At 41.3% G+C, this 144179-nt stretch overlaps 2 protein-coding genes across 5 annotated transcripts; one reads left to right on the top strand and one right to left on the bottom strand.

Annotated features, from left to right (window-relative positions):
* Nucleotides 1–38216: 38216 nt before the first annotated feature.
* LOC126474065 (syntenin-1-like) lies at nt 38217–82477 on the bottom strand. The gene is made up of 7 exons (XM_050101478.1): nt 82308–82477; nt 63549–63609; nt 63246–63446; nt 62995–63108; nt 61037–61272; nt 49392–49655; nt 38217–39641 (listed from the first exon to the last, which is right to left on the bottom strand). Exons 2-7 carry the CDS (start codon nt 63597–63599, stop codon nt 39587–39589), a joined length of 921 nt encoding a protein of 306 aa, XP_049957435.1. The 5' UTR covers nt 63600–63609; nt 82308–82477; the 3' UTR covers nt 38217–39586.
* Nucleotides 82478–82515: 38 nt separating this feature from the next.
* On the top strand, nt 82516–140145 carry LOC126474075 (josephin-1). 4 transcript variants are annotated; one of them, XM_050101503.1, is made up of 6 exons: nt 82516–82835; nt 96876–96940; nt 106370–106477; nt 129518–129735; nt 137587–137767; nt 139494–140145. In XM_050101503.1, the coding sequence occupies exons 3-6, from the start codon at nt 106370–106372 to the stop codon at nt 139728–139730; spliced, it is 744 nt and encodes a 247-aa protein (XP_049957460.1). In that variant the 5' UTR covers nt 82516–82835; nt 96876–96940; the 3' UTR covers nt 139731–140145. The 4 variants fall into 4 exon arrangements, with proteins under 4 accessions (XP_049957460.1, XP_049957444.1, XP_049957451.1 ...); XM_050101487.1 differs by lacking the exon at nt 96876–96940 and having other exon boundaries at nt 82517–82835; XM_050101494.1 differs by lacking the exon at nt 96876–96940 and having other exon boundaries at nt 82825–82960.
* The last annotated feature ends 4034 nt before the right edge of the window (nt 140146–144179 follow it).

The raw sequence follows: 144179 nt of genomic DNA, 5'->3' as shown, positions 1-144179 counted from the left end.
ACCCCAGAGGTATCTTTCCCTCGATTTTTCCTTGTAGGATACATTGAAGCAACACTTGATTCTGTTGATCAGCTCTGGGCTTTTGTTAACTCGGCATAGAACCTTGACGTTTGTCATTTTTTGAGTCCACAACATTCTCAACATTCTTCTGTATAGTCAGAGTTCAAAGGCTTGTAGTCTGGCAGTGGTTGCCTTTGTAAGGATCCATGTTTCCACACTGTATAAGAGAACTGAGAACACCCAGCACCTGAGGAGCCGCATTTTTGTGTTCATGGTAAGATCATGACTCTTGAAGGCTGAGCTCATAGAGTTGAAAACACTTCTCGCCTTTCTGGTGTGACACTTTATCTCCTGCGAGTTGTCCCATGCTTCGTTAATGATGGTGCCCAGATACGGGTACTGTGAAACTCACTCTGTGCTGGTGCCATTGATATACAGATTCACACCTCGAATGTTCTTCCTGCTGATGATCATAAATTTTGTTTTGTTTGTGTTGATGTCCAAGTTGTATTTCGTGCTTGTCTCAGAAATTTTGTCCCCATTCGCTGAGATTCCTTCTTCCACATCAAGTAAGGCTTCTTTGAATATGTGTTCTGAATACAGGTTAAAGAGTATCGGTGATATTATACAACCCTGCCTGACGCCAAGTCTTATTCGCACTTGTTGTGATTGGTCTTGATCTATTCTCATGTCTGCAGATTGGTTCCAGTATAAATTGGCTATTATTCTTTTATCTTTCCCATCAGTTCCTCTTTCCTTTAGTACTTCTATCATTTGTTCATGCTTCACACGATCAAATGCCTTCTGATAACCAATGAGGCAAGCAAATATATCACAATTGATGTCCCTACATCTTTGGAACAATACTTGTACACTAAATACTGCTTCTCTTGTGCCAACTGCGTGTAGAAACTCGAACTGGTTGGGTGCTATTTGGTCTTCACAAATCTTGTATATCCGCTTGAGGATCACTTTAAGAAACAGTTTAAGCAGCTGGCTCATTAAACTGATGGTATGGTAGTCCCCACATACTTTGGCATTCGGTTTCTTGGGTAGAGTAATGAACTCTCATGTAAGCCATTTTGGAGGGATTTTGCCTGATGAGTAAATGTGGTTGAATATTTCTGTGATCATTTTTACTTTTTCTTTATTGAGTAGTTTGAGGAATTCTGCTTGTATCCCATCTGGCCCAGCTGCTTTCCCTTCCTTCATTTGATGTACGGCCGCTTCCACTTCACTTACTAGGATATCTGGTCCCTCTGTGTCTAATATCTCTAGTTCTTGTCTTCTCTGGTTATCTTTGAATAACTGTTCTCGATATTTCTCCCACTCTATCTTTTTTTCCTTTCTTATTGATTATGAGGTTGCCACTGTCATCTACTAGCTTCCCACTGTCTGATTTAAGATTTTCCTGTTGCATCTCTGACCGTCTGATGCACGTTAAAATAATCATACCTACTCTGATAAAGCTCAATTCCTGTACATAATTCAGTTTTTCCTTCTCTTTGGCTTCTCCGATTTTCTTTCTGATTGTATTCTGTATCGCTTTGTATTCCACCAAATTACCTTTTTTCTTCCTCCGTTCTTCCATGAGGTCCAGAATCTCACTTGTCATCCAAGTTTCCTTCTTCCTAAGGTCCAGTCTCAAATACTCTTCTTTAACTTCTTGTACTTCTTCTGTGTGTGTGTTTTTCATTAGTGTCATCCCCACTGTCTCTCCATTTGTTGTTTAGGGCTGTCTTGACTGTCTGCTCTAAGGTAGCATCTTTCAACTTTCTCAGGTCATATTTTCGTGATATTTTGGAGACAACCTGTTTCATTCTGATTTTGAAATTTACCATGAGTGGCATATGGTCTGATTGTATGTCTGCTCCCGGATACATTCTGACATCTGTGCAACTATTTCTGTATCTCTTGTTCACTAGCATGAAATCGGTCTGATTCCTCACAATTTGTCCTGGTTTGTCCAATGGTGATTTCCATCTGTATAACTTACGTGGTGGAAGTTTAAACCATGTATTCATCACCACTAGTTGATTTGTTTCTGCAGATACTTCCAAGTCATCTCCTCGGGTGTTCCTATCCCCTAGACCAAAGGGTCCAACAGAGCTTGATGTTTTTCCTGATCCAAGTTTTGCGTTAAAGTCACCCATGACTATACTCAGGTCTTCTCTTTTTAGCTTGTTCAGAATATGGTCGATGTTATCTCGTTTGTCTGCTGTAGGTGCGTAGACTTGAATAATGTTAAGTTAACTGGTCTAGCTTTGATTTGAACTAACATAACACATTCTGAGACTGGGATAACGCTGTCAACATATTTTGCGATTCTTTTGTTCAGTATGATTCCAACTCCAAGTTGATGCAATTCATTGTCTGTACCTGAGTGGTAAACTTGGTGATCATCTATGTTGATGTTTCCAGTTCCTGGCCATTGCATTTCACTTATTCCCAGTATATCTGTTTGCATTCTTGTCATCTCCTTTATTGCATTGTGAATCTTTCCTCCCTGGCTCATCATCCTGCTGTTCAATGTTCCAATTTTGATTTTATCTTTATATTTCAATCTTCCTATTTCTGCACTTGTAATGGCCCCTCCCAGAGATCCAATTGAGTAGCTTACGCTGGATGCTAATTTAGCTGCAAGCGTAGCCATAGTGATTAGTAGGACGTATCCATTCTGGATCTTTAATGAGGTGAGTGTCCAGTCTGCTTCCTCATTCTTATGCCATTGACCACATTCTGTAATCCATCCACCTTCAGAGCCAGTTTCCTGATGCCAGGGCAAAAGAATCCCCTTCTCTTTTTGGCTCATCCATCCGAAGCTGTTGGCCAGCAAGAGTTTTTTGTTCTCTGTTAATTAAACCCCAACAGAGAGAGTTGGTGTCTCCTCTGCCTCCTTGACTGTTGAGGAGTATTTCCTTTTTCCACTTCTGGAGCCGTTGGACATCTGACGCAGTCACAGCCGCCTCACTCCTGTCGCTGCTCTCCCGCATTGTGGACTATACTTGGCTTCCCCTCACCTCTTAACAGCCAGCAAGCAAGCTTTCCCGGTTGATTGGTTCATTGGGTACTGAGCCCTCCCACCACGTCAAGGTGGTAGTTCCAGGGAGATGTAGGTGTGTTTAAGATAAACATACAGAGACAGTTTTGGAGCAAAGCATCACCCTGGTTGTTGATGAATCGTAGGATATTTAGACTTAACAGAGGGGAATAAACCATTACTCAAGTTGATGATTTTGAAGAGAAATTTTGTACCATTGTAAATGATCACAATGATGTTAATGAAGTATGTACTAATGGCTCCAGACATGGAGACACAACTGTCTGTTCAACATCTACATGACTGCTCTGCAATTCACAACTAAGCAACGGTGATAATTCCAATTTAAATTGTTCATGATTGTTATCCCTCTGGATTTAATTTAATTGACAGCTTTTATGTTTGTGTGCTCTTATTTTGTAACCAAAATTTAGCTGACTGATTTTAGAACTCATGTGGATGACCTCACACTTTTCATTATTTAGAGTTAACTGCCACATTTTGCACCATACAGATATCTTGTATAAATCATTTTGCAATTGGTTTTGATCTTCTGATGACTGTGCTAGATTGTAAATGATGCCATCACCTGCAAACACTCTATGAGGACTCCTCACATTGTCTCCTAAATCATTTGTATAGAGTAGGAACAGCAGAGAGCTATAATGCTTCCTTGGGGAACAGTAGATATCACTTCCATTTTACTTGATGACTTTGTGTCAGTTGCTACAAAGTATGACCTTTCTGACAGGGAATCAGAAATCCAGTCACACAGTTCAGATGGTAATCCATAGACACAGTTTGATTAGTATCCTCTTGTGGGGAACAGAATCAAAACCCTTATGGAAATCTAGAAATACTGAATTAGTTTGAGAACACCTGTCAATAGCACCCAGTACTAAATGAGAATAAAGAGCTAGTTGTGTTGCAAAAGAACAATATTTTCTGATCCCGTGCTGTGCTGAGTGCGTGTCAGTAGTTTTCTTCCAGATAGTTCATAATGTTGAAACATAGTCCATGTTCAAAAATTCAGCTGTAAATTGATGTCAGTGATGTGGATTACTTCTATTTTCTTTCTTGAGTGTTGGTGTGACTAGTGCAACTTTCCAGTCTGTAGATATGGATCTTTCGTTAAGTGAGTGGTTGTATATAACTGTTAGGTATGGAACTATTATGAGGTATGGAACTTAAATAGTGGCAACTATTTATTCACAACCAACACAAAATAGTTACATGCTTGCACCTGTTACTGTCCTTCAGAGTAGTCACCAGCGTTGTGTAGAATCCGTTGCAAGCAATGTGGAAGATATAGTATACCATTAACAGAGCCTGTTCTGTTGATGGTGTGAATGGAGCGGTTTGTTGCCTGTCGAATCTCTGGGACAGTTCTGAAGTGAATGCCACGGAGTGGTTCCATCATCTTCAGAAACAAATCAAAGTCACAAGGACTTAAGTGTTGTCATTGTTCTGTGGCAGGTATCTCTTCCAGGTCTTCATGAAGAAAAAACCTGAAAAGTGCAGTATACTTATACAAAAGCTCACAGACTCTAAAACCAGATATTTTCTTAGCATGGAGCCATATGCAGGGAAGAAAAATGATAAGTCTACAACAATCAAATTCAGCTGCAGCTGTAGTGAAATGCCTGGTTGTTGTTGTTGTTGTTATCTTCAGTCCTTAGACTGGTTTGATGCAGCTCTCAATGCTACTCTATCCTGTGCAAGCTTCTTCATCTCCCAGTACTTACTGCAACCTACATCCTTCTGAATCTGCTTAGTGTATTCATCTCTTGGTCTCCCTCTATGATTTTTACCATCCACGCTGCCCTCCAATGCTAAATTTGTGATCCCTTGATGCCTCAGAACATGTCCTACAAACTGGTCCCTTCTTCTTGTCAAGTTGTGCCACAAACTCCTCTTCTCCCCAATTCTATTCAATACCTCCTCATTAGTTATGTGATCTACCCATCTAATCTTCAGCATTCTTCTGTAGCACCACATTTCGAAAGCTTCTATTCTCTTCTTGTCCAAACTATTTATCGTCCATGTTTCTTTTCCATACATGGCTACACTCCATACAAATACTTTCAGGAACAACTTCTTGATACTTAAATCTATACTCAATGTTAATAAATTTCTCTTCTTCACAAACGTTTCCTTGCCATTGCCAGTCTACATTTTATATCCTCTCTACTTCGACCATCATCAGTTATTTTGCCCCCCCCCCCCCCCCCAATAGCAAAACTCCTTTACTACTTTAAGTGTCTCATTTCCTAATCTATTCCCTCAGCATCACCCGACTTAATTCGACTACATTCCATTATCCTCGCTTTGCTTTTGTTGATGTTCATCTTATATCCTCCTTTCAAGACACTGTCCATTCCGTTCAACTGCTCTTCCAAGTCCTTTGCTGTCTCTGACAGAATTACAATGTCATCGGCAAACCTCAACGTTTTTATTTCTTCTCCATGGACTTTAATACCTACTCCGAATTTTTCTTTTGTTTCCTTTACTGCTTGCTCAATATAGAGATTGAATAACATCGGGGACAGGCTACAACCCTGTCTCACTCCCTTCCCAACCACTGCTTCCCTTTCATGCCCCTCGACTCTTATAACTGCCATCTGGTTTCTGTACAAATTGTAAATAGCCTTTTGCTCCCTGTATTTTACCCCTTCCACCTTTATAATTTGAAAGAGAGTATTCCAGTCAACATTGTCAAAAGCTTTCTCTAAGTCCACAAATGCTAGAAATGTAGGTTTGCCTTTCCTTAATCTATTTTCTAAGATAAGTCGTAGGGTCAGTATTGCCTCACGTGTTCCAACATTTCTGTGGAATCCAAACTGATCTTCGCCGAGGTCGGCTTCTACCAGTTCTTCCATTCGTCTGTAAAGAATTCGCGTTAGTATTTTGCAGCTGTGACTTATTAAACTGATAGTTCGGTAATTTTCACATCTGTCAACACCTGCTTTCTTTGGGATTGGAATAATTGTATTCTTCTTGAAGTCTGAGGGTGTTTTGCCTGTCTCATACATTGTGCTCACCAGATGGTAGAGTTTTGTCATGACTGGCTGTCCCAAGGCAGTCAGTAGTTCCAATGGAATGTTGTCTACTCCCGGGGCCTTGTTTCGACTCAGGTCTTTCAGTGCTCTGTCAAACTCTTCACACAGTATCGTATCTCCCATTTCATCTTTGTCTACATCCTCTTCCATTTCCATAATATTGTCCTCAAGTACATCACCCTTGTATAGACCCTCTATATACTCCTTCCACCTTTCCGCTTTCTCTTCTTTCCGTAGAACTGGGTTTCCATCTGAGCTCTTGATATTCATACAAGTGGCTCTCTTTTCTCCAAAGGTCTCTTTAATTTTCCTGTAGGCAGTATCTATCTTACCCCTAGTGAGATAAGCCTCTACATCCTTACATTTGTCCTCTAGCCATCCCTGCTTAGCCATTTTGCACTTCCTGTCGATCTCATTTTTGAGACATTTGTATTCCCTTTTGCCTGCTTCATTTACTGCATTTTTATATTTTCTCCTTTCATCAATTAAATTCAATATTTCTTCTGTTACCCAAGGATTTCTACTAGCCCTCGTCTTTTTACCTACTTGATCCTCTGCTGCCTTCACTACTTCATCCCTCAGAGCTACCGATTCTTCTTCTATTGTATTTCTTTTCCCCATTCCTGTCAATTGTTCCCTTATGCTCTCCCTGAAACTCTGTACAACCTCTGGTTTAGTCAGTTTATCCAGGTCCCATCTCCTTAAATTCCCACCTTTTTGCAGTTTCTTCAGTTTTAATCTACAGTTCATAACCAATAGAGTGTGGTCAGAGTCCACATCTGCCCCTGGAAATGTCTTACAATTTAGAACCTGGTTCCTAAATCTCTGTCTTACCATTATGTAATCTATCTGATACCTTCTAGTATCTCCAGGATTCTTCCATGTATACAACCTTCTTTTATGATTCTTGAATCAAGTGTTAGCTATGATTAAGTTATGCTCTGTGCAAAATTCTACCAGACAGCTTCCTCTTTCATTTCTCTCCCCCTATCCATATTCACCCACTATGTTTCCTTCTCTCCCTTTTCCTACTCTCGAATTCCAGTCACCCATGACTATTAAATTTTCGTCTCCCTTCACTACCTGAATAATTTCTTTTATCTCATCATACATTTCATCATCATCTGCAGAGCTAGTTGGCATATAAACTTGTACTACTGTAGTAGGCATGGGCTTCGTGTCTATCTTGACCACAATAATGCGTTCACTATGCTGTTGGTAGTAGCTTACCCGCACTCCTATTTTTTTATTCATTATTAAACCTACTCCTGCATTACCCCTATTTGATTTTGTATTTATAACTCTGTATTTACCTGACCAAATGTCTTGTTCCTCCTGCCACCGAACTTCACTAATTCCCACTATATCTAACTTCAACCTATCCATTTCCCTTTTCAAATTTTCTAACCTACCTGCCCGATTAAGGGATCTGACATTCCACGCTCCGATCCGTAGAGCGCCAGTTTTCTTTCTCCTGATAACGACGTCCTCCTGAGTAGTCCCCGCCCGAAGATCCGAATGGGGGACTATTTTACCCCCGGAAAATTTTACCCAAGAGGACGCCATCATCATTTAACCATACAGTAAAGCTGCATGCCCCCGGGAAAAATTACGGCTGTAGTTTCCCCTTGCTTTCAGCCGTTCGCAGTACCAGCACAGCAAGGCCGTTTTGGTTAGTGTTGCAGATCAGTCAATCATCCAGGCTGTTGCCCCTGCAACTACTGAAAAGGCTGCTGCCCCTCTTTAGGAACCACACGTTTGTCTGGCCTCTCAACAGATACCCCTCTGTTGTGGTTGCACCTACAGTACGGCCATCTGTATCGCTGAGGCACGCAAGCCTCCCCACCAATGGCAAGGTCCATGGTTCTGGTTGTTACCATATGCAATTCAGGTTGCACTGTCACCAAAGATAAATATTAAACTTCAGTTGATTTGGCAAAAGATTTGTGGAGGAATCACAAGCTAACTTTTGTGGGAACATTACAAGCTAATAGGAAGCATATACCTCAAGAACTGAAAGACATCTCCAGAAGAGAATTATATTTCAGTAAATTTGCTTTCAGTGATTCTAGTACTGGAAATATCCCAGTCACAATTGTTTCTTATAACTCCCATGACCCCCCCCCCCCCCCAATCTAATAAAAAACAACAACAACTACTTCTGTTGCTGTCAACTCAACATTATGATGCTGCAATTGGTTCACCTACTCACACTAAGAAAAAACAGTCATAAATTTGTATTATAATGCGGCAAAAAGTGGCATTGACAAAGTGATCAAATGGTGAGGAAATTTTCACCTAAGATGGCTACAAGAAGTTGTCCACTATCTCTGTACTCATGTGAATGTAGCAGTGTTAAATGGTTGTACATTGTTTCTGCTCAGCTTCCCAGAGTGGAATAAGATAAAATGTAATAGCGACGGGTTTACTTCAAGAATTGGGACTATAGCCCACGAAACCGTACACTGAAAAAAGAATCAAGAATATTGCAGCGCTCCAGAAATATGTGGTTTCAGGCATGGGAGGTATTCTCACAAGCAATATCAAACAGAAGTTCACTGCAAAGGAAGCTGAAGGAGGAAGGGGAAGATGTCATTTGTGCTGTCATGAGAGGCAGTCAAAAGCAGTGAAGCACAATAAAGTGAACAAAACAACAGTGATCCATAACAACTGTAAGAGATACACATGCAGTAAACACAGCAAGAAAGCTGTTATATGTTCCAAGTGTGAAGACGTTTCCAAAGAAAGTGATCCCAGGAATTATGTAATATATATGTCTGTATTTAATGTGTTCTTCAATAACTCTGTAATAACTTTTACTATCAATGTAAAGAGACTTTGCTCAAGAAAAAAGACTTTCTTTCTTTCTTTCGCTTTCACCTTGTTCCACAGCTTTCACAGGGTCAGCATTGTTACAACGGATTTGGCATGGTTAATGGAAATGGGTGGCCGGATGCCCTTCCTGCCACCACCCCACACCCCCCCAATGTCTGTGAGTCATGTAATTGAGGTGGAACTTCGGGACCAGCGCGATATTCACCTAGCAGGATGTGGAAAACCACATCCAGGCTGGCCGACATACCAGCCCTCGTCGTTAATCCACCGGGCGGATTCGATCCGGGTCCGGCGCGCCTACCCAAGTCCAGGAAGCAGCGCATTAGTGCTCTCGGCTACCCTGGCGGGTCCTCAAGAGAAATAAGACTAAATAAACTTAAGTGATGAAACAAGTGAAAAATACTAAATGCATTTTTGTAGAGTGCTAGAAGAAATTTGCAGTTTCTGGACCTTTATTACACATCATCAGCTCTTCATACAATATTTTGTTAATATAGATCAATAAAAATTAAAGAAATTTGAATAACAGAATTTTTTTTGTGGTGGACACAAAGTAACCCTCCCCCTCCTCTCCCTTCTTGCTACTGCACGTTATGAAAAATACTTTGATACTTTAATGGTTAAAGCCTTAAACCAATATTGTGTATTTAGATGACATAATTGTTTCTTCAACAGATATACCAGAGCATCTGGGAAAGCTGGAGGATGTGATTAGGGTATTACAGTCAGCACATTTTACATTGAGCATGGACAAGTGCCATTTTGCTCAAACTTGAGTTAACTATCTGAGACATATAATTAGTGAATATGGTGTGCAGACTGATCCTTGTTTTACACAAGCAATTTAAAATTTTCTGGCATCATGAACAACCAAACAGATACGTAAGGAATTGTGCAAAAATAGGTGAACCTTTGAAAAAATTTCTCAAAAAGAATATAAAGTTTCAGTGGGCACAGGGGTGTCAGCTAGCATTTGAGAAACTGAAGGAGATATTGATTTTGAAAAAGAGTTCATCCTCTCATTTGTTGCTTCTAGTGAAGCAGTTGGCTATATTTTGGGTCAGATGGTTAATAACAGGAACATCCAGTAAGATATGCTTTGAGGAAATTGAGAAAAGCAGAGAGTAACTACTTGACAACTGAGAAGGAAATGTTAGCAGTCATATATGGTATTATGTATTTTTAGTGTTACTTATATGAAAGAAGATTTATGGTTGTGACTGATCATATATCATTGAAACGGTTGCTTAGTCTAAAAGACCCACTTAGTCATCTGACATATTGGGTTCTCATGCTTAGTGAATTTTATTATGAGGTCATCCATAAGCCAGGTAGAAAATACATGAATACAGACATATTAAGTGGTAAAGTGGCCATATCGAGTAATTTGGGCAAGAGTGTGTTGGAAAAGCAGCAAGCACAGGCTGAGTGTTTTAAGTCATAACTGCACTTTATCATACATGAAGATTTTTTGTGCAGTCATGAAATGTGGACCATGTGTCATGGTCCCGGCAGTTTTTCAAAAGGATGTGTTACAACAGGCTCTTGACCATGTGTTGTCAGTTCTTGGTGAGTGACAAGCAACAGTTAGGCATGTTGCAGAATGGTTTTGGTGTAAGAATGTGGAGCACAACATGGAGCAGTATGTCATAGATTGTGTACCATGCATGCAAAAAGTGGATATTTCACATCAGATAATCCCTTTGCGGACGTTATCAGGGGTGTCAAAGCCATTTCAAATACTTGGGCTTGACATTTATGGACCATACAATAAAACACCTGCACGGAATAGGTATGTGCTTATGATCACTGACCATCTTTTGTTGTTTCTAGTAATGGTAGCAATTCCAGACCAATAGGCCAGTACTGTGACAAAGGCATTAGTTAACAGTTGGATATTGAAGTTTGTAGTGTCTGATACCTTAGTCGTGGATCAGAATATGAGCATTGTTTCAGAAATTATGAAACAAGTATCCCATGTGTTACATATTTGGAGGTTACGAACATGCCTGTTCCACCCTTAAACCAACTATAGGATGGAGCTTATCCATAAAACCATATTGAAGACGCTAAGCTTCTCTGTGAATGCTAGACACAATTATTGGGATATCAATCTTCTATGTATGATTTATGCATACAACTCATATGGGAATGGATGTAACGCCATTTGAGGTGGTGAACAGGATGAAGATGACATCCTCCTTTAATGAAAATCCTAAATTGGGACCAGATTGTGAATCAGTAAAGAAGTTTGCAAGAAGAATGTGGGAAATAAGGAGAGATATATAAAAGGCAAACACAAAGGCTCTGGAATGCCAGGAACAGCCAAATAGGCAGATGGGTAAACTACCAAACTATCATTTAAGGCTGTGAGTATTGGTCAATGATACCTATACACTGAAGGGAAAGACAAAGGAGATCTTGACCAAATATCATGGATGTTATCAGGGCATGGAGATAACCTCACATGTTAAAGTAAGGATACAGTTTCCTACCAAAATATCTATTGCTCATTCAGTAGGGGTAAAATAGTTTAACAGAATGATGGATGGGACACCACAGTTATCTGCAACCGACCTGGTATGTAAAGGTACAGCAGGCAGAAAGAAGGAATATTTAGCAGTTGGTGCTAGGCAGGTGACATGCATTTTACTTGGGGGTAACATAATTAGTTATTTGATTCTTTGCAATGTTTTGGTGTTGTTAAATATATTCTTGATATTTTAGTTTATGGATATATTTTACATTGTTTGCGTCTGGATAGATTTAGTGTTTTCATGTCATTGCCACCTGTATTTTTCTTTAATTGTAGTAGGATAGTTTTCTGGTTTCTTTGGTGTTGTTTCTTGTTTTCTACTTGTTGATAGTTATTTGTTTCAAAAGGAGGAGGGTACGATGTACCTTTCCTCAGGTGGTGATTTCGTGAGGACATCCTGGGTGCTAGGGAAATAGATACATATAAGGATGGAGGAGGGGCTGTTGATTTCAAATAGTGGGGAAGCTTGTGTAGCTATGTTGTTAGCAGATTTGGAGAAGTGCACTCAAGGGAGTATTGTTGTCTGCCCAAATGGACTGATACAGACTGATATGTAGGCATGTGAGGCACATATGTTTTTGGTGAAACTGAATAAGACAAGTTGCTTAAAGGGAATCTTGCCCACATCATCCTACTTCCAAATGATGTGGATGCACTGGCTGTACTTGATCTTCTTGCCAGAAACTGTGTTGACTAGTCGCTATGAAAAAAGCAAATCTGTGGGGTTGAGGGAATTAAAGATGCAGGGAAGCGCTAGGGCTTGTGAGGTGGTTGGGAAGGATTTCCAACTCCCAGCTACACTCACTGGTATGACTGTCAAGGCACTGACGCAGAATCATTGTATTGGCCTGAAGGGTCACTAAGGGTATTATTAACCCAAAATTTAACTTACCTTAATGCCATGCTCTGAACTTGTGTATTGGCTATACAAATCTATCGTGTCACAGCAGGGGAAAATTTCAGTGGAGAAAATGTTACAACATGTTCAAAATTTTAAAGAAAATCATCAGTACAACAGTACGTGAATAAGCATTACACCTACCAGTTGTGACATGTTTCTACTAGGTATTTACATATTTTATTTCTGTAATAAATGCAGATGTGCACAGTCTATGGATCCACCGACGCATCAGTTGCCACTCGAGTGGTTAGCCAGCATGGTCTGAGGGAACAGTTTGTAATATTACCCTTCCACACATCACTATTAAAATTCTCTTAGTCTCCTCACTATTTTCAAAAGCTTTGAGAGGCATAAGATACACAAAAGAAAAACTTTTCACTTATCTTCATTATCTCATTGTTGTTGGCTCCAAGTCTTGTGTCTACAGGTAGGGTGACCAGATGCAATTGTTTAAAAAAGAGGACAAACAGCTTCAAAAAGGAGAACAAAGGAAGAAAAAAGAGGACACATCAAACAGGTCAACTGCAGATGAGGATACCACCCGTCAGCTTCGGACAAGTCACGTGACTGCCGGGAATTACCGGTAAAACTAGTAGTTAATTGTTACTGGTGGTCAGGTGGTGATTCCCAGAGCAATATTTTTTTTATTTTAAATTAAAAACATTGATTGTGGTGGCAGTGTGGCATCAGTTGTTTTTATATTTACGCGTAGTTTTAAGATTTAACAAAGACAACTGCCTAAACAACACTCCAGATTGGCTACTTTCACGTGACTTGTCTAAAGCTGACAGGTGGTATCCTCATCTGCAGTATTCCCTATCAAATATACGTCCAATTTTAATAAATGAGTTTATTATTTATAGACAAAATACATACATTCCTTAACAATTATTGATACTTTAAGAAAAGAGCAATAGAACGAGACAAATTGTAAATTTAACTGTTCAAATTTGCGAAAAAGCCGGACACTGTAAAAATCCGCCCGGACCCCGGACGAAGAGCTAAAAAGGAGGACATGTCCGGATTAATCCGGACATCTGGTCACCCTATCTAGGGGTACATTCTTGTGGCAGAAATTTCGACTTAGTGGGTTCCTAATAATTGAATAACAGATGAAGATTTGCCTGTTGCTATGAATATCTTTTTATTTAATCCCATTCTTCTAAATCACACCAACTTTACAATTTTCACTTCTGTCACACAACAAATTACATTGTTGTTGACAAACTTAGAAAAACGTCTACTTCCATCTGAGGCATGCCCACCACTCCTACATTTAGTGGTCCTCACAATGTTCCAAAAAGTTTACAAAACAAGAGAGCTTACAAACTTTCTGGTCAAAAGAAGAATCACCACCAAGATATAACATTATTTTACAAATGAATCTAGAAATAAATTTAATAATTATCATCAGATTGTGCAATTAATGAAAGGAATTTTTAAGTATACCAGAAATTTTGTAATTTCAAATATTTTTAAAAGAAGAGTAATTTTAACTGTACATACAAAGTACTACCAAATTAATTTCTTTTTATACATTGTAGCCTGAAATATAATACAATGTATACAAAATCGTATGAAGTTCATTCAGTTAAACAGCTAATATAATGTTCACCTATACAAGAATCGATAGTATACATGGTATCAGTTATTTCTATAAAAACATAGTAATATTAGAAAACGGTGTCTCATTACAAGTTGTTGGAAGTAAAACCACTGTATTTAAGTAGTGTAATCACTACATTAAGGGTTATTGTAATAAGATCCTGGAAATGGCACTTTAAAAGTAAGCTCATTTAGTAGAGAATACAAGAGAATCCCATGTGGGACTGATAATGGCTGAAGCTGGACATTGCCATCAGCATGGTACAAAGTTCTCTTGGTTAAGAGTAATTTTAAGGGAAGATTAATTGTGGATGATATGAGATGACACTTTCAAAAGAGGGTAGGCAGGTTATGCCCCAAAAACGTTCAGTGCAGACTATGTACCAAAAAACTTCATGAGTTCTAAATCTAATTCCAGCCATGGCAAGGCATTAGAAGGCAGCTAAGGTGATGTGCTAATCAAGTAAGCCACTGGGCAGTATTGTTGACGTTATGTCAAAACATTCCAGCCAGACAAGTGCTACAACACAGTGTGACCATGAGTGAAGTAATACTTTGTAGATCAGAGCACTTGCATCCTACTGAGAAATTTACATATTGCAGATATAACGAGGCCCAGCGACCCATACTGGGGGCAGAGTGAGCAGGGAAAACTCATCGGGTTCCAGCATGGGTCACCATACTGTGGTATGGCAGCTGTGGGGCTTGGAGAAATTTCACCAATGTGGGGAGCTGGTGTTGGACCAGCTTTCACCGTCCGAGGGATATTGGCCAATGGTCTGCAGGCTGTCTATGATCTGAGGGGGGAAAGCATGTGCAGCCTCCTAGCCACCAAGATGTCATCAGCCACCTTCCTAGTTTAGACCTGTAGCCCTGGGGTCCTAGCTGGTACATCTCAGGAGGGCCTGGGTGGGCCATGCTAATTGTCACCTGCTGGTGACCCATACAGCACCATGGCAACTGCCACCCATGGCCCAGGACAATGGACGTCATCAGTGAAATTGGGGCATTCTGCAATCAGCCGCCAGAGTGCTGTATGAGGCTGCTTGAATAAACACCTGCCAATACTACCACTATTTGGCTGCATGCCCTGGCGTGACTCTGCCTCTCCCTCAGTATTTCTCTCACCCATCCTGATACATAGTGACCTGGAATAGGCCAGATCATTGCAATACTTGTAAGAAGTGTATAATATGTGGTATTCCTCACACACTATGCTAAGTATCTTTTTCTTCCCAGCTTCCCATCCTGATACATAGTGACCTGGAATAGGCCAGATCATTGCAATACTTGTAAGAAGTGTATAATATGTGGTATTCCTCACACACTATGCTAAGTATCTTTTTCTTCCCAGCTTGCTGATGGATTTCTACGAAGACTTCATCCAGCCTCGAAACCTCATTTCTTAATGCTCACTCAATGTATATTATCTTTATTGGAATGCAACATCTGCAATGCTGGCAGCAGCCAACTGGAATGGCCTTGCATAGCTCTGTTGCAGAAACAGGTAGCAGCAAGTGCTGTCAGCAGTTCTGGAGGCAGCAAACAAGATTCAGCATGGCCCGAGTCAAACCTAGGATATCCATAGAAGATGGAGTGCTAGGTTCTGGCATGCACTGAACGACCCCCCCCCCCCCCCCCCCCCCCCCATGGAGTGGACAAGTTCATTGCCCAAGAGCATCATGGTGGCAGGTGCTAGCAGGCTCATGACTGCATCTAGAAGCCAGTGCCAACTGAAGAGACAGCTGGCTGGTGCTGAGACAGCATCACTGGTGAGCCTGGAGCTGAAGCCAGGACTGAATCTGAAGCACAGCACAGCATCAATGGTAGTCCCATCAGAAGCCCAGTCTGACAGGCCTAATGTTCTAATGTGGGATAGGACAGGCCTAAAGCCGGGTCATGAGAGACATGCCCAGAGTGCAAGTGACCTTCAGCTGGGCTGCAGGTCTAGGTATACTCCTCTGATTGGCATTGTTGTGACAAGAAGCCCAGCTTGTGACATATACCTGAAAAGTACTGCCCCATGTGTTGGTGTGAAGCATTGTGGCCCATTGTAAGGCAACTTGTGGATTACAGGAAGCTGAGGAGCAACATTACGGTACCTGCCATTGGAATTTTATAATTGGCGACCTACCTGCCTGCGTATCATGTCCAGCTTGAGCCAATGCCAAAAGAATTACCAAGAACTATTCAATCCTGTTACTTATTTGGTTTGATATTTTTAAGCATGTTTTTTTCTATTGATTAGTTGGCAATATGGAACTGTGTTGAACATTTTCTGCAAGTCAAGGAACTGTCACCAACTGGGACTCCTTTCCTCTACACCCTTCTGGGCCTCATAAACCAAAACCATGATGAACCACCATCACATTTACAGAACTGTCTGATCTACCAAAATGTCACCATATGTGAGCCCATCTCATGTCCCATAGCTTTGCAACATGTTAGTGCTTTAGGTCTGTAATTTTGTGCATCTCTCCCATGACTATCTTCAAAAACCTGGGATGACGTAGGTGTTCTTCCGATCGCGTGGAAAACTCCTTGGCTTCAAAGATCTACATTAAACTGCTATTAGAAAATAGCCATTTCTTATGTATGCTCAATGTGAATTCTAACCCGTCATGTAAAATGGTCTTCCCTGTATAGAGCAACTTCCGTTAGTTCCCAATTTTGATATTTTCCCACTATATCTGTCATCACTGTGTACATGAAATTGTCCATATTATCACCAGTAGCTTCCTTGTCATGCCCATTAAGTACAAAAATATTCTTAGATTTCTTTGTACTACAGAAATCTACGATGCTACAACAGTATCATGGTCACTTGTTTCTTCCTTTACATTTGATTTATCAAAAATTCACTCCCTGTTTATTGTCAGGGGTATCTCTCACTGCCACCCATGCTGAAAAATCTGTGCCTCCCAATTTATTTCTGCCAGATTGAAATCTCCTTCTATTGCTATACCTACAAGGAGGGAATTAATGCACATGTCATTTTGTTCGAGATAACACATCATGTTAGATCCCTGAATGTATCCTAACATTAATCAGCAAATGGATGTAAAAGATATTGTCTGGTAGTTTTGTGCATCACCTACAGCATTCTTCTTATAAAGTAGTTGATATGCACTTTCTTCCAACCACTCGGCACAGTTTTTTATTTCAAGGTATCTGCAAGGTATGACAGTTAGGAGAGTGGGTTAACTCAGTGGCCAATTCTGTATAGGAATTGAAAGGGATTACATTGGACTTCCCGGTCAGCCATAACAATTTCTACTGTGTCTCACTGTCATTGACAATAATCTCTATATCATTCATCTTCATGGTAGTATGAGAATTAAATTGGGGCAGCATTTATGCATCTTCCTTCGCAAACGAACATTTAAAAATCAAGTTCACTGTTTTTGCATTTGCCTTCATGCCCTCATACCCTCACTTGTGGTTACTGTGTAATCCATGAGAGTATTGGCACTACTTTTGATGCCACTGACAACTGTTACACATTAACACAATTTCTTTGGATTTTGTCAGACTTCTTTTGATAATATTCTGATGTGCTAGCTACTGAAGGCTTCACATATAGCCCTTTTGACAGCCAAATGCATTTCATTTAGCATCTATCTACAGCCCTATTCTTTGCACTAGTCTCTTTTTCTTTAGAAATTTCTTTACAGAGACTGTGTACCATGGATCCACTATCACTTACTGTTCTAATAGGTACGTACCATAATCCCAATGTGGATATATTCAAAGAGGTCAGATGTATTTGTTGTCATTAGATGTTACATATTTCTGTCATGACTGAGCTTCCAAACATCAGTTCTAGGTGGTATTCAGAGAAGGCATTTAGTAATGCCACTTCGACAGCTGCCACCCGTTCCATACCAAGAAGTCCCTTCCATGCAGCCTAGCGACCCGTGGTCATCACATATGCAGTGATGAGCAGTCCCTCTGGAAATATACCGAGGGTCTCACTGAAGCCTTCATTGACCATAATTATCCTCCCGACCTTGTACAAAAACAAATCAACCATGCCTTATCTTTCCAGTCTCCCACCACCTCCCAAAGGCCCACCGTCCAGCCACAGAGAAGCGTTCCCTTCATAACTGAGTACCACCCGGGACTGGAACAACTGAATTACATTCTCTGTCAGGGTTTAGATTACCTATCATCATGCCCTGAAATGAGAAATGTCCTGCTCACTATCCTTCCCACCCCTCCCACAGTGGTATTCCGCTGTCCACTGTACCTACACAACACACTCATCCATCCTTACACAACACTGCTCCCAATCACTTACCTCATGGCTCATGCCCCTGTAATGGACCTAAATGCAAGACCTGTCCCATACATCCTCCCACCACCACCACCTGCTCCAGTATGGTCACTAACATCATCTATCCCATCAAAGGCAGGGCTACCTGTGAAACCAGTCATGTGGTCTACAAGCTAAGCTGCAACCACTGTGCTGCATTCTATGTAGGCATGACAATCAACAAGCTGTCTGTCCGCATTAATGGCCACTGACAAACTGTGGCCAAGAAACAAGTGGACCACCTGTTGCTGAACACGCTGCCAAACATGATATCCTTATTTCCATGACTGCTTCACAGCCTGTGCCATATGGATCCTTACCACCAACACCAGCTTTTCTGAATTGTGTAGGTGGAAATTTTCCCTGAAATACATCCTTCATTCCCATAACCGTCCTGGCCTCAACACTCGTTAGTCGCTGTCTTCACCCCTCATCCAGCCCCTTTCCTATTCCCATTCCAGCACTACACAGCTGTCATTCCACCACCACTCCCAGTCTTTTTATTTCTCTCCTATTCCACTACTCCCCCCCCCCTCCCTCCCCACCTCTCCCCTGCCCTCTGTCTAAGCTGCAGCACTTCAATGACTGCCACCCCCACCATACTATCCCTCCCCCTTCCCGTCACAGCCTCCTCCTTACCTGCATCCAGTCACCACTCCTATCATGCACTAGTGCTGCTGCTCACAGTATGGTTCCAGTTGCCTGAGACTGCAGTCGTGTGTGTGTGTGTGTGTGTGGTGGTGGTGGTGGCAAAGGCCAATTGTGAAAGTCTTTTTGTTGTGCTTATCTGTGACTCAGTATCTCCACTATATGGTGATTAGCAACTTTCCTTCTCATAATATTTTTACATTTAGTAATGTAGTCATTTAGTAATGTTTGAACATGCTACTGGCAATAAAATTCTGGAAACAGTGAATACCATATGATACCAATGAGTAATCCACTGGAACCAGAGTAGTGCAGAGTGGCCCTCTGCCCAGCACTCTGAGACCGCAGACTTCTCTGTCCCAGTCCACTATATCCAACATGACCACCTGCCACCTCGTGACTCTCGGTTGCCAGGGCAACACTAAGTGGAAGTACCGCACTAGTGAGTATCCCCATGAGACTTGCAATATGCCAGGTGTTACTTTGCAGCATGCACACTGTTACCTGCCCTTACTGGAAGAGTTTTTCATTGCAGATGTCTTGCTTGAATTTGTTAAGATGTCTGGAAATGCATCATTGCAATGGTAGATGGTGATGACAAATGGATGTTCATCTGACCACATGCCATGTGTCCCTTGTGTGTTTTGTGGGCTGTGTGATTGATGCAGCATACTGTAAGCAGCAGAACAGTCCAGTATTCATGTCAGGAACAAGCTGAGATGGTGTTTGTGTATGGCCAAACACATGGATATGGTCAAGAGGCAGCTTGGTTATATCAAAATAAGTACCATCACAGACATCAACCGCATCACACAACATTTCAAACGCTTTTTGGGCATTTGGATGATCACGGTTCCTTTCAGACAGACGAACTTATATGGAGGCAGTGGTTTTCTCTAAAATGGTATATTTTTTTTAAATACTAAATTTTAAAAATGATATGTTGAGGCTTAAATAAAGCTGCACAATGATAATTTGGAAATAAACTGAACTTTATTTCATTTCAAAAGTTCAAAACTGATTTAAATAGCAGTGTATGTAAATCACACATACGCAACAAAATGTGCAAGGAACAAAAATTTTCCACCACTCCAAAAAGAGTTTCAGCATTATTTTTTATTTGGAGAGATACTGTCAATGAAAAGAAGAGCATCAACATGGTCTGGGTGTAAAAGTGACACAATTAAAATTTTGTTTCAGAAGCTGAGCTAGATGCTGGTATGCACAATATTTTTCTGCAATCTTCTGAAGAGTCAGAAAATTTTGCCTGCTCGTTTTCCAATAAGAAGCCAAATTTTCTCCCAATTGCAACTTTGATTTTAATATCTCTCCAACTTACTTATCAGAGTGTATCTACCCACAAAGTAAACTTCTTTGCTTTCTCTGGCAGAGGAGTTTTATGGAATTTGATGAAAGAACTATCTCTTTGTGGCTCACATGTGCCTCTTTCAACATAATGTTTTTTCCCTGAATGGCGAAATACAAAAGTTCTTTAATACCTAGATTTGCAAATCTGTGACAGTGTGGATCCAACTCTGAATATGAAAGTATATTGAAAACAAAAGTATTCACATATATTCATTTCTCTTTGGACCTGGTCACTTAGGAGCTATTAACATAACAATAAACAGATTGTACATTTTACTTCTGTCATGACTTTGTGCCTCTTATCTTCAAATCTCATTTTTAAATGATGAAATGGTGGCAAAAGGGAAGTTGCTACATCTGGACAATTAACTTTTTTCCAAGTATAATTTGACGCATTCACATAAAAACTCTATTTTAGAGGCTTCTCTGTCCTCAGGTGCCTGACTCAAATACTGTTGAGTGTCAGAAGGTGCAGTGGATGTGATTTCTCTAGCTCTCATTTGTTGGAAGCCTCCTTCAAGAGCTGCAAAAACTTTGTGTTTTAAAAATATAAAATAAACTGTAGTGCTTAACAATTACAGTAATACAATAGCATACATACCGTGAGAAAAGAAATTAGTTTGTTCATCATCATGATGTTAATTCCTTCAGTTTGAGCTATTTCTCCCTTCTCTGAGAGCTTTCCACACAAAGCTCAGTTATGACTTTCTACTGATTCTAACAACACCAACTGTGTATCCAACGAGTATTGCTGGACTGTTCCAGTGACCTGTCAAGAGCATTAAGAAGACCACTTTTCTTTGTGAGACTGATGAGTTCTTTCACAGTCAAAAGACCATGAATTTGTTGACAGATAACACATATATACTCTGCATTAAAAGTATTTTGTAGCACTGTACAAGGTCTGTTCATAAAATTCCAGAACATTCGTAATTTTGCACCAGTAGTGTGTTGGAGCGAAATGTGGTTGGTACCCTGCGCATGCTTGTGTTTTTGTAACTGCCAGAAGATTCGCTGTTGTATGTCTGTTAGTTATTGTTCAGTGCTGCACTGAATAGAATGTTGTCACACAGTTTGCAAATTTTGAAATGGCAGAGTTAGAGGAGCAAAGCATCTGCATTAAATTTTGTGTGAAATCCAATAAAACATGTACACGGACACACCATATGATGCAGGAAATCTACAGCGATGAGTGCTTAAGAATGATTCATATGGTTTAAAAATGGCTGGATAGAGGTTAAAGATGACCCTCATTCAGGACGCTCATGTCAGGAACGTTAATGAATTGTGCATGCCAATCGAAGAATGCCAGTCCGAGTGACTGCAGAAGACTGTGACATTTCAGTTGGATCATGTCATGAAATCCTTAAACAGCATCTTGGAATGCATCATGTTGCCACCAAGTTTGTCCCACGGCTCATGAGTCAAGACCAGGAAGACCTTTGCCTCGCAGTCAGTGAAGAGCTTTTGGATCGAGCAAATGAGAATGAGATGTTCCTTAAGAGAATCATAACTGGTGACAAGGCGTAGATCTACGGTTATGATCTTGAAACCAAGGTTCAGTCTCCACAATGGGTCAGGAAAACTTATCAAAGAGCAAAAACAAGCTCGCCAGGTCAGATCAAACGTCACAGCTATGCTGATAGTTTTATTTGACTTTGAAGGATTAATTCATCATGAAATCATGCCACAGAAACAAATTCTTAATCAATGGATATGTTGTGATGCCTGCATGAAAATGTGAGAAGGAAATGGCCTGGAATGTGCTGAAACAATTCACGGCTCTTGAATCACAATATCACTCCTGCACCTTTATCCCTGTTGGTGCATGACAATTGCCAGAAAACGAGATCACTGTGGCTGCTTCGTCCTCTGTACTCTCCAGCCCTGCCCCCTGCAGACTATTTTTATTACCACAGTTGAAAACCCCATTGAAAGGATGAAGATTTGCAATGATAGAAGAAATAAAAGAAAATTCGCAGGCGGCACTTTGTATGATCCAGCTAGAGGTATACCAAGATTGCTTCCAGAAGTCAAAAAGGCACTGGGAGCAGTGTATCAATTATAGAGGTGAGTATTTCGAAGGGGACCATTCACAATAAGTAAAAGATAAGCGTAGAAAAAAAAGTGTGGACAAAGTTTTGGAATTCTTTGAACAGACCTCTTATTTATTATATAAAGTTTTGGAATTCTTTGAACAGACCTCTTATTTATTATATAAAGTTTTGGAATTCTTTGAACAGACCTCTTATTTATTATATGACAGGAACAATTCAATACTAAATAATAGTGCAGTGCAGTGACAATGTTGGCACCTCAATCAGTAGTAAAGCGCACATCTTTCAAAGCAGTCATTGATGCCAAAAGAAATAAATCTTCTCAACAAACATTACCCCTTGTTTTTGGTTCATCTAGAAACTGGGTTGTAAACAAAACATGAGACCTGAGAGTCCAGTCAACAAACACACACAGTAAATGTCCGATAATAGTTTCTCCCTGTGCTACATGTCTGCAGATGCTGAGTATTCAATTTTCATTATATGAGCAATTACCTCAGGCATAATTGTATGTCTTAAGCTTTTAGCACTTTCTATCATGTGCCGCAACATGATTGTGGTATGAGGTTTAATAGCCTTCGCAGATACTTTTCTGTAAGTCGCTCCAGTGTCAACTAATGTCTGAACAAGATCCAAAAAAGATTTCACTTCCTATAATTCTGTATGAACTTAGGTCTTGTGCACACTTAGCCATGCATTTATTGATAATTATCTCCTGGATAGGAAGGCATTTCTCATCCACACAAGACCCTTGTTCATTAAACATGCACAGATGGCGAGAAATGTGTGAAGTGCCAGTTGACCCTTTAGCATGAGCGTAAATTTTACTGCACAGCGAACAGCAAAGAAAATTAATGTCTTTCCCATCGCCATCCACTATAGGCTTAAGTACCATCCAAACTGAACTTTTAAGATTTATATGAGGCTGTACTGACCACGGATTAGTTTTTCTTTTATTTCCCTTTTTCTTGAGATGCTCTCCTTCCTCTGCGGACTAAGTTTTGTTTCTGCACTCATTTTATGTGTTCAGAAAAAATAGAACAGAGAAGTTGCACTGTTCGCGGACCTTGTCTGCATTCACAGTATACAACAGTTGTCAGACGCTGTCACCAAAGGCAGACCAATAGCATCAGCCGACAGCTTGGTCACTGTGCGTCCGATCTCATTTGTCGGTTTTAGATAGGGTCAAGGCAGTTAGCTTAGGTTAGAACCTGTTCTATGCATAGTGTAGGTTAGATTTTAACCTCAAAGGACAGAATGGATACCATGATGCCTCTGTACTTGGAGACAAGTGCTGCCTGCAGAGAGGCATTTGGTATTAAAAAGATACCTAATGCATGTAAATAACCTATATCTATCTCAAAAAGAACTTGGTGAGTACCATACACTTTGTCACCAGTTACTGGAATTACACAAGTTTTATGAATATGAGATGAAGGGGGAAACGCCATGCTACAAAAGTTGAAAATGCTTTAACTGTGAGACAACATTTTCCTTTTCCCACCAAAGATTAGCGTGAGGAGGATCCGCTACCTTTGAGTCTAAAACACCGTTCTTCATGCATTACTGAGCGAGGTGGCGCAGTGGTCAGCACATTGAACTCACATTCGGGAGGACGACGGTTCAAACCCATGTCCAGCTATCCTGATTTAGGTTTTCCGTGATTTCTCTAAATCACGTCGGGCACATGCCAGGATGGTTCCTTTGAAAGGGTACGGCCAACTTCCTTGTCCATCCTCCCCTAATCTGACAGGACCAATGATCTCACTGTTTGGTACCCTCCCCCAAACCAACCAACCAACCAACAAATCTTCATGTGTTCCATATTTGCATGTGCATATTAAGAGAATATGTAGTTTCAATGATACACCGCATTAAGGCTCTCTCTCAAACAGAGGCGGCTCATGGGTATACATTCTGAGTATTCACAAATTTTTAAAATCAGATAAATATCAGAGTGTGAAATTAATAGCATATGCTGTATAACAATTATCCTTATCAACATATCTATACAACTTCAGCTGCTGTCAGTAATAATAATAATAATAATAATAATAATAATGGTAATAATAATAATAAACCCGGTGGAGGCCCGGGAAAAGAATAGGCCTCCGGTATGTTCTGCCAGTCGCAAAAGACGACGAAAAGAACAAACCACTAATAGGGCTAACCCCCCCCATTTAGTGTGATTAGTTGGTTCAGGACAGAACTAACGAAGCCTTGGACAAGCGCTGTCATGGTCGGGGACGATGCTTGAACCCTATGCCCGTCCACAATGGTAACGGCACTGCTAGCCACACGGAAAATGATTTAAATCCAAATAGAGGTGTTTTGCAGGATATATTTCCTGCAACCACTCTAGAAGGAAAACAAAGACAGAGGATGAGATGGTCAGATGAAGTTAACCGACACCTCATGTTCTGTTATTACCAAGCAACAAACTTAGGAACCAACACAACTGGATACAGATCACAAGTATACACAACATTTATTATCAGATACCCAGAATTAAACTTTTTAACAAAACAACGACTAACTGATCAGATCCGTGTAATAATCAAAAATAATAGGATACCCCAGTCAGAATTAGAAAACATCAAACAACAAGTACAACAAATACTGGAACAAAATAATATGCAATCAGAAGAAGAAGAAAATACAGTAATGGACTCAAACATCCCAGAGCAAACAAACAAAGAACACCACACATCATTTAAACAATCAGAGGAAAACGAAATATTAAGACAGCCACCAGAACAAGCACAAATAGAACACGAAGTGACACACATGTTAGATATAGAAGAAAAATTTCAGCTGACATATATAGAATACAAAGACACAAATACAGACATTAGACCATTATTGCATAGACCCCCAAAAAACCCACAAATTGAAACAACAATAACAACTATCTACGCAATCATACACAACAAAATAAATGAAAATACAACTATGGAAGAGTTACAACTACTGGTTTATATAGGAGCACTCACTACACTAAATATACACACTAGGCAGAGATCAGCACCAACCAACACACAGAAGAAACCCACAAAACCAGCATGGCAACACAGGCTACAGATCAGAATAGAAAAACTGAGAAAAGACATCAGACAGCTAACACAATTTATAAGAAATGAAATATCAGACAAAAAAAGAAAAAGGTTAAGTAAAATCTCACAACAAGAAGCGATAGAGCAATTAGATGAAAAGAAGCAGAAATTACAAGCATTGTCCAAACGACTTAAAGATACAAAAAAGTGAAAATAGAAGGAAACAAAACCAAACATTCAATACAAACCAAAAGAAATTTTATCAGACAGTAGATAACACACATATTAAAATAGACAATCCACCAAACATAACAGACATGGAACACTTCTGGAGCAACACATGGTCAAACCCGGTACAACGTAACAGGCATGCACGGTGGATACAAACAGAAACAGACACATACAAGATGATACCACAAATGCCTGAAGTGATAATTTTGCAACATGAAGTCACCTGAGCAATTAATAATACGCACAATTGGAAAGCCCCTGGAAAAGATAAAACAGCAAATTTCTGGCTAAAGAAGTGCACCTTAACACATTCACATCTAACTAAATTATTTAACAGTTACATTGCAGACCCATACACAGTCCCTGATACACTTACACAAGGAATAACTTATCTGAAACCTAAAGACCAAGCAGACACTGGAAACCCAGCATAATATCGCCCCATAACATGCCTACCAACAATATACAAAATATTGACGTCAGTCATTACACAGAAATTAATGACACATACAACACAGAACAAAATTATAAACGAAGAACAGAAAGGCTGCTGCAAAGGAGCACGAGGATGTAAAGAGCAACTGATAATAGATGCAGAGGTGACATATCAAGCTAAAACTAAACAAAGGTCGCTACACTACGCATACATTGATTACCAAAAAGCTTTTGATAGTGTACCCCACTCATGGTTACTACAGATATTGGAAATATACAAAGTAGATCCTAAATTGATACAGTTCCTAAACATAGTAATGGAAAATTGGAAAACCACACTAAATATCCAAACAAATTCTAATAATATCACATCACAGCCAATACACATTAAGCGTGGAATATACCAAGGAGACTCATTAAGTCCTTTCTGGTTCTGCCTTGCTCTGAACCCACTATCCAACATGCTAAATAATACAAATTATGGATATAATATTACTGGAACATACCAACACAAAATCACACATTTGCTATACATGGATGATGTAACTACTGGCAGCAACAAATTAACAACTCAACCAATTACTAAAGATAACAGAAGTATTCAGCAATGATATAAATATGGCTTTTGGTACAGACAAATGCAAGAAAAATAGCATGGTCAAGGGAAAACACACTAAACAAGAAGATAACTTATTGGATAACCACAGCGACTGCAAAGAAGTGATGGAAAAAACAGATGCCTATAAATATTTAGGATACAGGCAAAAATAGGAATAGATAATACAAATATTAAAGAAGAACTAAAAGAAAAATATAGACAAAGACTAACAAAAATACTGAAAACAGAATTGACAGCAATAAACAAGACAAAAGCTATAAATACTTATGCTATACCAATATTGACCTATTCATTTGGAGTAGTGAAATGGAGTAACACAGACCTAGAAGCACTCAATACACTTACACGATCACAATGCCACAAATATAGAATACATCACATACATTCAGCAACAGAAAGATTCACATTAAGCAGAAAGGAAGGAGGAAGGGAATTTATCGACATAAAAAACCTACATTATGGACAGGTAGACAATTTAAGAAAATTCTTTATAGAATGAGCAGAAACTAGCAAAATACACAAAGCAATCACTCATATAAATACATCGGCTACACCATTGCAATTTCATAACCACTTCTACAACCCTTTAGATCACATAACATCAACAGATACAAAGAAAGTAAATTGGAAAAAGAAAACACTACATGGCAAGCACCCGTATCATCTAACACAGCCACACATCAATCAAGACGCATCCAACACATGGCTAAGAAAAGGCAATATATACAATGAGGCGGAAGGATTCATGATTGCAATACAGGATCAAAAAATAAACACCAGATATTACAGCAAGCATATTATTAAAGATTCCAATACCACAACAGATAACTGCAGACTTTGCAAACAACAAATAGAAACAGTAGATGTACAATACTAGCAAATACAGAATACACCAGAAGACATGACAATGTAGCAAAAATAATACATCAACAACTTGCCATACAACATAAACTAATAAAACAACATGTTCCCACATACAAGTATGCACCACAAAATGTACTGGAGAATGATGAATACAAATTATACTGGAACAGAACCATTATAACAGATAAAACACCACCACATAACAAACCTGACATCATACTCACCAATAAAAAGAAGAAATTAACACAACTAATCGAAATATCCATACCCAATACAACAAATATACAGAAGAAAACAGGAGAAACAACTGAAAAATACATCCAACTGGCTGAGGAAGTCAAAGACATGTGGCATCAGGATAAAGTTGACATTATACCAATTGTACTATCAACTACTGGAGTCATACCACACAATATCCACCAGTACATCAATGCAATACAGCTACATCCAAATGTATATATACAACTACAGAAATCTGTAATTATTGATAGAATAGAATAGAACAGAATATTTTTATTAGCCTTTCAGTATTTTTCATACAATTGGCTTTGTCAAAGTTTACAGACGGTTTTAGTTTCAGTACGATATTCAAATAGTTGCAGAAAGGGGAGAAAAGGAACTAAAGACCTTTTCTTCAGCAATATGTAAAACAATGTTTTATACAGTAATTAAATACACACATAAGAAAAGAATCACAGTAAATAACTAGCTTATATAATATCAAAACATTTTCTTCATAACTTAGGTAAAACATATATTTTGATGATTAGTTTCTAAGAATTCTTCAGTTGTATAGAATTCGTTGTTTTTTAGCCAGGTTTGCAATGTATTCTTATATTTATGTAGTGGTACTGTACGAGCTGAGCATGGTAACTTATTGAAAAATTTTATGCTTAAGTACTTATAGTTATTAAGGACTACAGCAAGTCTTGTGCATGCACGTCACATCTCATGTTCAATTTTTTCAGATTTTCTCTGGCATATATTAAACAGTTGTATATGTACATGCTTGGCACTGTCATTATGCCAAGAGATTGAAAATAATTTCTGCAGGACATCCTTGGGTGCTAACCCTTCCATGCACCTGATTGCTTTCTTCTGCCATCTGAAAATACATTCAGCCCCTGGGGAGTTACCCCCAACACGTCAATGAATATCAGAGAAACGAGTGAGACAGCTTTTCGTGAATGTTCATATATAGTACAATGAGGGCCTACAGTTCAGATAAACCGGACCCACCATAAGATCAACAAATGTTAGAAGCATGAATCAATGCTACAGTCTCACAATGTGATTTATGGTTCTCAACACATCAATTGGATTACCATATGATAAAATCCAAAACTTAATGTACTACATCTCATTCAGAACCCCTCAAAACAGGTTTTTCTATCAGTATAACTATAACATACACTGATGACCAATCTGATTTTACTATATGGTGAGTGAATTGGCATGTCTGTGAAGTGTGCTACCGCCTAGTGGGATTTGTGCCAAGTGAATGTGGATAAAAGTTTGCTACAGTGTGCTACCACCTGGTGGCATTGATGTTAACTTGTAGTTGAGTGGTAAGGGTTAGTAGTGCTCACCATAAACTGTGCACATTCTTTATCAAATCTGTATGTATTTGGCCCATAAGGCAGTTATGTCATGCCAGTTGCCCATGTGCAGAAGCTCCTTAAAATGGGCATGGAGGTATGTTTGCGACCCTGATGCCATGTTTCAGCAAGTCTAGTGGAGCAATGTAGCACAGAACAGTAGACTTAGTGCTGTATACTTCAGATTACTGCATCTACATTACGTTTAGCAGCATTCAAAGAAAAATAACCAATAAACCTGTAAGGTGTCAAAAGTTAGGGTGTTCAAAGCTCTTGCGCTCTTACACAACAGCTGCCACTGCTCCCAAACGCATTGTTCTCAGCATAGTTTATTATGCAACAGTGGTAGGATGTGTGACTTCTGTGTAGACAGGTTTTGCCAATCACATTATGAGCACATGATGGTTAAGTTATGTGATGAAAGCAGGTGTAGTTTCTATTATGTGATACACGGATAAAATTTGTGTGAGACTAAGGAAGAATTATATAATTAATGAAAGATAGATTTGTGGTTTCACAGCAGCTCACCTTATTCCAAACATGGTGGAAATTAATGCAAAGTTGGTACAGTATTCAGATAATTAGATACTAGTACTGGAAGCTTCAATGCTCTTTTAAGAGCTGCTTAAACGCTTGCTCAGTGGATCTGAGAAAGGAAGTAACAAGGTTTCTGGTGGCAGTATTATTTCAGATTGAGTGTAGCTTTTAATAAAGAAAATCATCTATAACTTACCACCGTGTCTTTTTAGTGCATTTGCACAAAGCATAGCATCAAAATTTGTTATAGAGTAAATTTAACATTTTGTAGTATTTTAGGTTCAAGAGTGAAGACATTAGCTTTTAAATTTGTCTTTAGGACATTTTAAATAGCATCCAACATATCAAACAAAAACTTTGAAATTGTACTTTACAGAATGTGGTATAGGCTTGAATGTTGAAGAGATGTAATTGCCAGATATCAAATACTGACGTGTCATGGCTTTGCTTGTGCCAGAACTGCATCTTTAATGTAACGGATTTTTTAACAGAGCTCGAATCACGCCTCTACAAGTACTGGAAATTAGCTTTTGTTATCCAAAAGTGTTTCACGTACGAATCTTCAGCTTTACATACTCAAGACGATTAGTGATGATCTTGAAAAGCAATATTACAAACACTATGTTTTGCTGAATTTATTTTAAGTTGAACAGGGATACATTAATTAATCTTTAATGACTTCATGTAACATACCTGTGAAAGATAAACAAAGGTTAGAATAAGATACTCCCAACACCTAAAGCACTGAAAAGTGGACGCACGTAACACCACATTTGCAAACCACTTTATGTAACAGACTCACACCCCATGGCATAAAAACGTCAGTAAGCAGTAATAATAATTTGTATACAGCTAATGTACCTCTACCACAACTCAAAAAAGATCCACTACAGTTAAGCATAAGATATGCCATCCTTCTACTTTGAACAAATTATTTTTTTAGATTATAATGCACATCTAAAATTTGTGATACGATTTTGCCTACTTGTGGTTTCCAATAAACCTGTGATATCAATAGACAGACTCCGAACTATATTCCAATTATGATATTTTTATCCTCAAGATGCCACAAACTCATTCTTTCTTGGATTAACCATCAGTTTCTCACAGCTCATATGTGAGAACATCAGTCAATAAGACCAAAGAAAACAAACTGTTTTTTTTAATTCCACCGATTGTCTTCCAATGTCTATACATTCGGGGGATGAGATCGACTGCAGTGTGACTGCACTCATAGTGGTGTAATGATTTGAAAAGATCGACTGCCTTCAGCCGACGTTGGTCATCAGTGGAATTCACCAAAATCAGTACCGCTATGACCGCAGCCTATCTCGCAACTGCACTCAGTGCTGTCACTGACCCATAGGCCACAGCACACGAGAGCTTGCTCATGGCACTGGCCGGCCCATCGAGGCTCATGGTCGGACACGCGGCGTGTGCAGTGATGTCATGGGCTCTCTCAGTGCAGTTGTGGCCCACAGGTTGCACCTCTACGCGTAACTCTGCTGAGCCTTGTGCTTGCTGACAGCACTGGTCGGCCCATAGGGTGGCATCACAGGCACGCTTCATCCGAGACTGTCGTAGTGCAGTGTAACCTGCAAGTGGGGCCTCTGTGCACAGCTGTGAGTGGAACCACCACAAGTGGAATGACTACTTAAAATTAATGTTTGGAAAAGATGAGGATAGGCGGAGATTCATTGAAAGAATGTTACAGAAACAGTTCACTCACAAAATAAGTGTCTTACAAAACATTTCTGACACCAATTTATTAATATTGCTCATCAGTGCACAGAGTGAGGAGCAATGATGGCACTTGAAAAAGGCGATAAAATATTTTAGAAAAGCGATTATATGGTGACAAATTATTTCAATAAACAGTTACGGCATAAATGAATTGTTTTCATTTTTGAGAATCCCCTCGCAAAAAGGCCAGTTTAAGACCATAATAAATTTCTCTATTATGGTCCTGGATGAGGCATTGCCATCTTCTCTTCATATAAATTTATTAATATACACACGTACATTGGTAATTTGGTACTGGTTTTCGTAACTCACAAATAAAATCTAGATCACATTTTTAAAACTAATGTCATTCTACACTGCAGTACTGGAAAAATGCTCAAAAAATATTTTTGGATTACTGTTTCTTGAGAACCACAGCAAAATCTGAAGTAAACCCACTGGATTTTCTTTACTTCAGATTTTTCTGAATGTTTTCCACCTCTCTTTCTTCTACTTTCATGATTTGTGCACCTTCCAGCATGCCCAGGGCCAACTTAGCTGCCTTTAAACATTTTTTTCAAAGTGCTTTTTTCAGTTTAGCTAGCTTGAGAGAGAAGTTTTTATCGTGCCTCCTTCAATAGCTGCTCTTTTTTCTTTTCTTTCAGAGCAGCTCTTTCACAGTCAATTGATTTTTTTTTTTTCATGTTATTCAGTTTTTTCGTCTCCTCTTCAAGATGCTTTTGTTCCTCTTTTTGCTTTTCTTCTAATTCATGGGTTTTTTTTTTCCTTCCATGTTCTTAATTATAAGCAGTATAATTTGAATGTGCTTGCGCCATACCTAATGAGCTGTGAGTCAATGGACAATGGGGTTATGTCCCAAAAACACCTCACAGTCAAAGCATTGTTTAAAAGCCTTTCGGTCATTGAAGCTTTGTCTTCTCCCAATATCTGTGTCGAAATGGAGTGTCTTCTCTCTTTGTCCACATTTCCAAGGGGCAATGCAAGAGAAGCCTTAATGAGCTTTGAAATAGTTGGGTATTTTAACTCTGTGGCTGATAAGTCTCTTCTTGAGCTGTGCTGCTGCCAGTAATTGTCAAAAACTTTGTTATGTAAAGCTGGGTCATCTTTTTCAAGCAGTAGAACCTCCCACTCATCTAATAAGCAATATTGTTGGACATCAAACAGCATCATTTTTGCAACTGTTGAGATGTCACTGAATCTTCTGCTCTTTATTCTTTCATTGGGGCCTAAAAATCTAAAACTTTTCAGCAGTGTATGGTACTTGATAATCAATTCTTTTTCATCACATTTCCAAGCTGTGATGTAATGTTTTTGGACATTCTTTAGAAACCACAACTTGTGACATTCTGCCAGTTTACTAAGTTCTTCAGTTACTTGCCCACTAAAAAGGGGAAGCAGATTATCCATTGTAAAGAGTTCATAATGACGAACTTCATAAATACCGGTACTCTCAATTTTTCTCAAAGCAGAAACTTCCAAAACACGAGCCAATAAGATTTAAAGTATGTTTCCTATTTCTGTATGCAACTTGAGAATCAAAGGGGTTTGGTTTTGAAAGTGTTAAGTGGACTTACTCAATAGTTCTGTAGCTGAAATTATGGAAGGAAAATTTGCTTCCATATAAGGGACCTTCTTTTTTTATTATTATGAAAGAATTCGTAGTGGCATTGTAGAATTTGGACTGAATAGTACCAGAATTATTTTTTTGAGGTACATGCTTAAGACAGTGATACTGAATAGCATTCCACTGTTCCAAAATCCTTTTGGCTGAAAGTTCTAAAGTAAGCCACCTTGTGGTTGCATGCCTCATAAACTTGTGATATGGAATCTTTAACTTAGACTGAATTTCGTTACATTCTTCCCAGCAAAAAAGCCAACCATCAAAATAATGGTAAATATTCACCAGAAATTTGGAGCCTTCTTCACCTAAACACTCCAAAGCCTTTACAAAGGCATTATGCATCGTATGACAGCTGCAAGCTCCAATGTTTATATGTTGTCTGCCTTGGGTCTCCTGGACATCACTGTCTAAAAGCATAAAGCTTTAACACATTTTTATTAACATTCTCATCCCAGAACAAGTTACCTTCAGAAAGTGCTTCATGTAATGTCAAAAGTACTGTTTCGCCATCTGCTTTGCCAATGAAGAAAGTTCTTAGGTGGTGTGTTGTTATGCAACACTTGCTCTGTGACCAAAATATATTGGATGTTTGTAATTCCTTTTTAACACTGTATTGTATTGTATGTTAACGGGGACCTAGAAACGACGGAGATGCTCCATCCCCGCCGAAGCGGTCCACACCCCACGACGACTACCACAGTCCACTTCACCCCTCCGCCGCCCCACACCGAACCCAGGGTTATTGTGCGGTTCGGCCCCCCAGGGAACGTCTCATACCAGACGAGTGCAACCCCTACGTTTGCGTGGTAGAGTAATGGTGGTGTACGTGTACGTGGAGAACTTGTTTATGCAGCAATCGCCGACATAGTGTAACTGAGGCAGAATAAGGGGAACCAGCCCGCTTTCGCCGAGGCAGATGGAAAACCGCCTAAAAACCATCCACAGACTGGCCGGTTCGCCGAACCTCAACACAAATCCGCCAGGCGGATTCATGCCGGGGACCAGGCGCTCCTTCCTGCCCGGGAAGCCATGCGTTAGACTGCACAGCCAACTGGGTGGGCTTTTTAACATTAGTAGTCTCATCGAAACTCTGTGTGTTATGCTTCTTCTAATATATGTTCACAGAAATACTGTGCCAGTCAATTAGTTATTTCATTTTCTTGTAAAAAAGGGAAAAGTGTTCAGGAACACTATCAGGGATCATCATCTTAAAAAAGTTATATCATTTGATGAGTCCATAGAGAAATTGGAAATCAATGACATCATCATGCAAATCAATTCAGCTGCAATGGCAGTGCCCTTTGTACTTAACAACTGTATTGTTGGCATGCATAACTAACTTTAAGGTTGCATCTGATCTGAAAGTTCTAACTTTAACTGATGTGGTCCACATTTAATTTCGAAGTTGCACTTATGGTTTGTTGAAAGTGAGCGGTTAAAAAGCTGCCTGAAAACTTTTGTTTCAAAATTAATAGAACAATAACATATTGCAAAATAGTTCGCTTTCACTAACTTTTTCCTCCCATGCAGAGACTCTACGTTTCAAACTGTCTGTCTTTTCAACCCAGTAATTACAGAATCTGCATTTTCTCATTTGAAAATTGAATAGAGTATCACAGCTGCAGTTCTGTTACTACACCAAAATTAGAATCCCAAACAAAAGTAGATGCAATTGTAACAAAGGAACATTTGATTCTAATAACAGTTGCACAATATATAAAAACCGTAGAAGTGTGAGTAGGGCCCGTGCTTTCAGGATTTGGTACAAACTTAATTATGTTTATACATAAAGTCACCTGTAGGTTTTGATGAGTGATTTTGCTATTATCAAAATACGTGTCATCAATTACCATAGCTTTTGATTGCACTGACTCAGAAGCTTAACTGTACTTTTACACCACCAAGGGAATGAAGACCTTAGTATTTGACATAAATTTCAACTTGATATCTCTAACCATTCTTCAGAAAAAAGATATCTTAACAGACAGACTAAAAAGTTATTCTGTAAAGGTTCCATTTTTGCAAGTTAAGATACAGAACCATAAAAAACACAAAAAATCAAAATTGATCAAACTATCTCATATTTCAGAACTTTTCAAGTTCGATTTTTCTAGTTTCATCACTGGAACATTCCAAAAGCACTTTTTTTGTCATCAGTCTACTGACTGGTTTGATGTGGCCTACCACGAATTCCTCTCCTGTGCCAATCACATCATCTCAGAATAGCAGTTGCAACCTATGTTCTAAATTACTTACTGGATGTATTCCAATCTCTGTCTTCCTCTACAGTTTTTGTCCTCCACAGCTCCCTCTAGTACCATGGAAGTCATTCCCCAATGTCTTTAACAGATGTCTTATCATCCTGTCCTTTCACCTTGTCAATGTTTTCAGTTTATTCCTTTCCTCTCCGATTCTGTGCAGAACCTCCTCTTTCCTTACCTTATCGGTCCACCCAATTTTCAACATTCATCTGGAGCACCACATCTCAAATGCTTTGATTCTCTTCTGTTCCAATTTTCCCACAGACCATGTTTTACTACCATACAATGCGCGTGCTCCAAATGTACATTCTCAGGAATTTCTTCCTCAAATTTAGGCCTAAGCTACCAGTAGCCAGGAATGCCTTTTTTTGCCAGTGCTAGTCTGCTTTTTATGTCCTCCTTGCTCCATCTGTCATTGGTTATTTTGCTGCCTAGGTAGCAGAATTTCTGAAATTCATATACTTCATGACCATCAATCCTGAAGTTAAGTTTCTCACTGTTCTCATTTCTGATACTTCTCATTACTTTCACCTTTCTTCAATTTACTCTCAGTCCATATTCCACACTCATTAGACTGTTCATTCCATTGAGCAGATCATGCAGTTCTCCTTCACTTTCACTCAGGATAGCAATGTCATTATGAATTGTATCCCCGATATACTTTCACCTTTAATTTTAATTCCACTCCTGAATATTTCTTTTATTTCCACCATTGCTTCTTTGATGTACAGATTGAACAGTAGGCACAAAGACTACATCCCTGTCTTATACCCCTTTTAAGCTGAGCGCTTTGTTCCTGGTCAACCACTTATTATTACTTCTTGGTGCTTGTACATATTGTATATTACCCATCACTACTAATAGCTTGCCCTATTTTTCTCAGAATTTCAAACTCTTTAAGGCATACAAAAATATGTGCAAAATCATGTTTCTTAACTCATTAAAACCAGCTCTCCTACAGAGCTAAACTTCTACAGCAGTTCCATCTGCAGCATTCTTTTAAGAACTGAAAATCAAGAGCAACATGTGTGTGTCTTGGTTTTGTTATCTAGAACCCCAACTATCCCCTCTTTTAACCTTCAGTGCAAACAGAGAGGTGTTATAGGTTTAATGTGTGTATCTGTCTGTGGCATCGTAGCTCTCAAACAAAAGGTCCGATTACACTGCTTAAAAAAAAAAGAAAAAATCAGGATGGTTCTTAGCTATTTTTCTTACAGTCTGTTCAGCTGTTTAAATTTCATCAGCTACATTAATTAAGCAAAGTTTTCTGCAGCCACGCTCTTTTTATATACACTACATAATACGCAAAGAGCTACATCAAGTTACTTAGTACTAAATTAAAGTCCACAAGGACAAATGTTTATATTTTATAGTTTATGAACAATGATGATTTCTGTCTCTTTTGAAGTCACAAGTTTCACTACCTACAAAGCAGAAAAAGGGTGATGGTGACTCAACTGTAAAAGAAACATATGCTCTCACAGATTTTTTAGTAGTTCTTTATGAAGTCTACAATTCAATATTAAATCAAATGATTTTGCCCTAATAGTTTACGCAGCCTATTGCAATAGAGTGCAATGGCAGCACACTTTTTTCTGACTTTATTTGGAATTATCACCACTGCTTATTGTTTATGTTGCCTAAATTAGCTAATTGTATACTAAAACATAGTCAATAAATATATGTGTGAATTAAAAAAAAGAAAAGCATGAATTGCATAAGTGACAATGATAATATACAATGATCACCTCTTCCACTTTACGTGTTATGGACGAACCCATTCTTGAATTAACCACTGTTATTGACAACAGTAGTTGTATTCAATTGCCAGTTCATCAGCTGTGTAGAAAAATTATCCAGCTGTACAAATTATGTGGAAAGATGAGCAGAAGACTTGTCTTGGTTTCAAGTGTTCCTTCATGGCAGAAATGGATCACAGGAAAATCGGTCTCATCTGATTACACTATTAGATTGTCGATCATATAGTGTCCACAAATAAAATATAAACTTTAAAAAGCATGAAACAAAGCTTAAATTAAAGAAAATAAAACAAAGAAATCTTCTAAAAGGTAAAAATTAGTATGTACTGCCCCTTTAAGCTCAAGACGAGAGTAGTATCTTGATGCAGGTGTCGTTGCATCAGGGCCCACCAAGCATATAAAATAAAAATGGAATACATCTAAAAATGATGAACTATGAATTTTAAATGCAGGTAAGCTACCTAGGCAACATAGGTAAATATCAAAACAACATCTAATCACTGAGTCTAAGCCTTAATTAATTTACTCCAAAAAATTCGCAATATAGACAACAGTGAATGACACCTGCCCTCATGCGACTGCCCAATCAGGTCACCGCACTTGATCACGCCCCGCACGCTGTGTACAACACACTGCATGACTCGCAGTTTTAATGAGGCATGATTTGGTATGCCATCGTCAAACCACTGCAGGGGATAGGCCTCATAAGATAGATCAACTAAGTTCGTATGTAATTATGTAGAAATATACAATAAATTGGTAATTAAAGATGGATTGGTTTTTATACTTTAGATAAATAGTTATAACTTAACTAGCTATTTTGAGGTGTGGCTGCAGGACTGGAAGATATGACGCCAAGCAGAAGAGGTTTATAATAATTAAAGTATACTGTTATACAAAGGATAGCTGTTGCTAACTTCTTTTTATTTACTTGACGGTCCCACGATGTTATGATGGTTGGATCAGAATATTACTACTTATGTTAAACTGAAAGGGTCAATACGACACTTCTACAATAAGTAAATCTGAACACTTTTTTGATGGACTGGAATAACCAGGAATGTGAATAAAGTTCCTGTGTATATTTTGTGACAAAGTTGACAATGGTGTGTAAAATAAAACACCTAGAATGCTTTTCTTATATTTATTTTGAGAAGTTATCACAAAGTGGGTAGTACACAATACAAAAGACACATGTGCTTCCAAATACAGCTACAATATGGCATCAAAATGCATAACAATCACATAAAAGTATAGTATTACAAAATAATGTAGTAAGTACATTCATTCATGTAATTTTTTGTGAATTAAATTTTAAAAAAGTAACAGAAGGATTTATTTAATGATACCACTGGAACAAGGCAAAGTTTTCAGATGTCATATCTAAGCAAACTAACGAGTACCCTGTAAAGATGAATCTTTGATTAAATTGTCAGAATGGCACAGAGTCAGCACTTAAAATTGGCTATTTATGACACAATAATGTTCCATGTCATGATGACCATGGAATGTCTAACAGGAAAATATATATAAAAATTAAAAAAAAAAAAAAAGAATAAGGCCATTATAAATGCAATGACTGCAGAGAAATACTGAGTTCTGCACTGAAATTAACTAAAGCCAGATCAGTGACATTCAGTCTTTAATATACTATAACAATGCCCACTTACTGGAACAATATATTATGTAAACATCTACACTGCAACCCGATTGTATTGTTACCTTCTTTACCAATTTCACTTATCTGCTCAGGCCTTTCATAAACTTTGTGGTTAACATCACCAATACTTCCCACACACTAAAATTTACTGTAGCAATTAGCCTGTACAGATCATCTTTTTAAAAAATTATATTTCAGTAGACATCATTGGAAAAAACTCAACAAGACTCTTCAAATTTTGATTAAGTTATTAGATAATATTCTCGAAAAATGAAAGCAGAACAGAACTGGCAAGAGCTATACATTTATAAATAAAGCTTATCTGAAACAAAGTAAATTTAAAATTATTTTGTATACGAAAATGCATAAAAGAGAGCTTTTTAATTTGGGCACATTCCATCACAGACTGAATGCTACAATAAGAATACAAGTGTGAATCTCTTCAATCGCTTCAAATATATTTGGATGTCTATTTAAGAACAAGTTTATATATTATGTTGAATATTTCAACGACTCCTTTATAAACTTTTAACACTTAGTCAAATTCCTTTCAACATGTTATAAACTGCATCATACAAGCAAACATTATAAACAACACAAAAGACAACACACACTGCCAAAGCAAAAATAGCTATCCATGTAAGGATATATAACAATTCAAATGAGGACAAATGTATTTTAATCAGATAACTAACTTGGCATACATATATTTTCATGCAATAACACAAATTTCCATTAATGCAGAGATATCACTGATATATTACACAAAATACATTAAAGGAATTTCACAATATTACAGAGGTAATGGCAAAAGACACAATATGAAACAGTCACCTGTATTTAGACATCTGGAATTGAATGGTCCATTGAGCCCTTCAGCAAACTTGTTGACATCCTGGAAAACAAAAACAGGAAACTCAAAAATGTTCAATTGAAAATGAGAGACCTCACTGCCTTCAATATACTTTCACTACACCATGTAGACAGAAAACACTGATACAACAAAATGACTTTTCATCACAAAAATGATTAAAAGGATATGATGCTAGCTGTCTCTATACAAGACAACCATATGTAGAACAATGTGCGAATACGATGAACAGCATAAGCCAAAGGCTGTAGGGAAAATATACACAGAACATTATCCACAAAGAACAATAAATTTGATATACAAATTTGTGAGTGATTATTCATTTAATAATAAGATTTTTCAGATTCTCCCAAAGTATTTCATGACAAAATAGTTCAAAGGTGAATGGCTGGATGTCAGTGTCCAATGGGCATAATATTTCAGGAATCACGTTGCCACCATCAGGTGTGTTGATGTACTGACCAATGGCCAGTGCAACACTTTTATCTCCTCCCCCGTCCTTCAGCATACATCATCTCCTCTCCCACTCCTCCCGCCAATACAATGGTCTGTTCCAGATTTGTACCCAGGTATACATTCTGCCAACACCTCTGCCGTTCCTCCACCTGCCCCCGAAGTCAGTTCCTTGTGGGGTATCTCCATCTTCTTCTTAATCATAGTAACTGCAGCTTCACAGATATTAATATGGATGTAACCACTGTCATGACTTATCAGTGTTTCCCTCACTCGAATATCAATAAATTCTTTAATAACACAGTCCTAAAACTTTGATGCCTGTATCAGAACCTTAATATGGTTGTAATCCATGACCGCCGATCTGTGACAACTGCTGCAGTTGGTATATTGCTGGTGTTCTTGACAGCGATCTTCGAGGACACGCACCATCTGAAATATATGTCTTGCTGCATTGGCATGGTATCTGAAGTACCCAGTTTTCCATAGTCAGATGTCATCTTTTGACACAACAAAGCAGTATCCATGTGCTTGTTGATAGATGGAAAACATCTTCACTTTATGTTTCTAGAGTTCATCATATCTTTCCAGGTAGTGTATCACAAAAAGGAATAAATGCAATGGCTACTTCCTCCAGAGATTCCTGTTATGTTTCCATAACTTGTAAAACAGGTATGGGACACACGGCTCTCCGAATCTGCCAAACCTTGCAGCCATTCTTCCGGATACCATACTCAGTTCTTGGTTGAGACTTTCATTGTCAGTGAGGGCGCAAGCCCTATGTACCAATGTTTTGAGCACACCATTCCTCTGCAATGGGTGGTGGCAGTTGTCCTCATGTAAGTATATGTTGATGTGCGTGTCTTCTTACAGAAGGGGGACCACTACATCTATTTTTTACTTCCATTCTAAAACTGATGTTCTGATGTATGGAACAGAGATGAATGAGAAAGTAATTCAGGTTGTATCATCCATTTTGCCATCTGACAAAGACACCCTGTACTTACTGCAAGAAACTTGTACATTTCCAGTGTGCTGATTCCAGGGCTTCTTCCTCAAAATGTTCGACATACATGCTGGCGATAAATGGTGAAAGTCGACTCCCTGTTTCTACTACTCCTGTCTGGTCACAACAGCCACCATCAAAAAGAAAGTATGTTGACATCAATACAAGCCCAAAAAGATTGGTCACCTCTACATCAAATTTCTGGCCAATAAGTTCTAATTATCATCGTAAAGGTAGTCTACAGAAAAAGAGAGAGACACCATCTGAGCTCGCATGGATACTGATATCCTTCGGCTTAAAAGCATCCCACAAACCCACAGAGTTACGAGTGTGACGTGAATGCTTCCCACGTATGGACTAAGCAAATACTTCAGGCAAGTGAGTATCTCAAGGCACCAGAGTTCTAACAATGACGCTTAGGCAGCCCATCTTTGTGAACTTTGTGCAGTCCATAAAGTCTCAGTGGAACTGGTGTTTTCTGTTGCAGTTTCTTAACAACCTCGATGGCAAGCCGGCTTCTTTAAGATCCCACTAAGCATTTTCTCAATGTAATCCTGGTGAGACAGGATGACAGTTTTTTGCCATTGATTGACTGACTGATTAATTGAGGGAGGTTATTGGGCTAAACAATGAGGTCATCAGTCCCATGATTCCAAAGATACATGCGGAAGAGAATGTGTCTGCTAAAAGTGGATGTGTCCAGTCAGAGGAGTCAAACTATAAAACGAGGATGTTAAAACACCCACAGTAGAAGGTATATAAGGGTAGTTCAAATCTAAAAACAGGGAAAACCGAGGGATAAAATAGTGGTCTTTACAAGGGGGAGTGGTCATGGGACTTTTTTTGCCTTTGTTGATTGATAAGACCATGATATATTAGTTCCTGTATGACTGCCATCTCCCAGCCAGAGGAGTTCAGTTTCACAGGTCTTGTTCGCATAAGAGCAAGACAGGTTTTGTGATGTACTACTTCAGCGGACACCGCTGTCTTACTTCTGGGACTGTGTCATTAAAGAATCAATCTAGATTGAGCAAGGGAAGCATTTATCAATCGTGGTAGTGGCTATATCATTACGAAGACCTTGGAAACTGTAATTACATGTTCCAGTCACATTAACTTGCCCACCGCCTATTTTTAGGTTGACATATAATAATTACTCACAGATGACATGTGGCAGCACTAGCAATGGAGGGTATATAATGTGTGTCGTGGGACATGGAAAACAGTGCAGTTCTCGTCATAATGCAGAAAAGGAGAGATTCATCCGATGTCCAAAAGGATATGATGATAAGCTTTCCGGTCAAGGGTGGAAGCATTACCACGGGCCATTCATGACAGGGGAGAGCAATGGCTGTGGAGATGTGTACAGGGGACCGGATTTGCAAATTTCAAACAACTGACCACCCAGATGAACCAAGGGGCAACCAACTGTGTCTCCTACACGACTGTTCAGCAAAAGTTGCTGTGTATGGGCCTCTGTAGCAGGCGCCTTGTTCATGCGTGCTTGCTGACTGCTATTCATAAAGGATGAAGTCTGGATGTCCACTGAATGGCAACAAGTGGCCTTTTCAGATGAATCACATTTTATACTGCATCGAACAGGTGGCTGTTAGCATGCATGGTGCGAAACATTAAGGCAAACCTCCTGCAACCAAGAGGGAGCGTTATGGTCTGGGGAATGTTTTTTGTGGCATCCCTTGGTGATCCCACAATTCTGAAAGGCACAATGAATCAACAGAAGTATTGTACATTCTTGGGTAAAATGTAGTGGCCTAATGCCTCCTTTGAAACTCTGCTGTAAGTAGTTCTTATCAATTTATAATCTGCTTACGGCTTGTTTTCTGTAATTAACTTGTGTAAAGTGCTGCACAAGCAAAATCAATGAAAAATAAGTTGCAAAAGAAAATATGAAGAGAAGATTCTCACACTAGTCAAAGAAAATGACTTAAGCGAGTTTGTCTGCATGGTCATCTTCCACAGCAAGCACAGAAATATTTGTTTTGTAAATAAAAACCATTTCTCCCAGATGCATTATGCCTTTGTTTACTTTAAGGCGTCTTCAGTGGGATCTGAATGATACAGTTTTGACATGTGTTATTTATAAATTACAAAATGTTCACATCTTGTTTTTTTATGTAAATAAGTAATTACTTACAGTTCTTCTCATTTTTCGTTGGTATCTGTGTTTCCTCTTGTCTGGTCACAAGCTGGACATTGCACTACAACTTCTTTTGTGAAACAAATGTATGTTTTCAAGTTACGAGCTTTTTTCTTCAAAATGTTCATATTCTTTGCCCTTGTTGTTATGGCGCAATATTAGTCTTTGTAACTAGTTGTAGATATTTGATCATAACTACTGTGAGTTCACTATAGGTCTCATCCCATTTGGTTTGTTTACATACATGTTGCCAACCTACCGAAGTATAAGCTAAAAACTACTATTCATTTCTGTTATGTTTTCAGCTGTATGTGTGTGTGGAGGGGGGGGGGGGGGGGGAGGGAGAGGAGGGGGATGTTAGTAGTCATTCAAAGTGTGTTTTAGAATGCTGAATATGAATGTAATAGTTGTCAGAGGGGGGTTGAAAGCTAATACCACACAACCTCTTACCACTCATTTGTCCATGAATCCCACCACAAGACATTTAAACCAAAACTCAAATCAGCTGAACACCAAAACTTTCAAACACTCTCTGACAGGTATAACATTCATATTCAACATTCTACAGCTCTCACTAAATACTCCCCCCCCCCCCCCAAAAGCACACAAAACATATATACACACTCTCTCTCTCTCTCTCTCTCTCTCTCTCTCTCTCTCTCTCTCTCACACACACACACACACACACACACACACACACACACACACATGAATGGACAGTAGTTTTAAGCATATATTTTCTTTATTTCCATTAGGTTGGCAACATGTCCATATAAAAACCAAACAGGATGGTAAAAATAGTGAACTCAACAGTAACTACGTCTTTAAATCACAGTTTTCAATCAAATACCTCTGACTAGTGACAGAAGACCAATAGTGTGCCACAACAACCAGGGCTAACAATACGAAAGTTGCGAAGAAAGAAGTTTGAAACCTTAAAGCCTATGTATCTTTCATAAATGAAGTGGTAGTGCGACCTAAAGCTTGTGACCAGAAGAGAGGAAACATAGACGACAACTAAAAATGGGAAGAACTGCAGATAATCACTTATTTATATGAAAAATGAGGCATGAACTGTTTCATAATCTACAAATAATCATATCAAAACGAAACTGTAACATTCTAGATCCCACTGAAGATGCCTTTAAAAAAAAATAACCAACAACAATAATTTACAGTGTTTCTTTAAATTTTCTTGTTGACAAAGACCCAACAGTAACTAACTAAAGAAGGACACCCTCTTATGTGTTATTTTCCAAGTTCAAGGAGAGCCTGGAAATTGAAGTCGGAAAAAATTAAACGTCACCTGTCAAAAATGTGCTGGGCAAACACATCAGTTTTCCTACACACGAGACGAAGTGAATCTTCATATTGTAAAATTGCCTTTCTAAACTATTTTTGTTCTTCGATGAGAATTTCATGGGTGAAAAATGCACATTTCATTCAGTCAATAAAATTTTATTGACTATGTTGTATTCAATCACAGAAAGCTGGGAGGGGGGGGGGGGGGGAGGGAGGGAGGGAGGGAGGGAGGGAGGGAGGGAGGGAGGGAGGGAGGGAGAGAGAGAGAGAGAGAGAGAGAGAGAGAGAGGAGACCACCACCGTTACAGGACGTTGACTGGGAGGGGCACAGAACAAAATAACTTTTACCAATGGTGGCCTTTTAGGTCAACAGGCCTTAAACCATGTTATTTTTACCTATGGATAGGAAGTAAAACTACTTTGTTTGTCCCACTAGAGCCTGTTGCTCTTCAAGAGCAAAGACTTCAAGCTGTTGAGACTGTGAATTCAATAACTAGGGATAAGCAAAGTTGTGTGAGGTGAGAAACAAGTTCCACGTGGAGCTCATCTTAAGTGCATAGTTCTTTGAACCTACTGCAATTTAGTAACAATGGAAATATGTTCCTATCTACATCACTATAAAAGAATAATAATAATAATAATAATAATAATAATAATAATAACAATAATAACAACAACAACAATAATGTAATGAATATAATAGAGGGAAACATTCCCAACAATTACGTTTGTTATTGTCACTGTTGCATTTCGAAATCTTTTCTGTCGTCTTATTCTCTCTTTCTGTTTTTGCCAGTAGTTTCACTTTGTATTCACCTTCTTCTTTTTACCGTAATCTACTATACAATTTTATCCCGCCTATATACACTCAATAATACGTAACCCACTTTCACAAAAAAAAAAAAAAAAAAAAAAAAAACAACAAACCGCTTTCAACACTACCGCTGCTATAAAATCCACTGTTTCTAGTTCACAAACAGTTCCTTTCACCTATTAAACAACCATTTTGGCTAGTTCTAATAACTTTCGCTTTATTTCCATTTCCGTTTTTCCCACATCACTGATAATTTTTAGCCGCTTCCCACAGGTTTTAACGTCATTATTTCTTCGGCAGACAATTGTTAGCCTCATTTTCATAATCTGCCACCACAAAACCACTCCTTTTAATACATTTACACGCAGTTTTTTTCGAAATTTTCCTGAATTTCTTCACCCTTTAACGTGTTTTGGCAGCAACACAACCACCTAACCATTGTGCACATCGTTGTCTACCAACCCAAGTTCACCACAGGATCAACATAGCCCAGCTTTAACCAACACTTTTTCGCCTTTTTTCACACCAGATCTCCAGTTGCTTTCTAGTTCAACTTTATCTCTCCCCATATATTTTTATTTTCATTTTCATTTCAGCCTCATGTTACACTTTCCACCTTCTAATACCATGTCACCCTCACAACACCCCCACAAAGACCCCATTAAGTTTTATTTACATGCCTTCGCCCTAGCCAGATTACGCTCCCATATTTTATTTTCTCAGGCTTGTCTGACATTTGGCATTACCCCCAAAGGCCTCACACGTAAAGTTCCCATCTCTGGCTGCAACCCTTCTTTCCATCAGTCCCTATACCAGTCCCCGAGTTTGAGTCTCGGTCGGGCACACAGTTTTAATCTGCCAGGAAGTTTCATATCAGCGCACACTCCGCTGCAGAGTGAAAATCTCATTCCAGTCCCTATACCAGTTCCAAACTGAACAATCCATTGCCCTCACCCACCTAATCCTTCACCTACACATCAACTCAGCCAATGAACACACCCGTCAACTCCTATCCTTAATAAAAGTCCTCAATCTTTCCTCTCCCACATCCACACCGGCTGTTCAGAGCATCCTCCTAGAGGCCAACCGCAAATTAGAACAGCATGCCACCCTCCAACTCAAAAAACTATCCAATCTCCTGGTTTCCCACCTCCGGAAAGGCAACTCACTCACCCTTCACAACCTTTCCAGCAAACCTCAACCTCCTCTCATTGCACACAAACCCAGTCACCCCCATCTACTCAATCTCCCACGTCCAGCTCCACTCCCTCCAAAACCTCAAAATTACAATCAACACAATCTGGAACCACAACACCCTAATTCAGTAGTTGACCTTTCCTCCAAACCTCTCTCCCAATCCGAAACCTCTGTTCTATCCAAAGGCCTCACCTTCAGCCCCACTCCCAGATTCAACCAAACAGCCCTCGTCAAAGACTTACTGTCCTACATTCGTACTCTCTGCTGGAAATATCACTTTGCCACGAAGAAAAATGATCCTAATGCTACTCCTAATGATCCAACTCCCCAAGACACTATCCAAATTGAACCCTGCCTGGAACAGTTCCATCCTCCGTCACAGCGGGACCCACCTCCTCTTCCTCAAAATCACCCTCTCCAAACCTTCCAGGAATTTCTGACTTCCAACCTTGTCTCTTAATCCTCCTTAAAAAACCTTAATCCTACTCCCAACATCACCACTGCTGAAGCCCAGGCTATCCGTGATCTGAAGGCTGACCGATCCATCGTCATTCTTCCGGCAGACAAGGCTTCCACGACCGTGGTACTTGATCGTCGGGAGTATGTGGCTGAGGGACTGCGTCAGCTTTCAGACAACACCACATACAAAGTTTGTCAAGGTAATCCCATTCCTGATGTCCAGGAGGAGCTTCAAGGAATCCTCAGAACCTTAGGCCCCCTACAAAACCTTTCACCTGACTCCATCAACCTCCTGACCCCACCAACACCCCGCATCCCTACCTTCTACCTTCTTCCTAAAATTCACAAACCCAATCATCCCAGCCGCCCCATTGTAGCTGGTTACCAAGCCCCCACAGAACGTATCTCTGCCTACGTAGATCAACACCTTCAACCCATTACATGCAGTCTCCCATCCTTCATCAAAGACACCAACCACTTTCACGAACGCGTGGAATCCTTACCCAATCTGTTACCCCCGGAAACCATCCTTGTAACCATTGATGCCACTTCCTTATACACAAATATTCCGCACGTCCAGGGCCTCGCTGCGATGGAGCACTTCCTTTCACGCCGATCACCTGCCACCCTACCTAAAACCTCTTTCCTCATTACCTTAGCCAGCTTCATCCTGACCCACAACTTCTTCACTTTTGAAGGCCAGACATACAAACAATTAAAGGGAACAGCCATGGGTACCAGGATGGCCCCCTCGTACGCCAACCTATTCATGGGTCGCTCAGCGGGAGCCTTCTTGGTTACCCAGGCCTGCCAACCCAAAGGTTGGTACAGATTTATTGATGACATCTTCATGATCTGGACTCACAGTGAAGAAGAACTCCACAATTTCCTCTCCAACCTCAACTCCTTTGGTTCCATCAGATTCACCTGGTCCTACTCCAAATCCCATGCCACTTTCCTCGACATTGACCTCCATCTGTCCAATGGCCAGCTTCACACGTCCGTCCACATCAAACCCACCAACAAGCAACAGTATCTCCATTATGACAGCTGCCACTCATTCCACATCAAACGGTCCCTTCCCTACAGCCTAGGTCTTCGTGGCAAACGAATCTGCTCCAGTCCAGAATCCCCGAACAATTACACCAACAACCTGATAACAGCTTTCGCATCCCGCAACTACCCTCCCGACCTGGTACAGAAGCAAATAACCAGAGCCACTTCCTCAACCCCTCAAACCCAGAACCTCCCACAGAAGAACCACAAAAGTGCCCCACTTGTGACAGGATACTTTCCGAGACTGGATCAGACTCTGAATGTGGCTCTCCAGCAGGGATACGACTTCCTCAAATTCTGCCCTGAAATGAGATCCATCCTTCATGAAATCCTCCCCACTCCACCAAGAGTGCCTTTCCGCCATCCACCTAACCTTCGTAAACTCTTAGTTCATCCCTATGAAATCCCCAAACCACCTTCCCTACCCTCTGGCTCCTACCCTTGTAACCGCCCCCGGTGTAAAACCTGTCCCATGCACCCTCCCACCACCACCTACTCCAGTCCTGTAACCCGGAAGGTGTACACGATCAAAGGCAGAGCCACGTGTGAAAGCACCCATGTGATTTACCAAATGACCTGCCTACACTGTGACGCATTATATGTAGGAATGACCAGCAACAAACTGTCCATTCGCATGAGTGGACACAGGCAGACAGTGTTTGTTGGTAATGAGGATCACCCTGTGGCTAAATATGCCTTGGTGCACGGCCAGCACATCTTGGCACAGTGTTACACCGTCCGGGTTATCTGGATACTTCCCACTAACACCAACCTATCCGAACTCCGGAGATGGGAACTTGCCCTTCAATATATCCTCTCTTCCCGTTATCCACCAGGCCTCAATCTCCGCTAATTTCAAGTTGCTGCCACTCATACCTCACCTGTCATTCAACATCTTTGCCACTGCACTTCCGCCTCGACTGACATCTCTGCCCAAACTCTTTGCCTTTGAATATGTCCGCTTGTGTGTGTGTGTGTGTGTGTGTGTGTGTGTGTGTGTGTGTGTGTGTGTGTGTGTGTGTTCGCGCATACTCGTCCTTTTTTTCCCCCTAAGGTAAGTCTTTCCGCTCCCGGGATTGGAATGACTCCTTACCCTCTCCCTTAAAACCCACATCCTTTCGTCTTTCCCTCTCCTTCCCTCTTTCCTGACGAAGAGACAGTTGGTTGCGAAAGCTTGAATTTTGTGTGTATGTTTGTGTGTCTATCGACCTGCCAGCGCTTTCGTTTGGTAAGCCACCTCATCTTTGTTTTTAGATATAACAATAATGTAAATATGACATCAAAACAACAAATAGTAAATGCAGAAAAGTTACTCTTTAACATACTCACTTCTTCACCATGTGCTCATATACAAAGGCTGGCATTATTGTAACAGTAACAACTTGGCCACCTTCTTCAATTAAGTTAGTTATTTCTTTATCTTTTAGCCCAACAACGTTCTGTCCATTGACTTCCAGTAGATAATGTTCTATAAGCAGTCCATTGCGTGCAGCAGATGAATCTTTCACAATGGCGATGATCTTTCCATTTTTAAACTGAAATCCAATTCGACCAACGCTGTCCTTGTGCAAAGTAACTGTTCGCTCAAATGGCCTGTAAACAATATTATTACAATACATTATTTTTTTATGCAGGCAGTACACTGGAAGGACAGAAGACTAATAAAGTAACTGTACATAACAATGCATATGTTCCAAAATTCCTTTACCAAAAAAAGATGAAGTAAATATTCCAGAATTTGAATCCAGAACAACTGCCAACAAGAGTAACAGGTGCCGATATCCTCGGTATAGCAAAGCAGATTAAATGACTTAGAGGAAAGACCACCAGCCCAGATTGTATACAAGATAGGTTCCTTTCAGAGTATATGATACATCAGCTCCATACTTTGCAGTCATATACAACCGCTTGCTCATTGAAACATCTGTACCTAAATACTGGAAAGTCGCACAGGTACCACCAGTGATCAAGAAAGGAAATAGGCATAATCCTCTAAATTACAGACTCATGTCACAAATCACTGACAACTATCAGCAATAGGATTTTGAAACATATTGTGTGGAAGCGAGCAAGAGCTAAGAGGCATGTGAAGTATTCATTTTCCTCATTGCTAGGCCAACATTAAGACAACATATGCCTTGAGCAGCTAACAAAGAGACTGTGCCATACACTTATATACAATTAAATGTTTAAATACTGTTTCAAAACTTTTTCAGATAATGTTTGCATTTTTTTAAATTTTAAAAGTGCATAATATTAAGTACAGATACTTCTCCTCCTGCAATTAGGTTCAGTTTATCATAAAATGTATGGTAGAAGTATTCATGAAGCTACTTCTTTTACTTTGTACTTAAATTTTGTAGAATAAATTTGATTAACTGATCTTTATTATTAAGCTACAAAGCCAAGATACTAGCACAATATTGATTACATGTAGTAATTAAGCTTGGAGTAGGGCACTCGATTTATTAAAATCTCACCGACCATCACATCCGTCCACAGAGTTGGAAAATGCTGATGGAATTTGCATTTTACAGTGTCAATGAAACAAATGACCATCAAAGGGCACCATGGATGTCGGGAATCTAACTCTGCTGTAACTAGGGGGTGTGATACCAGCAACATCTCATAGTCTGATTGGAATCCAGTCAGCAAGTACACACAATACCAGAAGTCACAGCACATGAAGTTGGCTGGGTTGGTCATCAAAATATAGTGCAGAAAATGGAAACTACAACTATACTGAACACATGGAAGCTCACTTTTAAGTGGCACCAAGTTTGAAGATAATATGGTAATTTTACGAAGGTACAGAAATTAAAAACAGATGGTTCAGAGGCAACAACTACCCTCGGTTCAAAATTTGAGAGTTATCTGGTTAAGGATTTTATACAACATAATGAAGTTAGCCCTCAACAACTAACAATGAAATAAATAATAGTGTAGACATAAAGGGGGCCGGCTGAGTTTTGGAGTAAATGTTTCCATCACTGTTCACATCAAGCATATATAAAGAACAAAGTGTCTGCACCTGGGAGATTATTCTACTATATTTTGACTACAGTTCAGTTTTGATCACACCATTTATGTTTCAATGATATAGGTAACCGGTTTCAGTTATTTTTACATAACCATCATAGTTAACTTCGTAGCAGCTGAGAAGAGCTCTGCCTATCATCCTAAGGGAGCCATGGGTCTGATGATGGTTATGTAAAAATAACCGAAACCGGTTACCTATATCATTGAAACATAAATGGTGTGATCAAGACTGAACTTTAGTCAAAATATAATAATCTATTGATCACTGTTTTCCAAAAATGTTTACTAAGATTATTCTATTGTTTTCAGTCACACGGAAATATGCCAAGTTCCCCTACAGATTTTGCTGTGATTTTGTATGCCACTTAAGCCCCAAATTCTGTTAAAGATGACTTGCATTCTTGTGTTTTGGTCAAATGCTATAGTGCTTCTAGCTTCTGAAATTGTGTAAAAGTAAACTTAATTCAATTAATAATTTATTTGGAAAGCCCAAGTTTCATTCTTTGTGTATTGATTTGTGTGCTACCTGCCGTAATATAGAAAACCACGTGACATCTGAGATTATTCTCTACTTTTAAGGTGAGCAATTAACTTTACGTAATTACTGACACAGCACAGAAATCATCTCTAAAATGTGTCAAGTGCTCTGGGTGACAAGAAATTATTCAAAACGGATACTTGTGCATGTGAAATTTAGACACAAATATACTGATCTAACACAAATATATTTATCAGTTAAACGGCAGCACATTTTTATTTATAGTCAAAGTTCCAGACTTCTTTGCATTATTCTGAGTTAGAACATTTTATCTCAGTTTCAGTGAGCTTAGTAGTGGACCTTCAGGAACAGCACCTTCTCCATCACTATCTGGCTGTTCACAAGAAAAGTTTTTCAGCCCTTGTAAAAGGCTGTGGTATCCAAAAACTGCACAAGATTACCAACCAATAACTACATTTCAACTTAAAAACTAAATAACCGAACTGAATAATTCCTACCCGCCACTGCACAATATACTGTGTTCGAACATTATGAATTACCTTAATGAAAACGATTTATTGGCAAATAGCCAATGTGGATTCAGGAAAAATCATTCTTGTGAAACACAACTAGCTATTTAATCTCATGAAGAAATGAGTGCTACGAACAGGGTATGTCAAACTGATTCCACATTTTTAAATTTCCAGAAGACTTCTAACACCATTCCTGACAAGCGACTTATAATCAAATTGTGTGCCTATGTATCGTCTCAGTCTGAGACTGGATTTGCGAGTTCCCATCAGAAAGGTCACAGCAGTAACTGATGGAAAGTCACCGAGTAAAACAGAAGTAATATCTGACATTCACCAAGGAAGTGTTATAGGCCTCTGCATTCCTGATCTACATAAACAATTTAGGAGATAATCTGAGCAGCCTTCTTCGACTGTTTGCAGGTGATGCAGTCATTTATCATCTTATAAAGTTACCAGATAATTAAAACCAATTGCAAAATGATTTAGACAAGTTATCCGAATGGTGTGAAAAAGAGGCAACTGACTCTACATAACAAAAATTGTGAAGTTATCCACATGAATACTAAAAGAAATCCGCTACATTTCTGTTACAAGATAGATCACAAAATTCTGAAGGACGTGAATTCAACTAAATACTTAGGGATTGCAATTACGAGTAACTTAACTTGAAATGGTAACATAGATAATATTATGGACAAAAAGAACCAAAGACTGTGATTTATTGTCAGAACACTTGGAAAATGCAATAAGTCTACTAAAGGGACTGCCTACACTATGCTTATCCAGGGTGTATAGGTGGACAAGGAAACAAAAATTTCCGCATCTCCCGGTTAAAAATACACTTTCTCCCAGGCAAAAATACACTTTTTCCGTGTTAAGTGACAGTATACTTTCCCTTGTAACTGCAAAATCTGTCAATCACTTGAATGGTTATGGTTTTATACATCGGCTTATAATTTCCCGGCACTTTAGAAAACGCAACACAGGTGAAAAAAAAAAAAGTTTTGGAATGTTCTTTGATATGCAGCAACACGTACGCTGCATATTTTCAAATTACAAAAGTATAAATTCGCATTCCACCGAACTTCGCATGTTACTTTCCGAAGCATTGAAATCAAGACTGCGATTCACTTTTGAAAGCCAGTCATAGCTCATGTCACAATATCTCGCCAGCCGGTAACAGCAGATATTCAGAGCATAGAACAAGTGATGTAGTCAGTCGATAGCAACTGTTGAGTAGCACAAACATACAAATAGGAAAAGTCCATGGTTTAAATTAACATACATAGTGTTGCTACAAGAAAGCAAAGTTTTCATATATAATGTTGAGCTTTTTTGCGTGTTTTACACTTTAAGATACATCACACAAATGTGCCAGTAAAATATTTAAAACTGACATAAATCTCTGATCTTCTGGGTTCGAAATTCTTCTGAATGGCTTGTCATCAAAGAGTTGGCTTTTAAATGAGAGTCAAACGCACTGCGATTTCAGAAATTCATCGTACATTCTCGCATATAGTTCATCTCACGTAAAAGGAAATTTACTTCAAAAATAACGCTTTTCAAACCACAATTTGCAATATTTTCCCACGATCTGTTAGAAATAGATTTGTTCCATCAGTTGCCAGAGAGCGCAAGATAATAGGCACCACCGCGCTTGTGCAGCTACGATGACGTAGGAAGCCCATATGTTCCTATGTTTAAAATATTAAAATATCTAAAGTTATGTCATAAAAGAAATAAGACATCAGAGGATACTCCAAGAGCATAGGAATTTCGTGACCCATACTGAAATAAATAATTCGCCTTAAAGTGCATATTCGTGTATCCAGATCCCCAACGAAGTAGGCCTTGACAGATATTAAGCTTTTCAATGTGGTTCTCAGGATGTAAATTTTCTTGGAGTACCAGTACTGTATTATCTCATGTTTGATTCTTTATTATGGCATAATGCCATATGCGCTAGAAGATGAAAACGTGCACTTGAAATGCACTGAACAGTTGAGACTAGCCAATAGTGTGGAATTAAACACTTCATTTCAAATAAACTGGCTGCCTCAGCAGAAAAGATAAATAAAAGTTGAATTTCTTTAGCAAAGGGACAAAAATAACTTCATTGTTCTGCAAGGTGATTAATGCTTGATTGTCAGAAAGGTGTAAATAAAATAAAATCTGAAACTAATAACATATTTTAGCCATCTGTAATTATGTGAATGTATTTTAATTCATCTCAATAGCTCTCAGTCACAGAAATCACTTTTTTTTTTTTTTCAATTGACATGAGCAGTAAACGAAGAGGGAACAGAAAAATCACTAAATGTAAACACGGATCATGTGGAGACTATCCCCTCCCCCCCACTATAACTCAGACCGCTCTGTGCAACAGTCCCTGATCTATTTCAACCAGGACAATACTAGATGAAGGGCGTCCGAGCCCTCCGCCCGCGTCCCTAGAGCGTTTAGGATAGGAGGTCAAAAATTATAAAAGAAGAAAAAAAGACTTTTCAAAAATATGTTCATTTTGTAGCACATATCTTTCTGAAGAGTCTGATGCACAAAACATATAACTGAGGTTGTGTAAGAAGTGTTATTTGGTCTTAAGAGTGCCAAAGTGCAGTGCCACGCCTCTTCACACAGCATTCTTCTACCACGTCACTGTATTTCGCACTGTGGAACTCAAATGTGTATATTTTCTAATGGATACCATCAAACTATATTCAGGATAGCGGAAATTAAAACGCCCTGTGGCGTCTCTCCTGCTCCCAGTTGGCCGGTTTGACATCCTGCCCCTCTTATTTTTTTAGAAAATCCCTTGCAATTAATACCGGATGGGGTTATTTGTAACCAGAAGAGCAAGAACGCTTCAGAAAATTTGGACTCTTTATTGCCTATTAGCTAATAACTTCCTGTTTTGTGTGACATGAAATTAAACATAAAACCAGACAATGGAAAATCCAGCATGGAATGTAACAATACGAGAGAAGAAAAGTTGCTACTCAACACATCAACATATAGTGGAGATGCTGAGTCGCAATAGGCACTATAAAAAGATTCACACAATCATAGCTTTCGGCCATTAAGGCCCCCCCCCCCCCCCCCCCACACACACACACACACACACACACACACACAACTTGCACACACGTCTGCAGTCTCTGAGAGCTGCAACTACACTGCAAGCAGCAGCACCAGTGCATGATGGGAGCGGCGACCGGGTGGGGGTAAGGTGGAGGCTGGGGTGGGGAGGAGGGAGGGATAGTATGGTGGGAGTGGCGGACAGTGAAGTGTTGCAGTTTACATGGAGGGCAGGAGAGAAGGTGTGGAGCGGGGAGGGGGTAAGTAGCAGAAAGGAGAGAAATAAAAATAAAAAGAAATTAAAAGACTGGGTGTGGCGGTGAAATGACGGCTGTGTAGTGATGGAATGGGAACAGGGAGGGGGCTGGATGGGTGAGAACAGTGACTAACGAAGGTTGAGGCCAGAAGGGTTACAGGAATGTAGGATATATTGCAGGGAAAGTTCCCACCTGCGCATTTCAGAAAAGCTGGTGTTGGTGGGAAGGATCCATATGGCACAGGCTGTGAAGCAATCATTGAGATGAGGGGTATCATGTCTGGCAGCGTGTTCAGCAACAGGGTGGTCCACTTGTTTTTTGGCCACAGTCTGTCGGTGGCCATTCATGCGGACAGAGAGCTTGTTGGTTGTCATGCCTACATAGAATGCAGCACAGTGGTTGTAGCTCAGCTTGTAAATCACATGGCTGGTTTCAGAGGTAGCTCTACCTTTGATGGGATAGAAGATGTTAGTGACCGGACTGGAGTGGGTGGTGGTAGGAGGATGTATGGGACAGGTCTTGCGTCTATGTCTATTACGGGGGTATGAGCCATGAGGTAAGGGATTGGGAGCAGGGGTTGTGTAAGGATGGACGAGTATATTTTGTAGGTTCGGTGGACGGTGGAATACCACAGTAGGAGGGGTGGGAAGGATAGTGGGTAGGATATTTCTCATTTTATGGCACGACGAGAGGTAATCGAAACTCTGGCGGAGAATGTAATTCAGTTGCTCCAGTCCCTGATGGTACTTAGTTACAAGGGGAATGCTCCTCTGTGGTCAGACTGTGGAACTTTGGCAGGTGGTGGGAAACTGGAAAGATAAAGCACGGGAGATTTGTTTTTGAACAAGGATGGGAGGATAATTACGGTCAGTGAAGGCTTCAGTGAGACCCTCGGTATATTTAGAGAAGGACTGCTCATCACTGCAGATGCGACGACCATGGGTGACTAGGCTGTACGGACGGGACTTCTTAGTATGGAATGGGTGGCAGCTGTCGAAGTGGAGGTATTGCTGGTAGTTAGTAGGTTTGATATGGACGGAGGTATTTATGTAGCCTTCTCTGAGGTGGAGGTCAACATCTAGGAAGGTGGCTTGTTGGGTTGAGTAGGACCAGGTGAAGCAAATGGAGGAGAAGTTGTTGAGGTTCTGGAGGAATGTGAATAACGTGTCCTCACCTTCAATCCAGATAGCAAAGATGTCATCAATGAATCTGAACCAGGTGAGGAGTTTAGGATCCTGGGTTTTTAGGAAGGATTGCTCTAGATGGCCCATGAATAGGTTAGCATTGGATGGTGCCATGCGGGTGCCCACAGCTGTACCAAGGATTTGTTTGTAGGTAATGCCTTCAAAGGAGAAGTAATTGTGGGTGAGGATATAGTTGGTCATGGGGACTAGGAAGGAGGTTGTTGGTCTGGAATCCATAGGGCGTCTGGAAAGGTAGAGTTCGATAACAGTAAGGCCATGGGCATTAGGAATGTTAGTTATAGGGAGGTGCCATCAATAGTGAGGAGCAGGGCACCGTGTGCTAAAGGGAAAGGAACTGTGGAGAGTCAGTCGAGGAAATGGTTGGTATCTTTTATATAGGAGGATAGGTTCTGGGTAATAGGTCAAAGGTGTTGGTCTACGAGAGCAGAGATTCTCTCAGTGGGGGCACAGTAACCAGCCACAATGGGGCGTCCTGGGTGGTTGGATTTATGGACTTCAGGAAGCAAGTAGAAGGTGAGAGTGAGGGGAGTGGTAGGGGTAAGTAGAGAGATGGACTCTGGGGAGAGGTTCTGGGATGGGCCTAAGGATTTGAGTAGTGACTGGAGATCCTGCTGGATTGCTGGAATGGGATCACTGTGGCATGGTTTGCAGGTGGAAGTTTCCGACAGCTGACTGTGTCCTTCTGCCACGTAATCCTTGCGGTTCAAAACAACGGTGGTGGAGCCTTTGTCTGTAGGTAGGATCATAAGATCGGGATCAGTTTTTAGATGGTGGACTGCGGTTTTTTCTGGGGATGTAAGGTTAGTATGCATGTTGAGGGATTTGGGGAATCATGGTGAGGTAAGGTTCAAGAATAAGAAATTCTGGAAAGTTAATAGGGGGTGGTTTGGAGGCAGTGGGGGTGGATCATGGTTGGATGGAGGAGTGAACTGATTTAGGCAAGGTTCAATATTGGTCTTTGGTTGAGTCTGATTGGTAGGATTGGTGGCGAAAAAGTGTTTCCACCGTAGGGACCGGGAGAAGGAGAGAAGGTCTTTAACTAGTCCTGCATGGTTGAATTTGGGAGTTGCTGACAGCTGACATCCATTCCATCCAAGATGACCCTTCCATACAGCCTATACACCCATGGTCATCACACCTGCAGTGACGAGCAGTCCTCTAAATATGCATGGTGCTGCTGCTCGCAGTGTAGTTGCAGCTCTCTGAGACTGCAGACGTGTGTGCAAGTTGCGCTTGCGTGAGCGTGTGTGTGTGTGTGTGTGTGTGTGTGTGTGTGTGTGTGTACTGCTGACAAAAGCCTTAATGGCCAAAAGCTATGATTGTGTGAATCTTTTTATTGTGCCTACTGTGACTCAGCGTCTCCGCTATATGGTGAGTAGCAACTTTCCTTCTCTCGTATTGATACATAAAACCAGTATAGACAAGAGACAAGCAACACATTTATTCAGTCCTTAGCTCCTGGTATTTTTTCTATCTGATCTTGCTATCGCTTTACATGGCATGCTTTCCATGCTGCGAAAGAATCTACTACCTCATCAAAATTCGTCTAATGTTTTGCTACATGAAAAATCGAAATGTCGTTGTCTAATACTGTAAAAGCTGTTAATACAAATAGTACCCAAGACTGGTGTGGTTTCTCAATTTGATTACGTCTATTTTGTCACTGTCTACTAGATAAAAGAAAATAGGCCTTTCTAATATTGCAGCAATTGTAACCCACACCAAATAAGTGAGACTGTTTTGGTAATAATGGTCATTTTTATAATACGATAGAATATAATTCGCGAAGTACCAATATGAAATGCCTATTTTGCCTATTACAAGCAAAAAGGTTTATGTTAGGAAATAGTTTCACATTTCATTCATATGCTCCAGTTTCTCAAGCATGAGATTGAAAAGTAGTAGTATGAAATTTTTGTATAAATGTGGAATCGTCATATTCTTCCATAATTTGTGTGATATCCCCGTTTCTTCTCCTTCCTTGTTCTAACAAACCATCTTCTCATGACTGTCGCAGTCTGGTCCCTTCAATCCCACAAACCAACCAACCTGACAGAATCACCGATTTAGTTATCCAGCAATTACTCTCCAGTTAGAAGTTGTTATGTGTTCATACTATGCGTTTTCCGTGCTACTCTCAGAATAGAACTTAAGTGGCTGCTAGCCAGGGACTGTACAACTTACCCTTTCTAGATAGCGATCTGGTCAAAAATTTTCTGTCGAAATTTCATTTTCTTCCATACACCGGGAAGATAATACGTGATCTTTCTTACCCGTTATTCCTGTTAGTTGTTTATTTCCACTCTGGTAGTCTGAATCTATGGACTTAGCTATTAATTATAACAACACTGATCACTCGTATACCCAATCAATCACATAAACAAACAGCAGTTGGCATTCACCCATTCTGCTTTATTCCGCTCCGGTTGTATAGCCCCGCCTCCTTTTGTCTGCAGGAAAGTTTGTTTCTAGATGCATTTCCCTGGCAGAGACATCACGTACACTATGCTCGCATTCAAATATCAATTTATAATTCATTCAGAAATCAACTTGGAATGTGTTCAAAAACCAATAGGGATGCATTTCAAAACCATCTAAATAATCGAAAGACCAACATGCACTAGAGGCTAGGCACTATATTTTTCCTCAAGTATATGAATTGCCCCCCCCCCCCCCCCCCCCCCCTAGAAATTGCCGCCCAGTTCAGATACCTGGTTTGCTGCTTACACAGCCAACAGAGGCATTTCTGTAGCCAGAAGCGGGAGAAGGTACTACTCATATGCGACTCAACTGCACATGCGTATGAGCCCGCTCGTAACGGCTGAAATGAATCACTCGTAACTGCTCAAATGAATCTAATGTAAACAGTTGTGTGAGATCACGCTCATCAGAGGTAATTTGTTGTTAAGGAGCATTGCATAGTCTTCCTAAAGCCTTCCACACATTTTGCTGTTGGCGGATGCTTGTATGAGCTCTGTGTGTATTTACGTGGCGCACTTACTTTGCAAATTAAGTATTATTCTCTCGTTCATCTTTTGTTGCTGCAGTATTATTCTGCAGTAGCGGGATACAGAAATAGACATTGTTAGAGTATTGGTTCTTACCAGTCAAATTTATAAAAAATTAACTGAAAACTAAAACAATGAAAAATTCCCAGAATTCTAAAAAATAACCACGTTTCTCCCGGTTTTCTCCCAGATGAAAAAATTCCCAGGTCTTTCCTGTATCTCCCAGTTGTCCCGGGTCATATACACCCTATTATCCAATCTCTAATGGAATACTCTTGCATGGCGCGGCATCCGCGTCAGATAGGATTGACAGGGCAAGTCAAAAAAGTTCTGAGAAGGGTAGCTCATTTTTTGTATTGCAAAATAGGGGAGAGAGTGCCACAGATATTATACTTGAATTGCGGTGGAAATCATTAAAACATTGGCATTTTTCATTGTGGTATGGTCTTCTCATGAAATTTCAATTTTCAACTTTCTCCTCCAGATGCGAAAATATTTTGTTGGCAGCCACCTACATACACAGAAATAAAAATCATAACAAAATAAGATAAATCAGAGCACACAGGCAAAAATTTAAGTGTTTGTTTTTCCCGCACACCATTCGAGGGGGGAATGGTAGAGAAATAGCTTTCAGGTTGTGCAATGAACCCTCTGCTAGACACTTAATTGTGAATTGCAAAGAAATCGTACAAATGTGGATGTAAGTGCAACAGTTCTGTACACTTATCACAAGGAAAGGAAACCGTAAGAAGTAGTGTGCAAATAGGATTGACGGAGGCATGACAGTAAAAGGAGGAAAGATAAAGATAATTAAGCATACAGATGATCAAGCAATATTGGCTAAAAGCCAGAAATACAATTTATGATGGAGAGGATCATAAAAATGGGAAAAAAGGAGTGTGGAATGAGGACAAGTGTAGAACAGCCGGCAGCAAACAGAATTCTGAGGGAATTAAGGGATAAACTTCATCCCATGTTTTGCTTGGAGTGTAGTATTCTATAGCAGCAAACTAAAAAATAAAAAGGAAAAAATGTGAATGGTTTTGATATGTGGTCTTACACAAAAAATTCTAAAACTTGAATGGAGTGACAATGACAAATTAAGGACTTCTAATAATAAGAGAGAAACAAAAACCAGTGAAAATTATTAGACTGAGGAAATCTAGACTGGGAAGAAATTGTCAGCAAGAGGATAAGTTTGTACAGGAGAGAGGAGCAGGAAGAAGATGAGTTGTAATGCTGCACAACATGAAAATGGAAAAGGATTAATGGAGATGCTCAGAACACACTAAAGTGGAGACAGTCCTGCTGATACATGTCAAAAGACAGTATACATTAAAGAAGAATACTTTTTGTAAAATAACGCATTACATACTTACCTATCTCTTACAACAACAGATATGCCATTAACTGGGCTTTTGCGGAACAGATCATGGACTTGATCCATTGAAAATCCTGCAACAATTGTACCATTTATCTGCAAAATCTGATCACCAAATCTAAGTCCAGCAAGTGCTGCAGGAGAGCCTTTCGTTACTAGGCACACAAAAACTCCTTTATCAATTGCCTTGACACGGACTCCCACTTTTCCTGCTGAATCCTTGCACAATGTAAGCTGTAGGATAGAAAAAGAAAATCTAGAATCTGCTGCACAAAATAAAATTAAAGCTAGACACAATGAGATTAAGTATTGCACTTTACATTTTGGAATCTTATTTAATCAAACAATGGAAAATCCAGGATGGAATGTAACAATATAATGAAAAGAATAGTTACTATTCACCATATTGTGGAGATGCTGAGTTGCAGAAAGGCAGAACAAAAAGACTGTTGGAACATTAGCTTTCGGCCAAGTACGCCTTTGTCAAAAATAGACATTCACGCACTACACACACACACACACACACACACACACACACACACACACAAGCTGCCAGAGACTGTGGTCACGTGTGTGCGAAGTGAGTGTGTGTGTGTGTGTGTGTGTGTGTGTGTGTGTGTGTGTGTGTGTGTGACAAAGGCCTTGTTGGCCAAAAGCTAACATTCTGACAGTATTTTTGTTGTGCCTTTCTGCGACTCAGCATCTCCACTATCTGGTGAGTAGGAATCTTACTTAAAGGTCTCATATTAAAAGGATGCAATTAATAGTGACTGGTGACACTCATTGTATGTTTTAATACAGTTTACAATGCACAGAACTACATTCATCTTAAACTTGAAAGTCTGAAAAACAAAGCTTTATGTCTGGTTTGAGAAAATGAAGTTTTACATTCTTGAAATATAATCAATGCCACTTATAGCTGCACGTATGACAGAAAAAATTATTAAAATACAATTACAAATTACAAGAACATAGACTGCCTGGCACTAATCACCTTCAGAAAGCATCATTTCTAATATGTACTATCAACAGAAACCAAGTATGAAATACCCATCCCAGTTTTTGGAATCTATTACGTTCATTCTTCAGGGGAAAAAGAAGTTTTGGTTGGGTGTTGAGGGTGTTATAGGAGAATTCACTCAGATTCTAGGTTTCGGGGAACAACAAGGAGAGGCTAAGATGATGGGTAAGATGCCAGAGTGAGGTAGTAGGGAACACTAATAAACACTGTGCTAGCTTTAGTTCCAAGATGAGAGAAGCAACAGAATGAATACAAAAATAAACAAATAATTGAATAAATAACAAAATTCTGCCAGGGGGATTGTTTAATGAAGGTTTAGTCAAGGAGAGTATCAAGACAGGAGGATATGTTAGAGAGCAAGATTCTGTCTCTGGTGTTTAGAGAAACTAACCAGTGCTTGGTGGCAGAATCCAAATTGGACTACAAAGTATAGCAGACATTCAAGTTTCTTGATGCAAGATGTAAAGCATACTCAGCAAACATATTCTAGGTGTCCTCGAGGTGGACAGTTCTGTTTGATTGTTCATGTGTTCAGTTTCACTTTTAAACTCAAAATTAGTCAGACAATATCAAACATTTACACATATATTTGAGGACAATATGTTGGTCTGAGGTAATGTTCAACAACTGTGTGTTCTGGAGCTTAAAATAAATGCAATAACAGAATAATTACCACTTCCTCTGATTCAGTGACATCAACATCTTACAGTCACAATAAAAGTTCTCTTTTCTTCACATGCTATCCTTTACTAGCAGCTCAAATAATTACAATACAAAATTTAAATGACAATCCAATATGGGACAAGAATCTTCAAAAAGCTGTTAATGATTTAAGGCAACTGAAGAAGAAAACAATCATTTATACATTGTGTGCCTCATGTTGTACACAAGCATACATATTACAATCAGAAAAGATAAAAATTGTTGTTACATACCTCCCTAACTCCATGGGTGACCTGTGCTCTTTTTAAACCCAACGACTGACCTGACAGTGGCGCAATCATACCAGAAAGAGGACCTCCTGTTGCAGATGGAACAGCTACTTCTCTCTTTTTTTTTTAAAAAAAAAAAAAAAAAAAAAAAAAAAAAAAAAAAAAAAAAAAAGAAGGGGTAAATAAGCACATAATATTCCGAGTGGTCACATATTATGTGTAACAGTCAACACAACAAGATAAATTTTAATTACCGGTGGAGGTACAGCAACAGCATATTCGGGCATATTTTGTGCAATTACTTCTTGAGACAATTCCAATCCCATGAATTCATTTAGCATTGGATACAGTGTGGTGCCAAAAGAAGCAGGTGCAGATGGGGACACACTGTATGGCAAGGGCATAGTGGTAGCTGGTGGCGGTGGAGCGTATTCTGTTACGGCTTGATACTGGGCCTGAAACAAACCGTTTGAAGCAAAAATACATTTAACACTTCTGTCTGTACAAGTATGTACTAGCTAAACTGCTAATATTAACATATTTTCACTGTCACTCACCCTTGCCATCTGATCGACTTTCATATCCTCAAGTGATGGATACAAAGACATTTTGGGCACCCTGGAAAAGTGAGAGTCATGTTGATTACTCTTATATCATAGAACTAGTTTCACAAAATGCAAAAATATCCATCAGATATCATGGGCATCACATACTACAATGGTCTAATGAACCCTTATACTGACATAAAAATAGATAAAGCTGTCCTCACTCTGAAGGTTAGTTTAAATGCCACTGTGCTTTACAAGGCAAAGGCCTATAGTAGGCAGTATGCCTTTCCCTTCCTTGAAATTCTGAACTGATTTCTCAATGCAGTTGTAAGGGAACCTACAGTTAAACATGCACTCTGTAATACAATGCATTGTAGCATTCCTCACACTAACAAATCATTGTTTGTTTGTTTTGTTTTAGGGCACAAAAACAACTGGGGTCATACGCGCCCACGTCAAAGCTATAGAACACAAAAACAGAGAGGAGTTAAAAAAATTACCAAACATCAATCCCAATTGACATAAGAGAAGACAGCTAAAAACAGGGATATGGAGAAAGGGTTACTAAAGGCACCATACAGAAACAGAGGTCCAAAACCAAAAATTAAATCATCTTCACCTTTGCCATATTGCTTTGACGGTTAAAGTAAAATGTGGTCAACAGCCTGCGCTTCATTTGCTAAAACGGCCGGTAACTCAGCTGGCAAACCCAAGCGGGAGAGGCAAAGATGATGGGTAAGATGCCAATAAACGGTAAAAAAAAATGGACATTCCATCAGGAAGCGGCGGCCAGTTAAAACTTGGGCACAATGTGTACCAAGTGGTGGGGCAGCGCCACTTATCAAACGTAGATGGCTAAAAAGGCAGTGCCCAATACGCAGCCGAGTTAAAATGACTTCTTCCCGGCAGGAGGGTCGAGAGGAAGTTGTCCTAGATGCTGAGAGAGGCTTAATAATCCTGAACTCTTTCCCTTTAAGGAAGGACCAATGGTGATGCCAATGGGATACCACCTCCCGACAGACGGCAACACAGAGATCATTGGAGGGAATTTTTAAACTAGTGAGCTGAGGTACGAGGGCTGCAGCTTTGTTTCCTGGCACAGTGGCTCCACCAAGAGTGAGCAAGTGACAGTGTTCCTGGACACATTGCACTAAGCGATGGACAGTGTACAGCGCATTGAAGGGTGCTGAGAGAGTCTGAGCAGAGGAGACACAATTGAAAAGTTTGTGTTGCCAAACATACTCCGTGGCTTGATACAGGGCAAAAAGCTCGGCTGTAAATACTGAGCACTGAGACGAAAGCCAATATCTAAAGACATCCGCAAACTTCTGTGCGAAGGTCGTGAAACTGAAGGCAGTTGCAGTAGTGTCCTTAGGAAGTGAATGAAGGCCAAGGGTAACACGGGCCACTTCACGAAGCCAAGGCAGTGAAGTTGCAGGTAGTGTGAAGTTAAGCTGCCGTAGCAAGGGCTGAAAGTGGACTCCAGGAGGTAACAGAGAAGAGGGCGCCCCCCATACTAGCGATCAAAGTAATCATTGAAGCAGGAGGCATAGGATGGGTGGCAACACATGTCAGACAAACGGCATGCATACCTACTGAGGAGAAAGTCATGGAGGAGGGTAGTGGTAGTTCAGCAGTTGCAGCATACAGACTCTCAACTGGGCTAGTGTAAAAGACGCCAGTGGCCAAACAGATGCCACGATGGTGGATAGTATTGTGACGACTTAAGAGATATGGACGTGCAGACGCATAAAGAGAGCACCCATAGTCGAGTTTTGAACGGACAATAGACCAACACAAATGGAGGAGGGTGGTTCGATCGGCACCCCAGGAAGTACCACTGAGGGCACAGGACATTGAGGGACCGCATACAGTGGGCTGCCAGTTAAGACACATGGGAGACCAAGAGAGTTTCCTATTGAGCATGAGCCCCAGGAACTTCATAGTTTTAACCAAATGGAAGGGCAACTGGCCCAAGATGTAAAGATGCTCGGAGGAACCATTTGCGCCACCAGAAATTCATAGAGACGGATTTGGCGGTGGAAAAACGAATGCCACTGTTGATGCTCCAGGAGTAAAGACGATCAAGACATCGCTGAAGATGCCGCTCAGTGAGACATGTCCATGTAGAACAGCAATAAATGGCAAAATCGTCAACAAAAAGGGAGCCGGAGATGCCCAGCAGGAGACAGGCCATTATAGGGTTAATGGTGATAGCAAAGAGGATGACGCTCAGGATGGAACCCTGAGGCACGTAGTTATCCTGGATACAGGTGTCCGACAAGGCAGGACCCGTACACGTATTGAAAGCTCGTGTCTTTTAAAATTTCCTGAAGGAAAAAGGGCAGGCGGCCATGGAAGCCCCATGTGTAAGTCCCACGTAAGGTGTCGTAGGCCTTTTCCAAATTGAAAAACACAGCCACAGTCTGGGATTTCCATAGAAAACCATTCAAGACACGGATGGACAAAGTAACGAGATGGTCAACTGCAGAACACTGCACTCTAAATCCACACTATGTAGTCGTCGTTAGTAACTTGCAAGACTCGAGCCACCATACCAGCTGGGCACGAATCATAGGTTCCATCACCTCACAAATGCAACTGGTGAGAGAGATGGGGTGGTAGCTAGAAGGAAGGTTTTTGTACTTACCGGGCTTAGGTATGGGCATGACGGTGGCTTCACACCAACATCCGGGAAATGTGCCCTCTGCCCAGATGCGGTTGTATGTGTTAAGCAGAAAGTGCTTGCCCACAAGAGAGAGGTGCTGCAACATCTGAATGTGGATGGCGTCTGGCCCTGGGGCGGAAGATTAGGATGAACTGAGAGAATGATCTAGCTCCCTCATAGTAAAGGTGCCATTGTAGCACTCACGATTCTGAGAAAAGGGTATCACCCGAGCCTCCTCCACTCACTTCTGATGGAGGAAGGCAGGGTGATAGTGGGAAGAGCTCGAACTTTCCACAAATCGGTGGCCCAAAGTGTTGGAGATAGCAATAGCATCCACGATAATATCACCTGCTACTTTCAGGCCGGAAATTGGCGAATGGATCTTGGTCCCAGACAGCTGTCAGAAGTTGGTCCACATGACAGAGGAAGGGGAGGAACTGTTAAAAGGACTAGTGAATGAAATCCAGCAAGCTTTTTTGCTTTCCCAAAGAACATGACGACATTTCGCATGCATCTGTTTACAATGAATGCAGTTTGCCGCCATAGGATGATGGTTAAAATTGCAGGGAGCATGCCTCTGTACACGAACTGCATTACGGCATGCCTCAGTCTACCAAGGAACTGGGACAAAGTGTGGTATAAAGACAAAGTGTGAGGAATGGAATGTTCTGCAGCATAAGGATAACATTTGTGAGGTATTCCACATGGTCGTCATAACTGGGGAAATCCTGTTCTTTGAAGGTTGTCAAGAGGGAGTAAAGCCGCCAGTCAGCCTTAGTAAGCTGCCATTTGGGTGTGCATGCAGGTGGGGTAGGAGTCAGCAAATGGATAGCACATGGGAAATGGTCGCTCGAGTATGTGTCAGAAAGAACAGACCACTCAAGACAATGGGCAAGCTTGGCAGTGCAGAAGGATAGATCCAAATGGGAATAGGTGTGTGAAGAGTCAGAAAGGAATATGGGTGCTCCAGTATTAAGGCAGAAGAGGTTGAGTTAATTAAGAATATCAGCCAAGAGGGCACCTCTCTGATAGGTTCTGGGAGAACCCCAAAGGGGATGATGCACATTAAAGTCACCGAGTAGCAGAAATGGGGGAAGCAGCTGCCCAATAAGCTGAAGGAAGTCTGCCCTGGTAACATGAAATGACGGAAGGACATAAATGGTACAGAGGGAAGAAGTCAGGTGAGGAAGAAAATGGGGAACTGCAACAGCTTGAAGATGGGTAGTCTGGGAGATGGGTTGACTATGAATGTCATCCCGTATCAGCAGCATGATGACCCCATAAGATGGAATGCTGACCTCAAGGGGAAGATCAAAATGAACTGGGAAGAAATGTGAAAGCTCAAAGCAGTCGTGAGGTGGCAATTTTGTTTGCTCAAGGCAGAGTACAAGAGAACACTGCCATGCTAAAAGCAACCATAAATCCTCTTTGTGGGATTGAAGGCCATGAACGGTCCATTGGAGGAGAGTCACGATCAGGAAGAGATGAAGGGGTGTCACCTCAGCAGCTGCTAAAGAGCACAGAAGCACGAGGATCCTGCTTCATGGGGTCCACAGAAGCATCGGCTTGCTTGTGCTGTCGGTATGTGGAGTCCAATGCAGGAGGTGTGCACCAGCAACACAGAGGCTGGCCAGGCTAAGGTATTACGTGGCAACACCATCTTTGAGCCTTTCCTGTTAGAGGAAGACTTCAGGTGGTTTTTGGCTGAAGGGACACATGAAGTCTTCATGGGAGCACTCCTTCTGTCCTTTCCGGCAGTGTTTGCGACCAGCCAATAACTTGTGAGCGACTGGGTAAAGCACTTTTTCCTTTGCCCAGATCTCCTCAACAGCCCACTCATCAAGATACATGGGACAATCCCGAGAGGAGGCGGCGTGGCCGCCACTGCAGTTGATACAGCGGGGAGGAGGCGGCGAACAATTGCCCTCGTGTGCATCCCTACCAGAGGTTACACATTTGGCTGGGTGTCAACAAGAAATCCTATTGTGGTTGAATCGATGACACTGATAGCAGCGCATTGGGTTCAGAATGTATGTCGGACTGTGATAATTTCATAGCCTGCTTTCATCTTGGACGGAAGCACCACTGTATCAAAGGTAAGAAAAAGAGTGCGGGTGGGCACTAAGGAGGGATCTACCATTCTCATCATCCGATGGATGGCAATGACACTCTGATCAGAGAGGTAAGACTGGATTTCGGCCCCAGTCAGACCGTTGAGCAGCCTAATGTAAATAACACCATGGGAAGAATTCAGAGTTCTATGGCCCCAGATACGAATAGGATAGCCATGGAGAAGCAAGGTGGCAAGCAGTTGTTGTGCTTGAGAATCAGAAGTAGTCTCCAAAAGCAAAGTGCCATTCCATACATGAGAGCAGGATTTCACAGGGCTGGCAACTGCGTCAACACCTTTCTGAATAATAAATGGATTTACTGTGGCGAAGGACTGACTGTCTTCAGTACGTGACACCAGAAGTAAACATGGTGCAGCTGGAAGTGTCTTTGAATTGTTAGCCTCATTCTGTTTATGTTTCGTAGATGCTGATTGTGAAGATGATTGGCTCATTGCAAGAAAATCCCCATAATTGCTAGTCTCTCCAATGGAGCGCTCTGTCCAACTGGGAGGCTCTCTTCACAAGGGGGCACACCCGCCTTAGGTGATTGTTCACACCTCAGATCACACCTCATGAACACCTGACAGAGGGACCAATCGGCAATTTGGGAAGGTTGTAGCTAAGGCAATTGCCCCTCCCTGGGCCTGGCCTGTATCAGGAGATACGTGCGAACACTACCTGTTGACCCGGGGCTGGGAATTACGCGTTACCCAGTCATCTGTTGCGTGTCAGATGTGTGAGCCGGCCTTTAAGAGTGCACAGGAAGGAAGAAGAAGAAAAAAAGGAACCTCAAATGCCAAAGTGGAGGAAAGAGAGGAGAAGGGAAACAAAGAAAGGAAAAGGGAACAAAAAACAGTGGTAAGACTGTTCTTACGTCAGCGACAGACAATGCGGAACACTCGCAAAAACACCCCAGACATGTTCCCCAAGGAAGGGGAAAAAGAATAGCAAGAGGACAGACATGCAGCATGGAAGGGAAAAGATGTTATACAGGCTGGGGCCCCGTTGTAGCCAAGCACAAACCTGCCAAAGGGTAGCAAGCCCATTGGGGGTCTGAACAAATCATTGCCAGGAGTGAAAGAAAGTACGGTATGTGAATCCTAACTAAGGATAAAAGCACATTCAGATCAGAGTTACATTTTGAGTGAGACTCCAGACTGTGGAAGCTGCTGTGCAGGAAAAATCCGGGTAGGTGCGATTGGCTCACAATAACTATTTTGGCAGAAAGCAAGATGTCCAATGCATGCCTACACGCAAGGCTTTTGATTGATCATGGCTTGAAACCTGTAATGCTGTGGGACATATTTTCTGCCTTCTTTCCCATGCCACATCATTATCATTTAACCATGACAAAATCTCTAAGAGTATGAAATTGTGTATAAAAATTATTATTAATCAGAATGTGCAATGTCTGTTGCAGTTACCCAGTGAGATTCTGATGCTGGTAGAACCAGCTAAGTGTCATAGAGGAACGTCAGAGAAAATTTGTTGCAGGGACATTGAAGAAGGCACTTGTGGCAGAGATATCGAAGAATAGACTTGCTTAGGCACGCGGTCGACAATGCCCTTCACTTTAAGCAGCCTTAGAAGATATCTGCAGAGACAGGTGTCTCTAACTTAGAGCAAAGTACAGAGGCCAAGCTGGACTAAGAAATTCCAGCTGCTACTACTGCAGCTGTCAATGCGGCCACCAAGGCGAGTGGGAAGCAAAGCTACTTAATTTTCATCAGAGTTTCAATGCCCAAATTTTACATTCACAGCCAGCTAGTTGCACCCATCAAGCACTTAAGCAAAAGAAATGGTGTTCATTCTTGCTTTTCCAGGGATACTTCTGTAAATCACTAGCCTTTCCGCAGTATATGTAATATAGTTTCATTGAGTCCACCCACCTGTGCCAAAGCAATAATTCGTATTTGCTATCCATTGTCCACTTTTTAAATGTTTATATGCTTGATATTAGTAGGTAAATCATTTTGTTTGAAGTCTTACTGGCAATGAACCAAAGTGTTGTTATGACTGGTAGTTTCCTTTTGTTAGTTTGAAGAATCCCTTCCTTGGGTCACCCCTAGTAAGTTTCGTTTAATAAGATGTTATCCATTGGTGTACTGTTGCACTCAACTCATTTGGAAGGCAGAGAAATGGTGAAACTGAAGTGTGTCGAATTGACACACACACACACACACACACACACACACACACACACACAGAGAGAGAGAGAGAGAGAGAGAGCATGTATGGTCTACTTGGCTGAAGTCTAGACCCAAGCCAGCAGCAGTCATAGTGGTGTTTCTCTACTGCTCATAGGTCACAACGCATCAGTTTTGCGTAGCCACTAGTATGATATATTCATCTAGCCAATGAGAAGTGAGGAAAGAAGCAATGGATATCCAGCCTGAAAGAGACACCATTCTCTTTTTCACCGTTGTCACAAATATTTGACCTTTTCTGAATATGTCATCAATTACGAATGCGTGATTACCTTGAGACTTAAAAGCAGCGCATGTGAAATGATCAAAAATTATATTCATAATCTGCATTGTTACAAATATTTGATTTTTTTCTGAGTGCATCATGAATTACTGGGTTGTGGTTAGGTTGGAATATGACAGCTTGGTCGTGAGTACCTGGTTGTGGTGATATACTGATCTGTAGCTTAACCCACGGCTTGGGTCAGGTTGCATTACAACAGTTGTAGTCACATGTGCTTCTTCCGAATAGGTCACAATGAGGTCGTGGGTAGGATGGGACCCTACAGCACAGCTCAAAATTACATTAATAACCTTGGTTGTCAAAATACTCTTATTTGCTTATGTTTTCTGAATGTGTTAAGATTTCTGAGATTGTGATATATTGATATGGGAACATGACAGTATTCCTTCGAAACACTGTCTGTCCGCTGCCATTGTCTGTCCGCTGCTTTCACAATGGCGGCATAGGCTCCTTCCCTTTATACCTCATGGCTAGTGCTGGCAATAATGCTGCATGAAACATGTAAGTATGCCACTGGCCACGATCTAGACTTTTACCTGTCTACTCTATTCTATGGAGTAAAAGCCTCAACATTAAAAGAAGAGTTTGTAAAATTTCTGAGGGCTGATTTCATAGATAAATTCTTAGACTTTCATGAACAAAACATGCTAGCCAATTAGAAGCATTGTTACAGGTATACCGCACAAGCTAGCTGCTTAATATTAAATAAAAGAATGCACACTAATCGTGGATTGAAAAATTCTAACTTCTACGCCCTATTTTGAAATATAAAATAGGAAAATCGTCATAACAATATCTAAGACTGGGCTATCACCTAAAACAACAAATGATTCTACCATGCTGGAAAGTGATGAGTACTGAACACACAAACGAAACAACAAGGAATATTATTACTTCACAATAAATGTACAGATCTGTGCACTATAATAACAAAGTTCCCAGGATTAACATAAATGTGGCGGCGGTGGTGATCACTAATGTAAATAAATAGGCCTAGTGAATTTCTTGGGTTGGCCATGTACCTTATGGTGGTTTGCAGAGTATAAATGTAGATGCATATGTTGGCATCAGTATCACAGAAGGTGTGCTGTTTCTGGGGAGTACTGTACATCTTAGTCAAGTATACAGTGAACATCTAATGTTAATTAGCATCTACTGAACAAAGTGTGACTACTTGACTGTATTAATGACATCATCATCATCTCATAATTCGTATATTGATAAAAACTTGTGGAAACAGAACAATGAAAAACGTTACAAGCACTTAAATGACAGACTTATCATTGCCTCAACACTGCTGTCACACAGTTTAATTTCAACAGCTCCCCTAATTACAAGGTCACAGCAGTTTGAAGTGAGAGTCACAATCCTTGTCTGTTCAAACACTATCTTGGGTTTGAAGCCAAAGCAGAGTCTCATGAATAAACATATCCCTAAAATTGGACACAAAACAACTGACTGATATGCGGTTTTTCATTTCATTTGGTACAATTTTGAAATCATTTGATTTGTTATATAAGGGACATGTCGAGATTTACAGTAGAAAATTTTGAGAGAAATACAAAAATGTTATACTATTTTATACACATTACTGCGATACAGCTGTACAATACTTACTACTGATAAATAAAAATAAAGTTTCGTTGTTCATAGATCGTGTGTTGTGTATTGATGGTGGCAATTCTGACTTTGGTTATAGCCAATTCAATGATAGTATGTGGTAGCCAGTGATCTCTTTCAGAATAAGATGCAAATTGATTACACTTGTTTTTAACACAAATGAGAAAAAAACCTAGTTGTTTTGACAGACTGACTTGTAGCAAAGCCCAAGGCCTAGGTTAGGTTGGTATGTGACAATCTCGCTGTAAGTTAGGGAGGCCAGCGAATGTGAATGGAAGGGACAGACTGACCTGAAGCATAGCTCGAGATCTAGGCTAGGTTAGAATGTGACAATTTGCTAGTAAGCTGACAAAAGTCATAGAATCTCAACATGAAAATATGGCTGCTGTAATAGACTGATGTGTAGCGTAGCCGAAGATATATGTTCACCATTGCAGTAACCTACTTGTATGTCTTATTTCAGATTTTACCGAAAATTCCAATGAAGTGGTTAAATTCTAACCTAATAGAACAAAGTACCAGTAAACTTTATTTACTATCCACAGAAAATTATGAATGAGCATTCTCACTGGCTACCAACAACTGACTTATGATTCAAACTATGGAAAATCTTTTACAGAATAATAGCAATATTATGAAAATGAGAGACTTCTACTCACCATATAGCAGAAATGCTGAGTCGCAGACAGGCACAACAAAAAGTTTAGCATTCTTTTTACATTGTCTGTCAGTGACTCAACATCTCCACTAAATGATGAGTAGCAAAAATCTCCCTTTTTGTAACACTGTCTTGTGATTCAGCAAATTCTGCTACCACTGTTTATTACACAAGTAGATTAGATTAGATTAGATTAATACTTGTTCCATAGATCATGAATACAATACTTCGTAATGATGTGGAACGTTTCAGGTTAATAAAAGATGTCTGCACAAGATATTACATTACACAAAATATTGCATGACACTAATGTTTAAGTTGTTTTTTTTTTCCCCCTCCCTTAATTTATATCTAAAAATTCAGCCAATGAGTAGAAGGAGTTGTCATCTAGAAATTCTTTTAATTTATTTTTAAATGTTGTTGTCAGGCTTTTGATGCTGTTTGGTAGGTGACCAAAGACTTTTGTGGCAGCATAATTTACCCCTTTCTGTGCCAAAGTCAGATTTAACCCTGCATAGGTATTTCCAATACTGGCATGCAATGCAACAAGGGCACTTCTGCAAGTAATCTCTTCGGTGAACCAAGACTTTTTTTAACAAGATACCTGTTGGCAATGCACATGTTTGTAACTATTTTCTTTGCAATTCTAGGAGCCTCACAACATTTGTGAATTCCTCCAGAACATTATAGCAAAAATCCAATTCAAAGTAACAGGTCGGATAAATTATTTTTCTGGTGTACATGTTTGTGGCATCTGATAAAATTTACTTTACAAATGCTATGCTATTTAATTTACTTTCTAAGCAGGCTAAATGTAACTTCAAATTTAAATTTTTGTCAAGATTTAGACTTAAGATCTTGACATTTCCTGAGCTTTGAAATTTACTTTTACGACTCTGTATTCTGATGATTTAATTTCAAATTGCATTACCTAGTTACATTCAGTTTTAGTCCATTTTGATGGAACCAGGAATCAAGATTTTCGAAAGTATATTCATCACTTCTCCTAATTTTTTCAGACATTTGCTGTACGACATCTCTCCTTACACACTGGCAACTAATGCCTAGAAATTAAGTTAGTCAGTACAACATTACTAGAAATGAACATCCATTCCATTCAACTGGACCTGATTTTGGGTAAGGATAAAAATTGCCAGGACAATTTCTGCAAATTAAGAGGACCTGATAGAAAATGACAGTCTCAGACATTTTGGTAAAAAGTTTGTCAGACACTTTGGTAAAAAGTTTGTCATACAGTTTGAAAAAACTGTAGATGCATTGGCAAAAAAGTGTGAATGCATAAGAGGAGTAATATGCAAGATAGGTATTTTATAATGCTGCAATAAAAATGCCATCAATGAATCTGAACTTGGTGAGGTGTTTGGGATTCTGGGAGGCTACATAGGGTTCCTCAAGACGGCCCAGAAAAAGGTTGGAAAGGATGATGCCATGCAGGTGCCCCCAGCTGTGCTGCACATTTGGTTGTAGGTGATGTCTTGAAAGGAGAAGTAATTGTGGGTGAGGATATAGTTAGTCATGGTGATCAGGAAGGTTGTTACAGGTATGGTGTGAGCGAAGAGTTGGGAAATATAGTGTCCAGTGGTGGCAAGGCCATTGGTATTGGGGATGCTTGTGTAGAATGAGGTGGCTTTGACAGAAACAAGCAGCATGGCGGCTGGTAAAAGAGTTGTGACCTGTTAAGTGTTGGTGGAGAATATTTGATTTGTGTGAGACAGTGTTTTGTTTGTGTCAAGCATAATGAAAATTAAACTTTTGGAATCTATGAAAAAACTAAACCTGACTCAACTCTTCTGGAGTTGCGAAGCAAGGTGGCTCTGTGGTTTTTTTGAGAAAGAGGGTTCAAATTCTCTTCCAGATTTAGGTTTCCCATGGTGTCATTTGTTAAGACTCTGGTAGATTCCTTTCAGTGAAATATGGCAATTTCCTTTCCTACTGTGTCCAATCTGAATTTGTGCTCTGTCTCTGGTGATCCTCATTGATGGGATGTTAAAAACAATTATTTCTAATGATTAATACTGTTATTCTCTCTTTCTTCCTTCCATTTTTTGTAGAATGTAAATCTTGTGCCTTATGTACTGCACCATTTCACTTAATTTTAAGTGGGACTGTACAAAATAAAACTCACAGAAAGGAAGGGAACACCCATATATTGGAGCATTTTTGCGATGAGTTAACATTAGTTATTCCTGTGTTAAAACTGTCCATATAGTGAAGGTAGGGGTCAACAGAATGGTATAGAGTGAAGTACATATTCGTCTACAAAACAGGTCAGACATATTATGTGATGTTCATCTACCTGACTTCGATGAAATTTAGATGGTTAGAACACAATTAGTTGGAGCAAATTTATTTTAACGCTGTTGTTGTTGTCTTCAGTCCTGAGACTGGTTTGATGCAGCTCTCCATGCTACTCTATCCTGTGCAAGCTTCTTCATCTCCCAGTACCTACTGCAACCTACATCCTTCTGAATCTGCTTAGTGTATTCATCTCTTGGTCTCCCTCTACAATTTTTACCCTCCACACTCCCCTCCAATACTAAAGTGGTGATCCCTTGATGCCTCAGGACATGTCCTACCAACCGATCCCTTCTTCTAGTCAAGTTGTGTCACAAACTTCTCTTCTCCCCAATCCTATTCAATACTTCCTCACTAATTATGTGATCTACCCGTCTAATCTTCAGCATTCTTCTGTAGCACCACATTTCAAAAACTTCTATTCTCTTCTTGTCCAAACTATTTATTGTCCATGTTTCATTTCCATACATGGCTACACTCCATACAAATACTTTCAGAAATGACTTCCTGACACTTAAATCTATACTCGATGTTAACAAATTTCTCTTCTTCACAAATGCTTTCCTTGCCATTGCCAGTCTACATTTTATATCCTCTCCACTTCGACCATCATCAGTTATTTTGCTCCCCAAATAGCAAAATTCCTTTACTACTTTAAGTGTCTCATTTCCTAATCTAATTCCCTCAGCATCACCCGATTTAATTCGACTACATTCCATTATCCTCGTTTTGCTTTTGTTGATGTTCAGCTTATACCCTCCTTTCAAGACACTATCCATTCCATTCAACTGCTCTTCCAAGTCCTTTGCTGTCTCTGACAGAATTACAATGTCACTGGCGAACCTCAAAGTTTTTATTTCTTCTCCATGGATTTTAATACCTACTCCGAATTTTTCTTTTGTTTCCTTCACTGCTTGCTCAATATACAGATTGAATAACATCGGGGAGAGACTACAATGCTGTCTCACTCCCTTCCCAACCACTGCCTCCCTTTCATGCCCCTTGACTCCTATAACTGCCATCTGGTTTCTGTACAAATTGTAAATAGCCTTTCGCTCCCTGTATTTTACCACTGCCACCTTCAGAATTTGAAAGAGCGTATTCCAGTCAACATTGTCAAAAGCTTTATCTAAGTCTGCAAATCCTAGAAACGTAGGTTTGCCTTTCCTTAATCTATTTTCTAAGATAAGTTGTAGGGTCAGTATTGCCTCACGTGTTCCAACATTTCTATGGAATCCAAACTGATCTTCCCCGAGGTCGGCTTCTATTAGTTCCATTTGTCTGTAAAGAGTCTGCGTTAGTATTTTGCAGTCGTGACTTATTAAACTGATGGTTCGGTAATTTTCACATTTTTCAACACCTGCTTTCTTTGGGATTGGAATTACTATATTCTTTTTGAAGTCTGAGGGTATTTCGCCTGTTTCATACATCTTGCTCACCAGATGGTAGAGTTTCATCAGGACTGCCTCTCCCAAGGCTGTCAGTAGTTCTAATGGAATGTGGTCTACTCCCGGGGCCTTGTTTCGACTCAGGTCTTTCAGTGCTCTGTCAAGCTCTTCACACAGTATTATATCTCCCATTTCATCTTCATCTACATCCTCTTCCATTTCCATAATATTGTCCTCAAGTACATCGCCCTTGTATGACCCTCTATATACTCCTTCCACCTTTCTGCTTTCCCTTCTTTGCTTAGAACTGGATTTCCATCTGAGCTTTTGATATTCATACGTGTGGTTCTCTTGTCTCTGAAGGTGTCTTTAATTTTCCTGTAGGCTGTATCTATCTTACCCCTAGTGAGATAAACCTCTACATCCTTACATTTGTCCTCTAGCCATGCCTGCTTAGCCATTTTGCACTTCCTGTCGATCTCATTTTTGAGACGTTTGTATTCCTTTTTGCCTGCTTCATTTACAGCATTTTTATATTTTCTCCTTTCATCAATTAAATTCAGTATTTCTTCTGTCACCCAGGGATTTCTACTAGCCCTCGTCTTTTTACCTACTTGATCCTCTGCTGCCTTCACTACTTCATCCTTCAAAGCTACAGATTCTTCTTCTACTGTATTTCTTTCCCCCATTCCTGTCAATTGTTCCCTTATGCTCTCCCTGAAACTCTGTACAACCTCTGGTTTAGTCAGTTTATCCAGGTCCCATCTCCTTAAATTCCCACCTTTTTGCAGTTTCTTCAGTTTTAATCTACAGGTCATAACCAATAGATTGTGGTCCGAATCCACATCTGCCCCTGGAAATGTCTTACAATTTAAAACCCGGTTCCTAAATCTCTGTTTTACCATTATATAATCTATCTGAAACCTGTCAGTATCTCCAGGCTTCTTCCATGTATACAACCTTCTTTCATGATTCTTGAACCAAGTGTTAGCTATGATTTTAACGCTAACACATATAAAACATGAAGCCTCCTTTCTAACATTAAACATGTATGTTGTTCTTTGATGACATGGCTTTTCTGTTGTGATGATCCACTGTTCATTCTACTAAACTCAAGATTGCATAGTGCTCAGAGATTGAATGAACATGTAAGTAACTGTGTAACTCCAATGCAACAGATATTAATCATAAAATGGAATCTAATTTCCAAAATGGCAAAGTTCCAATCAAGACTTGCTAAGTTTGCTCAGGGAGCATTTTAAAAATAATTGTGAGAATTGAAATATGTGATGTGGACAGCACAATCACCCAACTTTAACATTATTCAGAAGCTCATATCCTTTTCTGACCAAATGATCCAGTGCAAATTTCCTCCCTCGGAGCTATTCATGAAAAAATGCTGCATTGCCTATAGCATTAGCTTGTAAGGAATTAACAAGTGCCAAACCCCTACTCTTCAATGAAATGCAGCTCTAAGATGGCTTAAATGATACAGTGCCTTAATCTCATTCATTTAGATGTTCCTTTCACAGAGCAAATTAATGTTTGTCAGATTGTGTACTCATGGAAGGGCAGTGTTTCTACCTGGTATACGAGCCTAAATATTTTCTATTTGTATTTGGTTACACTTACATCTGATTGATAGGAACAGTAAGAAATTTCATAAAATGCGATCAGTACTTTACGTATGATGGTTACGTATTTATAACCAAGTAGCAACATTGTCCATCTCAACATGACACACACATTGTTTATAGTTGTAATGAGATCTCACAGGACAGCTAGACATTAACATGGAGGGCCAACAGGAAGAGTGTGCGCAATATATGAACAATTTGGCACAATATATATTTCATTTCATACATAAGTTACATCTACTTTCTTAAAATTCAATTGTCAGCCCAAGTAGGGGGTCGACAGAAGCGTCCGATTCCACGCGTTGGCTTGACCAGTGACGTGAGGGTGTTGTGTGTGACGTCATGACGGCGCGGAGTTTGGTTTGAGAGTGGCTTACTCCAGTTCTGTTTTATCTTATTTTATTTACTTTTCTGATCTGTTCGTTCTATCTCGTGAGATTTTTTTTTTAAATTTAAAAACACTTATTACTTATTTTAATTATCTGTTTCCTCCAATTTCTGTTTTAGTTTATTATATTTATCTTTCTGATCTGTTTGTTCTATCCCGTGAGTTTTTTTTTTTAAAAGACAAAAAACACTAATCAGCTACTGAAGCATCTTTATCTTCTATGGGTTGCAGGGGTTACGACCCCTGGGGAGGTGGGTGGGTATTCATGTATGGCTGTTTTCACTTACACGTTGTAGCTACGCAAGGTGTCTAAATTTGTTTATATTTCGTTTGCTCCCCACCCAAAACACCCCATTTCCCGCGCTTGTCCCGTTAGTGTCATTAGGCTTCTTGTGGAAAGTGTGTGTGTTTGTTTTTGTTTCTGCCATATTTGTGACGTCATGGGTCAAAGCAGACGGGCGGGATCGGACGCTTCCGAATTTCCCAAGTAGGGCATCAATATTAAGGAACATCCAAAACACAAAACTGACAACACCAACAACTCATTTTGATAGCTTGAAGCTGAAAAACGGAAGAGATTTCAATAATCTGGCAATTTTTCCATCACCCTCCATAGCAAAAGAATTTACAACTAATCAAATATGACAAACTTAACATTGCTAATTGTTTTGTATTTAGTGTACTGACGATGCAACTGTGGACAGTGACATGTTTATCTCCATTCTTAGTTAGGGTACTCTGAAATAAGTCTTAAGGATAGGAGAATGCCTGATCAATGACACCTACCAGACAGCAAGTGGCTCTGCTTCCATGCATAGTGTTTTGTTTTCTTTTATTTATTTCGTGTTCTGATGATCCATATTATGCACATATCATAGAATGTGGAACATGTCAGTTTTACAAGTTTGTTGTGGTTATACAGGATGATTCAAAAAGAATACCACAACTTTAAAAATGTGTATTTAATGAAAGAAACATAATATAACCTTCTGTTATACATCATTACAAAGAGTATTTAAAAAGGGTTTTTTTTTTTTTTCACTCAAAAACAAGTTCAGAGATGTTCAATATGGCCCCCTCCAGACACACGAGCAATATCAACCCGATACTCTAACTCGTTCCACACTCTCTGTAGCATATCAGGCGTAACAGTTTGGATAGCTGCTGTTATTTCTCGTTTCAAATCATCAACGGTGGCTGGGAGAGGTGGCCGAAACACCATATCCTTAACATACCCCCATAAGAAAAAATTGCAGGGGGTAAGATCAGGGCTTCTTGGAGGCCAGTGATGACGTGCTCTGTCACGGGCTGCCTGGCGGCCGATCCATCGCCTCGAGTAGTTGACGTTCAGGTAGTTACGGACAGATAAGTGCCAATGTGGTGGTGCTCCATCCTGCTGAAATATGAATTGTTGTGCTTCTTGTTCGAGCTGAGGGAACAGCCAATTCTCTAACATCTCTAGATACTGTAGTCCAGTTACAGTAGCACCTTCGAAGAAAAAGGGACCAAAAACTTTATTGGCTGAAATGGCGAACAAATGTACAACTAAATGAAACTTTATAGCTCCCTTAATTCGCCGACAGATAGTGCTTAGCTCTGCCTTTTGTCGTTGCAGAGTTTTAAATTCCTAAAGTTGTGGTATTCTTTTTGAATCACCCTGTATTGTATGGTATTATGCAAATAGTAAAACTATTTTATACTAGGATAACTACAAGTTAGGTTCTATTACACAAAAATATAAGCCTATTTAAATGTGTTTACACTTAAGAAAGTAACATGTACACAAATAATGATCTGGGAATGTATCCATGTGTTTATACTACAGACATTGTGGCTCATGGAACCGTACACTAGTGTAAAATGACCCTAAAGAGCTCATCATCCACTAAACAATTTGAGGTGAAAGGGCATTAATACTCTTACAGCCACTGAATCTGACCTCATCCTGTGCCATACCCATGTCTGTATTCCCATAGTGTATAATCCTTTCTCATAATATTGTGATTATGATGTGCACTATCTGATTTAAAATGAGCCTTTTTTCTTGTGAAAAACATCATGAAGAATATAAATTGTGCAGTGAATGCAAGGCTTTTGTGTTCCTTAATAAGACTTCTGCATAAGACTTTGGAGTGGACTCTGCTCATAATTCTTATGCCTCTTTTCTGTGCATAAAGCACTTCTTTAACCAGCAGCTAATTTCTTCAAAACATGATTTCATACGTCATAATCGTATGAAAATAACCACAACAAGCTAATTTGATATTTTCCAGGATGTGGTTTGACTGTTTTAGATTGCTAACCAAATTTCAGCACAGGAGTTTTGAAATATCAATCCTAGATGTCTGCTCCTGTTTCCTTCATCTTTAGAGGTCACAGACCTATAAAACTAAATCAAACTTGTTTTACTATACTTAACAGAATGAGCATTTATGCTAAACATGTTCACAATTTCCCTCTAAAAACTTTATTAACTTACAGCTCAGGTTTGTCTAATGAATTATAAATATGTACCATCGTGTCAAGAGCAAAGACAGCGAATTTACAATATTCTGTACAAAGACGTATGTCGTTAACAAAAATAAGAGGTACGGGGTCCAGAACTGATCCATGGGGCACTCCTGTGTGAAGGTGCTCTACTCTGATGATGCTGAGCTTAGTGACAGTTTTCTGCAAATTTCACTGTGCTATTAAAAGTATACTCTACTGCTACACATCAGATCAGAAATAAGAACTGTCTGTAACCAGCAACAGACATTCATAACGCACAATCAATGGGAGATGATTTCACAACAATGCAACAATAATAGCCTGATCAATGTATTGATACGCTTTTTTTTTTCTAGCGAACTTCGAACCGGATCGCTTCCATTAACATTTCTAATCTCTCTTATTGTATCTCTATATACGAGTGGGTAGTGATTTCCCAGGGAATGTCCCACCAAGTATCGCAAGTCTGTAAAACACGACAGAATCTGGTGGAACTACAAGCTGGTATCCAGAACAACTTAAAATATTTCAAGAGATTTTTCCGACAATAATTCGAGTACCTCCTACTCGGCAATGACCTTCCTCATTCTTGCTAATGATAGTCTAATTAAAAGACTAATTTCCTCATGTCACGCCTAGGCACTTATTGGCGAGACGATACAAAGGTAAACAACAGCCACGATATAAAACTCAATCTTGACGTACAATGATCTGGAATGACCCAAAACTGTAGACCATACACTTATGTAACATACGCAATAAATTAATATTACTACGAACAAAAGTTCTAGTTACACTCAAGATTCAAAGAAAGAGTGGTGACACCGCGACTTTCGCTATTCCCTTCATTATCGAGAAATAAACACAAATCTCTGATGTCAATTCAGAAATTGTATTCTATAGGCGAGTGCAATTAACAACAAAGTGATAAGTAACGAACAACGACAACTTTTTCTGATCTTGAATAACAATAAAGGATGAATACTCATAAGTATAACTTACCTTAATCCTAATTAGAGATGTAAGAATGTACTTTCCACGACAGTTTATTTAAAGCTTAACTTCGTTGAGCTCTTGACAGCTATTCAGCAGCACTCAACACAATATTCGCTGTTTGCTGCCAACAGCAGGAAGTAGCTCCAAACGCGTGACGCACCGTCATATGATAACAAGGAAGGATGTACTATGAATCACAAAAAGAACAAGAATTTTTACTGAGAAATACATAGCTGCTTGTACAACATAATATTCACACGTAATTTAAGTGATGGGCTAAATAGAAACATGCAGAGTTTTATTAATACTCTGTGACCAATCGTGAACTGTTCGCTGAACTCTAATACAGATATTCTGCCATGCGCAATTTGGCAATTTACATATTTATGGAGAGTTCTTCACTCAGTTGTGTTAGCTGGTTTAATAATTACAGAGCATTATGATTACTACGATGCATTTCCGCACTACTCATATAACGAGTGGTTTAGGTGTTGGCGACAATGTTGAAAAACCGAAGTTATGGAGGTAGTTAAAGTAAGTCGCCTCTGAGTGTGTTGTAATTCATCTTGTAAGTTATTAACATGTTTGTCTGTTGACGCTCTACGCAGGGAGATCCATTCCTCGATTTTTCCTGTAGAAGTGCCTGCTTTGGAATTGAAGTTAGTGGTTTCTTGTTTTAACTGATTGATTTGTTTACTTCGTTTTACCTGTTGGGGGTGCAAGGAAGTGTTTACGAGTTCTAGAGCAGCCACTACTTTCATAAAGTTTTGCAATTACATAGTGTCACGTTTTTCGCCACACTAAACTCATATCAATAGTTGCACCGAGCGAGGTGGCGCAGTGGTTAGCACACTGGACTCGCATTCGGGAGGACGACGGTTCAATCCCGTCTCCGGCCATCCTGATTTAGGTTTTCCGTGATTTCCCTAAATCGCTTCAGGCAAATGCCGGGATGGTTCCTTTGAAAGGGCACGGCCGATTTCCTTCCCCATCCTTCCCTCACCCGAGCTTGTGCTCCGTCTCTAATGACCTCGTTGTCGACGGGACGTTAAACACTAATCTCCTCCTCCTCCTCCTCAATAGTTGCCACGGGACAATTGCTTGTCACGTCCAAGCAAATCTTGCGTAATGCGTGAAACTACTACCTGTAAATTATGAGTTTAATGTGACTTTTAGTAAATTATGAGTTTAATGCATGTTATTACTTGGAAGGACTGGTAACACGACATATCTTGTCATTATATTCTGAGATCGCAGTCCATATCACTAAAGTAACGAAATCAGCCATTAATGATGGGAATGTACATTAATTGCAAGTTCTACTGTATCCCTGTCAGAATAATTTAGGCCTAGTCCTAATCACAAACAAAATTAACATTTCTGTGTTTTTTATTTTTTTTATTTTATACTGAATTCACGAGATGTCCATTAGTATAACAATGGAACTGAAGCAAGCAGTAGTATACCTTAAACACAGTCAAATATGTTAACAAACTGCAAGAATTTCTATATAACCACATTATTATAGGTACCAGTGCAAGTTTAACAACTGATGAAGCTGACTGTCAAAAGATCCAATGAATTATGTATTTAAGAACAATCACGTCTAGGTTTTGTAGAATTCACAAGTGTCATTTATGTGAGGTGATTCAAATATTATGATAATCATAAAAAAACTCATCATGCTTATGTAAACAACTGAACTATAGGATTCCATGGAAACATTTTCTGTGGCACAGGTTTGTTATCAGACTGCAAAGTGCTGTATGCGAATGATGAGCCAAATGTACAGTCCAGCAATAACATCGTTTCCTCCTTTCCTGGAGTTCTTCAACTTTTTTTATACGTGTATTTAGTTTGTAAATACCGTGTTTTTAGTATGGATGCTATGTTAGTATAGTATTTGACATTGCAGTTGCCTGACAGGTACATAATGTGCTTCAATCTTGCTGTAGTATCTGTCCATTCTCAGAACAACTACTAACTTATCCAATTATGCCGAGAACCCGTGGTGAAGTGCCTGCTGTAGGCCTAAGTAATTGTTGTGTGCCCCATCCTCAACTTTTTGTTTCATAATTAACCACATCTTCCAATCCAAACGATAGTCCGGGTACAAACAATACTTCCCTGCATTATTTCTACTCGGGTATATCTTGTTTACTACTCCTCAGAAATGAAATGACTTCATAAAATTTAAATTAGTCACACTAACTCTACATATAATTTCATAATCTGCGAACCACTGTGAAGTGTGTGGTGAAGGGTTCTTCAAACAGAAGCATCTGTTAGAGTTCCCACCTGTTTGATTTGTGATGGAAGCACATGTAGAATGACTGCTTAGATGTGTGTGTGCAGAGTGTAAGTAATCTAGTCTTGTCTTTGTAGCTCCATGTCAGGGCGGCATCTGCCAAGGCCGCTCTACCACTGATAATCTTGTGTCCCTCGAGTCTGCCATCTGAGCAGCCTTTTCCAGATGCCAACATCTGGTTGCTGTCTTTTGCTTTGCATACGACATGAACTGGCGACATCATATCCTTGCCACATTGTCTGTGGGGCCTGCTCCCAATTTTTATCCAAAACTTCCTGTTGCTCCATACTTTCCGTGTCCAAGTTGGTGCCTCCCATAGTACCCCCCCCCCCTCCCCCCCCCCCCCCCCCCGTATTCAGTATTCAGGAGAATGGCATTCTGCAGGGTTCCGTATTGAGTGTATCTCTATTTTTAGTGTCCATCTACGGCCTAGTAGCAGCTGTAGGGCCATTGATCTCCCCTTCTCTGTATGCAGGTGACTTCTGCATTTCGTATTGCTCCTCCAGTACTGGTGCTGCCAAACTGCGCCTACAGGGAACCATTCACAAGGCACAATCATGAGCTCGAGCCCACATATTCCAGTTTTCAGCCACAAAGTCGTGTGTCCTGCACTTCTGTTGACGTCGTACTGTTCATCTGGAACCTGAACTTTATCTTAATGACAATCCACTCACTGTAGTGGGGACGTTTTTATTCTTAGGACTGGTTTTCGATGCCTGATTGACTTGGCTACCTCACCTTCATCAGCTAACGCGAGAGTGCTGGCAGCACTGCAATGCTCTCTGCTGCGTGAGCAACACCAACTGGGGTGCAGATCGCTGTACACTGCTGCCGCTGTACAGAGCCCTTGTTCATTCCCACCTTGACTATTGGAGTCTGGTTTACGATTCTGCGGCGCCCTCAGCATTGTGTTTCCTCAACCCAGTACACCACTGTCACGTTCGCCTAGGCACGGGAGCTTTTAGAACAAGTCCGGTGACCAGTGTCCTGGTGGAGGCCGGAGTCCCTCCACTGCAGATCTGACATGCACAACTGCTCGCCAGTTACATTGCACACATTCGTAGTTCTCCTGAGCATGCGAATTACTGTCTCCTTTTCCCACCTGCAGCAGTTCAACTCCTGCATCGGCAGGTCAGGGCTCACGATTGTGTTGGTGTGCAATCCCTTCTCTCCAAACTGGAGTCCTTCCCTTTACCACCTATACTTGAGATCCATACACATACACAGCCGTGGTGTACACCTAGGCCGAAGCTTTGCCTGGACCTTTCACATGGTCCTAAGGACTCGGTTAACCCCGCGGCTGTCCGCTGTCACTTCTTGACATGTACTGGGACCATGAAGTGGTTTACACTGATGGCGATGGCTGATGGTCACGTTGGCTTCATGTATGTTCATGGAGGACATATTGAACAGCACTCCTTGCCAGATGGCTGCAGTGTTTTCATTGCAGAGCTGGTGGCCATTTCTCGTGCTCTTGAGTGCATCCGGTCATGCCCTGGTGAGTCGTTTCTCCTCTGTACTGACTCCTTGAGCAGCCTACAAGCTACCAACCATTGCTACCCCCACCATCCTTTGGCAGCAACCATCTAGGAGTCCATTTATGCCCAGGAATGGTCCAGTTGTTCCGTGGTGTTTGTGTGGACCCCAGGCCACATCGGAATCCCAGGAAATGAACTTGCCGACAGACTGGCCAAACAGGCTACATGGAAACCTCTTCTGGAGATCGGCATCCCTGTAACTGACCTGCGATAGTTATTATGCTACAAGGTTTTTCAGCTTTGGGAGACGGAATGGCATAATCTCAGTACAGACAACAAACTGCGTGCCCTTAAGGAGACTACGAATGTGTGGAAGACTTCCATGCAGGCCTCTCGCAGGGACTCTATGGTTCTCTGCCGTCTCCACACTGGCCATACGTGGCTAACATGGCTACCTCCTCCTTCATGAGGACCCACCTCAGTGTCACTGTGGCTCACATATGACTGTCGTCCACTTTGTACTGGATTGCCCACTTTTAGCCGCTCTGCGGCGGACTTTTAACCTTCCATGCACCCTACCTTCAGGGTTGGTTGACAATGCCTCAACAGCAGATTTTTTTTAAAACATACCATCTAAGGGTGGGCATTTAGTCTTCTCTCCGAGGTCATCAACCTCTCTCCATTTTAACTCTGTCGCACTTTCTTTGCATTTGTTTGTCTTGGTGGTCGTCTTTTCCCTACTTGTGTTCACCTCACCTTGTCTTTTTGGGGTGGATGTTTTAATGTGTTGACGAGTGGCTGGCTCGTCCTCTTTTATTATTGTGATCAGCCAGCCCAGACCATCTGCTCTATGGTTTTAATACCTTCTCCTACTTTTCCTTGTAGTGTATGTTTTCCCCATTTTTGTTCATTCCATTCGTTTTCTTTTTTGGTGTGGTGTTGGGTGTTTTTGTACCTTGAGCCTTGCTTGTGTCAGGAAAAAGGGACTGATGACCCTGTAGTTTGGGCCCTTTATACCCCAAACCAACCAAACAACCTACGTATCGTAGTTCAGGAGATAAGGCCTCATAAACTATTAGATGTGTGAAAAACTGTCACATCACACTTGGAAGTTTTAATACATGTATTCTGTACTACTAAAACACTCGTACAGTCGGTTCAGCTTAAGGAAATCCTTGATGCCTGTCAGCGTTTTTGACAGCTTTCAACTGGGAAGCGCAAACAGCTGCAGGGGAAAACAATAGCTTTGTTTAAAGGTATGAAAAGGCATTGCCATAGAGATGTGTACAAAATTGAATTGTAGACATGCAAAGCGGCTGTAGTTATACATTTGTACATTATTTATATTTCTTTGTACAACTATTTTACAATTTGAAAGATGTTTTCTTGAATACATGGAAATGAAATTTTTTGGGTAGTACAGTACAAACACAGTTCATTTCTTGTTCTAATAGAAAACTGGTAAAATTAATACCTGGGCAATAGCAGGTTTGTCAGATATTTCACTTATACACGTTAATGTTGCTTACTCATGCTTCCTGTCATCTACCCATCTGCTCTTAGGTTGTGTTCTTGCTCTTTACTTATTTCTTGACACCTAGCAAAGAAATTCCTTAGTGTATCTACCATACTTTCCACCCACTTCCATTTCATTTTATTTATAATCTATTATGTCATTCAACTATGTTGTTATCAGAACCGTTAAATTACAGTTCTGTAAGAGGTAAGTGTGACAAGACCTCTTGCGAAGCACTTCTAAATACTTTCTTTCAAACTCCTTAGAACCAGTAGTTCAGAAGCCTACTCATGATGGAAATAAATTAAATCAAATGGCAACAAATAGTCCTGATCTCTTTGAAGATATTCACTTTGAGAGCGGTATCATTTACCTCGGAACAGCTGTAGCAACAGTGATAACCAGCCTACAAAGGGAAACTAAAACAAGTAATTGTGTTGTATCTCAATGAAGAATGGAAAAATGTAGATGCTTTATTATTCAGAAGAATAATTGATCTACCATTGGATAGATAAAAAAAGGCATAAAGACACATTGAATTGTGTACAAGAGATGTAAAACAAAACATAGGATTGTAGATAGAGAGATGTTAAGGAAAATGTATTTGGCTGTCAAAAGGGCACTGCATGAAGCTTTCAGTGCCAACTGTAGCAGTATCTTATCAAAACCTCTCTCATAAAACCCAAAGAGGTGTGTGTGGCAGGAGGAGGAGGGGGGGGGGGGGGGGGAGATCTGTGGAGGAGACCAAACTGCAAGGTCATCGGTCTCATCGGATTAGGGAAGGAAATCGGCCGTGCCCTTTCAAAGGAACCATACCTGCATTTGCCTGAAGCTATTTAGGGAAATCACAGAAAACCTAAATCAGGATTGCTGGACGCAAGATTGAACCTTCGTCCTCCCGAACGTGAATCCGGATTGCTAACCACTGCACCACCTCGCTCAGTAAGAGATTCTGGTGATGTGTAAAGGTTATCAATGGCAGCAAAGTTCCTGACACTCGTAGAAAATACATGAGCTGGAATTGACTGTAACAAAGAAAAGGCAGAAATTCTGCACTCAGTTTTCAAATGTTCCTTTACAAAGGAAACTCTCGGAGTACTGTCCAGTTCTTGTACTATTGCAAGGATGAATGATATAGATATTAGTTAATGTCAGTGGCATTAAGGAAGAGCTGAAATCACTAAAACTGAACAAAATCCCAGGACCCATTGAATCCCTATTATATTCTATACAGAATTTTCATCTGAGTTAGCTACTCTTCTAATGAGAATATACTTCAGAGATCTTGAACAAAGAACTTGACTCAGTAGTTGAAAGGAAGCACATGTCACCTCCTATCTACAAGACATGTGGAAGAAGTAAGGTACAATGTGTTTGGTGGAAATCTGTTGTAGACTCATATAACATACTCTGTGATTAGATGTAATCAGATGTCTCGAACAGAGTGACCACCTCCGTGCCAACCACCAAGTTTCAGTCAAGTGAAACCAATCTCTTGCTTTCCTCATATAATATCCTAAAAGTGATGGATCAAGGCTGTCAGATGGAGGCAGTATTTCTTAAATTCTGAAAAGCTCTTGATTCAGCCCCACACCAATGCATATTAATGAAACAACAAACATTGTGATTGGATTGAGAATTTCCTGTTATTGATGACACAGCTAGTTGTTATCTGACAAATGTAGTAGCAATTATAGGCTTGACCTGGAGAAGTGTGTTGGGATTATTGCTCTTCATGTGGTGTCTTAATGACTTGACAGGCAGTGTTAGTAGTAACCTGATACTATTCACAAATGAAGCAGTTATCTATAATGATCTATAACGATGTACAATCTGAAAAAGGCTGCTCAGGTATTCAATCAGATCTTGATACGTTAGTTATTAGCTAATTAATTTACATCTGTTTCTACATACGTACTTCGCAAGCCACTGTATGGAGAATGACAAAGGGTACCCTGTACCACTTCTAGTCATTTCCTTTCCTGCAAATGGAGTGAGGGAAAAATGACTGACTGTATTCCTCCATACAAGCTCTAATTTCTTTTATCTTTGTGGTCTGTATATGTTGGCAGCACTAGAATCATTCTGCAATCAGCTTCAAATACTAGTTCTCTACATTTTCTCAATAGTGATCCTTGAAATGAAATCGCCTTCCCTCAAGGATTTCCATTTGAGTTCCCAAAGCATTCCCATAGTACTTGCATGTTGTTTGAACCTACCAGAAACAAATCTAGCAGCCTGCCTCTGAATTGCTTTCATGTCTTCCTTCAGTCTTACCTGGTGTGGATCCCAAACACTCGGCAGTACTCAAGAACAGGTCGCACTAGTGTTCTATATGTGATCACCTGTAAAGATGAACCACACTTCCCTAAAATTTTTCCAGTAAACTGAAGCTGACCATTCTCCTTCCCTACCACAATCCTCACATGCTCATTCCATTTCATATTGTTCCGCAACACTATGCTTAGATAGTTAATCATCGTGACTGTCAAGCAGCACACTTCTAATGCTGTATTTGAACATTACAGGTTTGTTTTTCCTACTCATCTGCAATAACGTGCATTTTCACTTTTAGAGCTAGCTGCCATTCGCCACACCAACTACAAATTTTATTTACTTTTCTTGTACCCTCCTAAAGTCACTCAACTTTCACACCTTCCTGTACACCACCACAACTGCAGATTGCTGTCCACCCTGTTGATCAGATAATTTATGCATACAGAGAATAAGACTGGTCCTATCACACTTCCCTAGGCACTCCTGAAGATACTCTTGTCTCTCAGGGGCTCAGCATTGATTTGCTGGGTACGGGCTTGGTGACCCTGGGGTTCCTGAGCTGGGGGCTGGTAAGTGCCGCCGATCCCCTGCCACCGTAAACTCTGGGCATGCTTCAGCAACCACTGTGTTGTGCGGCAGTGGAACATTGTGTGTCTCAGGGAACAGGGATCTTGGCTTGACCACCTGGATTGTGAAGATGGGATAAACCTCTATAAAAAAAAAAAAACTCAATCTCAAGGTGTGCTGTGTGCTGATGGGATGCATGGCTGTTGAGGTGGAACAGTCATTAGCAGGCAACCTCTGAGGAACCTGCTGCACCTCAATTGTATAGGGCTTACTCAGGGTTATGGGGCTCTGTCTGAGTAGACTCTTATTTCCCTAGCTGCTCGTGGGGCCGAGGTGGAACTCTCGATCATCATCTTCTCCTCCCAGCGGGAAGGGTGTACCACCTGAGAGTATTCACACCCATTCACCCAAAAGAATGAGAGAGGCTAGTCGTCCTGATAGGAAGAATACTTTGGACTGCAGTAATAGGGCTCATGGAGTCATGAATAACAATGTGTTTGTAGTGATCAAGAGGAAGGAGGGGGCATTTGAGAAAATGTCCCCCTTTTATATCAATAAGATCTTGCTGGAACATTAAAATCTGTAAAACAATTGCGTAATGGCTTAATGTTGGTCGAAACTAACAGGTCAAAGCAGGTAGACCTTCTTAACAAATTGCAGAAACTGGATTACTATGATATCATTATTGAGATGCACACCTCTCTCAACTCCAGTGAGAGCGTTGTCACGTGCCGAGATATCGTGGACATGGACATAGCAGAACTGAAGCAAGAACAGGCACCCCAGGAAATAGTCGATGTGAAGCAATGAACATGCAGGAATAATAGAGCAATTGAAAAGACTGCCACTTTCATTGTCACATTCAATTCTTCGACACTACCCGAACATCTTATGGCGGGGCTCGTTCGACTTAATGTTCGGCCTTACATTTCTAATCCTATGCAGTGCTATAAATGCCAGCGTTTCTGCCATACAACTATGAGTTGTGGAGGTGGAATGATGTGTGGGAACTGTGGTAAAGCTGCTCGTGAAGCTGAGAGCGACTGCCTGTCTCTGGCAATCTGCATCAATTGCTTTGGGAACCAGCCAGTCTGGAGCCGACTCTGCCCTGTTTTCGCAGATCACCTATGCCGAAGCGAAAAAAGAATATAAGGCCATGAAACCCCCCTGTCTTTGCCACCTCATATTCTTCCATGGCACAGAGACCTATTCTCAAGGCGGACGCTTCTACACAGACAACGCCTAGTGTGCTTGTATCCACCACAAGCACTTGTACTTGCACATGCACATATCAAGGGAAAAAGAGTAAGAACAAAGTAATCCAGGCAGCTGCACAAAGAAAGACCAACAACAGTTCTGCAGCAAGCATCCAGAAGGTACAAGAAAAGCAGTGTGTCTCTCAGTGCCCTCTTTCCCCTTATCCTAAAAGGTACAGGGTGCAGGGAAAGGCTCACAACGTTCGGGTCAAAAACTGTCCCAAGTGCCATCAGACATCATTCTTTCCCATCTGACTGATGAGGAGGATATCATGGAGTTAGATGCCTTGGATCCAGGCGGCCCCTCCACTCGCCCTTGCTCTTAAGGTGCTTCACCTCCCTGGTCCAAGGATAGGGGTAAATTAAAACCGCACCAATGACATGGCTTCCATGCTACAGTGGAACATGAATGGTTTCAGGACTCATGTGGAGGAACTGAAACTCCTAGCACAGGCACATCCCTTGTGCTTTTGTTTACAAGAAATGCATTTTAAAGATGTCCCTGAGCTACAGGGATATACGCTATACCGAAAGGATGACCAAAAGGGCCAAGAGAGGTGCCACAGTGTTTGTCACTAACACTCCTTTGCCCTCCCCTTGGCTACTGACCCGCAAGCAGTTGCAGTTCAAATTCATTTGTGTCGGAGGATCGCTGTTTGCTCACTGTATTTACCTCCACAAGATGCATTAGACTCTGAGGCTCTCACGGATCTTATTGCACAACTCCTGTGACCATTCCTTCTCCTGGGAGACTTCAATGCTCATCATGTCCTGTGGGTCTCGACCAATACTTGCCCTCGGTGTCGGGTTTTGGAGGGCCTCTTGAGGTCACACGAGTTGTGCATCCTCAACACGGGTACTCGCACACATTTCTGTACTGCTACTGGGTCATTCTCAGCCATCAACCTCTCTTTCTATTCTCCCACCCTCGCCGACTCTGATCAGTGGGAGGTCATTTACAACCGTCATTCCAGTGACCATTTCCCAGTCCACCTTCACCTACTAAATGGCTCACCAACTGAAGTTGAGCCCCCAAAATTGATGGTCAGCAGGGCTAACTGGATGTGTTTCAGCCAGCTGGCTGTGTTCGAACATTGTGACAGCATCCAAGGATGGGTGGACAACATCACACGAGTGATCCATCGTGCTGCTGACATCTCCATCTCACAGTCCTCAGATCATCTTAGGAGGTTATGAGTACCCAAGTGGACAGAGGAGTGCTGTTCTGCAATCCGGGAGAGGCGTGCAGATCTTAGACATTTTAAATGCCAACTGACTGCCAAGGCTCGATGTGTCATTAGGGAGAAAGAAAAGGTCACGGCAAGTATTCCTGGACTCTATCAATCGCCCAACTTCTTCTATAAAAGTATGGGAAGCCATCCAGAGGATTTCCGGTAAACGCAGCCGTTTACCGATAGCAGTAGTGCCTCCAAACACCACCCAGAGACATTGCTCAGGCACTGGATGAAAATTTTGCACAAACTACTGCCAATGTAAGCCAGGATCCGGTGTTTCGTCACTATTGTGCGACTGTAGAGAGGTTGGACTTCAGGTCCAACAGTTCTGAAGCCTACAACTCCCCTTTCTCCATGTGGGAGCTCGAATTGGCACTGACTGAGATTTGTGAGACTGCACCCGGTCACAACCAAATCCGGTACTGCATGCTTCGACATTTGTCAGCAGTATCAAAGGAAATCCTCCTCGAATGTTTTAATCTAATATGGCATACAGGCAACTTCCCCAACTTGTGGAGGGAGGCAATTCTTAACCCTCTCCTCAAACCAGGAAAGGACTGCACATATCCAAGTGCTCCTTAACGAGCTGTGTAGGGAAGATCCTGGAGTAATTGGTTAACCATGGTTAGGTCTGGGTGTTAGAGACCAGACAAATCCTTAGTCACTCTCAGTGTGGACTCCAAAGATTTCAATCCATTGTCGACAATCTGACCCTCCTAGTGGCAGCTATTCAGCAGGCTTTCCTCTGTGAGCATCACTGTATTGGCATATTCTTCAATATGAGTAAGGCATACAATACTACATGGAGATTGTATTCTCGCGCAACTGCATCAATGGGGCTTTCATAGCCATCTCCCCATCTTCATGTGGTCTTTCCTGTGTCAGGAGATTTTTAGGACCTGAGTTGGTGACACACTGTCTGATCGATTTGACAAGGAGAACGGTGTTCCTCAGGGCAGTGTTTTAAGTGTTACCTTCTTTGCCATGGCCATCAACAGCACCACATCTATGGTAAGGAGTCCTGTACTGTGCTCCTTATTTGTAGGTGATTTTGATGTTTTCTGTTCCTCTTCCAGTGTTGCAGCAGTGAGCTGTCAGTTGCAACCTACGGTGTGAAGGTTAGAGGAGTGGGCTGCAAAGTTGGGATTCCAGTTTTCTGCAGATAAGTGTGTGTGTGTGTGTGTGTGTGTGTGTGTGTGTGTGTGTGTTTTCATTTTAATCGTTGTCGTTGTCTTTTTAATTTGCCTGCCTTGAATATGGGGGACACCATCATACATTTTAGAAACATAGCGTGGTTTCTGGGCCTCCCAATTGCCATGGTTACTACACCTGAGAGAACTGGAAATCCAGAACCCTGCAGGCACTGAACATCATCAATTGCCTTAGCCACAGGTCTTGGGGAGTGGACAGGGCACATCCCCTTCAGTTTTATTGGGCTTTTGTGCGTTCGCGGCTGGACTATGGTTGCACGGTGTGTGGGCCAACGAGGCCCTATTATTTGTGGATCATTGACGCTGTCCATTATGAGAGGATTCGGCTGGCCATGGGTGCTTATCGAAACCAATCCCATACCTAGCATTAGCATCTGTGCTGAGGTGGGGGAGCCGCCACTTACCATTCGGCGCCAACTCCTCATGGTACATCAGGCATGTAAGTTCCTTGCAACTCCAACTTCACCCGCACACTGTACTGTTGCTTGTCTACCTCTCGAACACCTGTTTTCCAACCATCCACGAGCCACAATGCCATTTGGGATCCATGTGAAGCGTGTGCTGGAGTCACTCTGTGTGGAGCCAATACGACCACAGATCCAGGGGTACATCTCGAATCGGGTGCGCAAGGATGCAACAGATTGAAAAAATTAACAAAGCATAGTGCCGCACTGCCCGCTGGGCGCTTAGCCTGTTGGTTACGCAACCCACTTGGCTCGGTGCCAGGCCGGCGCATCAGCCTACGCGCATACCTAGAACACCCAATATGCGCGTCCGGGATAACGCTCGCCTGCAGAGTCTAAGTCCCTTATCGGAGCGCTTACGTAACCAAGGTCGTTTGCTTGCTATATAAGCGGGCAGTGCATGTCAGCGGAATCATTCCGCTGTGAGCTCCATCTGCAACAGCATTGAAGCACTATGCCTCGTCGATGTATGTATCGTCAACGCCGCCACCGCATGCCTGTCTACAAACACATAATAAGCCTCGAAAATAAACTTGGTACAAATGGAACCGCACAAACTGTTATATTGAATGGACCCATATTTTTCCGAGGATGTCGAGTGAATTTCAGTTTGGATGATGGCACAGGAAGTACTGGAAGTGGATGGTTCACACTGGCTATCGTCCGATGTGAGAACACTTCGCTACCTGGATTGGAATCATTTGCCAATCGTGATGTCATCGGAGAGGTTACTCGAGAGGCCCAGAGTGATTTTAGATTGTGTGCTTCCATTTTTAATGTGATATTCTCTGATATTTTATCTGAGTACCATGACCAAGTAGCTGTTTTTACATATGGGGTCTAATTAGGGGAACACTCTTTGGTTGCTCTGTCGTTTTCCCAGATTGTTTCATCAAGGTCAGACTGCTTCCAGAATTATATGCGATCTTGCTAGCACTGGAGCAGATGAGTTGTTCTCCCGGTGTTAGACTTCTCGTCTGCTAAGATTCTGTTAGCACTCTTCACTCTCTCCAACGTTTGTATCCCTTGGGCACATTAGAATTGTAGGAAATGAAAGGGCGAATCAAGCAGCCAAGGAGACGTGTCATGATCCTCTGGTATTTTGGTGTGCTATCCCCCTCATGCTATCGGATGAGGTACAAAGTCATGTCTTGATGGGAAGGCGAGTGGCTGGCAATGACCGATAACAAGCTCCATGTCATCAAGCCCACAACTCGGCCATGGAGTACTTCCTTCCAGCCACATCTAGACGAGGTCCTTCTTACTCGTCTTCACATAGGCCACAGCCCTATGACACATGGATTCTTACTCTGGCGAGAGGACCCTCCATTGTGTTGTACTTGTGGCGGGCAGATCACGGTGTGCCACATATTATTGGAATGCATTTTATTTATCGACCAGCGGACTGTTGCGGATTTGCCAGTGGATCTGCCACCTATTTTATGTAATTGTCAAACAAATGTAGTTAGGGTTTTAAAGTTTTGTGATTTGTCCAATGTTTTTAACAAGATTTAGGGAGATGTTATTAATGTGTCAAAGGGTGGCTGGCTCACCCTAGTTTTTTGTAAGCAATCAGCCAGTCACATTTTCCTGTGCTTTTCTTTTAGTTCTTCTGTGTTTTGTTTTCTCTGTGCTTTAATTTATTGATTAGCTCTCTTCCCTCCTAATAGGTTTTAGTGCATATGGGAGTGCATGTGATACAGGGTGACTGTGTGGTCATTTTGAGTGCATGCATGTACCTGTACAACACGTTTGGTTCATCTCCACATTCGTTTGTTTTCATAAGTGTAAGGGTGCCGATGACGTCACTGTTAGGCACCCATCAGATCCAGACATACACTCTCTGACGAACACTCACCATCATGGACAACATACTGGGTTCTGTTACTTAAGACGTCTTTCAGTCAATCATATATCTGGTAACGTATTCCATATACTTGTACCTTCGGCAAAAGTCTACAGTGGGGCATATACCAAATGCTTTTCAAAAATCCAGGAATATGGAAATTTCCAGTGCCCTTCATCCATAGTTTGCGTGATATCGTGTGACAATAGGGCAATCTAGGTTTCGCAGACACTATGCTTTCTAAAACCATGTTGTACCATTGACAGAAGCTTTTCTATTCAAGTAAATTTATTATATTTGAACAGAGAACAGGTTCAAGAATTCCGCAGTAGACTGGTGTTAAGGATATTAGTCTGTAATTTTGTGGGTCCATTCTTTTACTTTTATGTACAGGAGTCACTTGCACTTTTTTCCAGTTGCTTGGGACTTTGGGCTGGGTGAGAGATCACGACAAATGCAGGCTGAGTAAGGGGCCAATATTGTAAGTACTCTTTGTAAAACAAATTGGGATTCCATCGAGACCTGGTGACTTATTTTCTTTCAACTATTTCAGTTGTTTTCTATACCAGGGGTGGCTATTACTAAGGCCCCCGTTACTAGAGTCTGTATGATGGTCAAATGATAGTACGTTTGTACTATTCTCCTGCATGAATGATTTGTTAAATGTGAAGTTAAAAACTGCCACGTCAGACTAGTCAATGAGTGACTGGATTGAAGGGTTAGACTCACTTAGCAATTTTACGTAGTTTTAGATTTTTTTTGGGACCAAAGAAAAATATTTTGCTGAGATATAGTTGTTATGTGCTTCGCGCATAGATCTTTTCACAGACGCGATTAGTTAGTAGTATGTTAGTCAGTTAATTCCATTTTCCATAGTGCAAAGATTGGCAACTTGCCATAAATGTTCAGAAATGTAAAATATTGAACTCACGACATGCAGAAATGTAGTATCCTTGGATTACAATATCGGTGAGTCACAAACAAATATATTGCTGTAACAATATGTAGTGTTTTGAAATGGAAAGACAACATAGGTTAGGTAAAGCAGGTAGTAGATTTTGCTTTACTGGTAAGATACTGAGAAAAATGTAGTAGTGCACAAAGGAGACACACGTGAAACACTCGTGTCACCCTAGAATATTACTCAAGTGTAGGGAATCCTCATCATAGAGAACGAAAAGGGGTGTTGAGGCATGTACAGAGAAGGACTGCACAAATGATTATGTATTTACTTGATCTACAGGAGAATTTTACTGTGGTGCTGAAAACCTGAACTGAAGACACTTGAAAATAGATGCTAACAATCCTTTGAACCCCTTTTTACAGGGTTTCAAGAAACAATATTAATTGAGGAATCTAGGAATATATTACAACTACTGTGCATGTTGCTCCCATACAGGCCGCAGAGGCAAGATCATGCCAATTACAGTGTGCACAAAGGCACTTAAGTAATAATTCTTCCTGCGCTTAATATGTGAATGAAATGGGGAAGAAACCTTAATACAAGCCACATTAGGAGGTACCCTCTGCCACAAACTTAAATGATTTGTAGAATACAGAGGTAAAAGTCTGTTTTCCTGTCTCTCATGGTAATTTCCAACATGCATGTTTCCCATGTTTGCCAACCACTCCTCTGTTTTTGAATGATTTTTCTGTGAAAAGTCCATGTCTCATTAGTGCAAGACAAAATTTATAAACACACTGACTGTAAACTTTCTATTTAAAGCTCTTCAGAACCTTGATTTGGAAATAACTGTTGAGTATGCCAGTAGCATTTCATGCCATTTTTACTCTTCTATTTTTCTTTTCCTGTCCATCCAGTTGCTGCCTTCAGTTGTCCTATGTACAAAAAAACTCATCAACGAGTACTGTGACTTTGTTTGTAGTTTCTACTATTGTTATGAGGAGTATTCAGTAAGTAATGCAATAAATTTTTACCCTGAAAGCAGGTTGGTTTTATTCAGGATTCCAATACTCCATGTTATTCCCTATCCTTTTGGCTACAAAACCCTATTTTTCAAGGCCACATGGTACTACTCTACTGGTCGACATTGGAGGCAACATCTTGTTTCATCAGTAACTTGCCCATAATACATGTACTGCTTCTCAGGGAGTGTATCCTTCATTGGGCCAAGCCAATGGAAGTCAGAAGACGAGGAGCCCACTCGGTTGATGAGTGTGTCTGCACTCCAACAGAGACGTCCCACTGAATAACGAGACGTTTGTAATCTGTCAGTCACCTCAGACGAGAGTGTCCATATGTTCCAGCATTGCAGGAGTCACAGCTGTGTTTGGCCAGCCAGCACGTGGTAGGTAGGACAGGTTTGCGTGACCTTGTTGCAATGATGCAGATGCTTCGCCCAATGACTCACTGTGCTTTTGTTTACTGCCCAGTCTCAGGAGACATTCTGCAAGCACCTATGAAAATCTGCGATACTCTGGTTTTCCACCTAAAGAAACTCAATGACAGCTCTCGGTGTGGAACACATCTCCATTACAGACAACATTTTGAAGGCTACTTTTATGGCCATCAGTTATAATCGTGAAACTACATGGTCTGAAGCGGACATATTCCAAGATGTGCCCTAACAAATTCCTCATTCTTTCAACTTAAATTGACCAAGAAAAAGAAGTGAGTTGCATCAGTTATTGAACACCCCTTGTATTTACTGATGTGTTGACAGTACAATATTTTAATTGTGTTATAATTGTTTTTCATTCCTACTTTCAGACATGCTCTACTAAAGTTCTTAGTTGTTGAAGTTTATGAGCACTAGTGTGGACAGTACAATGTCATCAGCAAAACTCAGATATATTTCATTAACAGTAATTTCTACTTTGTTTTACCACTTTTAGTATCTGAAAACTTCCTTTATGAGTGCTGGGAAAAGTTATGATACAGTATCTCCTTACTTGTTGACACTACAGCTTAAACTTGAATTTACCCCCTGCTCTATTCCCATTTGATCTTATTCAGGTCCTTTTTCCGACTCCACTAATCAGTCTTAGAATCCCACAGTTGTGCAATTTGTCAGCCATAAATGTAAAGTAGGTTTTTTCTTTTTTTTAAGTAGGCCCTAAGTCTATTTAGGCAGTCTGTGTGTATAAAAGCGTTGGCATATCATGTGCCCACCCCCCTGCGGGTTCAGGGGTAAGAATAGGCCCGCGGTATTCCTGCCTGTTGTAAGAGGTGACTAAAAGGAGTCTCAAAAGTTTTGGCCCTTATGTGATGGTCCCCCTGTTGCTCCTGCGCCACCTACTTCTAAGCCAGAGAACCGTCCAACATCTTTGGCTACTCTTGCTCGCAAGGGGCCCCTTGGCTCCCTCCATTCCCAGGTTTCCCCATTCGGGAAGGATGACGCCCGACAGTGGCATAAGTGCCCACAAGCAGCTGGTCGTAGGGCTTCGCGATCCTCCTCCGTCCCAGAGACTGAATCGGTGAAGCCCTCCCAGCCAGTGAAACCCAAGACGCAGCGAGAGAAGTCCAAGAGGAAGACCTCCAAGGCCAAGGAATTTGTGGTGGCACCCACCCTACCGCAACCTTCGAGCTCTACGTCTGAGGATGAGGTGGAGATCCTGACGTCCGCTGAGGACCTGGATCTCGCCAGTCCCTCAGACACAATGGATAGCACTTGCACAGGTGCTCAGTCAGTGGCAGCAGGTGACCCAGTGGCGTAATCTGCCTCCCCAGTCCCTTCACGCCTTTCTCAGCCATGGACAATATCATCCTCCAGTGGAACTACAGCGGTTTCTTCCACCATCTTGCTGGCCTCAGACAACTTCTCAGCCTTCACCCTTTCCTCTACATTGCACTTCAAGAAACTTTGCTTCCAGCAATGCGAACCCCTGCCCTCTGTGGCTATCGAGGTTATTATAGGAACCAGGCAGTTTATGAAAGGGTATCTGGTGGCGTCTGCATCTACGTCCTTCACTCCCTTCACAGCGAGTCTGTCCCTCTACAAACACCTTTAGACGCTGTCGCTGTTCGGGTGTGGACGCCACAGGCTGTTACTGTTTGCAGTCTGAACCTTCCACCTGATGGTGATGTCCCACAGCATGTCCTGACTGTGCTGATAGCCCAATTGCCACCCCTTTTTCTGTTACTGGGCGACTTCGATGCCCATAACTCTCTGTGGGGTGGATCAGTGGCAACAGGCCGAGGTGCCACCGTTGAGCATGTAGTGGCACAGCTCGACCTTTCCCTTTTAAATGATGGTGCCTTCACACATTTCAGTGTGGCGCATGGCATGTACTCAGCAATCGACCTTTCGATCTGCAGCCTTAGCCTCTTACCGTCTGTCCAATGGAGGGTGCATGATGACTTGTGCGGTAGTGACCACTTTCCGATCTTTCTGTCACTGCCCCAGCGTAACTCTTCTGGGTGCACCTGCAGATGGGCTATGAATAAGGCTGACTGGGACTTGTTCTCCTCCGTTCTCTCTTTTGAGCCTCTTTCTAATGCCGGCATTGATGCTGTGGTTCACTCCGTCACCATCGGCATCATTACTGCCATAGAATGTGCCATTCCCCGTTCTTCTGGGTCCCCTCGGCGGATGTCTGTGCCTTGGTGGCCGCCTGCGATCGCCAAGGCGATTAAAGATTGCAGGCGGGCACTCCAGCGTCACCAGCGACATCCCTCATTAGAAAACCTCATCGCCTTTAAACGGCTCCATGTGTGGGCCCGCCACATCATTCGCCAACACAAGCAGGCGTGCTGGGAACGGTATGTCTCCACCATTGGCCTCCATATCTCTCCATCGCAGGTTTGGGCCAAGATTAGGCGCCTCTATGGATATCGGACCCATGTCAGCGTCCCTGTGCTCTCACCGCATGGAGCAGTTTGTACTGACTCTGATGTAATTGCAAACTGCTTGGCAGAGCATTTTGCTCTGAGTTCCACTTTTGTGAATTACCAACAGGCCTTCCGCTCCATTAAAGAGCGGTTGGAACGTCGGAGCCTTTCATTTCACACCCGCCATCCTGAGTACTACAATGTTCCATTCAGTGAGTGGAAATTCCACTGTGCCCTAGCCGCTTGCCCTGATACAGCTCCTGGGCCAGATCGCATCCACTGTCAGATGCTGAAACACTTTACAGTGGACTGCCAGCGATGCCTCCTCAACCTTTACAACCGTATCTGGGTCGAGGGTGAGTTTCCGTCGCAATGGCGGGAAAGCATTGTTATCCCCGTTTTGAAACCTGGCAAGACCCCATTGGAGGTGGACAGCTACCGCCCCATTAGCCTCACCAACGTTTTTTGCAAGTTGCTCGAACGCATGGTGAGCCGGCGATTGAGTTCGGTACTCGAGTCTTGGGGCCTTCTGGCTCCTTCTCAGGGTGGGTTCCGTAAAGGCCGCTCTGCCGCCGACAATCTGGTGATCCTGGAGTCAGCCATCTGTACGTCCTTTGCCCAGACATCCTAATTATCGTCTCCTGTTCCCTCAGTTGGTTGTCCATTTCCCAGAATGTCGGCCCCGGTCGGGTTGTACGATCGCAGTCCGCATCAGAGAGCTTCTCTTGGGGTTTTCCCTCTTCCACCTCCTTTCTGGGCCCCTCTGCGTACACTCCTGTCTTTTTTGACATGTGGAAGGCGTACGATATGACATGGCACCATCACATCCTCTCTCCACTTCATGGTTGGGGTCTTCAGGGTTCGCTGCCGATTTTCATACGAAATTTTCTGGCGCGTCGTACCTTCCGCATGCAAGTCGCAGCCTCCCATAGTTCCCTCAGAGTTAAGGAGAATGGGGTACCACAGGGATCTGTCTTAAGTGTCTGCCTGTTTTTAATTGCAATTAATGGGCTCACTGCGGTGGTGGGAATGTCTGTCTCAGCTTCCTTGTATGCTGACGACTTCTGCCTCTACTATAGCTCAATTGGCATTGCAGCAGCTGAACGTCAGCTGCAGGGTGCTATCCGCAAGGTGCAGTCTTGGGCTGTAGTGCATGGCTTTCAGTTTTCGGCTGCCAAGGGCTGTGTTATGCATTTCTGCCAGCGATGAACAGTTCACCCTGAGCCGCGGCTTTATCTTACCAGCGAACTTCTTGCTGTGGTGGAGACACATCGGTTTTTGGGTGTGGTTTTTGATGCCCGATTGACTTGGCACCCACATATTCGGCAGCTTAAACAGATTTGTTGACAGCATCTTAATGCTCTGCGATGCTTGAGCCACACCAGCTGCGGCACCGACCAATCTACCCTCTTATGGCTCTACTAGGCATTAATACAGTCTTGTCTGGATTATGGGAGCCTGGCTTATGGTTCAGCATCCCCATCTGTGTTTCGGGTGCTGGACCCAATCCTTCACAGCGGGATCTGACTTGCCATTGGAGCTTTCCAGACTAGCCTTGTGGACAGCATACTTGTGGAGGCAGGTGTCCCTCCACTGCGGTTATGGTGCCAACGTTTACTGGCCGCTTATGCTATACATGTTTGTAGCTTGCCCGGACATCCTAATTATCGTCTCCTGTTCCCTCAGTTGGTTGTCCATCTCCCAGAATGTCGGCCCCGGTCGGGTTGTACGATCGCAGTCCGCATCAGAGAGCTTCTCTTGGGGTTTTCCCTCTTCCACCTCCTTTCTGGGCCCCTCTGCGTACACCCCTGTGGTGTGTGCCCTGCGCTTGCCTTCAGCTCGAATTGGCACAGGGCCCGAAGGACTCAGTCCCTCCGAAGGCCTTCCGCCACCGCTTTCTTTCCATCCTTGCCACGTATTAGGGCTCTGACGGTTCGATGGTTGCTGGTCATGTCGGTTATGCTCTCACTCTAGGGGACCATTACAAACAACATTCATTGCTGGCTGGCTGCAGCGTTTTCACTGTCAAGCTGGTCGCCATCTTTCGTGCCCTAGAGTATATCCACTCCAGCTAAGGTGAGTCCTTCGTTATCTGTAGTGACTCCCTGAGCAGTTTACGAGCTATTGACCAGTGTTTCCCTCGCTCTCGTCTGGTGGTGGCTATCCAGGAGTCCCTCCATACTCTTGCCCATTGCGGTCCCTCTGTGGTGTTTGTGTGGACCCTGGCCATGTTGGGATACCAGGCTATGAACATGTTGACCACCTGGCCAAACAGGCCACCAGTAAACCATCTCTGGACCTTGGCCTCCCAGAGACTGATTTGCGAGCTGTCTTACGCCGCAAAGTTTTTGAGCTTTGGGACACTGAATGGCGCGCCCTGCCTTCACCAAACTTTGGGCCATCAAGGAGGCTACCGGTGTGTGGCGCTCCTCCTTTCGGTTGTCTCGCAAGGAGTCTGTTGTCCTCTGCTGGCTGCGCATTGGGCACACACGGATGATGCACGGCCACTTATTGCGCCATGAGGACCCACCTCTATGTCTCTGCAGATCCGTTTTGACGGTGGTCCACATTTTGTTGGAGTGTCCCCTTTTAGCTGTGCGCAGGCAGACGTTCGCGCTGCCTGACACATTCCCTGCCCTTTTAACAAATGACAATGCCATGGCAGGCTTAGTTTTGCATTTTATTCGGGCAGGGTTTTTTTATCACTTAATCTGAGTGTTTGTTATGTTTTTTTGTTTTGAGTCTGGCCTTTGGCCTATGATTTTAGACTGAGTTTTAGTGTGTTTCTCGGTGGTTGGCTTTTCCTTTTTTGTCTCTATGGTCGGCCAACCACTGTCACACTCTGTGTGATTTTAATTCGTTTTTTCTGATCTCTGTCTGAGTCTTTCTTGTCCTGTGTCGTCTGTTGTCGTCTTTATTATTCGTTTTTATTCTATGTGTGTGTGTTTGCATTTCTGGAAAAAGGGACCGATGACCATCGCAGTCTGGTCCCTTCAATCTCACAAACCAATCATACCATGTGCCCATGATCTAGGCACGAGTTTTTTGATTCTTGGATGGCTAATATTTTTCTCTGAGTCCAGAATATTGTTGTCCCAGAGTCTCACACATGTCAGCAAGGACTATGATTACACTACACTTGGTATACTGGACTCCAAGGTCCCAGAGAGTTTCATGATGCAAGTTAAGTGCTAAATTTTGGCCATAGTGGTGGTAAATATCGAAGCCTGTGACAACACAAGTCACTTACATGCTGATCACATGGTAGTAGGGACATTCCTTTCTGGACTTTTCAGAAGCTTGTATTTGAAATACTTTGTACCAAAAGTATTCCATACATCAATATTGTTGTTTAATACTAATTCAGCCTTTGGTTACTTCATGATATATTTAATCTAGAGGGTAACATACAGTTGCCTTCTCACATTGCTGACTGACGAGCAGCCATTGATATTTGTCCTCATAAACTAATCAGTCTGGATTTTTATTTTATAAGTATTTAACAGGAACAAAACCTGAATGTCTTGATTGGATATTGGGATGCATCCTGCTCAGTTTCATTGATTCTCATTAAAACCAATTTTGTTTATACTTATAGGAATTGAAAGGCAATGCCCAGACATCAGTGTCCTAAAGTAGTATGATGCACTGTGCAAAAATACTCTAATAAATCAGCTTTGAAGATTCCGAAGTACATTTTAAGTATAAAATATTCTGAGTGTTTTAACAGGGCCATTCATAGCTGCATTGTAGACTTGTAATTGTGAGATTGTTGATTCAATTTTTGCCAGGTTCAGCTTCTTCTATACAGGGTGTACATAAAGCCCGGAAACAATTTCAATTATTTATTGCACAAGAACTAAACATTGTACAGATGTCATACATACTGCATTTTGAAGAGAAACTCTGAAAGTTTATAAACCGTACTTGGTTCTAAACATCCATTGAACAGCTGTAGCACATTTGTTTTTGTCAAACTTCAAAACACAGAAAGCTCACTCTGCACCTGAACTCTCCATGTTTGCGACTAGCGCTGACTATCGGCAAGTTACCAAACTACGCTGTGGCGGTATATGGGTGGTGGGAAGGGGGGGGGGGGGGACCCTCAGGGTTTCTCTTCAAAAATGACATATGTATGATATCTGTACAATGTTCAGTTCTTGTGCAATAAATAATTGAAAATGTTCCCGGACTTTATGCCCACCGTGTATTTATTTGCATTCTTTATTTATAAGCAAATTGAAATGTTAACAAATGTTGAATTAGTTTTAATAAAAATAATATATTTCTGTTTTTAATTATTAATCACAGTAAAATATGAGTATTCATAGTAAATTAAAATTTGTTTTGAAAGAGAGAGAGAGAGAGAGAGAGAGAGAGAGAGAGAGAGAGAGAGAGAGAGATCCCCAACCACCATTCATCTGCACTTGATTGTATACCTCTACTCAATTTTGTTCATTATTTCTATCCTAGCATTTCCATTACTATAGCGTTAACATTACTTATGTTTATTGCCAAACTTTTCCAAACTATCGTATTAATTTATACACAGAAAATCTGCATTTTCAACCTTGACAAAAGAAAATAATAATAATAATAATAATAATAATAATGAAGATTAATAATAATAAGTTTTGCTTTGTAAGAAGATTTCAGTATTATTTTTGTAAATAGATCGTATTCCCTTCAGTAGTAATACATATTTAGTTACATAACTTTTAGAAATATTGACACACGCTTTGCATTGGATATATTTTTAATGTCTGAGAGTGTGTTAATAATTTCTGCAAGACATTTTTCCCCTGGTGCAAACAGGTGCACAAAGACAAAGAAAATACAGTTCTCTTTCATATTTGATAATCATCTTGTTGGTTCCATTTAAACTTTTCATTTATGTAGATGGAGAATGTATTCATTGTTCATTCAATGGCATTTCCCAACCAATGAATTGTGGGGACTTGTGTATTTAAATATGCTGTTCATTATAATAGTTACTTAAATCTGTTGGTATTAATTACTAATACTGTCATTCTTCTTTTTAAATTAGTGCATCATTTAGTTCTGTTACATATCAGGACAGAATCTTGGTATATGCTCATGATGATATAATTTTTTCAGATGCAATCTGTATTATGCTTGAAGACACTAGATTTTGAAAGCTGCTGGAATCCTACAGACAATCGTATTGGTGTGGCTATGAATGGTGGTATTTACCATGAGAAACAGGTAGGTGTTTCATGAAATCTCCTTCAGCTAATGCAGTAGTTCCATTATGGGCTGCAGCCTGTCCTCCAATTGCACTACTGATAGGATTCATTGACGTTTGAAAACCTAGCTGACCTATCATATAGGCTTTGTTATAAGAATATGTAGGAAAGTTCTGGCAGAATGTTAATATTTAGGAATATTTAGGAGTAAAGGAGATCACTCACAGAATAGCAGAGGCATTGAGATGTCAGGAGGCTAGAGACAACACAAAAAAGAATGAAAACTTTGCTAGCTTTTGGAATAAATTCTGTGATGAGTGAGAGGAAGACACACACACACACACACACACACACACACACACACACACACACACACACACACGTGTGCATGCACGCCTCTCGGGTCTTCAAAGGATTTCTTTCAAAAGCTAGCAGTTTTGATTCTCTTTCATGTATGCCTCTTGACGACACAACACCACCTTTACTCCTAAATATTATCACACACAAGAGCTATTTCAGTAGATGTCGAGGTGGCCATTGTATCAATTAAATGTCATTCCCCGCCTGGGCTTATCTGTAAAAATGACTCCCGTGGAGCTACAATTGAACAGTTCCTACTGAAAAAATGTACAAAATATGTTGTAATTTGGCAAGACACATTCTTTACTTAATTCTTGGGAGGAACAATGAGTTTGAACATAAACTGCAGGAGGTTCAATGTAGAGTGGACACGATGTCATATGTGAAGTTAGTTTTGGTATAATTGTTGAGAGTCACACTGTTGTGTGCCCAGCTAGGTTGGTTATCCAGTTCTTCTGCACACTATTTAATTAAGACACTTTGTTGTAAGCTGTGAGTAATGATGTTTGACATTTTCACTGTCTTGTCCTCAAGTAGACTATACCGATATGTTTTAGACTATACGGATATGTTTATGCTGCAGCCTCATTGTTGGCAGCTCACTGCTGGCACATTGCATCTCAGTGCTTGCCAGAAGCCTTATTAGATTTATGCTGCAGTCTCTTTTCTGGCACATCATACATTGCGCAGGCATCTTGCATTTTGCCATGATTCTTAATTGTATGACTTCCTATATAACTAGTTGAGTTGATTACTTGCAGTGTGTGAACCAGAAACAATATATTCCGCGTTGTCTGACAATGGTAATAATGGTTTACTCTTGCCAGAAATGTTGTTATTGACGAGGATAAAGGAGATTAGGTATGGATTCACCATTTGAATCCTGCTGTATATATAGGGTGTATCAAAAAGAATCATCCAATTTTTAAAAAATCTTAACTGTTACGTTATTTGAGATATGTGCGTGAACAATGTACTGTTGGAAAGAGCAAGCTCTAGAGTTTTACATGGTTCCCATTAGGTAGCAGCAGTGTGCACCCACTTCAGTTCCAGTAAAAGAGGTCTCGGGATAACAGAAAGTGTTTTGTGTTCTATGTTTTGTGCATTGCGGCTCAGTAATAATTGTTCAGCATGTCTTTTGTACTAGGTATGGTGTGAATCCTCCTACAGCATAGAGCATTAGACAATGTCATGAACAATTCCGAGGAACAGCTTGTTTGTGCAAAGGCAAATTGGCGGGGCATCCCCGAGTGCCTGACACAGATGTTGAACACATCCGCCATAGTTTCACAAGGAGTCCACAGAAGTCTGTTTGCCGTGCTGCTTGACAGCTCAACATGCCCCCAGTGTCCGTCTTATGTGTGTAGCATTGATGTTTACACATGAAACCATACAAAATACAGCTACTGCAAGCTCTTCGTGAATGTGACAAACAACAACCTGTGGAGTCCTGTAATTTCATTCTTGGCATGATTGAGGATGGCAAGTTTCTTCCACACTTAATGTTTAGTGATGAGGCAACATACCATTTAAATGGAAAGGTGAACCATCATAATGTGAGAATACGGGTTATGAAATAACCACTTGAAGTTGTAAGACTCTCCAAAATTTAATGTTTTTTGTGTAGTTTCACGGAAAAAGGCGTATAGTCCATTTTTCTTTGCAGAGAACAGGAAGCACATATCTCAGTATGCTTGAGAACTTTCTTTTCCCATGGTTGGAGACAGATTCGAACGACTTCATTTACCAACAGGATGGGGCACCCGCAAACTGGCACCTGGAAGTGTGTGACTTTTAAATCGAAGGATTATTGAATGAATGATGTACCAGTTGAACTGCATCAGATGATGCAGCCTTACATTACTGGCCTTCAAGGTCACAGGACCTGACTGTACATGATTATTTCTTTTGGGGTTTATAAAAGGCTCTGTTTATATGCCTCCATTACCAATAACAATGAATGAACTGAGACATAGCATAACAGCAGCTGTGGAAGCTTTAACTCAAGACATGCTTGCTGTAGTGTGGGAACAATTTGAATACTGCATTGACGTGCCATGCGTCTCAAGGGGGACATATTGAACACCTGCGAAAAGATGTGAAGGAAAAAAAAAAAACTTTTTGAGTTTCCCATTCATCAAGAAACAAAATTCATTGTATATGTTATTAGTTTCAGAAATATAGATGTGCCAATCAGAAGCTTCTTTTTGATACGCCCTGTACTTTCATCAGTTATAATATCTCAGAAATTATCCAAGGCACATTTTCAGCCAGTCAAGAATGTCACGAGGAACTTTCCAGTTCCTTTTAATATTATAGAATCATAAACAGTTAAAGATGAGAAGATTCGATCCTACTGTAGTGCCCCGTGGTGCAGGGTCGGGTGGCAGTGAGCCAGGATGGTGCAAGCAGGTTGTGGAGGTGAGGTCGGAGCCCAGGTGGCTCCAGAGGACAGCTGCAAATGTAATAAGTTCTTTTATTGACACCTCTGCACTGCTTGACACTGTGTTAGGAGCCGACTGGTCACTGAATTCTGCTGGGCGTGCTGTCTGCACACTCTTTGTTGCTGACACAGAATGACACCACGCCGGCAGTCTCGTTACATTAGCTGACTGTGGGGACCCCATACCAGTGGGGTGTGAACTTGACAGTACTCTGGCTGTTACAGCCATGGTGCCATCTGGTGGCATCACAGCAGGGGATGTCCACCTTGCTGAGACACGGTTCCGGCAGTGATGGATGGTGTGTGGTGTGCATGGAAAGTTACTCACTGTCCCCTGGGCAGGAGTAAGTTGTGCTGCTGGAGATAAGCTGGTGTGGCCAACCACGCCATGGCACTAAGTCTGGGGAGGGTCTCAGTGGACAGAGCTGTTGCCCTGCTGTGGCCTCGGACCTGTGACCTCTGCTGGTAGGTTTCTATGGCAATATGGTGTCCTCATTCAGTGAAGCCACTACTATTCACATATCTTATGACACTACAGCTACTGTCAGATTGAAAATCTGCCTTGGCACTTGCTGCACTAGTCCATGCAGTACCGTTGAGTTCACTGTTTCAACAAGATAACCTGCCTCACAACATTGCCTTGCTGGAATTATTACAGTGACAACAAACCACAATTCACTCACTGTCAGCACTGCTTCAATACGCTACGCAGGCTTACACTAATATGCCCGTATATGGTCGTTACTCTACAGTATGTTATCTGTGAACAAGACCTCATAGCTTGGATCAACTTTGAAACCATTTTCATATCAAGCTGCATGTTCGTACAGAATACAGAGAAATTTTATAGCTAAACAAATGCAACTTCCCGTTATGAGTTAGATAAGGCATCCAGTTTTATTTGCTATGCTGCTTATTGCTACATGTCATACTTGTTTTGCACTTCTTGCAATCCAACCTTCATGGCTTGTCCTGTTGTTTCCTTCCCTCTTAGCTCTGAATTTACATCTATTCTGCATTCACCTCTCTCTCTCTCTCTCTCTCTCTCTCTCTCTCTCTCTCTCTCTCTCTCATGCTCTAGGGATCCACTCTACTGGAACCTGGGCCATAAGTGGTTTATGCTTATGATCAGCCCTCCAACTTAAAAGAATAAAAGCTATACCTATGCGAGTTAAAGTTACGCATTGTCCTTCTCTGAACTGCTGTACGTGCTGCATTAACAGCTCAGCTGAAATGCATCGTTCCTACAAAGCAGTGAACCAATGCTGAAAATGGGTTAGGTCGGGTTTTAGAGTTTGATTTATAAGTTTTCTATTTGGTGTTGGCAATAACTCCAAAGGTACTTCTGGCCAATACAACTGTGGTTTTGAGATGTTCACTTGCTTGATACCCCTAATCATGGCTGGCAGATGGAAAGTTAGCCCCATGAGCTTCCCCAACTTTTTACAAAGTCATCATATTGGAAGAAATCCAATGAAAACCTCCTTGCTGGAAACTGAGTCTGGTTTCCATGGTATTCCTTGGTCAATCTAGCCCCTTCTGTCTGGCTAAGAACAGTTGTGGAGCATTTGTTCAAAATAAATACTCAGTTGCCCAAAATTTAGATTTTTGTGGTTGCAAATCAAGCTTGTTGCCATGCATGAACTGTTGAAATGATTTAGTCAAAAGCTGATATTTGCTGTTGTTATAGGGTGTTGAAAATAAGAGTTTTTGCAAAACTCAATATTTACTCTTAGCTAGTTAAATCAAAAGTTGATAAATGCAAATTGTGCTTTGCTTCTGAGAGATCTGAAGGGAGAACAATAGTGTGGGATGTCATTTAGGGTAGGCTGAATGTAGGAAGCGGGTAGGAGCAGGTGAGGTAGGAATCTCTCGGTACTGCTCTTAGAAATGTGGTTTTACTATATCACAACACAATAACTTGAATACATGAATTGTAACTTATCTTTGGCTGAGATGAGCCTGTAGGTGCGAAGCTGTACGTCAATCAATTCTAACATCGGCTAGAAGTTACCGAGGCAAAATCTGTAGTGGCTTGCCCACTGTGAAATAGAAACAATGTTGCTTGGTCGTCTACTCTGATCGAATGGGTAGAATCTGGAGTGGCGCTCGTAGAGCTGCACAGTGCCGGCTAGAGGGCACTGTCATCCGTGTTGGTATCGTAGTGCCAATCTAAGAACTTGTTCCTATGCCGTGGCATCGTAGCTATCGATACCACAGTCATTGTCAATGATAATGTGAGAGAGTTTTCTGTGAAAAAAAATCACACCTAACTGATGGCAAGCCAAATGCTATAAAGCACTTCACCCATCAAATTCACTATCTGTTTAGTGTACCATTCATCTGATAACTTACTTCCCTCCACCATTTTTTATTTTTTTACTGCTATGACTCGTATTCCTTCCATTTTGTCCTTGAAATATTGCAACCTGAGAACAGGGGCAAATATTTCATGTTGACTAATGAAGTAGTCTCCTCCACCTGATAAGGTCCTTCATATCTTGTGATGAACTACGTCGGCTTCCCTTTTGGTGTGTAAGGACTGGATAACATCACCCATTGCCTTATCTCATACTGCGAGAAACTTGCAAACATCTCACTGATTCGTTCTGCTTCTGCGATGCCTTCATATTCACATTCTGTATTCATTTCCGTATTTCTAGTACTGTTTGTGCAAACTTGTGTACTGACTTTACAGCTTCCCCTCCTTCACCTTTATTAAGTCGAATGGTGATGGAATTTTTTGACCAAACTCATCATCATATGGGGACAACCCATTATTTGTGTGTACTTTTGAATTCTATGCTGACTTGACATTCCTGAGATACACTGATTAGCAAAAACATTCTGACCTCTGACCTACTATTGATACAAACCCATCCAGGCGATAGCAGCCTCACCTGTCGGGGAATGACTGTTAGTCAGACACACACACAGTGCATGTGGTATCAGTGTGCATGCTGTCTGTGTGTAGAATGGGAAAGTGGCACTATCTATCTGCATTTGACCAAGGGCAGATTATTGTGGCCCGGATGCTTGGCACGAGCATTTTGGAAACTACACAGCTTGTCAGATGTTCAAGGAATGCTGTGGTGAATGTTTTCAACACAGGATGAAACCAAGGTGAAATCATTTTCAGACGTCATTGGGTAGGGCGACCACCCCACATCACAGGTGTCGGCATCATAGGCTGGACAGACTCTGTAATACAGGAAAGATGGTGAACTGTGGCAGAACTAAATCGGTCTTTAATGCTGGGCATAGTAAAAGGGTGTCTGAAAACACAACGTACCAATGCCGGGCAGAGTAAAAGGGTGTCTGAAAACCCAACATACCAAACACTCATAACGATGGGACCCCCACACCTGGCAACCTGTGCATGTGCCAATGTTAGCACCATGACATTGGCAACTACTAATGAAATGGGCACATGACCATCAGCACTGGACATTGCTGCAGTGGCACAGCATTGCATGGTGTGATGAATGCTGATACCTTTTTCACCTTGCTGATGGGAAGACATGAATCCGTTGTCTTCCAGGGGAACAGCTCCTTGACACCTGTACTGCGAGATGGAGACAGGCTGGTGGCAGCTCCATTATGCTCTGGCGAACATTCATGTGAGCATCTATGGGTCCAGTAGGGCTCGTGCTAGGCACCATAATGGCTAAGGAGTATCGTACATGTGGTGCAGACCATATACACCCATTCAGGACGATCATGTTACCCAACAGCAGTGCCATTTTTCAGTAAGATAATGTGCCATGTCACAAGGCGAAGAGTGTGATGGAGAGATTCAAGGAACGCAGTGGTGAGTTCCAGATGATGTACTGGCCCCTAACTCAACAGATTTGAACCCGGTCAAACACATCTGGAATGTGATTGAATGTGGCATCAGAGCTCACACCTCCTTTGCCCCCCCCCCCCCCCCCCCTCCCTCCAGAATTAGGTGACTAGTGTGTGCAGATGTGGTGGCAGCTTCCTTCAGCGACCTACCGGGGCCTCATTGCTTCCACGCCATGACATGTTGCTGCTGCTATCCATGCCAAAGGTGGATATAATGGCTATTAGGTAGATGGTCATAATGTTCTGGCTGATCTGTGTTATGTATCCCAATTCCTATGGTGTCCATTCACATAGTAACTTAACATTTACTCAGTGGTTCTGTGCACTTGTTCTGTTCTTAACAGGCAGTAACCAACAAAGCTCCTTCAATAAGTGTGATATGAAATTTTACCCTGGTCTGTAATTATCATGCCTGGCCCACCAAACTTCATCCAATTGTTAACTATTACTTGTGCAACTGTCACTGCCTGCTTTGGCATAGTAACCATCTGCATGTACTGAGAAAAAATGATCTAATATTGTTAATATGAATTGGTTTCCTTCTGGTGTATAATTGAACAATGCTAATACACCAGACCTGAGCATTTCAAATTGTTTTGATGCTTGTGGTAGCTTCTGCAACAGTACTCGCTTGTGACTTAAGTCAGCTCTCTGTGCACACTGTTTGCAATTCCTCGTGTATTGGTCCATGTCCGCTTTCCTTCCTCTCCAACACTATCTCTCCTCTATTCTCAGGTTTGTTGTTCTGCAACCTCCATGACCAGATAACACATGATTATGGGCTTCCTTCAAACTCTCCTCCTTAACCTTTGCTAATACTACTATCCATGACCCTAACTTCATTCCCTTGCGCAACAGTCCATCATTTTGCTAAACTGTGGTTACGTCTTGTTTTGTTTAGACACCTTCATCACTCTGCGCTGCCTGCTACTCCACAAGACCATGACTCAGAATTTTCACCACTGCTACGTTCTTGCTTAATGCATCTGAATTTCTGTGCTTCTTCCCTGGATTGTGTACTACTTTGTAGTCAAATTTTTTAAGTCTCAGGGCCCACCTAGCCAGCTTGCTAGATGGGTCCTGTAGTCCCAATAACCACTTCAAAGCAGTGTGGGCACTACTATCTGAAATTTTTACTCATAAAAATATTGTCTAAAGTATGTGAGACCATAAGGGAGGCTCAAATGTCTCCTTCTTGCTGCCACATTCAGCTGTCTCAATGCGTAGGCTGCAAGAGGCTCCTCACTGTTAATCTTTTGGCTTAAAACACATGATTAGATGTGTTACATGAAGGAATAAACTCCTTCTGGAAGTCTGCAAATATTAGACCTGGTGTGGTCGTCAAAACTCTCTTTAATTCTACAAGCACATCCTGACACTCCTGTCCATATGAATTTCACACCTTTCCTCAGCAACTGCTTGAGTGATCACGTGCTGTCACCAAACCCTTTCACAAAATTTCTACAGTAATTTAAGACCCTCAAACAGATTGCAGTTCCTTAATCAACTTAGGCTCTGGGAATTCCTGTATATATATATATATATATATACACACACACACAAAGAGATAGAGGGGCTGGCCAGTACTTACCTCAGCTCAGTACAGCCGATAGATACACATAAAACAGAACTGAAAATTTACATTCCTAGCTTTCGGAACTTTGTTCCTTCATCAGGGAGGAGAGAGGGGAAAAAAGGGAAGAAGGGAAAGTGGATTCAGTTACTCACAACCCAGGTTATGAAGCAACAGGGAAAGGTAAACAGGGAGGGTAGCAAGGATGGAGGCATGGTTGTCAGAGGGAAGCCAAAGATATTCTACTGTAGGTACTGTGCCAGCTTCAAACCAAAGAGGATGCATACAGAAGTAAAGAGGTATATAGTATAAAGATAAACACAACTATGTAGGATGAAAAGATGCGTGAATGGCTAAAGAGGAAAGGGAAAGAGGAGAAGACTGAAGAGTGAATGGGAGTGAGGTTGTTTAACGTAGGTTCAGTCCAGGGGGATGGCGGGATGAAAGGATGTGTTGGAGTGCAAGTTCCCATCTCCGCAGTTCAGAGGGACTGGTGTTGGGTGGGAGAAGCCAAATGGCACACACGGTGTAGCAGGTTCCTAGGTCCCTAGAATTATGCTGGAGGGCATGCTCCGCTACTGGGTATTGCGCATCTCCTAGGCGGACAGTTCGTCTGTGTCCGTTCATGCGCTCAGCCAGTTTAGTTGTTGTCATGCCGATGTAAAAGGCTGTGCAGTGCAGGCATGTCAGTTGATAAATGACATGTGTAGTTTCACATGTAGCCCTGCCTTGAATTGTGTATGTTTTACCAGTAGCGGGGCTGGAGTAGGTGGTTGTGGTGGGATGCATGGGGCAGGTTTTGCAGCGAGGTCGGTTACAGGGGTATGAACCGCTGGGTAGAGAAGGTAGTCTGGGAATATTGTAGGGTTTAACAAGGATGTTACGGAGGTTAGGGGGGCGACGAAAGGCAACTCTGGGTGGTGTGGGGAGAATTTTGTCAAGGGATGATCTCATTTCAGGGGTTGACTTGAGAAAGTCATATCCCTGGCGGAGTAATTTGTTGATGTTTTCGAGGCCAGGATAATATTGGGTGACAAGGGGGATGCTTCTGTGTGGTCTGGGGGTAGGAACATTGTTGTTGGACGGGGAGGAATGTATTGCTCGGGAAATCTGTTTGTGGACAAGGTCTGCAGGATAGTTGCGGGAGAGGAAAGCACTGGTCAGGTTATTGGTGTAATTGTTGAGGGATTCGTCACTGGAGCAGATACGTTTGCCACGAATACCTAGGCTGTAGGGAAGGGAGCGTTTGATGTGGAAAGGATGGCAGCTATCAAAGTGAAGGTACTGTTGTTTGTTTGTGGGTTTGATATGGACAGAGGTGTGGATGTGAGCTTCAACAAGATGAAGGTCAACATCCAGGAAGGTGGCTTGGGTTTTGGAGAAGGACCAGGTGAAATTCAGATTCGAAAAGGAGTTGAGGTTATGGAGGAAATTAAGGAGTGTTTCTTCACCATGAGTCCAGACCACAAAGATGTCATCTATAAACCTATACCAGGCCAGGGGAAGCAGCTGTTGGGTCTTCAGGAAAGCCTCCTCCATGCGGCCCATGAAGAGGTTGGCATAGGAGGGGGCCATCCTGGTTCCCATGGCCGTTCCCCTGATTTGTTTGTAGGTCTGGCCTTCAAAAGTGAAGTAATTATGGGTGAGGATGAAGTTGGTAAGTGTGATGAGGAACGAGGTTTTTGGAAGATCTTCGGGTGGGCGTTGGGAGAGGTAGTGCTCAAGGGCAGAGAGACCATGGCTATGTGGGATGTTTGTGTAAAGGGATGTAGCATCTACGGTGACAAGAAAGGTTTCAGGTGGGAGAGGAGTGGGAATGGATTTGAGGCGTTCTAGGAAGTGGTTTGTGTCTTTGATGTAGGATGGGAGTCTGCGGGTGATAGGTTGTAGGTGCTGGTCTACCAGAGCTGAGATACGTTCGGTTGGGGATTTGAAGCCTGCTACAATGGGACGGCCAGGATGGTTCTCTTTGTGGATTTTGGGTAATAGGTAGAAGGTAGGGGTACGTGGCTCAGGTGGAGTGAGTAAGTCTATGGAAGCCGTTGTGAGGCCTTGTGAGGGACCTTGGATTTTTAGGATTTTTTGCAGCTCAGTCTGGATGGAGGGAATGGGATCCTGGGTAACAGCTTTGTAGGTTGAGGTGTCAGAGAGTTGACGCAGTCCTTCTGCCACATACTCCACACGGTCAAGTACGACAGTTGTGGAGCCTTTATCCGCCGGGAGGATGACAATAGAGCAGTCTATTTTCAGCTCCTTAATGGCACGGGATTCAGCTGGGGTGATGTTGGGGGTTGTCGGGATGTCCTCAAGAAGGACTGGGAGGCAACACTGGATGTGAGGAATTCCTGAAATGTCTACAAGGGATGGTTTTGGGGGATGGGAGGAGGATCCCTTTGAGAAGGCAGTCGGAACTGTTCTAGACAGGGTTCAACACTGGGTCTAGTCTTTGGGGGCTGTGTTTGGGTAGTGAAGTGATATTTCCAGTTGAGGTTCCGGGCGAATGAGAGGAGATCTTTAACCAGGGCAGTGTGGTTGAATTTAGGTGTGGGGCTAAAGGTTAAGCCTTTTGATAGAACAGATGTCTCTGGAGGAGAGAGGGATCTGGATGAGAGGTTTAGGACTGAATTGGGACTGGTGATGTGTGGCATTTGACTGTGGTTATAGTTGAGATTTGGTCTGTGTGGGGTGTGTGCTGGGATGGGGAGATTGAGTGAATCACTCAACAATTACACCAATAACCTGACCAGTGCTTTCCTCTCCCGCAACTATCCTGCAGACCTTGTCCACAAACAGATTTCCCGAGCAATACATTCCTCCCCGTCCAACAACAATGTTCCTACCCCCAGACCACACAGAAGCATCCCCCTTGTCACCAAATATTATCCTGGCCTCAAAAACATCAACAAATTACTCCGCCAGGGATATGACTTTCTCAAGTCAACCCCTGAAATGAGATCATCCCTTGACAAAATTCTCCCCACACCACCCAGAGTTGCCTTTCGTCGCCCCCCTAACCTCCGTAACATCCTTGTTAAACCCTACAATATTCCCTGACTACCTTCTCTACCCAGCGGTTCCTACCCCTGTAACCGACCTCGCTGCAAAACCTGCCCCATGCATCCCCCCACAACCACCTACTCCAGCCCCGCTACTGGTAAAACATACACAATTCAAGGCAGGGCTACATGTGAAACTACACATGTCATTTATCAACTGACATGCCTGCACTGCACAGCCTTTTACATCGGCATGACAACAACTAAACTGGCTGAGCGCATGAACGGACACAGACGAACTGTCCGCCTAGGAGATGCGCAATACCCAGTAGCGGAGCATGCCCTCCAGCATAATTCTAGGGACCTAGGAACCTGCTACACCGTGTGTGCCATTTGGCTTCTCCCACCCAACACCAGTCCCTCTGAACTGCGGAGATGGGAACTTGCACTCCAACACATCCTTTCATCCCGCCATCCCCCTGGACTGAACCTACGTTAAACAACCTCACTCCCATTCACTCTTCAGTCTTCTCCTCTTTCCCTTTCCTCTTTAGCCATTCACGCATCTTTTCATCCTACATAGTTGTGTTTATCTTTATACTATATACCTCTTTACTTCTGTATGCATCCTCTTTGGTTTGAAGCTGGCACAGTACCTACAGTAGAATATCTTTGGCTTCCCTCTGACAACCATGCCTCCATCCTTGCTACCCTCCCTGTTTACCTTTCCCTGTTGCTTCATAACCTGGGTTGTGAGTAACTGAATCCACTTTCCCTTCTTCCCTTTTTTCCCCTCTCTCCTCCCTGATGAAGGAACAAAGTTCCGAAAGCTAGGAATGTAAATTTTCAGTTCTGTTTTATGTGTATCTATCGGCTGTACTGAGCTGAGGTAAGTACTGGCCAGCCCCTCTATCTCTCTGTTAGTATTTGTTTCACATCTTATATGAGATTTTCCATTAATCATTTATATATATATATATATATATATATATATATATATATATATATATATATATATATATATATACAAAGATGATGTGACTTACCAAATGAAAGTGCTGGCAGGTCGACAGACACACAGACGAAGACAAACATACACACAAAAGTCAAGCTTTCGCAACAAACTGTTGCCTCATCAGGAAAGAGGGAAGGAGGGGAAAGAGGAAAGGATGTGGGTTTTAAGGGAGAGGGTAAGGAGTCATTCCAATCCCGGGAGCGGAAAGACTTACCTTAGGGGGAAAAAAGGACGGGTATACACACACACACACACACACACACACACACACACACACACACACACACGTATCCATCCACACATATACAGACACAAGCAGACATATTTAAAGATATATTATATATATATATATATATATATATATATATATATATCCACTTCCCTACTTAATGCAGTCTTAATGCGGTGTGTTGTTTCTTGTGGTTCACATTCCTTGTGCACCACCCACCCTCATCCAGAAAATCTAAACTTGTTGTTAACATCCCCTTCTTTTACTTCACTACGGTGGTGCCAGAATTATCTTTGTTTATGGGCAGCGCTCTCCTGCTATACCTCTCTCATATGTGAAAAACATTTATCTTAAAAAGAAAACTTGATGGATCAAGTAGATTGTTCTCCAAAGACTCGATGGCATATAACATACCCACAGATAAATCTGGCTCCATATTCATCCAAAGTGACTTCCTTGTGCTACTTGGCACACAATCATGTGAATGAAGTCTTAGTGCAATTGGTCACAGTTCAACTGATTTGCCCAATATGCTAGACGCCCCTCATGGCAGTTCTGCACTAGCAATAGCTTCCCCTAACTGGAATGTCATTCAGTTAAGTTCTGATGTCAATTTTAGCACAATGTTGATATAAAAATCTAACCCCTAGATTATGCTGTAGTCCTCAATCACGTGAGATACTCCCTCTGCACACTGCTTGAATCTCACAGTCCCTATAAGAAAGTATGCATCTGCCAACCCCAACAGTTTCACATCATTATTTCCGACTCCACTTAGCCTATAGCATGGCGGGTTCCATTGCCTTTGACCCACTTTGTCTTTACCGGCAACTGACACATGCAACCCTGTGTCCAACAAAAACTTGTGCTCTTTATCTCCTATAAAACCTCTTACTGCACACTCTACCTCTGCATACATATATGTTGCATCTGATTTTAATGGAAATGTGTTGTGCACTTTGGATTTCCTATTGCGTTTAATGTTTCTTACCACCTATTCATCTATACTGTATGTCCAGTACCAAAATTCTCCTGCTGATATCTTCCATTCCCTGTATTTCCCTGTATCTGGCTACACTACCACCATAAATGCCCTTTCTGCTGACACCCGTAACACTTAATTTTCACAGAAAATCTATCACACATCTCTTGTTGACATATCAGTTTCTTCACATTCCATCGCTAAACTAACAGCAGATTACAGATCGCTTGGTGCACCTATAAGCATCCTCCTTGACATGTCCGATAGCAATCTCCTCAGAAAAGCCTCGAGTTTACTTTGCTCAGCTTCTTGCAACAAAACTAATTTTGCTGTGTCACTCTGGCCTAAGTTATATGTGTGTTTATTACATTTCCTTATCGTATCTGCAAAATTTTCTACAATTTCCTCACACCTCTTCACAGTGTTCAGATTTACCTAAAAATAAATCACACTGTTCTGTTTCTGACACCTTTGTAAAATCCCTTCCTCTTCTCAAATTGTTCAAAGCTTGTTGCATTCTTTAATGCTTCCAAACACCTCATGTATGTTTCTCTCTCTCCCACTAGTTGCAACTTCGTTCTCCACAACAATTGACTGTCAGTCCAACCACACATCTTTGCCAGTGTTTTAAGGTCCTCTAAGAATGACCTTACATCTTAAGATGATTTTCCAGAAAAGGGAACAGTCAATCCTGCGGTAGCTGGATGCATCTCATGCCATTGTGGCTGAAACAGTGCTAACTGCCAACTGCCGATGTAGCTGCATATTATCTGCTGTCAGCTGCACTACTTTTTCTAACAATGTCTCTACTAATTCCAGCTCAGATGTAACTTTCATCTCTAACTCGGTCATTGCGAGACTTTTACTCTCCATTACACTCAATAATACAGCAACAAAACAAAATAAAATTAATTGCAGTTCCTAAAGATCACTACAAATTAATCTTAACATTGTATCATGAGCCATCTAGACACTCTACAATGCCTTGCAATATGAATATATCAATGATATGTATAACAGGTTAAAGCCACTGACTGCGCACACATCAGAGAGTGCCGAAGTACTTTACACTGCATACACCTTAAAGGCTCCAAATGCTGCTCTCTACCATTAAATTTAAACTCGGGTAAGTTAGTTGGCTCCTTCGGCCTAAACAAGGTAACCTTAAAATTAAAATGACAGTCGTGCCTCTCTTCCATGCCTGTTACACCCTCCAAAACATAACAAAATAATTAATCATTTATTTTACGTTACTGACACCATAGGTCATGGTCTAGATGCCGTGCTGTTTGAAGATGATGCACCAAATTCTGCTGCCAGACTATAGTGCTTCCAGGTGCAGGGTGGGGCTACTGTGAGCCAGGATGTTATGAGTGGGTGATGGAGGTGAGGTGGGAGTTCAGGAGGCTCCAGAGAATGGCAGCTGCAAATGTAACAAGTTCTTTTATTGATGCATCTGTGCTGCTTGATACACTGGGTCGGTAGCTGACTGGCCGCTGAATTCTGCTGGGCTGGCTGCCCGCACACTCCATGTTGCTGACATGGTACGACACCACGCCGGTGGTCTTGTTTTACTGTGACAGTGGCCTTGTTATGTTAGCTGACTGTGTGGAATCTGTGCCAGTGGTATGCAAACTCGATGCTGCTGTAGCCACAATGGCCACTGGCATTGTCCCATGGCATCACGTTGGGTGATGTCCACTATCCTGAGACATTTGTCAGCCAGTGGCAGATGGCAACTGATGTGTACAGGATGCAACCCACCACTCCCTGGGTATGAGTCGGCCGCTCTTCTGTATATGACCTATTGCGGCCAGTGCTAAGTCTGGGGAGGGACTCGTGCCCTGGCTTTGAACCTGTGATCTCTGCTGGCAGGTCCATGTGGCGATGTGGCGTCCTCATCCAGCACAGGCTGTTTGTCCTGGTTTGGCTGCAAGACTCATAATAATTCTGTTACAAAAATTGCCAGTATTTATAGTCAGCAGTGCCACACTTGTTGTGCATATGTGCCATTACTAGTCTCATATCTTAAAATACTACTGGCACTGCCAGTGTGAAAATGTGCCTTGCCCCTTACTGTACTAGTCGACAGTACCACTGGATTCACTGTTTCTAGAAGCTAACCTGCTTCGCAACATTGCGCTGGCCTTGTTCAATTATTACAGTGACAACATCTTGCGCTCATCTGCCATCAGCGGTGCTGCAGTACACTGACCACACTCACACTAATATGCCCATATCTGATCATTACATTGCACTACGTTATTGGCGTAACTCCTGAGAAAGAGCAATTCATAGGCCTCCTCACTCTGAGCTAATATTTCATTAGCTTTCCTCTGCATCTACTATCTACTTCATGTACTAAAACTGCCGCTTGTAGATTTTCGTGCTGATGTTGTATTAAACAAAACAAACAAAAAAACTATAAAATAGATGAAACAGAAACTAATTTCCAAAAGTATCACATCTAATCATATCCATTGAGAAGTACTTGTGGTGACGTGTGTGCCTTAGGTCTCAGATAGCTGTGCATGCAAAAATGGCTGAAGTAAGAGCCTGTTCAAAGTCGTCACTTTTTGTTCTCACTCTGGAAAGTGCCTTATAAGGTCATAACCAACATTACTTTCTGTGTATGATGGTTTCATTGGCAGTATACTTGGAAAATGGAATCTGGAAAATGCAGTCAATCTGCAGAGGAAATTGCCTAGAGAACAATCATGTGACCCATCCTAGAGTATTGCTCAAGTGTGTGGGATCTTTACCAAATAGGAGTATCAGCAGATATTGAATGTCTACAAAGAAGAGCAGTACCAATGATCACATGTTTCGTATGTGAAAGGAATGGGAAAAAGCTCTAATAACTAGTTCAGTGCAAAGTACCCTCTGCCGTCCTCTTCACAATGGTTTGCAGAGTATGGATGTTGGCAGAGATGTAGATGTATGGTGTGGAAGAATCCACATTAACAGTGTGCAGTTATATAAAAAAATGATACTGCCACTGTATCGTTGAAGTAGCCTACCACTGCTCAAGTTTCAGGACTAGCGGCAATGGTCACACCTCGAAACATTAATCAGTTTGATCATTTTGTCTGATGAGGATAGTAGCAAACAGTGTAACATCAGTTGTTGGTACAGGTTAAATACGCCAATAAGACTCAGTGGGTTTGATTCATCACTGGTCCATGCCAGCAAGCAGCGAGTTTGGAGCATAAACACACCATAAGGTTTTGTTGACCATGTGGACTCTGTGTACAGTGTTTTATTATTGATACTGTCCACATCCCTTGTTGTGTTTATTCGATTCTTTCCACCAGTATTCCATAAGACATTTGTTCTAATGAGGTAACTCTTTACTCCATCTGTACAATTGTGTAAGGTACATGTACCTTCTGTGTGCCATCAGCAACCCTGGGGCATTGTGCCATAGAGTTGTGTAAAAATTTGTGTCGCATTTTTGGGCATGGTAGGCACAAGAAGCAGCTGTACCAAACCAACTTCCACTGTTAGAGGGTTCATCTTTCACTGTATGGGCTACTGAAGTTTCAATCTTGGTGATTGAGTTCAGTTTTTTGAGAATTTTGGATCTAGAGCCAGGGGCTGGTGTGTAAGCTTTGGACATGTTAGTGACCAGTATGCAGTGTGATGGCGAAGCATTGTGTGTCCACAGAATAGGCATATCAGCTTAATACCCAACACATCACAATCCTCTGATAAAAGAAAGTGCGCAACCTCTGGGCCCACCTGCCACACCCAAGTTCTATTAAGCTGGTAGAGCTACCCAGCGACCTGCTGGAACTGATGTGCATTTCATTATCGTCTTGTAGTAATTCTATGGAACACAGTGATCAACCTTCATACACTCTTTACAGCTTGTATGAATTTTAAGGGTTATTACCTTACAACGTACAAAGAGAGACTCCAATAAAATAAAACCAAAGAATTGTTAGAGGGCACAATTGTACTGCAATCAGTTTATCACAGATAGATAAGTAGTTACCTTACAGAAGATCTGTCTCCTTCCTTTTTTACATTCGGAGAGCTTCATGACTAGTGGATACCTTGAAAGCTGTGAAAACGTATTTACCAAATCTAATGAGGCATTTTAAATTGTAGAGATTTGTGTACACTGTTCATTGTATGGTAGACTTTCCTGCAGTAAATGTGGATTATAAGAATGAGATGAATTTTCCATACACGTCAACACCAAAATGTGTTAACTGTCTGGATGAGTAGTCCATTTAGAATACTGGATGGAAAGTGCAACAACAAAAACAATCAGTTTTTGACAAAATACACTACTGGCCATTAAAATTGCTACACTACGAAGATGACGCGCTACAGATATGAAATTTAACCGACAGGAAGAAGATGCTGTGATATGCAAATGATGAGGTTTTCAGAGCATTCACACTAGGCTGGCGCTGGTGGCGACACCTACAACGTGCTGACATGAGGAAAGTTTCCAACCGATTTCTCATACACAAACAGCAGTTGACCGGCGTTGCCTGGTGAAACGTTGTTGTGATGCCTCATGTAAGGAGGAGAAATGCATACCATCACGTTTCCGACTTTGCTAAAGGTTGGATTGTAGCCTATCGCGATTGCGGTTTATCGTATCGCGACATTGCTGCTTGCATTGGTCGAGATCCAATGACGGTTAGCAGTTTATAGAATCGGTGGGTTCAGAAGGGTAATACGGAACGCCGTGCTGGATCCCAACGGCCTCGTGTCACTAGCAGTCGAGATGACAGGCATCTTATCCGCATGCCTGTAACAGATTGTGCAGCCACGTCTCGATGTTTGCAAGACAAAAACCATCTGCACAAACAGTTCAACAACGTTTGCAGCAGCATGGACTATCAGCTTGGAGACCATGGCTGCGGTTACCCTTGACACTGCATCACAGACAGGAGTGCCTGCGATGGTGTACTTAACGACGAACCTGGGTGCACAAGTGGCAAAACGTCATTTTTTCGGATAAATCCAGGTTCTGTTTACAGCATCATGATGGTCACATCCCTGTTTGGTGACATCGCACTGAACGCACATTGGAAGTGTGTATTCGTCATCGCCATACTGGCATATCACCCCGCGTGATGGTATGGGGTGCCATTGGTTACACGTCTCGGTCACTTCTTGTTCGCATTGACGGCACTTTGAACAGTGGACATTACATTTCAGATGTGTTACGATCCGTGGTTCTACCCTTTATTCGATCCCTGCGGAACCCAACATTTCAGCAGGATAATGCACGACTGCATGTTGCCGGTCCTGTACAGGCCTTTCTGGATACAGAAAATGTTAGACTGCTGCCCTGGCCAGTACGTTCTCCAGATCTCTCACCAATTGAAAGCGTCTGTTCAATGGTGGCCGAGCAACTGGCTCGTCACAATATGCCAGTCACTACTGTTGATGAACTGTGGTATCGTGTTGAAGCTGCATGGGCAGCTGTACCTGTACACACCATCCAAGCTCTGTTTGACTCAGTGCCCAGGCGTATCAAGGCCGTTATTACGGCCAGAGGTGGTTGTTCTGGATACTGATTTCTCAGGATCTATCCACCCAAATTGCGTGAAAATGTAATCACATGTCAGTTCTAGTATAATATATTTGTCCAATGAATACCGGTGTATCATCTGCATTTCTTCTTGGTGTAGCAATTTTAATGGCCAGAACTGTAATTTAATTAAATAGAAAAAAAATATTCCCACCAAGCAGCAGCAAAACATACACATAAAAGAAGTTTATAATTAGGCAAGCTTTTGGTGTCAGTGGCTCCTTTTTTAAAGCAGAAGAGTTGAAGGGGAAGGAAGAGGGATGAAGGAAAAGGACTGGAGAGGTCTAGGAAAAGGGGTCTTTCGTTCTTATCCCGTCCAGTAAGTCTACCGTGACTTGTGGTTCTGGGTGACTTTCCTAAAATCTGCCCCTTTTCCTAGACCTCTCCAGTCCTTTTCCTTCACCACTCTTCCTTCCCCTTCAACCCTTCTGCCTGAAGAAGGAGCAACTGGCTCCAAAAGTTTGCCTAATTATGTAAGTGCCTAATTGTGTGTGTTCTGCCGCCACTTGGTGAGTTGATTTTTTATCTGTCTAATTAAATTGAATGAAAAGTGTATAACACACAGAATAAAATTCAGGCACTTCTGCCAGAAAAATCTCTTGCAGCAAAGCAAAATGAATGTTAAAACCTATGCAGCATCCCATATGTATGGCCTCATTTGTCACGGCTTTGACAAAACTGGTATCCAAGGTTAATGTTGCTACACAGCTGAATACTTCAAAGACTAGAACAGATACCTGCACCTGCACCTGCTAATGTACTAGTAAGATAGTACATGTTACATTATCCACACTTAAAGCTAAATTTACCTCTGGTTCAACAGGAAGGCAACAAGATATTGCTCTAACATTAGAAGAACATAGCACAAAAGCACCCCCTTCCTCACAGACAACACCTCATAAAAGTACAGAGATACCTGCAGTAAATTGTAGGTAAAAACAAAGACAGCCACTAATATCCTGCTACTCCAGCAATATGGAAACGTATGAGGAGAGGGCAGCAATATTATTTTTATGGCACATAGTTTAGCTTTAGAATGCCATGACCACAGTAGTCACGGCAGACATACCATATGGAGATGTAGTGTAACGTGGCAATCTAAGGAGTATCCTTTTCCACTATGAGCCTTTGGGACAGCTTAAGGTGATCATGATGTCTAATAACTTACTAAGTAGTAAGTAAGTGAGATGGATCCACTGTGCATGCTCTGATCTGTGGTTTGTGCAGATGGCACATGAACAGTAGCAGCAAAGGACAGTGGCAAGCCATGACATGAGGTAGGAGAAGACACTTGCTATATGGGCCCATTTATGCTTTGGGGCAAAGACTTAGTGATATCCTGAACTCCTAGGAGAAAAAAGGCCACAGACAATGTCAACGGGGATGCCAAGCAAATGGAGGACATGATTACGGACTTCTTTTATGCATGAGTTGAGAGTCAGATGTACATGTTATGTAGATGATGATTTAAAAAGCTTTTTGTGATCTACCTGATTTGGGTATCTGTCTATTACTGAGTGGAAGAGTTAAAATACAGAAGAGTTTGTATGAAATAGTCTAATTCGTTTAGTAGCTTGGAACAGTTAATACTCCCTTACAGCATCATTCTGCCAGGGAATGAAGTCCATAAGAAGCAGTAGTTTGTGCATGGATGTGGGACGGATTAGTTGGACCACAAGAACTACCAAGAAAGGTGACCGTATATTTGCAAGATTTATTAAAGGTAACATTCATTGAGAGAGTGACAAATCCAATGCGACTGTGACGTATCACACATACCTGTATAAGGTGCATTACATTATAATACCCATTTGCCCTGTACAGGAAATAATGATCCATTCTGGTGGGAGATTTGATTCTAGAATACAATGGTTTTTTTCTGGACTGGGACTTTGACTTTTCTTTGACTTTCCCTCCATTTCCACATCTAGATGTGGTGAGGGTGATAGTGTACCTTCAGTGAGTTGGGCAGCAGAATCAACATGAACATCAGCAATATTATTAGCCTTGTAAAATAACAAAAGTTGTTGGAGTACTTGTGGTTTCATTTGAACTGTCAAATGCCGAAATAGTAGGTGCTGACAATGCTGATTTATGGATCAGCAGTGTTGGTGCTACGGACAGTCCATTATGCTGTAGTGGTATCCACTTCCACAGGCCATTCAACTCTTTCTACAACAAATCACACACTCTGAATTTCCTGTCACAGTATCAGCATCTGCTGCCACAATTCAATGAATTTCATGTCCATGATGTGTTAATAACATCTAAAGATTTAAATTTCTCATTACTGTTTTGTCATAGTCTGACACAAATTATGTAGGTCAGTGCTGTGATACCAAGTCGATGGGTGAAACACAGTAGAAAGTGAACATTATGTCTAAAAGTTACATGAACTCAAATCCATATCAATGAACAAAGCCAGAATTATCCTAAACAGCCACACACAAATAACACTTAGTTACAAGTCAAAATCCAGGTGTAGGAACTCATGTATTTAAGAATCTGTTCATAGAGGTTTCAAAGATGCGATACCAATTGTTGATCCACCCACCAGGGCGAAAATGTATTGCTTGTAGAGGATGAGTGGCCATCACATTTAATGTGTTACTGTGATGCCCAGTGTCATGCTAGCGGGAAGCAGAACTGTGTACCACACAAAAAATATTGTCAACATTCTGACGAGTCTGACACCATACTGCTGCAACGACAGACTATTAGAAAACTCATTAAAAACATCAGATTTCAGAGTACTCATGCTTTCACAATGAAACATGTATAGATCAAACCTTACTTGAATAAACTGAAAAACTTCTGTACTTCTTTCCACAAGGTTTGATGTTATTCAGCAAGGCAGAGAGGAAGGGGGTAAGCAAATCCCCACCAATGTCATAAGTGCAAAATCAACAAATTCAGAGCTCACACAGATGACATAAAAGCACAGGAAAAATCATAAGACACATTCCTACAGGAAACGCCTTTCCAAGATTCTGTCAGTTTGACAGGAAGATTGAACTTGGCAGTGAAAGTGCAAAATGCACCACTCCAACCCCAGCAATGTCACCACTGACTTACAAGCTATTCGTATGTTGCTAGGATCATCGTACAGTTGATGTATCTACCAACATTTGCCCTTTGTGATCATTTGCTTACCTCTGTTTCTGGTTTTAATGTATACTGTGAACTATGTAAATTTCTACTTAAGATGACAAGAAAAAATGCTATAGTTACATAATAATGCAGCAGCCCACACATCGCAAACATCACACCTGAGAAATCTCATAATATATGAGAAACACACTTGATAATATGAATTATTTCCCAAAATATTTCATGCAGAAAATAAAGACAAAATGTGACTGACAGCAGTGAATGTTATTTTATAATGAACAAAACCCAAAATTGTAACAAACAAAATTTAATGAATAATAAGAGAAGTTGCACTTATGCTACTAAAACATGCTTGCAGCAAAGAAACCATAGGATGGATCTCATGAATGAATTGTATTTAAAATATTTGAGGATTATTTTACTTGATATAATGGTATACATACATGGATTTTCAAATTAAAAAAGAAAAGAAAATCCTGTCTCTGCCATATTTTAGCTTACAAATATGCTTACAGTAGATGACACAACCCCTTGTTGATCCAGAGATATTATTAAATGAAACTGTATTCACAAGCGAGTCACTCCCCACTTCATACTTTTTCAAACTAAACATAGATATATCTGAAACGGTACCTATTGACCTCTCTCTCTCTCTCTCTCTCTCTCTCTCTCTCTCTCTCTCTGTGTGTGTGTGTGTGTGTGTGTGTGTGTGTGTGTGTGTGTGTGTGTGTGTGTGTGTGTGTCCTTTGTCTAATTTCGAAAAAAGGTCTTGTTGGCAGAAAGCTCACTTTCAGACAGCCCTTTTTGTTGTGTGTATCTGTGACTCTGCATCTCCGCTATATGGTGACTAACAACTATCCTTTTCATTAAATTAGTATAGTTTTTAGAAATAGCATGCATCTAATATATTAAACTTATTGTTGTGAAAAGATGATTCTTTATTCCAGGTTAAAGAAATGTGTGCTTTACATGCCCTCAACAATCTCTTCCAAGAATGTAATGCATTCAGCAAAGCTGAATTAGACACTATTTGTTACTCTTTGTCTCCTAATGACTGGATAAATCCTCACAAGTCATTCCTTGGACTTGGGAATTATGACATAAATGTAATAATGGCAGCACTTCAAAAGAAAGGCTGTGAAGCAATCTGGTTTGACAAGAGGAAGTAAGTAATTTAAACTGAATAATTATTAATTACAATTAATAGAATGAAATGTACAATAGTTAGTCATTTTTTTTATGAGGATAACTCTTTTTTTCCTTTTCTTCTCTAGGTTAGTGGTAGTTTACTACTGAACTGTTTGCCATTAGTTTGTATGTGTTCAGAAACTATTATGACCTTCTTATAACTAATACTTCACTTTCTGACATTTCCGTTAGATTTTTGACAATTGGGTTTTGCAGCATCTCCAACCTTCACTTTTTCAAGAGGGAGACTTTTGAGAAAATTGGCTACTGTAGAACACTAACACATTTTTTTACAGTATTGCTTTTCACAATTTGGCTGTCAGAAAAGATTCTTCACAAATAAAGTCCTTGGAGAACGAGACAACAAATATTATTGTGCTGACATGTTGTGGTGTCCTGCTAACAACACCTTTGATTGTGTGGAGCATGAAAATGACTTCAAAAACGAAAATGTCATGGCATTAGTAGCATTCCTCTTCAAGGGGTGGGATTTGTTTACACTGATGGCGCAAGCATACCGGTCTAGAGCCCAAATGCAATGGTTCCAGACACAGCAAGGTGATAGTGAGCAGTCCTGTGACTAGTTCAGAGCAAGCAGTTTAAGACTTAAAACTCAGAAAGACTTGTGTTGTGCTATTTCAAACAAATAAGTGACCTATTTATGCCAGCAAGATTCATTGGCAGTCACATACTAAGTGAAACATGGTGTGCAAAATTCCTTGAGGTTTAGTTGGATAGCAATATGTAATTATTTCAATATATGGACAAACTAATAAAGTTCAGTTTACCATGTTTCATACTTAAAAGTAGCTTTAAGCATTAATTTGATGACAAGGTTGCCTGTTTATTGTGCATACATCAACTCTGGTTTCTCCTAGAAAGTTCTTCTCTGTGGTAATGCAACTAAAATAATATAACTATTCATTCATATTGAAAAATATCTTGGAATTCTTACACACACTATTCTGTGGCATTTGTTGCTAGTAATAGTGATCATTTTCATCTGGACTGTGATTCACCCAACCACAGTACAGGACACTAGAATACTCCCATGCAGACTTTATAAGCTTGTTTAGGTTTTAGTGTGTTTCCTACATTTTGGTGTGAAGGTTTTTAAATGTGCCCTCACCAGACAGAAATAATAAATTGAGAGCCCATATAACAAATAAGAAAACTAGGAACAAACCTTATTAAACTCTCTGACAAATGGTCAGGCTATACACTCAAGGATTGAGTGTGGGCATGGAGATGGATTTCAATTTCAATCTCTCTTTCTCTTTCCTTTTATCATCTCTGGATGGAAGCTAGTGCTTACCAATATACTTTGCTTGACCTTCTACTCCCTAAGGCAGGGTCCCTTTTATTGTTCCCCTTCATCCTTGCAACAGGTGGTGCCCTTCTCATCTTGGAGTAAGAGTGATCCACCCCTCCTTTCAAACATTATCCAGCCTATTTGTCTTTCCCCCTTGAAGAAGGAAATAATAATGCCAAAAGTTAAGATTACATTTTTCACTTTTGGATGTGTCTATTGCCAGAACTAGATGTAAAATACTGGCCACTGTCTGTGTAGATAGAAGCAGCCACTACAGGCAGCTTATGTAAAGTATACTAACAATCAGTTATAGTTATGGTAGCGTAGGACTAGCTTGCAATGATAAAATTTGGACAGTTACTCAGAAGTGAAGAGATTCAGATCTCAGTGTTTCCATCCTTGTTTACTTTCTCTGTAGTTTCCATAATCCTCTCTTCTGAGAGCTGTAATTGGTACTCAACCTCATCCAGCTAAGATAGTTAGCATCCCCAAATTACTTGTGAGTTCTGTGATATATCCTTACGGAAAGGAAGTGAAATGAAGTGAAGAAATTAGGACATTTTAAAAAGCAAGGCTATCTTTGTAATTCTCACTTTAAACTGTGTCAGGGGGAATTAATTCATCAGTCAGATTTTCTTGTTGGTAAATGGCAACAGTACCATGATCACACACACTCACAAAAATTTGCTTTTGGAAATAGAAGTACCTTTATGCGATGAAAGAGGAAAGGAAAATGATAACTAAGTTTCTCATGGTGACAACATTATACAGGGTGTTACAAAAGGGTATGGCCAAACTTTCAGGAAACATTCCTCACACACAAAGAAAGAAAATATGTTATGTGGACATGTGTCCGGAAACGTTTACTTTCCCTTTTAGAGCTCATTTTATTACTTCTCTTCAAACCACATTAATCATGGAATGGAAACACACAGCAACGGAACGTACCAGCGTGACTTCAAACACTTTGTTACAGGAAATGTTCAAAATGTCCTCCGTTAGCGAGGATACATGCATCCACCCTCCGTCGCATGGAATACCTGATGCGCTGATGCAGCCCTGGAGAATGGCGTATTGTATCACAGCCGTCCACAATACGAGCATGAAGAGTCTCTACATTTGGTACCAGGGTTGCGTAGACAAGAGCTTGCAAATGCCCCCATAAATGAAAGTCAAGAGGGTTGAGGTCATGAGAGTTTGGAGGCCATGGAATTGGTCCGTCTCTACCAATCCATCGGTCACCGAATCTGTAGTTGAAAAGCGTACGAACACTTCGACTGAAATGTGCAGGAGCTCCATCGTGCATGAACCACATGTTGTGTCGTACTTGTAAAGGCACATGTTCTAGCAGCACAGGTAGAGTATCCCGTATGAAATCACGATAACGTGCTCCATTGAGCATAGGTGGAAGAACATGGCGCCCAATCAAGACATCACCAACAATGCCTGCCCAAACGTTCACAGAAAATCTGTGTTGATGACGTGATTGCACAGTTGCGTGCGGATTCTTGTCAGCCCACACATGTTGGTTGTGAAAATTTACAATTTTACCTCGTCCATTGCAGGTGTCCTCGTCGTTCTAGGTCTTCAACAGTCACGAGTCATAGGCTGGAATGTTCCGTGCTCCCTCAGACGCCAATCAATTGCTTTGAACGTCTTCCTGTTGGGACATCTTCATTCTGGAAATCTGTCTCGATACAAACGTACCGCGTCATGGCTGTTGCCCCGTGCTAATCCATACGTCAAATGGGCTTCTGCCAACTCTGCATTTGTAAACATTGCACTGACTGCAAAACCATGTTCGTGATGAACACTAACCTGTTGATGCTACGCACTGATGTGCTTGATGCTAGTACTGTAGAGCAATGAGTCGCATGTCAACACAAACACCGAAGTCAACATTACCTTCCTTCAATTGGGCCAACTGGCGGTGAATCGAGGAAGTACCAGTACATACTGACGAAACTAAAATGAGCTCTAACAAGGAAATTAAGCGTTTCCGGACACATGTCCACATAACATCTTTTCTTTATTTGTGTGTGAGGAATGTTACTTGAAAGTTTAGCCGTACCTTTTTGTAACACCCTGTATAAAGTGTTGCTGACCTTTCTGACATTTCAAATTGGAAATTGGAGGTAATCATCAAAAACTATTTTTTAATTTAATTTGACAAAGCCAGAAGACTGAAAAATTTTAAACAAGGGAGGAAAGGACTAGAATAAGAAAACAAAACAACATGTAGTAAGTATAAGAAGTCAGTCAGAACACAAAGGATGACAAGATAGGATGAGGGAGAAACAACAAAATCTGCTCAATAATATGCATTGTGTTTACTGCCCATTCAGCATGGAAGTAGCCAATTTTTATCTGTCTCTAGCGCACTCTTTCCCCGTCTCTCCCTCCCCCGCTCCCCTCCACCCCACCTCCTCCCTCCTCTCCGCAATCCCATCTCTCCCCCCCTCCTCCCCCCTGCCATCTCATCTCTCTTCCCACCCCCCCCCCCCACCTCCTCCACCCCTTCGCCATCTCATCTCTCTCCCCCATCGCTTCCCTCTCTTCGCCATCCCATCTCCCTTCCCATCGCTTCCCACTCTCTGCCTTCCCAAATCCCCCCCCCCCCCCCATTGCTTCCCCCTGTCTCCCTTCCCATCTCCCCCCAACACTTCCCCTTGTCTCCCTTCCCATCTCCCCCCAACACTTCCCCCCGTCTCCCATCACTTCCCCCCGTCTCCAATCGCATCGCTTCCCCCCCCATCTCCAATCGCATCGCTTCCCCCCCGTCTCCAATCGCATCGCTTCCCCCCCGTCTCCAATCGCATCGCTTCCCCCCCGTCTCCAATCGCATCGCTTCCCCCCCGTCTCCAATCGCATCGCTTCCCCCCCGTCTCCAATCGCATCGCTTCCCCCCCGTCTCCAATCGCATCGCTTCGCCCCCCCATCTCCAATCGCATCGCTTCGCCCCCCCATCTCCAATCGCATCGCTTCCCCCCCCCATCTCCAATCGCATCGCTTCCTCCCCCCCCCCGTCTCCAATCGCATCGCTTCCCCCCCGTCTCCAATCGCATCGCTTCCCCCCCGTCACCAATCGCATCGCTTCCCCCCCGTCTCCAATCGCATCGCTTCCCCCCCCCCCCCCCCCCGTCTCCAATCGCATCACTTCCCCCCCCCCTCCGTCTCCAATCGCATCGCTTCCCCCCCCCCCCCGTCTCCAATCGCATCGCTTCCCCCCCCCCGTCTCCAATCGCATCGCTTCCCCCCCCCCCCCGTCTCCAATCGCATCGCTTCCCCCCCACCCCGTCTCCAATCGCATCGCATCCCCCCCCGTCTCCAATCGCATCGCTTCCCCCCGTCTCCAATCGCATCACTTCCATCGCTTCCCCCCCCCCATCTCCAATCGCATCGCTTCCCCCCCCCCCCGTCTCCAATCGCATCACTTCCATCGCTTCCCCCCCCCCATCTCCAATCGCATCGCTTCCCCCCCCCCCCCCGTCTCCATGCGCATCGCTTCCCCCCCCCCCGCCTCCCATCGCATCGCTTCCCCCCCATCGCATCGCTTCCCCTCCATCGCATCGCTTCCCCCATGTCTCCCATCGCATCGCTTCCCCCCCCCCCCTCCGTCACACATCGCATCGCTTCCCCCCCATCGCATCGCTTCCCCCCCTCCCCCCCCGCCTCCCATCGCATCGCTTCCCCCCCCCGCCTCGCATCGCATCGCCTCCCCCCCCCCCCGCCTCCCATTGCATCGCTTCCCCCCCATCGCATCGCTTCCCCCATGTCTCCCATCGCATCGCTTCCCCCCCCCCCCCCTCCGTCACACATCGCATCGCTTCCCCCCCATCGCATCGCTTCCCCCCCTGTCTTCTATCGCATCGCTTCCCCCCCCTGTCTCCCATCGCATCGCTTCCCCCCTGTCTCCCATCGCATCGCTTCCCCCCTGTCTCCCATCGCATCGCTTCCCCCCTGTCTCCCATCGCATCGCTTCCCCCCAGTCTCCCATCGCATCGCTTCCCCCCCGTCTCCCATCGCATCGCTTCCCCCCCGTCTCCCATCGCATCGCTTCCCCCCCGTCTCCCATCGCATCGCTTCCCCCCCGTCTCCCATCGCATCGCTTCCCCCCCGTCTCCCATCGCATCGCTTCCCCCCCGTCTCCCATCGCATCGCTTCCCCCCCGTCTCCCATCGCATCGCTTCCCCCCCGTCTCCCATCGCATCGCTTCCCCCCCGTCTCCCATCGCAACGCTTCCCGCCCCGTCTCCCATCGCAACGCTTCCCGCCCCGTCTCCCATCGCAACGCTTCCCGCCCCGTCTCCCATCGCAACAATTCCCCCCCCCCCCTCCCGTCTCCCATCGCAACAATTCTCCCCCCCCCCCGTCTCCCATCACAACAATTCCCCCCCCCCGTCTCCCATCGCTTCCCCCCCGTCTCCCTTCGCTTCCCCCCCCCTCCCCATCTCCCATCGCTCCCCCCCCCCCCGTCTCCCATCGCTTCCCCCCGTCTCCCATCCCTTCCCCCCGTCTCCCATCCCTTCCCACCCACCCCCCATCGCTTCCCTCTCCCCTCTCTCCCTTCCCACCACCACCACCACCACCCCATCGCTTCCCCCTCCCCTCTCTCCCTTCCCACCACCACCACCACCCCATCGCTTCCCCCTCCCCTCTCTCCCTTCCCACCACCACCACCACCACCACCACCACCCCATCACTTCCCCCTCCCCTCTCTCCCTTCCCACCACCACCACCCCATCGCTTCCCCCTCCCCTCTCTCCCTTCCCACCACCACCACCCCATCGCTTCCCCCTCCCCTCTCTCCCTTCCCACCCACCCCCCCCTCGCATTCCCCTCCGCTCTCTCCCTTCCCACCCCCCCATCGCTTCCCCCTCTCCGCCCACCCCATTGCTTCCCCTCTCCACTTCCCCTTTTCCCTCCCCTCCCATCCCTCTCTTCTCCCGCCTTCTCTTAACCCCTCCCCATTCCCGTCTCGCACCCCTATGCCCGTCTGGCTCCCCCCCATGCCCGTCTCGCAATGGGCCCATTTCTATCTGTTTGAAAGAGAATTTTTACTGGCATGAGTTGTTTGTAGAGTTAATAAATTAAGGGATATCTGAGTAGAAAAGAAGGAAAAGGGTGGGGGGAGGTAGAAAGTGATACTATTGCATAAAGTATCATTTAGCTCCAGTGAATTATTCAGTCTGTTGAACGTGGAGGTTGGAATAGCAATTATTTACAGGTACTGCAACCTATGCTCCAAAACATTAAAGAAAACATATATAGAAAACCCTATACTGAATATGTAGAAAGTAAGTGAATGCAGGGGAAAAAGAGAAATCATCACGAAGTGTCCAACATTAGGCATCTACTATAAAGATACTGTTTCATAGTATTCAATCTTTTCAGCATTGTTGTTTTTGCCTTAGGAAAATGAGGAAAAATTGATAAAAATAAACTGAAGTGCTCACAAGGTTAAGTTGTTTCATCCAGCAGGTATGAAAGAAACATACATATAAAATGTTCTGTCTTCATGTATGGAATCGATACATATTCCTTTAAAAAAGAGGTGACAGTCTTTCACCTACATACATTGCCATGTTTGATATGGTGTCCTGCACACTTGTGTCTTACAGGGTGCCTAGGATAATGCTTTCTCGGATAACTAAACAACTATTCAAGCAGATCATATTAATGTTTTTTATTACAATAAGGTAGATTGACAATACCTAACATTTGGGTGGCAAGCAATTGGTAACATGCAAATAATTAATGTCCCTTGCTATATACAAAATTTCATGCACTTTAATCACAAAAGGTCATATGGATCACAAATCACGGCTTTTCTAGTGCGCGTCTTCCAGTACAGATCTGCTATCCATTCTTCCACTGTCTGACCGAGGCTGGCAGGAGCAGTGCTTATATTCTCTTCGGATTCAGGCTGCTCCTGTCGTGGTGCGGCCCTTGTCAGCATATACTATTAGTTGATGTCGTGTCACAACCTTCTCTTGTGTTTCGTTCTTGATCTTTGTGCCAGCGCTTGTCGTTACGCCAGAACATTGAAGTCTGATTTCTGTCCCTTTTCATGTGTCTGTCTGGAATTTGATTAAAAATGAAATAAAGTGAACATCACTATTGTTGACAGTGCTGATAAAGGAAGGAACTATCATTTTCATAAAGTTTAATGGTGATACGCTATAATGTCAAGTAAAAATAAGTATTTACTGCTGTCATCTGCATAACACAAATGTGCAAAACAGTATGGATAGTGGCCGGCCAGAGTGGCCGAGCGGTTCTAGGCGCTACTGTCTGGAACCGCGCGACCGCTACGGTCGCAGGTTCGAATCCTGCCTAGGGCATGGATGTGTGTGATGTCCTTAGGTTAGTTAGGTTTAAGTAGTTCTAAGTTCTAGGGGACTGATGACCTCAGCAGTTAAGTCCCATAGTGCTCAGAGCCCTTTTTTTTTCATGGACAGTGTAATGTGTATTTAGAGAAGTATCATTATATGTGACAATTTTCTTTTTTTCCCAGGGATCCTAAGTGTTTAAATCTTCATAACATTCTTGGTTTTATACTAAATGTGCCAAGTGACTACAAACTGGGATTTGTGTTACTCCCACTCCGTCGCCGTCACTGGGTGGCTATAAGAGAGATACAAGGAAGCTACTACAACTTGGATTCTAAACTTGAGTGTCCTCAGCTTATTGGAAAGGTATTAAGAAAATAGAAATTGCCTATTACATGCCTCCTACAGTCCTTTTTTGTAGTCAGTAAATATTTGCAAAGTGTTTTTTCCCTGCTCACTTTACAGTTGTATCCATTCATCTTCTTCACAACCAATGCTTCTTTTCCACCAGAGAATTCCAAATGGTGCCACATTTTTGTTTAAATCTTAATTATTCTGCTGTATATTGACTACCAAAACCGAGACCTCTAAGTACAATGCGAACAAGAATTTATTGTTCTGTTCCTGTAATGCACTGATAATTTTGCCCAGCCTTACAAATTTTCATGAATTGTTTCAGAGCTCCCTTTCCATATGAGGTCATTTCTGTATTAAAGACGTTAAATTCATTTACAGTTTTTATTAGTCTTCTGATGTTTAATACCAGTAATACATTTCATAGCCAAGTGTCATTTGATGACAAGAGTATGTTAGATAAATTTACACTTTTTGCTTTCATTGAGGTTGTTGATTTGGTTCTTTCAGTAAGAGTTTTAAAATTTTTAGCTGCTTGCACACTGAAAGATCAATGTATCTTTTTGTAATACACTTACATACTATATGAAAATTTATTTATCCAGCCTACTGTAGTTGAAGTTTCATAAGCCGGACTTGGAGTGGAGAGCCAACAGTAAGAACCTTCTGCAAGACGTGATCAGAAAAGAATTATTGCTAGTTACATTATATTGGCTACCATTAATCATGCAACCAAGCAATCTCTTTCGTTATATCTCCTCCTCCCCCCCCCCCCCTCCCCCAGTGGCCTTGAGTAAGCTGTATTTACTACTGTATTTTGGAAATTTATTGAAATACTCATTAGCAAATCTGGAAATTATCCAAATGGAAGCTCAAGTCATACAGTTCCAACCCACAAAACATTATGGATTTTCAGTAGCTGAGACACTGTCAGTCATGATTTGTCTCTCTGGATTTAGATTTTCCTTTCTCAAGCTGTAGGAGAAACATGCCTCAAACACACATATATACACACGCTCACTCACATGCACACACATGTCTCCCTGTATTGTGCTCATTCGATTCGACTGCCAGCTCTTCCTTGGCCCACTGTGAGTGGCGTATGCATGTGAGTGAGTGTGTGTACACTCGCTGACAATGAAAGAGCTGGCAGTCAAATTAGCACAATAGAGGGAGACTGTGTGTGTGTGTGTGTGTGTGTGTGTGTGTGTGTGTGTGTGTGTGTGTGTGTGTGTGTGTGTTTTCTCAGCTCAAGAAGGGGATTTCATTCTGAAAGCTAGCAACGCAAAGCTCTGTACATTTTGTTCTTGTGCAGTGCTTCTGTCTTTTGGTGAGTTGTTTCTCTATTCCTAAAATAATTCGTTATTCTCAACCAGAACTTTTTGTGCATTATTTAAGATTTAGATTTTATTTGATTTCCTCTAAACGAACTGAGATAATTGCCAATACTGTTGCTTCAGTACAGCCACAATCCATCACTTCTTCTTCAAACACCCTATAGGGTAAAGATTTTTTTTCTTCATAATATTGTTTTGTTGAAGTATATAGTACAAAGAATGCATAAGCAAATTTATCAGTGTGACTATGAGGTGTAGCTTTCAGTTTTTATTTCTCACCTGTTTTCAGTTGAAAATTACTTCTTTTTCCCCTCTCCTTCAACATGTATTTTGCTTTGTTCTTTTCTGCAACCTTTTGAATCAAATCTTATTTAAGATGTTCTCATTTGTGTTTGTAACAGGCACCAGAAATATTGCTGTACTTGCAGCAACAGCTGGAGTGTAAAGAAAAGGAACTCTTTGTGGTGGTTGTTGCAGAAGTGGAACAAAATCAGAGTTGGCAAGTGAACAATGACAATAGTCAGACAAACAGTTCAATTTGTGAAAATGGTGTTGGCACATCGGCAAGTGATGGAAGTGCAAACTGTGTGTTGAGAACTTCAGAAATGCACACTGTTAACTCTTCACAACTGAGATAGCATTAAGACTGTTCGGTTCTTAATTGATGTTCATTGAGAGTAGAGATAAATATATATTTACTGTTGTTCTCATGTTCAGAAGTGTAACATTACACAATTTTTCTCATGAAAGTGCTGGTTGAGTGAACATAGTACAATTTGGTCAAATGTGTTTTATCTTTTTATTACTGGGTGTTGTAGAAAGGTGTTAAAAGTATGTGGCGTATGGTATTAAGTTTGTTTTAGCAGTTACAACATGCCTCAGATTTATATTGAAACTTCAGGGCATCACAGTATTAACATGTTGAATTTTGTTAAAGTTATATTTATTTTGTGTTTCTAGGTTTTGTTTGTGAATAGTTTGTTTTGTGAGACTGCAGAAATTTTTATATGAGTTGAAATAAGTTTATCAGAAAAAGTGCCATTAATTTAATTAATAAATCAGTAAAAAGATATTTATTGAATCACTTCTAGTAATCTTGTAATTTATATCATTAAACTGATGAGATTACTGAATTGCATTTTCTGTGTTTAAATACCCAAGTTCCAAACTACAAGAGGAAACTGATGGTGCAGGTCTTTTGATGATACTTTCTATTACCTTATTCGCCGCTTGCTGTTGTGGATTTTAAAACCAGTCTGGAATTTCATTTAATGGAATGTGTGTCCTTAACTAGAAACTCAAATGGCGCATTGTTGAAGCATGCTGACATGTGAAGTTTTATGTTTTGTCTGTCAGGCACACAGTGATAGTACACGTGATAGAATGTTAGCTAGGTAAGGTAGATGTTAAAAGTTATCCTAGTGTTCACACAGTTGTAATGTACCAGGAGTCCAAACTACAAGAGGAAACTGATGGTGCAGGTCTTTTGATGATAATTTCTATTACCTTATTCGCCGCTTGCTGTTGTGGATTTTAAAACCAGTCTGGAATTTCATTTAATGGAATGTGTGTCCTTAACTAGAAACTCAAATGGCGCATTGTTGAAGCATGCTGACATGTGAAGTTTTATGTTTTGTCTGTCAGGCACACAGTGATAGTACACGTGATAGAATGTTAGCTAGGTAAGGTAGATGTTAAAAGTTATCCTAGTGTTCACACAGTTGTAATGTACCAGGAGAATTGTGATGATAGAGTTATCGTATTTTGTGAGATTATAGCTATCTTCCTTGTATTAAATTAAAACAAAAATTAATTAAAACAATTAATTATTAATCAAAACAAGAAAACTAATATTAATACAGGTAATTTGGATGCAATATGCAAACACAGGCATTTCTTCACATTAATAATCTTGCAACTTTCTCCCATTCTGCAGCATACACAAATACAGTTCCTACTGTTGACTTTAACTCCGTATTTGCATTCATTTTGTCAGGTTTTACGTGGCTTTTTGAGCAAAATCAACTTGTTATTGGAACAAGTCACTGCAAATATATTCCTCATATTTTTAGTAGACCTTTCATTGAACTGCTCAAAAAAGGTTTTTTTCTGTCTGTATCTTTCAAACATGTGTGAGCGTAAATACAAGGAAAAAAAAAGAAATAAAAGGATAAACATTACAGAACTAAAAGACTAACAATACTGTGAAACGAAAACACACACTAACTTAAATAGAGGCATTCTTTTTGAAAGTGCTGATCTGTGAAATTAAAATCCGCTGCTGAGTTACATTTAATACCATGTTGCTCCCTCTCATGCCTTGAATGAATGTGCTTGGATCTTCCATCTTATTCTTCAAAGACAGCCCTCTTGAGGTTATCCAGTGAGTGAGATGGTTTTCTATATCAACCAATGCAGCTTTTAACTAGTCATAAGTATGTTCAGTCAAATTAATATCAGCAGTTACCACAAGCCATTCCATTAAGTTGATTTGTGCTTGCTGGGGGAGGTATTCACTTGATGGATGTATAATGGTATAACAACCTGGCGTCTCGGTGTTCTCAAGCCAAGTGTATTAGGGTTGCGTTCACGCCACGGCTCCGTGTCCATGCACCACAGTATGCGGTGCGTGTGGGCGCAGGCCTGCGCATGACGTGCGTCCTGTGCATGTCGGTGCATCCGCACGTGCATGCATCTTCGTCTTGGAAGACTGACCAGTTGCTGAAATGGTGCCTTGAGAGCTGACAATAAGTTAGAATATCCCGTCCATATACTTCACAGCCCTCAAATTAGCCTCGGTAGCGATGAGAGGCATCTGACATTCATACATGATACCAGCCCAAAACATGACTGTCTGACATCACTGCTTGATCCTTGCCTAGGACATGCATTGGCACCTGGTCACTTTCACAGTCTTGTATAACAATCATCTGGTGTTGTATAATCCTCCATCGATTGGTACAAAGAGCCTGATGCTATCGATGCAGAGTGCGTTCCGGGTGGTCCTTTGCTCACTGTCTACATACACCAGACTATTGGAGTGTTTGTACTGTTGTTCGTACTGGATGCCTATGTGTCAAATTCACCTTGTAGTAGCAATTATGGACTATCGTCTATATCGACAAGGCCTTCCTAGGTGCTTCCAAAAGGCTATACTTAGTTCTGTTGTACATACCATGTGGAACACATGAGGCATAATTTTGTCATCAGCTGATGAGGTTGACCACAATAGACCAGGGTAGCCACTTTAAAATGTTCTTGATATTTTTTTTTCCCAGAACTTTTCCAGAATTTTATTATATTTTGCCCAAATAGTCCTTTTAGGGATTGAAACTGATTGTTGAGAATGCTTTAAATATTCGGTATTTTCTTTTTCTTTTCTTTTTAATGATTGCTGATTTTGTATGTTAATGCATAACTGAAAACACCTAACATACTTGGGCAGACTGATATTTCATTGTACCACCAAATGATGAAATGAACTTCAGTACACTGAATAAAGCATAACTTATGAGACAAGGAATGTTCCAGATATGAAGCACTCACATTTTAAATCAATACCTAAAATAAGATTAAATTAACTGGTTTGAACATCAGAAATTGTGATAAAAATTGAAAATATCACTTTTTTATTCATTGTGTGCAAATGGTGAGATAATGATGTACATATAAATTTTAAGTTTAACTAATGACGTATTACTGGCAAAATACCTACAATTTAATGCAAATCCAGAATTTACTCACTTTCTGGAAGTTTTGTTGTGAACTAGTATTTAATAAATTGATACATTTGGTGATATGGAAAGTGTAGTTTCTTATATTTTACTGTTACTCAAACAAATATTCAATGGAGCAATATACTAGTCACATTTAAACACATATAATCGCAGTCTGGTCCCTTTAATCCCACAAACCAACCAACCACACATATAACTATATTATGTGTATACAATCTTCTCAGCTTAAAGAAAAACTTGAATTCTATTTTGAAATTACAAAAAATTCTGCAAAGTCTGAAATATACAAAACTCTAAGGAAGAAAGTTTTACGTAACACTGCTTTTTAAGATCTTGTATTTTTTCTTCAATAAGTCTCTCTTCCCTTTCAGTTTCTGCTAATAATTTTAACTTTTCCAGTGTAAGAAGTTTAATTTCTTCAGCAGATCTCTTTTTGATGCTCTATATTTTCCTATTGTTCTCTTTTTTTTCTCTCCTTTCTCCTTTTCCCATGAATCCATATATCGAGAATGAGCAGTTTTTCACTGCCTGTATCAATTGTTTCATTATTTAAACATTTTGTATCTCTCCAGAAGAAATAATAGCAATGTGCCTTTGATCAATTAGTATTTTTCTTTCTAATGTTCTGTGGTGCAGTCCGATTAACAGAAAACACCTGTTGCAATAATGCGTTCCCATGAGGAGGTATGGAAGTAAATCATACCAAAGGAAACTCCTCTTCCCTAGATGAGCTTAAAAGTGTGATTCAGTGAAGATCCAGTCCACTTTTCTTTAGTTTGCTCATGGACATTTCTTCTTGTATTCTGGTTAGTGAAAAAAAACTCCTTAAATTGATGCGTAACATTATCAGCCTGAATTCCAGAAAGTTATTAGTTCCCAACCAGAAGCTGAAGGCATAAGTGTAAATGAGTGGTTGCTTTTGCTTATTTAAATGCCACCAAATTTGGATCGAAAAATTAAATTTCCTTTGGCAAAGGAAATTTTAATGATGTCAAGTGGTTGCAAGGCTCACATGTACAGAATATTTTCATCTGCTACTCAGTAAAACCTGTCTTAGTGAGCCGTGTAATGTGAACCCCATTTCTAACACTTGCTCCTAGTAGTGCAGTTCAATCATTTTAGTGCCTTTCATATGAGATCTGTATATCATAACAAGTGCATAGTTTTTAAAGCTGCGAACTAAAATTTCAGCAATTGAGAAAAAAACCTTGATTTTTTTTTTTTTCCTGGGACTTTACAGTTCCCTGATATTTCCAGGTTTTTGTAGTTTTCAGGTTGTGTGGCCATGTTGTAGCTGCTTAATGTTTTCTGGCTCACAACATGGTTTGAATGCTAGAATTATTCACTGGT

The sequence above is a fragment of the Schistocerca serialis genome, chromosome 1, assembly GCF_023864345.2.
Source record: "Schistocerca serialis cubense isolate TAMUIC-IGC-003099 chromosome 1, iqSchSeri2.2, whole genome shotgun sequence".
Taxonomy (NCBI): Eukaryota; Metazoa; Arthropoda; class Insecta; order Orthoptera; family Acrididae; genus Schistocerca; species Schistocerca serialis.
Note: the sequence above shows the minus strand (reverse complement) of the source record. Positions and strands in the feature narration are given on the sequence as shown.

Excerpts from the sequence above, each read along its gene's own strand:
- LOC126474065 (XM_050101478.1), bottom strand. The coding sequence starts at position 63,599 with ATGTCTTTGTATCCATCACTTGAGGATATGAAAGTCGATCAGATGGCA. Across the intron at positions 63,109-63,245 it reads CTGTTGCTGTACCTCCACCG|AGAGAAGTAGCTGTTCCATC; the intron begins GTAATTAAAATT and ends TAAAAAAAAAAG. Across the intron at positions 49,656-61,036 it reads TCTGTTGTTGTAAGAGATAG|GCCATTTGAGCGAACAGTTA; the intron begins GTAAGTATGTAA and ends TATTGTTTACAG.
- LOC126474075 (XM_050101487.1), top strand. Across the intron at positions 106,478-129,517 it reads GTATTTACCATGAGAAACAG|GTTAAAGAAATGTGTGCTTT; the intron begins GTAGGTGTTTCA and ends TCTTTATTCCAG. Across the intron at positions 129,736-137,586 it reads ATCTGGTTTGACAAGAGGAA|GGATCCTAAGTGTTTAAATC; the intron begins GTAAGTAATTTA and ends TTTTTTTCCCAG.